This window comes from Labeo rohita, chromosome 11, assembly GCF_022985175.1.
Source record: "Labeo rohita strain BAU-BD-2019 chromosome 11, IGBB_LRoh.1.0, whole genome shotgun sequence".
NCBI classification, from domain to species: domain Eukaryota; kingdom Metazoa; phylum Chordata; class Actinopteri; order Cypriniformes; family Cyprinidae; genus Labeo; species Labeo rohita.
The window spans coordinates 23,683,905-23,826,551 of record NC_066879.1 but is presented as its reverse complement, the minus strand read 5'-3'; the positions used below and the strand labels follow the sequence as shown (position 1 = coordinate 23,826,551).

Below are 142,647 nucleotides of genomic sequence, written 5' to 3'. Positions count from 1 at the left end.
TTACTGAGTCACATTCAAACAGCTGTGAGATCCTCCTAATGTTGGCCAAGCTAACAGCTGACTAATTCTGTGAAATAAAATAACGTTCAAATTCATTTATGTAATTTGCAAAGGCGTATTAATGTTTATGGAATTATCAATGCAGCCAAATATTCCAGATTGAAATTGCTAATGGCTAATGAAACTCTCCTCTGTCTGACACATACACACACACATTCAGACGTGACTGATGAATATTACTTCATCAAGCAGGGCGAAACAACGCCAAGCGGCTGAACCAATCAATCTGTCGGTTAGAATGATCAAGTCTGTTTATATGACGCTGCGATGGACAAATACAGCCAGTAAGGCACAGTTTACACCCATAAACAGCTGTTTTGCATCAGGTACGTGGTTTAGCCGGCCGTTAAGGGTGGCTTAAATGACCCCAATCAGGGAATGACAGAATATTTGCCAAAAAAAGCCGCTTTTGGTTATTGAAACCTCAATTTTAGACTCCTACATTTTCCGTGAAACGTTACAGCGCACGCCGTGTTTTGCAGGAAGGATGAATGAGAGCGATTCCAATGAAAATACCAAACAAGCTTTCAAGTGTGAGTCAAAAATGGAAAAAAGTTGTAGAGACAGCAAAGGCAATTTTTTTTTTTTTTTTTTTTTTAAGCCCACCCAGTCCATACTCTTACATTCATCCTTTTAGGACTCATTCAGTGATGGCTAATTGGGTATTAATGTGCCAAAAAAATCTAAACGAAATAACACAGGATTTGCCAAGAAAACCTAAGAGGAACACGTCTCGCGATTCAGCCGCACTGGAGCTGGCAGGAGATTTATGACATGTTAACGCGGTCGACGACAGGGCAGTCCGCGCCAAGGCATCCCGCCGCGTGTGCATTAAGGAGCCGGGTCTCTTAAACATGCTGATCAAAATATTAATGCTAAAAGTAAACACAGGCCCTTTATCTGACAGTGATTTACATTACAAAGACTTTAATCCAAGAGCGAGCCAGTGCTTTCTTCATTAGCCGCAATCTTTACCTCACACTTCCCTGCGATGCACACAGGTGGATGCACTACTCCGGGTGACTCTTGTGTTTATGTTATCTTTTCATAAGCTCTGCTTGAAATTTGTCAAACTGCATCATTGTTTAACTATGTGCCAGTCAAACGCAGGCGTGCCAGATGCTTGCCTCTCCCCTAACCTTGCCCTCGGCGGTTTCAGTCACACCGAATTTCAAGAGTGAAGTCGGGTCCATTGACTTGCTTTTTCACACCCTTTTTTCATTTGCTTCTGCCAGGGTCTGCCCATTGAAAGGTGTAACGTCGTTCACTGAAGCTGACAGGGCGACTAATCTAAAATGGACAGATGGAAAAAAAGCGCTCTCAAGTAGATGCACATAAGTTATGACTGGTAAAAAAAAAGTATAATTGCTGAATTGTTTAACATAGTATTTTCTTATAGGGGTCAAAGTTATGGAAACTGTTACTGACATATTGCACTGAAACCGAGACCATGGAAAGTCAGAGAAATTTGTCACCATTTCATTAAGTAACATAGAGGACCTACCGCAGATAGGTGTACTTTCCGAAGGGACGGTTTTATGCTGTGTTTCACGAAAAAGTGTTAACTTAATGCAGCTACACTCTTAAAAATAAAGGTTCTTTATTGGCTTTAACATTCATGGAGCGTTTCCATTACACAAAAGGTTCTTTAGATTATTCAGATCTGAGAAAAAAAAGGTTCCTTTTAAGAACTGTTGACTGAAAGATTCTTTGGAAAACTCAAAATGGCTCTTCACTATGAAAAACCCCTTTTGGAACCTTAATTTTTAGGAGTGTAAGAACAAATTTAAAGCATTGTAGTAATAAATCAGCGATTGACAAAAAAAGCCTGCACCTGGAACGAACACACTTTTGCTGAGAGGCGTTCTTCCAGATGAGAGTAGGAGTCAAGAATGTGTTAATGTGTTTTAGACAATCAACTGAAGATTAAACCTAATAGCAATTGCAGATCTTTGTTTTGACAAGTGGTAAAAAGCCCCCAAAATAATATTTACAGCAGGCCGGTATCTTTTTACTACATGGTGGATGATCTTTGAATCAGTTTAGCTAGGTAAGGTTTGATTCTTTTTTTTTTTTTACCTTGTGATAGTCAAAAAGTTACAAATGAGGTCTTGGCTGATCCATTTTCAGGGTGTGCTGGCCGTGAACACGGACCATGGCTGGATGTCATGAGTGAAGGTCCAGATGGTCCTATCAGTGTCTCTGCTTCAAATCTAAACAAGTTGACATTTTGCAGGTGCTGGAAAACACTGGGATCAAGCGCAACTTCCTCCGTGGTTTATAAAAGGAGACAAAGGTCAAGGCCTCCCAACACTACGTCTGATCAGTCCCATCATTCTCTGTGAGTTCTCCGAGCATGGCGTGATACTGAGGACATGGTGCTTGATAATGTGCAGTTGCAGCTAGAGACTCTGATTGATCATAGACTTAAAAGAACTTTGGTGTATAATTCAACTCTCCACTTCATCATGGCTGGGTGTTTTTTTTTTTTTTTTTTTTCCAGAGAAGGCAGTGCCTGCCAAAAACTGAATGATCATCAGTACTAAAATAAAACAAATATTACATTAAATATATAAAAATAAATTTAAATAATACATAAATAAAGTGTTCAAAACAACAGTATTAATTTAAAAATAGAAATCTTCTATTAATTAAAAATATTTATATTGTCACGTTTGATCAGTTTATTTTAATTATATAAATTGTATATAATATTTAAAACGTAATATAAATATAATATAAACATAATTCAACATAATTATATATTTGATCCAAAGTACAGCAAAAGCAGTAATGTGAAATATTTTTACTATTTAAAATAACTGCTTTCTATTTGAATATATTTTAAAAATGTAATTTATTCATGTGATCACAGCTAAATTTTAATCAGAGAAATTATAGAAATTAATACTTTTATTTATCTAGGATGCTTTTAATTGATTAAAAGTAATGATAAAAACTTTTATAATGTTACCAAAGATTTCTATTTCAGATAAATGCTGTTCTTCTGAACTTTCTATTCATCAAAGAAACCTGAAAAAATGTTTTCAACAATAATAGCAATAAATGTTTTTTGAATGATTTCTGAAGGATCATGTGACTGGAGTAATAATGCTAAAGATTCAGTTTTGAAATCAAAGGAATAAATTACATTTTAAAATATATTCAAATAGAAAAGAGTTATTTTATATAGTGAAGACATAAAAAAAATCTAAAACTTTTGACTGGTAGTGTATCTTTTCTTTAAATTAGCGTTGTCGCAATATACCGGTATTGGCGATATTTGCAAATGAATAGTACACATACGATAATATGACACATAATAATCCAGCTCCAGTGGCATTATGGAACATTAAAAGGATAGTTCACTCTGTCGAGTATGAATGAAACAGTTCACTCAAAAACTAAAATTCTGTCATTAACTACTCACCCTTATGTCGTTCCAAACCTGCAAGACCTTTGTTCATCTTCAGAACACAAATTAAGATATTTTTGATGAAATCCAAGAACTTTCTGACCCTGCATAGACAGCAAAACCACTAAAGACAGTGATTCAGTGATTCAACTGTAAATTTAATTACGGGTTTGGAACAACATGAGGGTGAGAAATTAATGACAGAATTTTCATTTTTGGGTGAACTGTCCCTTTAAACTCTCACATGTGATTTGTTTCATTCATACTGGACACCGGAGGGCGCCCTCGAGCAGAACATCCACAAGCCAGATTCATAGGAATAACCAATGACTTTCCAGGAAATCCCTTATATGGACAAAGGCATCCACTGCAGCTGAATAAAAAAAATGCAGAAATGTTTTGTATGATGAAACACGAAAAGAATCATCACACTATTATAACAGTATATGGTTTATCTGTGTTCTTGAAGCCATCTCAGGTATTTTCATATGAACAATGTATTGCAATGCTAATCGACATAGCCTTTATCACTGTATAGAATACTATAAAATAAGAATCAGTTCACAGAAGGAAGTTATTTCAAACACTTAATCGATGTTATAACGCAGGTTGGAGTAAAAATGCAGCTGAGGTCAAAAGTTTACATAAACCTTACAGAATCTGCAAAATGTAAATTATTTTAACAAAATATGTTTACATATCGTCCACAAGAGAAAATTGTTGAATTTATAAAAATGACCCATTCAAAAGTTTACATACACTTGATTCTTAATATTGTGTTGTTACCTGAATGATCCACAGCTTTGTTTTTTTGTTTTTTTTTATTGAGTGATTGTTGTTCTTGAGTCTGTTGTTTGTCCTAAACAGTTAAGCTGCCTGCTGTTTTTCAGAAAAATCGTTCATGTCCCACAAATTCTTTGGTTTTTCAGCATTTTCGTGTATTTGAACCCTTTCCATCAATGACTGTATGATTTTGAGATCCATCTTTTCACACTGAGGACAACTGAGGGACTCATGTGCAACTATTACAGAAGGTTCAAACACTCACTGATGCTTCAGAAGGACAGTACTTAATGGAAAAAAATGTGATATTTAGGCAAAATAAGAAAAATATACACATCTTCATTCTGTTCAAAAGTTTACACCCCCCGACTCTTAATGCTTCGTTTTGTAAAATAATAAACATTTTGCAGATTCTACAAGATGTGTGTAGTTATTCTCATAAATTGTCTTTGACACTATGCAAAACGGTTAGCATTTTAGTTTTATCCGTTTAGTGTAATTGTTCCTTTTATATGCAATAGTGTAATTCATTGGTCAAAAAAAAAAAAATAAAGATTAATTTGACTGATAGATTTAATTGTTTTTTTTTTTTTCAAGATACAAGAAAGACATCACAATATACTGTCATTGTGAATTTTTGAGGCCACAATAATCCTTCTTTAAATGCAGCTAGACCATGAGTTTACTTAATCTAAACAAAACCCAAACACAGAGGGAGAGGACTTTGCCTCCTCCTCAAAGTCCCTCTTACGGCACTGATATAGCCCCTCCTTTCAGAGGTACAGAGGTGAAGTAACAGCAATTGCATGCGCCGGAGTGCTGAAAGGCTCAACCTCTGCGCCCTTCTTCTGTCACGCTGAAATTAATAACCGTTGATTTGTATTTAATGCTCAATTTCCTCTCTATTATTACAGGCAGTGCAGCGATGGGCTTGGTTTGAGACAGAGTTCACATGACAGCCTTTCTCTTTTCCTCTCTCTTTCCATTCTCCCACTCTCGCTCTTTTTCTGCAGCATGCCAAATGGCTTGCACAAATGTTGCATGCATGTCAAACAACATCTCATTACAGAGTCACTTTTGGGGCTGTTAGTGCGTGCATGGAAAAATGGCAGAGTGTGTTTTGGGTTTAGTGTTCAGACTTTAAAACAGGAATGATATATGTCCCTTACGCTGCTCAAAATACACTTATGACATTCGGCTGAGAGAAGTGTGAACATTTTGGATGATATCTTAGGCTCTGCGCCCACCGCGGAGGGAAAGTCATGGGCATTGTGTCTCAGGTCACCTAAACAAAGAGAATCATTACAAGAGTCATTACAAAAGCTGACTGAAATACAAAGCGATGTTGTTTCATGGAGAGCAATGCCCTAATTTGTCTTTGGATGTTCTTGGAGTTAATGTTTATTCAAATTGGGTGAAACATCACACCTCAAACTATTAAAGGGCCATTCAAGTTTTGTTCTGCATCATGTACTTTAGTTGGATTTTTATGGTGTCATTTGTCAAACTTCGTACCTTTCAGTAACACATTTGTCAAAATGCATCAAAGTCAAAAAGAAAAAAGATTTCAAACACATGGAGTCTTACTACTCACGCTTAAGAAAACAGGGGAAAATGACACATTGTTTAATCAGGCATAATGTATTAAAGTCATGTCGACTGTGATACAGTACTACAAAAATCACGGAGAATTTGGAAAACCCCGTCAGTCATCTTTTAGCCATTATGTAGATCAAATGTGTTTATTTTTATTTAGCTATTTTGAAGCAGTCGAGCAGCAAACCACACCTGAATCTCTGGCAAAGATCATCTTTGATTGCAGTCTTATCCTACTAATAGTTTAATAGAGAGCATCCATAAGACTATTTACAAGTTCTTCCTATACTCGTTGACCTCAGAGTAATCAGTGACTCAGGCCTTTTAAAAACAAGCAGAGCATGAGAAACCAGTCATGACTTATTTGTATTCAATATTTTAAACCACAAAAGGTTTAAGTCAGAAGCAGCCATCATTTGCCTTTGTGTAAGGCATGTAACCTGAGGTTGCTTCTACAGCAGACTGCTCCTCTAGTAACAATTTTCCTTCTACATAAGTTGTAAATCAAGGGTAGTCTTGAAGATTCACAAAACATCTTTAGAGCTTTTGAGATGTTATTTAAAGACCTTTAGCTCTGTAAGTTTACAGATTAAAGGATTAGATCACTTCCAGAACTTCCAGAATACAAAAATCCATAATAATTTACTCATTTCCATGTCATCCAAGATGTTCATGTCTTTCTTTCTTCAGTCGAAAAGAAATTTTAATTTTTTTGAAAAACATTCCAGGGTTTTTCTCCCTATAGTGGGCTTAAATGTGGATCAGAGGGTTGAAGGTCCAAATTGCAGTTTCAATGTAGCTTCAAAGGACTTCGCACATTACGTAATCATGTTTGAAAGGTCACACATGGTTAGTTCTTTATCTATGTACTGCGGTTCAAAAAGGTGGGATAGACTGAAAAAACTCTCGCCTGACATTGTTTTACACTCTTAAAATTAAACGTGCTTCATGATGCCATAGAAGAACTTTTTAAAGTCTAAATGGTTCCATAAAGAACCTGTAACATCTGAAGAACCTTTCTGTTTCACAAAAGGTTCTTTGTGGTGAAAGAAGGTTCTTCAGATTATAAAAAGTTAAGAAAGAGATGGTTCTTTAAAGAACCTTTGACTGAATGGTTCTTTGTGGAACCAAAAATGGTTCTTCTATGGCATCGCTGTGAAGAACCTTTTAAAGCACCTTTATTTTTAAGAGTGCACCTTTTTTGTAAAGAACGTTTGACTTTTTTTGGACCATTGCTTTGTAAATGCTGGGTCGGTACTACCACCAGGCACCTTTCCAACGTGAAAAAGTATATAAATTTGTATTTTTTTAGAAAATGACAGATCGTTTCATTACATAAGGACCTTATTCCTCAGCTTGGACCATGTAGAGCACTTTCAAGCTGCACTGAAACTGCAATTTGGACCTTCAACCCACTGGCTCCCACTGAAGTCCACTATATGGAGAAAAATCCTGGAATGTTTTCCCGAAAAACCTTCATTTCTTTTCGACTGAAGAAAGAAAGACATGAACATCTTGGATAACATGGGGGTGAGTAAACTAAATGAGTCACACCATGTCAAAAAAACAAAAAACAAAAAAGACTCTGAGACTGTTTCTTGCTGTCCACATCCTCACACACTCTTAATTTTAAGATTCGCAGTATTAAAGCAAATGTATTTCAATAAGTATTCCCTTCAGATTGAATGCAAATTTAACTCAAAAGTCTGGATACTGGAAATTAAATAATTCAGTACTTCAACATAATGAAATAATCACTAGAAAATATAATTTGACTTACAGGAATAAAGCAAAAATTGAGAAAAAAAACCCCATAATAATACATCATAACATAAAAATCCATAATAACATAAACACAGACAAGCTAAAAATAATTATATTGAAAAATTGAGGATTAATGGTAATATTGTAGAGGACCCTAAAATTATTGCAGATTTTTGTTCTGTGTTTTATAGTAATTTGTATGCTTCTAATTTTTGTCAACAATCTACATCTGAGTTTTTTGAGTCCTTACATAACATGAAGCAGATCAGCGATATAGAATTCAAAATATGTGAAGCCCCTCTTCGTTTACGAGAAATTACTGATGCCATTAACTCTTTGAAAAATAAGAAGTCTCCAGGAACGGACGGATTAACTGCTGGGTTTTATAAAGCATTTAACAGAATTTTAGCTCCTTTTTTGTTTGGTTTACAGAGAGCATAGAAACAGCCTTTCTTCCTCCACCTCTGTGTCAGGGACTTTTAACTGTAATTTCAAAACCAAATAAAGACCCTTGTTAACTGATAGTTGGTGACTAAATAACGATTATAAAATCATTGCTTTGGTTTTATCAAAAAGATTAAAATGTTCTTTATATAATTTAATTGATGAATGTCAATCTGGCTTTCTACAAAAAAGACACATATTTAATAATATACGTCTGGTTTGAGACATTTTAGATTATTCTGACTTTTTCTCTAATGATAGTTCTATTCTCTACTTAGATTATTATAAAGTCTTTGACTTCCTGGAGCATGAGTTTTTGTTACAGACTTTTCATAAGGTGGGATTTGGTGACTTCTTTTGTAGATCTGTTAAAATGATTTATACTAATTGCAATAGCTGTATCACACTCAGCAGCCCTTTTCTAAAGCGTCAGGTCTTTGCCTCAACATTAACAAATGTGAGCTACTTCCAACTGGTAATTGCCTGGAATGTTCAATTTGTAATATTCCTGTAAGAGAGAGTGTTACTTATTTGGGAGTTAAAATAATCAAAGATGATAAAATTAGATGCTCCTCCAATTTTTTCTCCGATTATTGAAAAGACACGCAAGATGTTAAATCATTGGTTGCAAAGAGATTTAACACTCAAAGGCAGAGTTCTGCTCTCTTTTTTTTTTTTTTTTTTTTATAGTTTTATTTTCAAATGTAATGTGATGTTTGTATAAACAAACATTACAAACATTTTTCTTCAGTAACAAGAGGAAGACAGAAACAAAGAAAGACAAACAAACAAAAACAAACAAACAAAAAAAAAATTAATTCCTTTCAGTTATTTTGCAACAAGAGAAGGTAAATGAGTTCTGCTCTCTAAAGCAGAAGGCATTTCTCGATTATCATATGCTGCTGAATCAAATTCTGTGGACAAACACACATGTAAGCTAATTGACGGCATGTTGACAAAATTTCTGTGGAAAAACTAAATTCATTATATTAAGAAATCCATAATTCTGAATTCATATGATAAAGGCTAAACTTACTACCAGGAGTTTTATTTATAAACACAATTTTTCCCCTCAAATTTTCTCATCTGGAATAATGCTAATATTTTGTATAGAAATAAATCTTTGTTTTTTTTTTCACAATTGGTTTAGTAACGTGTTGTTATTAGTGAGTCAGTTATTTAATAATGAAGGGACTTTACTTACGTTTGAAGACTTTATCTTTAGATACAATATACCTGTTACATTAAAAGAATTCAAGGTGCTTACTAGGGCCTGCAGGTGTACATATGCTTTTTAAAAGCAGCGCATGTACAACAGCACTTTATGTCTGTCTTCCTAGACCTGAACATACCTCAGTTGGCTCTATCTGTTTCTCTGGGTTTAAACCTAATAAATTTAAGATTAGATCCCTGTTTTTAAATAAGAGTATTTCTTCACCTTCTGTTATTTTATACTGGAACAATATCTTTAATAATGTAAATTGGTCTCTAGTTTGGTCATTACCTCAAAAATTTCTCCTTACAAATAAGGCTAAGGAAATCTTTTTATGTAAATTTCACATTTATAAATCAAGTTTACAAAGTGCAAACCTCTTTTTACAGTCCCTGAAAAAGAGATTAAAATGTATATTGATGTGATGTCAAAATCTAAAAATAGTAAAGCAGTTAAAACAATTAATATATGCTCCTCCCTTAACATTTTCACATAAAATAAAGTTATTTAATGGTGCTTATCTGCAAAGTATATTTCTGTATTAACATTTCATTGTAATATCATATGGAATATAAAAATTTGTGTAAGATATGTTTGTCTGTAAACTGCTTATGTACCCTCTCTTTTTGTTTTTATTTATTTATTTTTTTGTTTTGTTTTCCTTTTCTTGTTTCTTTATTCTGAGGCATGTGAAATGTGTTTTGTTATATAGTGAGATACGGCATTGCACATGCTATTTGTTGTCAATAAAGCATTTACAAATATATATATATATATATATATATTTTCACAATATACATTTTTTTTCTGTATTTTTGATCAAATAAACTCAGCCTTGATGGGCATTAGAAACGTATTTGTGACCCTGGACCACAAAACCAGTCTTAAGTCGCTGGGGTTTATTTGTAGCAATAGCCAAAAATACATGGTATGGGTCAAAATTATTGATTTTTCTTTTATGGCAAAAATCATTAGGAAATTAAGTAAAGATATTTTGTAAAATTCCTACTGTAAACTTAATTTTTGATTAGTCATATAGATTGTTAAGAACATTACTTAAAGAACTTTAAAGGCAATTTTCTCAATATTTTGATTTTTTTGCACCCTCAGATTCCTGATTTTTAATTCTTAAATAGTTAAATAAAGTTGTCTCTCGGCCAAATATTGTCCCATCCTAACAAACTATACATTAATGAAAAGCTTATTTATTCAGCTTTCATATGATGTATAAATCTCAATTTTTAAAAAATGACCCTTTATGACCGGTTTTGTGGTCACATTTCCAGGGTCACGTTTAAAATATATTCAATATATATATATATATATATATATATATATATATGTATAAATATATTCATCTGGACAATATATATATATATATAAATATATTCATCTGGACATTACTTTGACACAGTCTCCTCTAATAACAGATTACTTAAATTATAAACATTCAGTTTTTGTAAAACTGCTTTGAGAAGCGCTGTGCAAATAAATGCGAACTGAACTGAATGCTATCGTTTTTATTAGATATTGAAAATAAATGAGCCACGCCATGTCAAAAAAAAAACGACTCCGAGCCTGTTACCTGCTCTTCAAACAACATATCTTTACACTTAGATCATGCACTAAATTTCAAGCTATTGTAAGTAATCCACAAGTGTGAAAAGACATACTTTACGCCTCAGTCATTTTTTGTAGCACGCTGCAAGCACTGATAAACATTATGAAAAGAATGAATTCAAGTGGCAAATGATATTAGAGTTGCCATTCAAAGGCATCAGTGTCTGATGCTTTCCTTTCTCTCGGCCATGTGCCCTCTTTCTCAACTCCTGCCCTGACTTTAACAGCCTAATTAAATCCTCTCAAGTGCATTCCCATTAATTTTTTTCTTTTTATTCCCTGTACCTGTTAACACCTGACACATTACGGTAATTCCCAACTGTCACTATGATTCTCTCATCTTGTAGCCTGGCTGTTTCAATTACGCCACAAACAAATGGTTTGTTTGTCTTTCATTAACATCAGATCAGTCATCTGGCCACGGTTTGCCCATAAGCCGAGGCACTAAAGCATGTTCTGTCTTATCCTTTCCTGTTTGAGAAAACGTCTTTGTGGCATTCCAGAGTGACAGGCCCTGGGATGCAGATTGGGACTTTTCATTATTCCTCTTGTCAGGTTCCCCACCTGTGGCAGTCACAACACAGTCTATCCTCCCTCCATCTCCCTGACAAAACGCTCCCTTTTGTTTTGACAGATGATCCTCAAAACAGCTGCTGCGAGCGAACGAGTTAACATCAGCGAGGAAGAAAAACAGACAAGCGAAAGCCATCTCATAAAGACTGTTGAAAAACTGACTGGCACAGTTATAGCATAATCCATTAAGAACTGCAAAATAAAAGGTGATGCAAGCCAGTTTGTCAACGAGTGTCTAAATGGCTTGTGGTGAACGGTGATGTAATTGTATAAGCTGCAGAGTATGTGTGAGTGATAGACCAATGCCTTGACTTGCAGTTCTGGAAAAGCAGTTGCATTGAGAAATACATCATTTACTGCACACAAAAAACAAAAAATAATCGCAATGTTAGAGAAACTACTTTAAAACCGTATAGCTTGATAAAACTACAAGCTAGTTATTTAAAGCAATTCAAGCACAGTCAAGCAGTTTTGTTACTGTTAACTAAAACTAAAAGTATTAAAAATTATTTTCAGTAATTGTAAATCATTTAAAATTAAATAAATAAAAATACATTTTGTGTTTATTTACTACAATTGCTAAAACTCAAACTGAAATAAAAAATAATAAACTTTAAACTTTAAATATAAAAGCTAGCAAATATAAAAGGAAAATATTAATAAATACTATAATAGTATATAAATAATACTAAAATAACTCTGCAGTCAGCTAGCTGATCAAAAATGTATATTTTTGAAGGATGGATATTTTTTAAATGCAAAACTCAAATGACTTTGTATTATTTTTGCAATCAAGCAGTAATTACTGGCCCCAAAAAAGGAGATATATATACACAGTAGTCAACATTTGAATTGGATCAAAAAAGTTCATTTATGTAAGTGAGGATAGCAAAATAAAGTAAACTGTGACATATTATACCTAAAAATTCTTCATACAGTAAAACTGATACAAGTTTGGGACCAAAAACTTTTCAGACACTTTGACCTGACCATGATTTGCTCAAATGTTTATTCTTTAATTGCTAGTGCAACCTTTTTACACCACAGATTGAACAAGATTAAGCATTGCTTAGTAAGTGGTTAACCTAAATTGGTACTTATCTAATTGAGTACTTAAATTTAACAGATGACAGCTATTCTACCTAATTCATTTGTGAGACAGTCTAACAGAAGGATGATATTATGAAGATGAGTTTGTTCTGACACAGTTTAACTCTGAGTTCTTGTCATATTTTATTACCATTTTCTAAACTGTAGCTAATAAACTGATAATGTGAGAAATGTTGAAGATGTCTGATTAAATTTTGGTTTGACTATATATATATATATATATATATATATATATATATATATGTAACTTCTTTCAAAACTGAAACTTTCATATATTCTCGATTCATTACATGTAAAGTAAAACATGATTAGAGCTTACAGCTCATGAAAGTCAAAAATCCAGTATCTTAAAATATTAGAATATTTCGTAAGATCAATCAAAAAATGGATTTGCAAATCAGAAAAGTTCAAGTTCTTTAAAGTATGTTCATTTATGCACTCCGTAATTGGTCAAATTACTTGCTCCTAGCACAAATTACAGCATCAGTGAAGTGCGGCATGGAAGCGATCAGGCTGTGGCACTGCTGAGGCACTACTGAGCCTTGAACTTGTCTGTTTATTGTTGGATCGACTGTTTCTCATCTTTCTCTTGAAAATATCCCATAGATTTTTAGTGGGGTTCAGGTCAGGCATGTTGGCTGGCCAATCAAGCACAGTGATATCTTGGTCAGCGAACCACTTGGAAGTGGTTTTGGCACTGGTGCTAAAGTCCTGCTTGAAAAGGAAACCAGCATCTCCATACAGTTTGTTACAGTAGTTCCCTACTGTTTTTAGCCCAGGTAAGATGCTTCTGAGGTTGTTTCTGTTTCAGAAGTGGCTTGGTAGTGCTTTTCCTGAAGACGTCTGAGCGTGGTGACTCCTGATGCACTGACTCCACTCCTTGTGAACCTTTCCAAGTGTTTGAATTGTCTTTGCATGACAGTATTCTCAAGCTTTGCGGTCATCCCTGTTGCTTGTGCACCTTTTCCTACCCAATTTCTGTTTTCCAGTCAACTTTGCATTTAATATGCTTTGATACAGCACTCTGTAAACTGCCACCCCTTTCAGTAAAGACTTTCTGTGACTTACCCTCTTTGCGAAGGGTGTCAATGATTGTCTTGGACTGGACCATTGCCAAATCAGTAGTCTTCCCCATTATTGTGGTTTCAAAGAACAAGAGATACCTGAAAATTATACTGTTGGAACAGACATTTAATGAAACTCAAATGTAAATATTCTAATATTTCAAGATACTGGATGTTTGACTTTCATGAGCTGTAAGCTCTAATCATCAAAATTAAAACAAAATACTACTGAAATGTTTTACTTTACATGTAATGTAAAGTAAAGTAAATATGTATATATATATATATATATATATATATATATATGTATGTGTGTGTGAGAATAAGTCTCTGAGCGCATCAATAAATTAAACTTCTCCTAGCTAAACATGATAGAGAAAGTCCACAATTTTGAAGAGCATCTATGATTATTACCTCAGTTTGCTCTGGTTGCAAAACTGTGCATGCAATACAATAACAAAAATCAGCAATGTAGCATTTATGCTACACCACCAGTCATTGGAAAGAGCAGCTTGTTACTGGAAAAACAATTTTATTTTTAAAAGAGCTGAGCTACTGTCACACTACTGAAAAAAGAAGTTAGCAGCATCGCTACTTTTAGTTAGTTACTCCCCGACACGGGCGGTGTGTGCATTATGTACTGTATGATGACTTTAATTGCAGGGATGTTGCAATAGTACAAGACATCTGGAAAGGGCATTATGCAACAATCTGCTTCCTGCCCAAGAGGACAGGAGCTTTTCTAAATTAAAGTATATACTTGACAGGATATCATGCGGCAAATGACAGTACTTTCCTAAATGATGTGTTCCATTACACAGTGATGGGGCTAAACGCCTCTTGGCAAATAAGAGTGTCGTGTGAAAGTTATTTTAGAAACTGCACTAATAGCTGTTTTTGCTTTTGATAGCTGTTGGGCAAATGCCAGTGTCATTCCAAGTTTCTGAAATTTGATGATTGGTTTCCCTTTTTTACTACTTTAGTCATAACCTGCTTGTGTTAGTTTAAGGTTAACCAGGATATGGATAAATATTACAGAGAGCTTTAAGTTAAAGGTGCACTCCAGTACCTCTAAGAAATGTTTGGTATACTTGAAAAACATTCTGCAATGATGTACACTAAAAATAGATAATGACTCATACTGCATCACTGGCCAAATAAAAGCTGCTACTACTACAACTGCTGTTTAATTTTCCATGAAGCAGGTCAAATCATGGAGACAAGGCATGTTGAAATCACAAATACAGAGGCTGTACTCGAAATTGCATTAAGCATTTACTTAGTGACCCTCAAAATGTATGCACTATGTAGTATTAATGTAAAAAAAAAAAAAAAGTGTCAGATGCACACCATTAGAATCTCATTGGGAAATATTAAGCCATCTGGAGACTTTTTGCCTACTGTTTTACGAATACTGTGAATTCAGACATGGTAGTCTGTTCATATACAGATTTTTTGCTTACTATATGGTAGGGAAGTATGCAATTTTGAATACAGATTAACATTTATTAAAATGATATAATAGGTAACTAAAAACGGTAGTTTTAGCGCAATGCTGCATTCATGTCGCTACATGTTAGCAACCTAAAACTATTACCACATCGACTACTGCAACATAAACAAAGAATTACTGAGCGCACCCTTAAAAAAATAAAGAAGTCTTTTATGCACACAATGGATACAATAACATTTCACTGTTTTTTCAAATCTGTCAAATCTAAATCTTTTCATTCTTTAAGGCTCTGAAGAGCCACTTCATGTTTTAGTCAAACAGTCCAAATGTAGAGATTCACCTCATGTGGACAGCCACGTTGAGATCACATGACCAGCCGAATACTTTAATGTATTTTGATGCATTTATTAAATAAACTGCACTGGTAACTAAAATATTAGATTTATTGTAGCTCAGTGCCACTTCAAGTCGACACACCTAATGTATTTTGATACATTTATTTTAAAAATTTGCAAAATATTAGCCTTAGCATAATGCTGCATTTATGTTGCTACGTTTTAACAGCCTAAAACAATTACCACATAGACTACTGCAACATAAAGCACTGAGTGCACCCTTAAAAATAATAAAAAGAAAATATGTTAAACACACAGCTTCAAATAGTTCCAATAACATTTCACCGTTCACATCTAAGAATCTCTTCAGTCCTGGCTCTGAAGAGCCACTTCATGTTTTAGTCAAACAGTCACAATGTAGAGATTTGCCTCATGTCAGCGGCCATGTTGAAATCACATGACCAGCCGAATACGGAATGTATTTTGGTACATTTTATTAAAAATTGCATTGCTAACTCAAAAATATTAGTTTTAGCACAATTACCACATAGACTCTTGCAACATAAAGCATTACTGAGTGCACCCTTAGAAATAAAAAAGTATGTTAAACACACAATAGATCCACTGTTTTTGCGCTGATCTGTCAAATCTAAGAATCTCTTCAGTCCTTAAGGCTCTAAGGAGCCACTTGATGTTTTGATCAGACAGTCACAATGTAGAGATTTGCCTCATGTGGGCACCATGTTGAGATAACATAAGCTAAATATTTATTGTATTTTGATACATTATTTAAACAAACTGCATTGCTAACTAAAAAATATTTGATTTAGCAAAATGATGCATTCATGTTGCTACTGACTAGCAGCCTAAAATGATTACCATGTCAACTACACAACATAAACAAAGCATTACTGAAAGCATCCTTAAAAATAATAAAGTATGTTAAACACACAATAGGTCCAATAACATTTCACTGTTTTTGCACTGATCTGTCAAATCTAAGAATCTCTTCAGTCCTTAAAGGGGTCATCGGATGCTAAGTTCACTTTTACATGTTGTTTGAACATTAATGTGTGTTGGCAGTGTATGTACAAATCTACCCTGTAATGATAAAAATCCATGCAGTGGTTTTTAATTAATCTGTAAATGGATGTAAAAAAAGATGTTATAATGAACAAAGTGGTCATCATTTGCTCCCAACATCTGAGCCACTGAAGATGCAGTAGATTACGTTTGTTTGTGAAGGGAATGCGCCTCCCGATCTACATATATCCATCTGTGTTCGCGCGACTCATTCATGATCCAGCTTCACTTAAAGCAGAAGTGAGTATAAGGGGGTTTTTTTTATGAATCTTTGCGATCGCCTTTCTTAATAATGTGCTAGTTAGCAAGTTTAGCGGCTAAGCGCGGCTAAAGTAAACAGGCTCATCACTCCCCAGAGAGAAGAGAGGGGCGGGGTGAGCAGAGCTCATCTGCATTTAAAGCAGCCTCGACCACAATGAGATCATTTTTGCAGAGATGATTTTGGCAAGGTAAAAAGGGTGTTGTTTTACACAACCATTGAGAATTTTTTAAGTATATTATAGACTTTTCATTAAGACCCTAAAGAATCATATCAACTTGTGGAAAATGGGCATCCGATGACCCCTTTAAGGCTCTCCCCTTCATGTTTTAGTCAGACAGTCACAATGTAGAGACTTGCCTCATGTGGGCGGCCATGTTTAGATCATAGCCAAATACATAATAGGTGTGCTTGACATGAACTATGGCTACAGACGGCGGTCAACGAGAGTAGCCGAGAGCAGTCGGGGGCAGAGTTGAAAACGGAGACATTAAGTCGGACACTTTCTGCTCTCGTTAGAGACGTTCTTGTGGTGTTTGCAAGCTCATTCACAGATGAAGTGAATTAAATGCAATATTTGTCAAATACTCAGCCATTTCAGAAGGATTTTCATGAGCAACAGACACTGCTTAATATAGCACCATCTGAACAAGAATAAAGTTCAACATAAAGGTATACTATTTAAATACTAATAAAGTGGGGTTATATATGCTTTTATCAGTGTTTTATAAATATAAATGTGATAAATGTGACACAACATAACATTGCGACTACAGTAAAAAAGCTTTTCTAAAAACACAGATTTGTGAGCGTTATTGGACTTGTTAGAATAAACCTGAAACACACATAATTGTTGTCTTGTGGTGAATCTGGCCAATCGTGAAACACCTATGTCGTCATCAGAGCTCCTGCAGCCGTTTTGAAGAAACTGTGGCGGCTCAGTCAGCCGGCTGCTCTCAAATCGCTATCGTGGCACTTTGACTCCACACATGAAAGTCACGTGGCGCCGGCCCCGTCTCAAGTCGGACAAAATTTCTAACCGGCATGCACTGCTTCAAGTCAGAATTTGATCAAGCTGAGCAGCACTGCGTTAAGTCGAACACACCTAATATATTTTGATACATTTATTTAAAAACTGCATTAGTAACTAATAAATATTAGCCTTAGCACAATGCTGCATTCATGTTGCTACTTGTTAGCAGCCTAAAACGATTACCGCATCGACTACTGCAACATAAACAAAGCATTGAGTGCACCCTTAAAAATAATAAAGTATGCTAAACGCATAGCTTCAAATAGGTCCAATAACATTTCACTGCATTCTCACTCTGTCAAATCTAAGAATCTCTTAAGTCCTTAAGGCTCTGAAGAGCCACTTCATGTTTGTTTAGTCGCACAGTCACACTGTGGAGATTCGTAGGGGCTCAGAGAGGCCAGACTGCAGAGCCATGAAGAGCAACTTTTGAAGGTCATCAGTCACATGCAAAAGTCTATCTAAGAGCAACTTACCAAGCACAAAAAAGGCACAAAAGTAGTAAGCCAGACCAAAAGGGACTCTCCAGTCAAACCATGCCAACTATCGCAGTCTAATTCCTGCAAAATACGAACCATAGGCATGTTTTAGCAGTGTTCTCAGTTGAGATGAGCCAAGCTATCATAACAAATGTAACCACTCCTTCATTAGGTGAGGTCTCTGGCATAGTGTTGTTTGAGAAGAGTGGTTACGAGGGTACATTGAGCTTTGTTGCTTGAGTGACGTGACCTTACGTTGGCCCTCTCTCACAGAGGATACAGTGATTAAGTAATCACCTGTGTACACAACCTTTCCTCACCTTTCCTTCCAGGCACTCTGTCAGAGCTGAAGGGATGACACACAGCCTGCTTTCACACACCCCCTCTGCCTTCTTCATAGGAAACGGATTAACACCACCGACGAATGCTGATGGCAAAAATGTCTTTAGTGCTTTCAGGCAGAGTGCAAGACTGATCATTTCACAATTGTGCGTGCAGGAAATGGTGAAAAGTTAAGCTTTTAATGCACATCGGTACATCATTCCGATTAAAATAAATGCCTTATTGTACTTTAGTGCTCTGCTGTTTGTCTTGTGAACTGTGAGTAATGAAATATCCAGTTTAACTACATGACAAGTATTTAGCTGTTTTGTGTGTGTGTATGTTTAGAAGACTGGACAGAAGGTAATATCAGGTATATATTTACTGATGGTGTCAAAATGATGTAAAAATGATTATGTTTTACACTAACAGTCAAAACTAGACAGACCCACTCATACCATTTTTATCATCAATATTTCCCACATGGAATAATTACAGTAAGTCAACAAAATTATGAAATATCACAAATGAAAGTATGGGAAGTATGCAGCAAAAAATAATAATAATAATAATAAAATATTCTCAAATTTCAGTTTTAAAGTCACCACCCTGGACAATCTCAATCTTCATTCCCAAACACTTCCTGGACATATATATATATATATATATATATATATATATATATATATATATAAATCATTCTTTTTAAACTTCATTTTTAAACTTATTTTGAAAACAGCTGTATAATACTTTTGTGGAAACAATTTGGCTATGCATTTTTAAGGGGGAATTTTTTTTTTTATTAGGAAGTGCAAAAGAACATTTATTTGAAATGTTAAAAAAAAAAAATCACTAGAATTTTTTGACATTATACTGTCACTTTTGATTATCAATTTATTAATCAATTTAATTTTTCCTCAAAATTTTGAACGTCAGTGTGCATATATAGTATATACAAGAGTAATTTCAAACATTTAAGCCTAATATGTAATTTAACCAGTTTTCCTGTCAAGCGTGTGTCCATTTTTTTACTGGTAATGTATATATAGGCACTATTGGGGAAAGTTACTTTTAAAAGTAATGCATTACAATTTTGCGTTACTCCCTGAAAAAGTAACTAATTACATTACTTAGTTACTTTTTATGGAAAGTAATGCTTACGTTACTTTTGCGTTACTTTTTAAATCTGGGCAGGGCTTGCTTCTTTGTTTTTAATATAAAACAATTCTAATGTAAAAGCCCTTTTACACCAAAAGTGAAATGAATTCACCTCAGGACGAAAGAAAAGTTGATTTATGCAGGAGATCACTCTTCAGCTATAAAAAAAAAATTAAGCACAAATGTTAGCTTATCTAAAGTAAATTTTGCTTATTAGTATGGTTGAATTGCATCATTGAAGGTCAGCAGCAAAGACACTGGTTAATAAAATGGGATTAAATACATAAAGGATATTTGTTTTATTTAACATATTTAATTATTGGAGGGTTGTCATATTCTGAGTTTGCATTTCACTGTTTTTATTCATTTTGAGGAATACTGAATCTGTTTTTTGTGAGTGAGATGAATTAATGCATGTTCACATTTAGTCTAGAAAACAGTAATATCGTTTACTCCCAATTTCCCAACAGGAGACTTGTCAATCAATAAATGGGGGGGGAAAAGTAACTGCCGTTACGTATTTGAAAACGTAACTCAGATATTTTCTTAGAAATTTAAAAGTAATGCGTTACTTTACTAGTTACTTGAAAAAAGTAATATTATTAAGTAACTCACGTTACTTGTAATGCGTTACCCCCAACACTCTATATAGGTATATAATTCAAATGATTTTTTGCAGACTTTGTGTTTTATTTTTGGTGACCACAAAAACGCTTGTATTTTTTTGTGAACAAAATCCACAGAACACTGTACGTCGTGTTAGAGAAAGGAATACTTTCCTTTGGGAAAAATGGTACTGAGGACATATTTTCCAATTATTAGGTCATTTACTGTGCCCAGCTTATTTTTTTACTCCATGTCCGTTTGGCAGTAAAAACAGTCATTAGGCCAACAGTAACTGACGTGTCCTTGTCGAGGTTACAAACATTATTTGAACTGCGGTGTCTAGGGAGGTCATTACAGTCATGCTCATTTAATTGTGGGCTCTGCATGTCACTTTTTGCACACTGTAAATCCAACATTACCAGCTTACTCAAACTCGCTCTATTACGTCGAATTTAAAACCATTTAAGTCAGGTTTTCAGTATGCCACATGCAATTAGGCCATTCGACGGATCCAATTGTGCGATTGGCTTTGTGTACCGTTTGCGTCACGGGCTATTTTTTAAAAATACAGCACGACGTAGGTCTAATAAAAGTCCAGCTGTAACTCCCGCGTGTTGGACCGTGACTCTTTTAATTTCAACAAGCGCTTTGATGGATGCTGGTTTAAATTTCTTTAACACAGGAAATTAGCTTTCGTTCTCGCCGCGTCAGTCGAAAAGTCACTGTTGTGTCGTCTCCAGCCCGAAAGAAAACATTATCACAGCGCGCTTGCTGGTTCACCTTTACTGCGCCTCTCGCCTTTACCTCGCCACCTCCCAACGAGCTGCCAAACTAATACAAAGAGCGCAGCGGTTCGACAGGTCTGCCTCTGTAGCCTGATACGCCACAGGCTCGTCCAAGCTCTCCCAATTGATTCAGTGGCACGCTCCTTGTTTAAAAAGGAGCATGACGCTGGGGGGGTAAGAAGACTTTTAGTTCATTCATTAATCACAGAAGTAAACAGCCCATCCAGTGACACCTGGTGAGGTTAATGCTCGGGACCCTGGAGTAATCACCACCTCCCCCACACACCGACTCACAGAGCCACTCACATGAAAGCTTGTGATTATAGAGGAAATGGGAATTAGCAGAAACATTTTGGAAAGGCGGTCTCCAGCTCGCTTGGTAGCGAAGGATGGATCGGCGGGAAAAACGGAGAGGCTGTGGGCTGATTGGAGCGTTCCCTTGAGGGGAGAGACGGGGGGCCAAAGGTCGAGCCTACACCAAATTAGTAGTGTCTGTTATTCGAAACCAAAATAAAGCAGGAGCAGAAGTAAGCGATTTCCCCCCCTCCGATGCTGGAGTGCTTTCTGGGCTCTTTCTTGAAAATTACCGAGAGGCCACATCGCAATTAGTGGTTTGTTTCTTTTAGACTGAAATATGGCCATAATTCATAGCTTTCAAATCATTTCATTGGAAAGATGTATTGGCTTGCTGGACTGAAGAAGTAATTGTAACACATGATATGGCAATTTGTTACCCGGGCAGCAAGTACACAAGGTATTTGCATAGTGTCGCATAAAACGTGGGAGAGCGTATAATTCGTTTCCAGTATGGCGTGTAACAGAAAACTGCCTGCGAAAGTTATTACACCTCTTTCATTAAAGAAGTATGAGGCACTAAACTTTGCTATACAGCTCGGCTTGTAATGGCTCCAGTTAGTGTCTCAAGTGTCAAAATATGCTTGGACTTACAGTACATTTCCAGGTTTTTTCCTGCACCTAACGCAACGTGACTGCCGAGCAGCTGAAAGCCAAGGTCGCTCGATATTTTGCTGGAATATACAAACACGATCTGCTGTTTAGAGCCTGTTTGGGACATCGACCGTGAAAAATTACTCTCATGTGCGACTGATAAATGTTGAAATGCGCTGCGTGCCAGGGCTTTGTTTAACTGAGATTTTAAGGGCTAATCCGTTTGACATGAATCATTAAGTTCTCTATGCAATAATTACAGCGTCCACGTAATGTTCCAAAAGCGTGTTTCAATTCACAACGGCCTTGCCTTTCCCAGAATGCAGAATGCCGATGAGAAACCAGTGCATCCGCTTTCCAAAGCATGAATAAGGATTCCTGCTCCAATGCTGTCTGTTCCTCATTATAGATTGCAGAATAACTTTGGTATCAAACATGGAGCATGTTTCCATATCTATTACATAATCACCTTTACTTTGAGAGCATTGAATCCATTAATAAACTATTTAAAATCTGATTGCGAATGCAGAGGCGTAACCAAAGATGTGCTTGTTTCAGGTCAGTTTATATGATGCCATTAAACTCTACAGCAACAGGCATTGTAGAAATAGTATATTCGCCTCTCGAAATCATTCTCGTTTTACTAAAGCCAAAAACCCAGACTTGGAGTGATTAAATATCAATGGGCTGAAGGTCTATATTGCAGTTTCAATGCAGCTTCAAAGCGCTCCACACGATCCCAGCCAACGGTCTTATCCAGCAAAACAAACGGTCATTTTCTTAAAAAAAAATTATATTTATACACTTTTTAACCACAAATTCTCGTCGGCCATTTGCAGTTTGTACCTTCAACCCGTTGATCCCCATTGAAGTCCACTATATTCAGAAAAATCCTGGAATGTTTTCCTCAAAGACCTTAATTTCCGTTCGACTGAAGAAAGAAAGACATGGACATCTTGGATATTTTAATTCAGGAGTGAACTTTAACTCTTTAGTGCTCATAAACTCCCATAAAGCATTGCACATAACATAATGGTGCTAGTCTTCCAACAAAATAAAATATTAAACATTTGTATATAAATGAAGTCATAAAATCAGTATCTTTAAATCAGTAGTTGTTTTTAATTTGATTCTGCAGTGCTTCATGGGAATGCAGCTATTTCCCTCAATAAAGCTGTTAAATATACAGCCTTGTACTTTCATGATTTCACCCAATTTTAAATACTTTTTTGCTGTAAATCAACGTTTATAATGTTGGTTTGGTTTATGGCTTTAAAAAAACTTTTTAAAAACACATATGGGAAAACGCAATATGATAAATATTTCTGGTGCTGAAAATCTGGGTGGGAACTGTTGCACTCTATTAGGAAATATCAGGCCGCTGGATGGCACGATTGACCAATCAGAATCAAGTATTTCAAAGAGCCTTGTAAGCAATGAAATCGTCTCTTTGAAAAACTTGGCAGCGTTGCCTGTTCTGCACATCTGCCTGGCTACATCGCAAGCAGTAATAAATAGCAAACTACACTTAACGTCCTCAACAGAGGTTCACTGAGGGTTTTTTATGTGAAAGTTTACAAGTGCTCGGCAATAAATGAAGCCGCAGGAGCACTTTAAATGACAGAAGAAGTGGATTTAAACATCTGCTCTGTAATACAGATTCCTGAACGCGGCGGAGTAAGGGCTGCTCGCTCATCCAACGCAGTCGTTTTGGCATGGCTGGATCTGGCCTAGTCAATGAAGACTGCACATTCATAAGAGTTACATTACAGGAATTACATTAGCGGCGTGTCATAGAAACTAATTTACACTTTAAACCTGCGCTGTGTCTGGCAGCTGTGTTTAAGATGTTTGGAGAAGGAATGTTTTGCCAAGAGCTCCTGGCAAAAATGACTGTACTCCGGAATCATTTTAAAATATTTAACAGCGCATAGAAAATTCATGCTGTAAATAAACCCGAGGGTTGGTGTGAATGAATACAGCTCAATTAGGAAAAAAATGAAACATTACCTATGGTAACACTTTACAGTAAAGTTTGATTTGTTACCATTACCATAATGCACAACAATTCTTATAATTCTTATAACAATTCTTCTAACAATGTATTAAGCTAGGTTAAAATGTAAATATTGTTGATTTATGAATCTTCATAATACACTTTGAATGCAAGAAAAATTGACTAGAATACACACCCAGTCAAAAGTTTTTGAACAGTAAGATTTTTAATGTTTTTTTTTTTATGTCTCTTCTGCTCACCAAGCCTGCATTTTTTTATCCAAAGTACAGCAAAAACAGTAAAATATTTCTATGATTTAAAATAACTGTTTTCTATCTAAATAGATTTTAAAATGTAATTCATTCCTGTGATCAAAATTTCAAAATCAAAGTTACATTTCAGAATCATTAATTCAGTCTTCAGTGTCACATGATCCTTCAGAAATCATTCTGATATGCAGATTTGCTGTTCAAGAAACATTATTTTATTATTATTATCAATATTAAAAACAGTTGTGTACATTTCTTTCAGGATTCTTTGATTAATAGAAAGATCCAAAGATCACCATTTATCTAAAATAAAAAGCTTTTGTAACATTATACCATACACTATACCAAAAGCTTGGAGTTAGTATTATTTATTTATTTATTTATTGATTGTTGGGAAAGAAATTATAGAAATTAATACTTTTATTTAGCAAGGATGCTTTAATTTGATCAAAAGTGATGATTATAATGTTACAAAAGATGTTTTATTTCAGATAAATTCTGTTCTTCTGAACTTTCTATTTATCAAAGAAACCTGGAAAAATTCTACTCAGCTGTTTTCAACGTAATAATAAATGTTTTTGAGCAGCAAATCAGAATATTAGAATGATTTCTGAAGAATCATGTGACTGGAGTAATAATGCTAAAAATTCAGGAATAAATTACAGTTTAAAATATATTCAAATTGTATAAAATATTTCAAACTTTTACTGTTTTTGCTGTACTTTGGATAAATAAAAATCAGGCTTGGTGAGCAGAAGAGACTTCTTTAAAAAACATTTAAAAATCTTGCTGTTCAAAAACTTTTGACAGTGTATGCTAATAAATTCATTATGCCCAATTATATCTACTAATGTTAAGTAATTGAATTTTACCGTAAATTGTACTTGAGGGCTAGATTGTTATTTAAATAGTTTTATGTTGAATTTGAATAACTGTTGAATAATTACATTTCTGCTCTATCAAACCTAGAAAAATAGAAATTATGACATCAACATTACGGCTGTAATAACTAACCATGATTAATCTCATGATTTCTGTCAGTTTCTTTTTAAGTAAATAAAACTAAATTATACGCTTAAGCTTTGTTGATATGTGCGGATCTGATTCGTATGACCCATGGGTGATATTTCATACTTGTTGAGCTTTGTTGCTAATTAAATTCCACCACACCAAGACTGCAAATGACTCTTGTTAAACGTCCCATCTGGATTTCATTTATAGATAAATTTGCCATTGAGAATGTTTCTCAAAGACTGTCCTCTGAACTGTCAAAACGTGCAATTAGAGAAGCTCATGTGTCTTGTCAAAGATGAAGCTACTCGGTGAGCCTGTTTTTCGCCCACAGTATTAACCGTTTTAATCAAAAGTGAATCACCGTAATAATTATGCCTTAAATCAAAATGAATTATAATGCAATACTATGGCAATGGAAATCATCTCTGATTAGTGTTGAATAAAAGAAACAATACAAGAAACATTGAGAAGCAAACTAAAATTCCTGATAGAACCACAACAGCAAATACAATGTTGCTCACACTTGCTTTATCCATCCTAAAAAAAACATTAAAACACTAAAACAAAGGTGTTGAGATGAGGAATTGCAGGTACCATGATAAGTTATGTAGTGAAAAACAAAGCCAGATATATTGCAGGCCAAACTTCCTCCGTCATTCTCTGTGCAGTAATTTTCCACAGCACTGTTAATCCAAATTCACGGTCATTGTTTATTTCATTCCGTAACATAGAACAGATTTCATAACAGGTGATTTATTTCAGCTAAAAAGTACGCTAAAGCTGATTTTCGACTGACTTGATGGGAATGTTGTTGAGGTGTATTTGCTTTATTCACATGGGGAAAAATATGTGAATCGATGAGAATGTAATTTTGCTTGACTCTTTGTCCTTCTGTGACTTCGGAGGTCGTAACCTCTCCTTGTCCTCTAGTATTTCTCTCTATTCAAGAAAATCACTGATGGCATCGCTACTCACAGATGAGGTTAAAACAGTTAGCCAGCTATCTGCCTGGCTCATTGAAGAAAGCATACTAACCTTGTACGCTGAATTAGCAAAGGGTTTCTGCATCGATAATCATCAATCTTCCATGGCAGCGGGTGCCTTCGGTGCAGGTCAGAGGCTGCCATGTGCAATCAAGAATGAGCTGGAAGTCTTCGGGGTGCTTGGAGAGACTCTTACCAATCCCAGATGAGAGCTTTACTTTGCCTCGAATTAGCTCATGAGTGTGTTTCCAGCACACGGCACGCACCTGCAGGGACAAAGGATAAACCACGAATGCGTTTCAAAGCTTTGTTATGAAACAGAGCAGAACTCGTTGGTTAGAAAGCAACTATTTCACACACAGCCGTTTTCAAACACATTTTCTCAACACCATGAAGGTGACACAATGCTTAATCACTATCACCGCTGACGTGTTCTTGTCTAAACTCTGAGCTAACGATAAAATGCAAGCCATTGAGCTTCAAAAAGCTGTACAGTGAGGTAATTATTTAGAAAGTATATAATGTAAGTAATGATGTGAACAAAAAGCTACAAAAAGAAAAAAAACACGCTGCACCTCACCTTCTGAAAAACAAAGCAGCTTATCTTACCTAAGAAAGATACACCGAAAAACACATCTTGACCTTAACTGGTCTAAAAGTTCTATGGAAAGGTTGTAGAAACTTCAGTCACGGTAAATTAAGCATTCTGACAATCACAAAAGACTTCATGTCTGACTTTAAACATCTGCATGCTCCTCAGCTCAAGTTTTCTCACGTGTTTGAAAGGTAAATAAGTCAGAACATGTTAGATGTTAAAGAAAAGTGAACCAAAAAAATAAACTAATTATGTTGTTGTCGTACCTTCAGCGCAGCAGATAATATAGCGTTGTCTAGGCCTAATTGGTTATTTTCTTTTGATCTAATGTTATCAGTGTAGTGTGTCAGCAAGCCTTGATTTGATTTTGTTTTGTCAGGTAAACGTGTTCCAGACCACAGCATGTTCATCTGATATAGTGGTTGGATTTTCCGCTTAATTTTTAATCTGTTTTTTAAAAGATAAAAATAAAACCAAAAGATTTTTGAATAATAACAACAATACATTACATTTATATTTTTTTATTTTAATAATAATAATATAATAAATTATGTTTAAGTGCAAATAGCAATTGATTGATGCATATTTTCTTAGTGCTAGATGCTATTTACAGTAAGAGCACTTTACATTAAATACAAATAATGATATATTCAATTTGCACTGTAAAAATAGGTGTATTTTTTATAGTATTTACATGCTGTTTAAACTACTTAACGCAAACATCTGCACCTCAGTATTGTAGTACATTATAAAACAGTATGCAATAGTATTGTATTAAGTGTAAATTATAATTTGTATTAAACTTTTTAAATGGATGCCTCTTTGGAACAATTAAACCCCCTAACCTTAACCGATAAATGCCCGTGAGCAGTTTTGGGCATGTTACTTTAAAAAAGTAATTAGTTATAGTTACAAGTTAATTCTCACAAATAGTAACTGAGTTAGTAACTGAGTTAAATTATTATAAAAGCAACTAATTACCAGGGAAAATACTGTTACTTTAAAAAAAAAAGTTTAAATATGTCAAATAACTTGGATGCCCCCAATATAAAATATGTTAAATGAATGAAATTTAAATGAAATTCATTTAATTTTTGGTTTACTCACCAGATATATAAAGCTTAATGGCACAGTTGTTTTTTTTTTTTTTTTGTTGTACACTTACCATCAGTCAGTGAAGCATTATAATATGACATTATGATAATTTAACAATAAACTTTAGTAATTAGAACTTTAGAAAAACCATGTATGAATGCATATTTGTCATATTGACTGAACTTAGAACTGGTGGTGGTGCTTAAGATATTGTTTGCAATTTAGTGTTTCTATAAAAAAAAGGGGGAAAAAACTAAAAATAATACTGAAAAGATAACAAAACTAGAACGAATTCTACTACTAATAACAATATAAAACGCACTAAGAATTAATCAGCTGCTGGGTTCATGAATATTAATCACACTGTCTGTGTTCACTCGAACTGATTTGTTGAAATCAAAACGGGGTGATAATAGGTGAGCGTTATGCCGTTTGTGCATAAGTTCCACTTACTACCGGTGAAACCAGCAGTTCTTAAAAGCTGAAGAATTCCAAAGGAACAGGAAAATACAGCAAAGAATATTGTTTACATGTAGCGTGTTAATTCTGCATGGTATATTTAAGACTCTCTCGCTCTGTATGTTTCTTTGCATGTGTGTGTGTCAAAGCGACGGCTAGTCGTGTGCCTTCACACTAGAGTTTACGGTTGGTCAAATACAGGTACGCTGCACATCCATTTAGATGAACTGAAAAAAAAAGTAATAATATTATAAAAAATTATAGTAACGCCACATTTTATTGTCAGTAACGGTAACAGCGTTGTAATGGGGAAAACAGTAATTCATTTAAATACTCGTTACTGAAAAAAATAACGCCATTAGTAACGCTGTTCATTTATAACGGTGTTATTCCCACAGAAAACATGTGATGTGAAATAGGGGAACAAGTTCAGCAAAAAGGCGGATTCCAACTCGGGTCAAAAACATAATCGCTCTGTGTTTTACTGAAGCTCCTGCATAATGGCTGTCTTTTGCAATGTTGTCTAACCCTACCACACATTGGTGGGTGGAGCTAGTGTAAATAGCTTCTGCCAACAAGACGGACTTTTTGCACTTATGCATTTTAGCCAGCTGAAAATGCCCAACCGCTGAGACGCTGTGGTTGCTATGATAAGAAATACAAAGTTCTGGCATGAAACTCTAGATGGTGCAGTCCGATACACTGCCCTTCAAAAGTTTGGAAACACCCCTGGCAAAGTGTGTTTTTGGAAGATATATCCTTATCATTTTTTGGTGCAAATACATTAATGTAACTTGACATTGTCATTGAAGACCAGCAATAATAATTTTCATTTTGATTACATAATAATGGCAATATATACATGTCAAAGTCAGACATGCCCCTTTGCCAGCTGTGATGCCTGGTTACTGGTTTAAACTTGGCCCAGGTTTTTACAAGATTTTTGGGTCAGCACACCTTAAAAGCTTGAACAATTGATTGCCATTTCAGTTTAGAATACAATGAATTTAGGCCCAGATTATGCAGAGCTGTAATAGCTGCTAATGGTGGATATTTTGATGAATCAAAAATTTAAGTTTTTTCTATGTATAAAATGTTTATGTAATAAAATTTGTTTTCGTAGTTTGTGTTGTCCCTTATCAGTGCAAAATTAACACAAATTAAAAAGGATTTATGCCAATATTGTCCAAAAACCCACTTTTCTAGGGCATTTCCAAACTTTTGGAGGGCAGTGTAGGTCTAATTTAATCTGACATAATGACATCAATATCATATCGCACAGCTGACTGGTTCACTCCTGTATCGGTAGCCAATGAGCTCGCTGCTCAACATCCAAATATATGACTAGTGCTTGTTGTAGCAGTTTGCTGCTTGTTTCAGAAACCCTTCACCTTCCCCAGCTCCACCTGTATAGATCTGCTACGAGGTGATTCATGTATGTTATATGGAGGTTATTTCATGTATGTTATATGTGCAGCAGCAGTATTTCCTACAAGCTCACAGAATGTATTGGCCTTAGCAAGTCTCTATACTAGCTCTGCCACAGCAGCTGCATTGTAGCAGATCTTTTCCGCCAAGACCAAATACATTAACATTATTATGTACATTAACATGCCAATCCCTCCGAGAGTTGTCATGACAGAAATACACTTTAGTAATATGGCAGATGCTTCATGAATGAAATGTTTCTCCAAGCATTACTTTTAATAACAATAATATGGTAGTCTAGCATTTCCATCTGGTAAAGACATAAATACTTGTAGACAAGCAATATTAACTTCTCCAATGTTGTTCAGTCGTAGTAGAAGCAGGGTGATCGATTATAGTCCCACCCCTTCTCGACTCTGATTGGTTAGCGGACTAGAAAGTGACAGTGATGAGCACAGTGTTTTACTCAAAGTTGTACATTCTTCAACTCTTGACGGCAAGAAAAAAAAAAACGCCCGAACGCTCAGAGATCGGCAAAAATGTGCCACTGCCATTGAGAACAATTGAAAAAATACACCAGCCTCAGGAAAAAAACGCTTTGGTGGACACGCGGCCTTAGTGTAAATAGACATTTTGTAAAATAAATTACTTAAACTGAATATGAACACTAATAATAGTTTAAATAAATTCACAAGCTGTTCCACCCACTGTCTGTACTCTTTTCATTTTAACACTCTTATTTTGAGTAGCATTATCATTCTACAAGTGACCTGCAAAAATTAACAGTTTAAAAGACAGCTCTGTTGGGTTCTGTTTCTACACGTCAAGACCAACAGAAATGGATCTGTGACCCCCTAACCTTAATAACATTGTACAATAAAGTCATTTTGGTAGGAAATATGTAGCTGAAATGCAATTAGATCCTTATACATCATCTCCAGAGTAGGTTTATCTAAGGGGAGGACAGGGCTTTTGAAACTGCACTCTTGCTGTGGAAATGTCTTCCAAGGGCTGACACCGTGCAGTCAAATGAAGAAAGATGGTGCTTGTGTGGAGCAAATGGCCCATGACCAAGCTTAAACACCAACTGTGGCATAAAACGAGTTGATAAATGTATCATAAATCTCTCCGACAGAAAACCCAGCGACGTTTCATTCATATTTCACACTTTTTTTCCACCTCAAACACCAAATAGCTAGTTGTTAGCCGACCTGCGCGCCAATTTAAGTAGTTATTGGACGTGTTTACAAAAGCCTTTGTGTGCAGCGGTTCCTTCGGAAAGAGTAATTACTCCAGTTTAAGTGTGATCTGGAAAGCATTTGATTAACAAGCTCGATCCCATCCGCTGGAATGAGAGCTACCTTTGGATGCCATGTTCTCCTTGTCGTTCAAAAGCGTTTCGACAGGGTAACCCGAAGGGAATGAAACGCAAACATGCAATTAGAGGGGCAGCGAAGGAATGAACAACACAGAATAAAACAAGCCACATTAAAAAAAGAAAAAAGAAATGACTGTAGCACATAGCGATGCCAGAGGTTATGGTTTTCCCAGGCAACACATCATGCTATTTTGATAAATAGTTGACAGATTTTTAGTGGAAAGGTTGTGGTTTCGTACAAGGTTTTATCAGAACTACTACGGGTTGTAGTGAATTAATCAAGGAGATCAGATGCCAACGAAAAGGAAAGCACGTCATTATCAAGCAAGGTTGAGCTTCTCATAAAAGTCCAGTCACATTCGCAGCAACTTCAACTGAGTCACAGCGAACAGACTTGCCAAGTCGGACTTTCTTAGTGGGTGGTCCTTCCTTCGCTTGATGTGGAAACTGAATTAGCACAGAGCCAGCTTCGCCCTCGATCTGGAAACATTTTCTACCTTCCAAAACGCGCTTAATATAGAGACGTAATAAAACACCTTCGGCCTCTGGCGTGTTGTTTTACCAAATAACATCTAACTGGCCATTACTCCCCATTAAGGCTAATGGTTAGACTAATTATGATAATTCCATAAAAGGTGCTGTGTTTAGCCCAAACTGTGGACGAACATTAACTTAATGACTAGGGCTGACCTCTCTCGAATGCTGCCGGGGTGCATGTCTCTGATAGGCTATTAGTCACTAGCATTTTGCATTATCCTGTTTATGTAAAAGCCCCTGAAGAGCTATACAGTCATAATCGTCTGGAGGGTTATCAGATTGTTGCCAATATCTGTTTCAAAATACAAATGAGGTGGATTTGCCCTCTGAGCCGCAGATCTAGCGATTTCAAGTGATGCTTGAGGAAGAAAAGGAAGGAGTATTTACCATGTGTCAACTTGTGTCGTTGTAAACGGCAGACTAAATAGGTGTTAGACAAGACGTTCCAACCTAGCTCTTTCACTGAAGATTACAGCGGAAATCCCCTCCACACCCTCTGAGTGGAATCAATACTGGAATGTCAAACACTAAGTCGGCCTAGTCATGGATACCTTCATGTGAAACAACTTGTCTTCCCGAAGAGACAAGCGTCAGGGTATGTTTTGTCTTATTGCCGAGGCAATGGACACACCGCAGCCCATGAAAGAATGCATTAGGGCCGCTTAAATATTTTTCTTCACCACTTTCCCTGCAAATTCTTCAAGATCCTTTCAGCAATCAGGAAGATTTCCGTAAAAACGCTGTCATTCGGCCTCGGCTAAACGCTGGAGTCGTGGCACTCTGCGGTATTCTGTTTTCATAAGCGCCGCGGTATCGGCTGTTAAAAGTCAGGGCACAGTATTAATTGTATATACGAGCCGCTGGCAGGCATGCATTGCTGCTGATTAACACTGGGTCTGGAACCAAAGCTGTTGTCCCAGGTGCGCTGTGTTTAGAAAGGGACTGTATCCAAAATGAAATACTTTGCAGAGGAAGTCCATCACAGCCCGTGCGCTGGCGAGCCAGACCACATTTAACCACTTTTGGTGTGCCTCCGCTTCCTCAATTGCATTGTTAAAAGAAGATTTTTGTGAGAACGATCAAGGCCAAGAAAAGATTAAGCCAGATATACAAAAAGGGGTTTTCCTGCCCTGATACAATCTGTTTCTACAGGCCAACGCACTCTGAATGGTTTTAAGAATGTAAAAGGATTGCACGTTAGTTTCAGTCCTCTAATCGGATATGCACAACAGCCCCGGGATGCTTTACTGTTCGTATCACGACGATTGCTTGTGTTTGTGCTGGTCAAGACCAGAGTATGTGAGCAGCAAGTGAGCTGTGTGATTTAATGTTTTCTCTTGTTTTCTTACCAATCAAAACCCGGAATCCTGGAGCTGGAGTCTACACATTACACTGCCAAAAAAAAAAGAAAAAAAAAAAAAGTCTTTTTTGGTTGATTTTTCCACCCCAACTTGTATTAAGCATAAACAAGGTAAAACCAGTTTTGTAAAAATTTGTACTTAAAATAACTTTTTTTTTTTTTTTTTTTTTTAAAAGTCTCTTCTGCTCACCAAGCCTGCATTTATTTGATCCAAAGTACAGCAAAAACAGTACAATTCTGAAATATTGGTACTATTTAAAATAACTGTTTTCTATTTGAATATTTTAAAATGTCATTTATTCCTGATCAAAGCTAAATATTCTGCATCATTACTCAAGTTTTCATTGTAACATGATCCTTTAGAAATCATTCTACTATGTTGATTTGCTTTTCAAGTAGTTTTTTTATTTTATTATTATTATTATCAATATATAAAACAGTTGAGGACATTTTTTCAGGATTCTTTGATGACTAGAGAGATCCAACGATGAGCATTTATCAAAACATTTCTATTTCAGATAAATGCTGTTCTTCTGAACTTTCTATTTATCAAAGAAACTTTCAAATTTCTGCTCAGCTGTTTTCAACATAATAAGTATAATAATAAATATTTTTTGAGCAGCAAATTAGAATATTAGGATGATTTCTGAAGGATCATGTGACTGGAGTAATGATGCAAAAAAACTCAGCTGTGAAATCACAGTTATAAATTACATTTTAAAATATATTCAAATAGAAAACAGTTCTTTTAAATAGTAAAAACATTTCAAAACTTTACTGTTTTTGCTATACTTTGGATCAAATAAATGCAGGCTTGGTGAGCAGAAAAGACTTTAAAAATCATTAAAAATCCTACTGTTCAAAAACCTTTGACTGGTAGTGTATGTTTTAACCAGAAAAAAAACTTGTAATGCTTGATGCTGTTATTGGCTTCTTTTGAAACCACTTTCATTTTCAAAGGGAAAAAGGGTAGTTCACCCAAAAATCTAAATTTCGTCACTGCGTTATTCAACAATTTCTTCTCCTCCCTGTTAGACTTCGACACGCATTTATGACACATGCGTGTGTTGCTGCTGATGCAGGAGCCGGCATTATGAAGTGCAGGGTTTAGAAGCTCTCAAATTTCATAAAAAATATCTTAATTTGTGTTCCTAAGATGAACGAAGGTCTTACGGGTTTGGAACGACATGAGGGTGAGTAATTAATGACAGAATTTTCATTTTCGGGTGAACGATCCCTTTAAATATTGTTTAAATAACTTCACTGTAAACATGCTGTCGTACTGAATATTCAGTACCACGCCACGCTCGTGTGAAATTGCTTTAATATGCATCTCAGCTTAGCTCTTCGGTTAATTCAAGGATACATAAAACTTTTAACTTTTATCTGGCAACCAACCAGGAACACTAACATAATAAGCATTATTGCTAATGACTGTGTCTAAGAGTTGCAGGCCGCGCCACCGCTCGGTTGCACCATGTGCCGTCTCTGCCTTTAGCAAAGCTGCCAAGATCATGGTAAATGGTGTTGATTAGAGCAACACTGGTACTCTGAGCCAAAGCAGCTGCTTTGATTCTGACTGATTGCTGGACGTAGGGAATTAAATGAAGTATTCACTTGTCAGGGATTGTTTGGCTGACTACATATGTACTACATTATTATTTTTTTTTTAAGCTTCACATCATATCCTTACGGATGTCTAAAGTAATTCTGGCTGTCCAAATCCAATGTGTGGGAGTCCCGATGTCGCTCGCTTTCTTGATACGGCATTATAGTTTGCTGACAACCATAAAGCTAGATTATCCGACAGCTGTCTGGTTGGGTTGGGAAATATCTGTGTGGAAAAAAAAAGTGTTGAATAATTATAATAATAAAAATAACAATAAACATACAAACTGATTTTTTTTTCCCTCATAGATGGAAAAGGAGTACAATATTTGGATATGTGAACAGTTTTTTTCAGGATTTCTTTTTTATGAGTTCTCATATTCTTGTTCATTTTCTCACATTGCTGGTATCTCAATTTTAACCTCTCCACACAGTCCCAAGTTTGAATTGGTTTGAGAGCATAGGACCGTGACAACCGCAACCTGCGGTTAATGAATTTACATGCTTATATCTGACTTCATTAGTTCTTAAAGCATGGCATCTGCAGCTCTTTCCAATCAAATGAACTGTATATTCAGTGTCAGGTTGCTTGATGAAGTGCCAGGGAGTTCTGGCTGTCAGTCTAGGAACTGCAACACATTATTACTTCAGCAGTACCGCACATAGAGTAATTAATGTCCATACATGCTCCTGTTTCCTCCCGTCTCCTGGCCCCACGCTCCACTGTTGAAACATGAATGACTCTCTAAGGGGTCACAGAGCGTGTTTTTACAAACTACCCTTCCTCTCTTGGCACGGTTTAATTTACATGTGATCTGCAGAGATGGACACCACCGACACTAAGAATGTCCATTTATGTAAGAGGTCTTGATGAGCCAGTGACGATTACATTTGGAACAGAAAGTTTATAGAAGACAAAACCGAGTTGCATATGTGTGTGTGTGTGTGTGTGTGCAAGTGCATGCACACACAAGAGTGTAATAATCAGGTTCTGTAAACAGGAATATTAAGTCTATTGTTTCTTTCTTCTCTTAATAATTACACGCCCAGAAAATATTGAAATTTAGCCAAAAATCTTTGACATAATTGCAGTCATTACTGTGTCAACGGAATGTATAACTTAATTAAGTCAGAACAAAATTAAGCTACAAGTACACAAAGGCCAATGTTACAATTAAACCGCCTAGGTTGAAAAAGAAAAATGCTCTTAAATAAATCATATGAATTCATATTTTGTGTGACATTGTTAATCAAAACAAAACATCCTTAAAGACTAGCCTAGTGTCATCAGACTATAGTATATGTAAAATATTTAAATTTCAATGTCTTCATGTCACATTTCCCTCATCTACACTTTAATATTAACAGTTATGGCAAATAGATTCTGGGTTGCTCTAAGTGCATTCTGAATATGTACATTTCAGTAGATCATACGCTGAATTAGGGGTGGGTGATGTGACCAAAATTTTATATTACGATATGAGTAATTTTATTTAATGGTAATGATATATTTTACAACATAGTTAAATAAGGTCTTTATGATATCAAAACTTCTGATGCCATAGAATTTTCATAGTTCGTCACCAGTGTCAGTATCACAAAAAACGACATATTCCTCACTGTGTAAATTAAATGTACATTTCTTATTATTAAAATTAAAAAAGTGATTTAGTCAAGAGCAGTGAGAGATTTTCTCTCTTTTGTTGTTTGATTAATATGAATGACATATGAATATTATCCTATTATCCTTACGACATGGAATATTACCCTGCTGTCACTTTAAGAGCTGCCCGGATCCAATATACTATTATACTATTAAACTACACTTGCAAAGACAGGCATTATGACACATACAAGTGTGTGCATTTAACCATTCAAAGCCTATAGTAGCAGTAAAAACAACTAATTTAAATACTCCCACACGCTCTATGAATGCCGTCTCCACATGTATGTGTCTCTCCACACATATAGCGAAATGAGTTCTCTTTCATTGCTGATTGTTTTTTAACGGCTTGATAAATTTCTACCGGTTAATCGGGTCTACCAGTATATTGCTGGTTTAACATTTCTGATGTTCTAAAGTAGGCTATCACATTCATGAAAACAGGACAATTAGTGAAATAATGTAACACTGCTCCTAATTTTGACCCCAAAAAGATACAAAATAGGGCTGTCAACTTAATTAACTAACACATTAACTTAATTAATTATGAAAAAATAACGCAGTTAAAATATTTTAACACAGTTAATGCGCTGGCCCCGCCCCCTGATCTGTACGTCATTTTATATTTCATATAGTTAACTGTTGACAAGTATGATGCAGGGCAACAACTCCATAAATGCAGTTATGCCCTAAAATTCAAGATATTGGTGGAAAAAAATCCCCCTGTTTTTGTTTTGTCTCATATTTATATATATCACAAGCTTAAATGTGATTTTATACAACAGTTCAGTAAATAAGAAGTTGATATTGTGTTATATATTAAACACAATATTATGTGTATTTGCTCAGTTTTACAGAGAACATATTAGCTTTGAAGCCATAGCAGAATTACTGCATGTGTTCGAGCAACACAGCGGTGTTTAGTTTCAGAATGAATCTGCATTTTGAACGAATCGTGTGAACCAATGATTCAAAGGCCCATTCATAAAGAGAGCCATTTACTTAATTCCTGAACGAATCATCTGTTTGAACGAACCTGCTGGCAGATTTAGTTTCTTATTTAGTGTATCATTTCATTTAAAGAAAATAATAAAATAATAAAAAATAATAAAAATAAAATTTAAAGGGACAGTTCACTCCAAAAAAAAAAAAAAAGGTATTTTGAAGACTGTTGGTAACAAAACTGTTTTGGTTACTAATGACTTTCATTGTATGAACAAAAAATACTGAGATGTTTCTCAAATTATCTTCTTTTATGTTCCATAGTTTACATTATGTCGTTGCATATTTTTTTTATGCGTAATAAATTTTATGTTGAATCAAATAAAATGTTTATTTCTAAAGCTACAATTTGTAATGTCTATACTTTCTCATTTTACACAAAAATAGCTTTAAATAATCTTTTGTGGTTATTTTCACCATCAAATTTATTTAGTGATTAATTAGATTAATTAATCGAAACATCGTGTGATTAATTAGATTAGATTAATAAATTTTTATCGACTGACAGCCCTAATACAAAACCATCTGTAATTTCTGAAGTAGAGATGAATTTTGCACAAATTTGACATAATTTAATTTGTTATTAAAAAAATGCACACCAAAACTGAACAATTTTAGTGCTCACAACTGATTTTTTGAAAACACATATTGCTACTGAGACTATAATTTTGGAAGGAAGCAGAAGATTGAATTTAGCTTTTTGAAATTTGCATCATCACTGATACATGTTGTGCTACAATTATGTTTTTTATAGAAACTGTATCCTGTTACGGCTTATTTTGGTGCATGTTCTCTACACTAGTTTTCTTTAAACATTTTCTTAAGGAACATAAAGCATAAGTTCCATGTACCAGTGTCAACAAATGTGATAAATCTGCCTGCAAAGAGCACAGCGAAGCTCTTTCTGAAGGGTCAGAGTAGGCTGAGGTTTTAGATTGTGTGTGTGTTGGAAGAAAAAAGGGTGCCGTGTGCAGTAACCTGAGCATACACATCTATAGCACGTGTGTGTGAGTATGCTTGGGGGAAGGAGCACATCTGAGAGCAATCCCCTCATGTGACAAAATGCAGACATAACAGTCTGCATCGACACTTGTTACCAGCACATAAACACTTGCCTAAGAGAGACTGGGTCGAGAGAGGGCCTGCAGCAGCTGAATGGGGCTAGAGCAGATCTGCTATTTATCAAGCCCTAATTAACTGTTAATTTGCCAACCTTTAGGTTCAAGCATGTGACCAATTTATCACACCCAACAAACAGACTCTCCAACTCTCCCAAGGGGTGGTCGACAAGACAGCCAACGCTAACACCCTTTAGAACCAACCTATTAGGTTTTGCTGTATATAATGAAAGATTAAAAAAGCTGAGAGTTGCTAAAAGCCACCACCACCAATAAATAAATAAATAAACAAACAAAAAATAAACAATACTAATAATAGTAGTAATAACAATTCACCTAAAATAAAAATTAAAAGATACTGTTTGGATTAGTTTTGACACAAACTGAAGCACAAAAGATCATGTATATAAAATGTAAAATATAAAATGATTCAAAATACTTGTTTGAATATCAATAAAAATTCTCCCACAATTTTAAAGAGCTGTTACGCAACTCTTGTCATTATCAGGTGCTGTCAAAAGAAAAAAAGGCATATTCTAAGTCTTAACAATAGTTTTGCGTTAGTACCAGAGATCAATTTAAGTTGTCATGATAACCAGACGAAACACCTTTTGATTTTGGACACACAAACAAAACAAAACAAATCCATTCTCTAGATGAATGCGGGCTTGGCACAAGGGTGAGTAAATAACACCAGCATTTTCTTTTGTGAGTGAACTATTTCTTTGTCCTGTTTCCAGACACTATGAATTATACGGTGTCTGAACATTAAAACACCATCTGATTGTTTATGAACGAGATGACTGACAGCAAAATATTTACGCCATTATTGCGCTATAGAGCGCATTCACCGCTGTGCCTGTTAAAATATTACTACAATAAAACATTAACACATTATTGTTAGTATAATTACGATAATCACGCTAATCTGAGGATACGCAGGATCCTCACGGCATGAATAGATTTGACTGCAGCAGGGTTGCCAACTTTTAGGTTCAATTTTTCACACCCAACAAATGCACTCTCCACCTTTCCCTGGGGACAGCTGAGGTGACTGTTCATGTGTTCAAATGTGTTAAAGAAGACGTCACATGCAGTATACAAGCATATGGAGTTCTTTATAACACACTGGTGACAGTAGCTGTCAGTGGAAAGGTGGACCTGCACGCAAAAAAACATCTTCGTTGAGAGACGTGTTATTCTATCCTTGTGTTTGAGTGGGTCGTGTCTATTAAGGCAGACATCACTAACACCTCACAGACAAATCACGCTATTAGCGTGTCACATCGAGCGGAATTACAGATGAAAACCACTGATGGGAATTAATCAGTGACGAGCCATGAACGAAATGAAACACAGTTTTCATCAAGCAGTGTTTGTGCACATAAACCATTCTGGCAAGGCTAATGAGGGAGAACATGTACTGTGGACGGCTCAAATGTGATGTGAAGACAAAAAGTTTGCTTAGATTTTATGTTCCAGCACATTTTGAAGATCAAATAAAATAGTAGGTGTAAGACGTCTCCACAACTTTAAATTCCACTCCATGTTACTATATCTACATTTCAGCACGTTTATTCAAGCACTACACTACCAGCCATAAGTTTTTGAACAGTAAGATTTGTATTGTTTTTTAAAGAATCTCACCAAGCCTGCATTTATTTGATCCAAAGCACAGCAAAAACAGTAAAATTGTGAAATATTTTTATTATTTAAAATAACATTGTTCTGTTTGAATATATTTTAACATGTAATTTATTCCTGTGATTTCAAAGCTGATTTTTTAGCATCATTACTCCAGTCACATGATCCTTCAGAAGTCATTCTAATATTCTGATTTGCTGCTCAAAAATATTATTATTATTATTATTATGTTGAAAACAGTTTATTAGAATTTTTTAAGGTTTCTTTGATGAATAGAAAGTTCATGAGAAGAGCATTTATCTGAAACTTTTGTAACATTATAAATGTCTTTATCATCACTTTTGATTCATTTAAAGCATCCTTGCTGAATAAAAAATACTCAGCTGTTTTAAATATTGATAATAATAATAATAATAATAATAAATGTTTCTTGCACAGCAAAGCAGTATATTAGAATGATTTCTTAAGGATCATGTGACACTGAAGACTAATGATGCTGAAAATTCAGCTTTGATCACAGGAATAAATTGCATTTTAAAATATATTTAAATAGAAAACAGTTATTTAAAATAATACAAATGTTTCAAAGTTTTACTATTTGCTGTACTTTGGATCAAATAAATGCAGGCTTGGTGAGCAGACTTCTTAAAAAAAACATTAAAAATCTTACTGTTCAAAAACTTTTGACTGGTAGTGTGTGCTTTTTTAAAATTTCATAAAATATCAGCTATACATCAAAACAGGATGACCAATTTTTTTTTTTACATGATCTCTCTCTATCTACAATGTGAAAAAATATTAGAAATTAAATGATTAAAATTGCTTGTAAAAATTACTAGCAATTTTTGAGTAAAATTCTTTCTACACCAAATTTTAAGTGCATCTGAGTAACCAAATGTATATACATTTTCTATGACCATTTTTAAAGTAAAGATGCAAAAGTTAATAATTTAATAAGTTAATACTATTAACAATAAACTTACACTTTAACTATCTTTATTATTCATCATAACTGAACAGAATTTATTAATGTGATTTACAGTCATTTTTAAATCACGTTGCTTTTTCATGATATCTCTTCCTTGTATAAAAACGTGTAATTTGAACAATTAAAACAGATCTTATTCAGTCTGAGTTAACCAAATTTAAGCAAGGTTTTAAATAGAACATTCAATTTCAATATGTAGAGATTTCAATTATATATATATATATTAAAACAATATCTGATGTATTTTAAGTCTGACAGAAGTTAACAAAATTATGTGAAAAATGTTTTGCCAACAAGTTTTACGATATACTTAAAGTGCTCTATTATCACAAATTAATTTTGTACTTAATATACTACAAATGATTTATTAGTACTTCTTAAGATACTCTTAAGAACATCTAAGTGTACCCAAATGTGCTATTTAGGGACACCATGAATATGAACTAAAATGTGTTTTTAAAATACTATTTCTGCATTAAAAAAAATGTATTTAGTTACCAATTTAGTGTATGAAAGATGGGTTCAGGTGTACTACAAGTGGTAACTTAGAGACTGTATGTTAAAAGCACATTTTAGTTCATATTCACTGTGTCCCAAAATAGAGTACACTTAAATGTTATTAATATTATTTACTAAAGATTTTTATATTAAGTACAAAATTTGTGTGTGAAAACAGAGCACCTTAAGTACATTATGGAACTGCACTTGTTTACCTGGGTTGTTTTTTTAATCTAGAAACACACCTAAACAGCATCTTGCAAAAATGGTTCAAGTCTACAGGTTAAACTTGTCAGAAAACAACGGTAAGATGTGATTTAGATTTGCCTGCAGTTGTTAGCAGTATTGGGGGAGGGTGTGACTACAGATAAAGAAATAATAAATGCACAGTCCCACAGCAATTAGGATCACTCAAGCATACAGCTAGAAGCTCAATGCCAAATTGGGTAGTTCTGCTGCAATTGCACTTCCTAGAGCAATTATCATAGGTACTTTTGAGAAAGGACAGACTGTTTACAAACAGTCATGGCTTAGTTTGGGAGGTACATCAGCATTCCGAGTCACACACACTCAATATTATCAGAGGATGTCAGATTGTTGGGTTTGGCACTTTATATAAAGTAATGACACGTTAGAAGTCAAAATGGCGTGACTCTTTTTTTTCTTGCGCATTTCCAGTTCTTAAAAACAGGACTCATGTTATTTAACCAGTGACAACTGTCCGCTCTAAGTGAATTTGACTGCAGTCATCCTAGAGAGCAATTAACAGAAAACCTGTAAACACAAATATGCTACTAACCGCTCGTTCTCGGTGTGACTCGCATACGGTGGGATTAAAGGCGAATATTTAAGGTTGATGAAATACTGCTGCAGTGTGCTCTCCGGGCAGCTGCGTTTCCCCCAGGCTGCTCTCGGTCAGTCTAATGCGCTCTGATGGTCCCACCAGAGTATTTCCTTACACACTCGCCCGGCCGGCCAGCTCTTGATCAGAAGCAGAGCTCGGTGTGGCCATTCATCCACCCCCCAGCCCGGCGCACGTGCGTCCGTGTGTGGGGCTCCGCGTGTGAGAGCTTTAGCATAATGACATCCCGCTGAGAAGAAACCTGCGGCTGAAGCGGATCACCGCGTGCAATCAAGCGCTCGAGACCGTGTCATTGCTCTGCTCAGACTGTTTCGAAACAACGTTTTTACAATTCACCCCAGCTTTCACTGAGCAAGTGTTGCTCGCTTCAAACAGAATGCAGTTTCGTTTGATGCCACTAGTGGCGCTGTAATTACGCACTTTACGTTACTACTTCGTGTAAGAAAGCTTTGAGCCCGAGTTGGCGTGTCAGTGAAAAAAATATGTAGGGTTTGCATCACTGTTTGGTCACTTACCCGGATGTGCTGCCATATTGGTGATACTCTGATGTATTGCATGGTTTACACGGTTGTTTTGCTAATTTATGCTGTCTAAACCAGGGAAAAATGTGTGGAAGCTGCTAAATCATATAGAAAGGACTTAGTAAACAGAAAAGGGCGCAATGTTTTGACAAACTAAAGTTAATAGGTGGTAAAGACAGCGTACATTGTTTACGTTCCGTCATGATGCATATTGTGGATGCAATGGATGCAGCATTTAATTTATTACAATCAAACTAGCTTCGCTGATTGTACAAAATACAATAGCATTACACAAGTACAGAATAAAGGTCTATCCACCTTATTTTTCCCGTAAGAATGGGTGGCTTCCGGTGTCATTTCTTCCAGGTATTTTTAGCTGTACAAAACACCTCGTTTTGCTGCTTGATACTGCTAACTGGTGTGTCTTACCATATGATTTTAATGTATTACCTTAATAATGAACACAGTGGATTGTAATGCAAACAGCCTTACCGTTTACTGCACCTTGTTATTCTTCTCGTTATCTCCCTACAGGGCAGCAGCTAATGAACTGGACGTCTCGCACATTCAGAAAATGGCTTTTGTCCGCATTAAAAAATAAGGTGGATAGCGATATTTTTTTTAAAAAAGCGAAAACACCAACAAATCCAAGTGATTTGAATGCTCATGACATAAAAATTACAGTTTTCCAGCTCATAAATGCACAAAAAAATGTTCAAGTTTCGTATTACTGATATATTTAATAATAATAAAATGTATTGGTATTATTCCATAATCGTTAATTGACAAAAACGGCCACTGCTAATAAAACAGCAGGCGAAAAATACTGCTTCTGTCCTGTCCTGAAGTGTGCATTTTCATAAATGGTGGACAATACTGACGCGGTTGACTTTATGAGTCAACTGACAATACCCAGTGTTGGGGAAAGTTACTTTTAAAAGTAATGTATTACAATATTGCGTTACTCCCTAAAAATTAGTACTTAGTTACTTTTTATAAGTATGCGTTACATTACTTTTGCATTACTTTTTTTTTCATCTGGGCTGGTCTTGCTTGTTTTTTCTTCTATTTTTGGGAAATGTAAAGGCCTTTTCACACCAAAAGTGAAATGAATAAGTCTCAGGCTGCAAGAAACGTAAATTCATGTCTGTATAGTAGTACAAACCTTTCAACTGGGCTGCCATTCTGGATTGCATGAAGAGTATGATGCAGGAGAAAGTTCAATCCTCTTCAGCACTGAAAAAAAGAAACAACACAAATGTCATTTTTGTTTATTAGTATGGTTGAATTGAATCACCGATAGTCAACAGCAAATACATTGGTTAATAAAATGGAATGTGTCATATTCAGAGTTTGCATTTCACTGTTTTTATTCATTTTGAGGAAATTCACATTAAATCTAGAACTACAGTAACCCTTATATTTACACAGTGCACACAATGCCACTGCACTTACTCCTGATTTCTCTTAGGATAGCTGTCAGTCAATAAATGCGAAAACAAAGTAACTCAGATATTTTTCTGTAAATTAAAACGTAATGCGCTACTTTAGTTACTTGAAAAAGTAATCTGATTACTTAACTCACATTACTTGTAATGCATTACCCCCAACACTGACAATACCAATAGTAATTTACTAAAAGTTTTTCATCAAAACAGTACATATGTGACCTTGGACCACAAAACCAGTCATAAGTCACACGGGTATATTTATAGCAATAGCCAACAATATTATCAATTTTTCTTTTATGCCAAAAATCGTTAGGATATTAAGTAAAGATCATGTTTCATGAAGATATTTTGTACATTTCCTACCGTAAATATATCAAAACCTAATTTTTGATTAGTGATATGCATTGCTAAGAACTTCATTTGGACATCTTTAAAGGCGATTTTTTTTTAAATTTACACATATAGTATTCACATTCAAATAAAGCTCACGATTTGCTGTTTGATAACTCAGTAGCAGGTGGTAAAAGGAAGGGCACATTCTAGAGAGCATTTAACTCTAGGCCTACAAAATGTGAGAATGTAAGCCCCTGAGTGCAAGATATGTCATTAATAATTTTGGTCTGGTTTTCTATTTGCTAAAATAGATGTTGACCCTGTTTTGTCAACTTTAGAATATCGATAGCCTTTAAAGCTAACAGACATGGTCTAAATGCCACAAAAAAGTAAACTTTGCTCAAACCTGAGCCAGTCTGATGATTTTTCATATGTGAGTGGAATGAATGGAAACATAAGCTACACCTTATCAGAGATATCTATAGTGTTTTGACATAAATGCACAACTTAAACTCAATCGGTTTGACACATAACTGCGCATTCAAAAAGACCTGCAGGCCTATTGTCACGGCAAAAGTTAAAACTTAAATGGTTTGTGCCAGATGCAGGAAAAACACTATTCAATCAAAGCACTTTCATTTGAATGATTCTGGTTTCCTCTACAGTCTGGAACACACACTTTGAAACCAGAGAAACAGAACATAAACACGGTTCGCAGGTAGAAAAACATGGCAGTGAGTTTTCCCTCTTTGTCTTCCTGACACCCCACCCACTCACACACACAAACACGTATACACGCACACTAAAGCTTGTGTGCTCTGCGAGGTGTCGTGTTATGAACCAGAAAACTGGGCTGTGTGAGCGTACCAAGGTTCTGGGTACTGGTCTGGACACTGTGCAGGCTCTAGACTGGTCGCTATTATCACAGCTGCGAGTTGCCAGGGAAATTTGTCTGCAATTCACCTGAATTAGAATCACTCAGGCGGCTTGCAGCACTAGTTCCCCTCAGAACACAGCCTAATGGTTTGTTTATTTTAAAGGTTTTGCTTCTAGCAAATCATTCCTTATCTGTCATTGCCTTATTGTCCCACTGGGTCACCCAAAGGAAGAGAGAGAAGCAAAAGAGGTGGGGTGAGAGATGGAGAGATAGCCAGATACCTGTTGCTTCATTTTAAGGAAATTTCACTTCGTTCACTGATCACTAAATTATTGGTTTCTGAATTTATATAAACATTTTTTATCAGAAGATACTGAAAAACAAACATTTTTGTGATCTAAACATTTTTAAATCATGATATATTTACTTAAGAGGCAAAATTAAACAAGTTTATGCTTAAAACAAGAACAAATATCTGTCAATGGTCTAAGAAAACACATAATTTTGACACATTTTTTAGAAAACAAGACTTCATATCTTAATTTAGGAATATTTAGATGTTTGTACTCTAATAAGTCTGTTTTTTTTTTTTTTTTTTTTTTTTTTTTTTTGTAGTGAACTTAAATAGGCCTCAAATAGGTAAATGGTCAGAAAAACAATATAGAGATTTTTTTCTTGTTTTAAGCATAAATACATAATTTTGACAATTTTTTCAGAAAATGACTTCATGTCTTATGTCATTTTAACTGTCATGTAAATGTATCTTAATTTAGGAATGTTAAGATGTTTGTGCTTTAATAAGATTTAAAATAAAATGTGACCCTTGACCATAAAACCAGTCATATGGGTATATTTGTAGCAATAGCTACATTGTATGGGTCAAAATTGATTTTATTAGGCTAAAAATCATTAGGATATTAAGAAAAGATCATGTTCCATAAAGATGTTTTGTAAATTTCCTACCGTAAATATATCAAAACTTAATTTTTGATTAGTAATATGCATTGCTAGGAACTTCACTTGGACTACTTTAAAGACGATTTTCTCAATATTTTGATTTTTTTACACCCTCAGATTCCAGATTTTCAAATAGTCCTATCCAAATAATACATCAGTGGAAAGCATATTTATTCAGCTTTCAGATGATGTATAAATTTTGATCCAGGGTCACAAACAGTTTTGGTTTTGGTTTTGTTTTGTTTTGTTTTTGTAGTGAACTCAAAAAGGCCTTTTGGTAAATGTTTTTTTTTCTTGTTGTAAGCATAAACTCTTATAATTTTGGTACATTTTTTAGAAAACAAGACTTCATATCTTATGTAATTTTGATTCTCATGTAAACATATTTTATAAGATGAAGGTAAATGTCCATTAACAAAATTATGATGCTTATAGCCTCAGATATTTCATTCAATTCATTTCGAAACGATTTACGTTACCCTTATAATGAGACATTTGATATTTCCAGTGTCATAGCATTTCCATAAACAGTGAACTACAGTTAAACAATGTGGGTGTTTACATAAGACACAATGATTTAGTGATTACAGTGGGCTACAAAATAGTATATTTTGAAAGTGACTCGTCTATATAACAGCATAGCAAATGGTCCCTGACATCATAATTGTCGGGCGTAATGGCCTCTGCAGATGTCTGTCAACTCACTCTCTGGTGTAAAATGGTAAGGAATTCGAGTGGAGTGGCTGTTTTGTTCTCCGCCGATGTTCCTAAGAGCCATGACCACGTGAAAAGTGCTGAAAGACCACTCTGAATCTGTCTGTCACGGCCGGCTGCTTCTGTGTCCTATCTGCTACCACTTACTCAAACATGCAACAAATTTGCTTTTAATTGCAGGGATTCTGCTCTGCTTGTAAATAGTTTTGCTTTGACAGTTCATTTATTTTGTGTGATTGCTGCCATCTATTTATAGTTTTAATTCGGGGGGAATGCATTGCATATGAATTCCTTGTGTCATCTACGCCCTGCTCAAAGACAAAAAACGCATGAATTATTATTGCCTGGTGGGGAAGTGTTTATTTATTCATAGACTCCAAAATTGTGCTTCATCCACGCTTGGCAAAGCAGATGGCATTTCCTAAGGACTCCACGGGTTTAACAAATGAAATGGTGTAGTGTAATTACTGTGAATTACTGCAAACCCAGACTCTCTTTCAGAACTCCTAAATCTGCATTCTGTTTGGGTTTTATTAAATCACTGTAAACCATTAAGATGGAAGTCATTTTTCCAAAAATATGTATTTTTTTTTTCTTTTTGAATATTTTGAATTAGATATTAAACAATAAAAAAACTACATTTCAGCATATAGTTGATTAAATATTATATTTAATTAAATATATAGGCCTATCTATATATTTAATACAGATTTAAACAGAAGCTCTCAGGATTTTATACAAGTTCAGTTTTCAGTTTTATACAAGTTATTACTTATGTTGTCCAAAATAGCTGCCACTTTCTCATGTTCCCTTTTACATTTTTGCTTTTTCATAAACTGTTTCATAAAGTTTACCTCTGTTTTGACAACTTACCTCAATAGTCCAAATGTCCCGCTAAAGAAGAAATTATTTTATTTTTTAGATGGTGGAAATGTTCACTAGCTTTTTGTCAAGATACAAAAAGACTATAGATAGTCAAGAAACTATATATACATAAACTACTTAAAAATTAAACCTACCTTGTGAAATATTTACTGGAGTAAAAAGTGACACCTATCTCCCCTGGTCGCCTATAATGTTGAAAGCGTGTTAGTGAGGACGCATTGGCCGCCACAGAATTGCGGTAAAAGCAGCATGTTTACCGGGCACTAGAGGGCAGATGTTCCGCGGTGCTCCTACAGGTGTTGTTGTCATCCAGCGTTTGACCACCACAGACGGTAATTAGCGGCTCAGCCCTTCACGCTGGGCGCGATAGCATCAATTGGTGACGATGCGCCCTTATCCATCTTCCCGCCATCAGCAGTCACAGTCCATTTCCGCTGCACAGACGCCCGCGGATGTTTTCCTGATTAAAGCGGCAGATAGAGCGCGTGTGGGCGGGATGAGCCGAGTCAAGTGCAGCCTGTCACTGATGATGCGGGGTAAGTGTTAAAATGATGTTTACCCTGCAAAACAGAATGGATTTGTATCTAGCTTATCATAACTAAATACTTCACTTGAGTTGGCTGATAATAAATCAAATAAAAATGCTAACAATATCATATTTAAGATTATAGAAGGGATTTCTCCGCGAGGCGATGAATTAAAATGAAGAGAAGACCAATTATTGTGTTTAAATGTTTTCGTGCCTATTGTGTTTTCGATTTTCACAAACCATAATAATTGCATATTTAGGCTATCAAATTAGTGGTTTAGAAATCTATTACGTATGCCTAAACTACAGCCAAACTAAAATTTATTCAGATACTTTCTCACATTATCAGTTTATTCGCTACAGTTTAGAAAATGGTAATAAAATATGACAAGAACTCATAGTAAAACTGTGTCAGAACCAATTCATATTGATAATAGTGTGATAACTTATATATAGGTAATAGATTACAATCAACCAAAAATTCAGTCAACAGTTAGTATACAACTATCAATACTTTGTTGACCATTTACCAAGCAATGCTTAATTTTGTTTAGTCTGTGGTGTAAAAAGTTAGCATTAACAATTAAAGAAAAAAAAAAAACTTAAGCAAAACATGATCAGGTTAAAGTGTCTGAATATTTTTTATATAATTGCTATCCTCACTTACATAAATGAACTATAGTGTCCTGCACCCCCTAGTAAAAAAAATAAAAAATAAATAAAAAATTATATCTGGTGTCTGAATAACTTTTCTTTTCTTTTTTTTTTTTTTTTTGGTTTGACTATATGTAAATGTGTTGTAACACTAACAGAAACAGTTGTGTGGTAATCAGATTTTGGTGTTCAGAATAATTATTTCATCCCCCATCACCACAACTACCATTTTATTTACATTTTATCATTTTAAAATTTATTATAAAATTTTAATTAAGAATAGTATGTGTGTCACCCAGGAGCACAAAACCAGTCATAAGGGTATTTTTTTTTAATGAAGCCTGAATAAATAAGCTTTCCATTGATGTATGATTTGTTAGTATAGGACAATATTTGGCTGAGATACAACTATTTGAAAATGTAAAATCTGAGGGTGCAAAAAAATCAAAATAGTGAGAAAATCGCCTTTAAATTTGTTTAAATGAATGCATATCACTAATCAAAAATTAGGTTTTGATATGTTTACGGTAGGACAAAATATCAAAATATCTTAATGAAACATGATCTTTACTTAATATCCTAATAATTTTTGGCATAAAAAGAAAAATCAATAATTTTGGCCCGTACAATGTATTTTTTGGTTAGAAAGAAATGCAAAATGCATTCTTCTAGTAAACTCTTCTTATTAGATGAGATATTATATTAAGATATTCTTCTTCAAATGATACCAGTCATTTAACATCCATAAACATGATCACAAACCAAATGAGAATTCATATATATATTTTTTAATTTCAATTAATTTAAATTTGATGCCATATCCCAATATCAGGTTAATATCAGTGTTTATTTAAACAGTGTATTGCTTATTTATAATTCTGGCTGAATTATAGCGAATTAGCCCTTTGAAAAAACCCTTCAAAGTCTGTAGTTTTATTTAGTCATTTATTTCTGCACATATGTATTTAAATAAATATAATGATGTCTATGTTCTGCTAAATCTGTGAAATCAAGCAGTTCAAATACATTGCTGGCTTTATGTGACGACGTGAAAGCACCAGACACAAGAGGCTAAACCAGCTGCTGTTTCCGCTAACTCTCCAATTTTGTTTAAAGAAAAACTCAACAATTATTTACACTTCAGAAAGCCAAAGGTCAGGCAAGAGAGTTTGGAGAATGAGCACCTTGCGTCTGCTGCATGCTCCAAGGTGGAGAATGTGACACGGGTGATTTTTGCCATACACCATTTTGTTAAATGAGATCTGACCTGGGCAAGGGTTCACTATTAGCTGCAGAATCAGATATACACACACAGGCCTTGGCTGTTCAGATGTGCAACCTTTTTATTTCACATTAATAACTTTTGAAGCTTTTTTGTTTTTGTTGTCATCCAGCATTGGTGTAATTGAAGTAAAATTCCAGTGATAAATATCAGATCTCGCAGACAGAATCACATACTTCCAAAACAGATGCCTGTCTGCTTGTAAGAACTTCAAAACTCATCTAAAAAAGAACGCCTGTCAGAGCTCTGATAATTATTTAGATATGCCGCATACTTGTGGTAACCAGGCTGAAATGCTCCCTTTTAAATGCCCCACTTTAAACTGACCAAAATTGAGCGAAGAATAATCCCTGTCAGTTGTAGTGGTCTGCCTCACATCAGCCTGGAAAAGCTTTAATACGACTGCGCCACATTCATTTCTGTAACATAAACGAACTCGATTCATTCTCCCATAGCCTGAAAGTGTAACTGAGCTGAATTGAACTGAGGCATTACAGCCGGCGGGCATGTGACCACATAATTTCTCCTCAAAATGCCCCACACTTCCTCTCGGTGTTATCATTATGCCTCTCAACGAGACACTTGAAAGCCTCGGCCGCTCGGAGGCCGAAGCGCTGAACTCTGGAGCTGATTGGGCTTTTTCCAAATGAGGCCATGGTCTATATCAGGCCCGGTTGACGACATAACAAGCCTGTTAATATTCGAAGGAAATGCTGGGGGTCACAGAGCTCGCAGCCGTTGACCTTCAGGGTTCAGAGGGCAGAGAACCAAGGGGTGGCACATGGCAGAAAGAGAGCCCTAATGATTTAGATATCTGTTACACACTCAGCAGAAAGCCAATCTCCTCTTATTAACCGTCTGGCCTGAAAGAGTCGAGCGCCTGTCCGCTAAATAATAAACCAACTTTGTGGAGAGTGGGGCCAATTTTGAATCAGCATCGCTGAAATGACGGATAATGAAAGGCAGTTGACCACCGTCGGCGTGTGGTACGATGACGTTTCATATTCGTCCTCTTTAAAGGCCTATAGTTGGTATACAGTAGGTGGTAGAGGGAACGTCAAATATTATGGAAAATTATAGAGTCCTTTGGACCCGTTTGTTTATTTGCCTTGCGCTCAAAGCACTCTTGCACTTCAGAGTTAAGGAGAGTGCTCAGCCTTTGTGGCTTCTGACAATGAGGGCTGTCATAGAAGCCTCTCTCTTCGGCTGGATTAAGAGCGCATTTGCTAAAGGTCGGCTGAAAACAGCCCGCTGCACGGAGCGGTGCTCGGTTTCATCTAAATAATTTTGTGCACATGAGTCTTACAAAACCGTGTCCTTGGAAAACACTTTCAAAAGCAATTTCCGTCTTGTACTACTGCATGTAAACAGAGTAATTGTATTTGGGAAACTCCCAGCGCCAGCTGAACGCAAGCCTCACACAAGGCTTTTTTTTTTTTTTTTGAATTTTTGCGGGGGCAGAATGGGATTACAGTTTTAATATCATGTATGATTACGACAGCGAAAACGATAAGCAGAAAATGTGTACTATTAGATCCGGGGACAGACGGTGAAGGATCATTGCGTTAAAAATGTAAATATGATACTATGCACTTTTTTGATAAGTTGAAATGTAGGATTCACTAAATGCTAGTTTTTTAAATTAACTTGCGGGTCAAACCGTTGTTATTTGGGGACACTGACTCTACTCTTAAGTTACAGCCCAAGTGTTTCCTTATGGTCATTGGGGTTGCTTACATAGAAAATGGCTGGTTTCATATGTATGGTAAAAGACCAGATGTTTGCATTTGCGAGCCTCAACCCTAAATTTGTTGCATCTGGCGCTGGGCTTCTCTGTTTATGCCAAACTGAAAGGTTGCGATTATAGATGTTTATTCACGTCACAAGGATTTGATCACACTACAGTGTGAAACACTTCACAACCGCTCATGTGAATGGGGGTCACGGAGAGTTTAAAGACCTGATGGGAAAAGCTTATTGGCTAATGGAGGCATAGATATGCCCATTCATAAAGTTCTGGCACAAAGTATGCAACATTTTCAACTTTTTTTTTTTTTTCAAGTATCTTTTGCAGGTGGAATATTCCACTCTGTGTGACCCACTTATTTAATCAGGTCTGGTACCCACACTTATGACCTCATAGCTAGTCCAACAGCTTTAGAACATCTCAGTGTGTCAGCTCATTTAGTTTTAACCTATTTGTGTCATCAGTGGTTATTGTACAGCAGGGGTCTTCAACCATCTTTAAGCCAAGGTTTCTTAGTCACGTGTTGGATACAGAGACAGAGCAGGGTGTACCTGTTACATATTGCCTAAAAATGAGTGTTGCAATTTAACCCTGACCTACGAAAACATGCATATAGTCCCATATTGATATGTACATTATATAAATATTTCTTCGTTATATACACTATCGCTCAAAAGTTTGGGATCAGTGAGACTTGTAATGTGTTTTTAAAAAGTCTCTTGCTTCAAGACTGTCTTTATTTGATCAAAAACAACAACAACAACAAAAAAAAAACAATAATACTGCAAAATGTTATTACAATATAAAATAATGTTTTTTATTTTAATATACTTGAAAATATAATTTATTCCCATGATGCAAAGCTGAATTTTCATCAGCTGTTACTTCAGTCTTAAGTGTCACATGATCCTTCAGAAATCATTCTAATATGCTGATTTAGTATTAGAATTATCAGTGTTGGAAACAGTTGTGCTGCCAAATATTTTTTTGGAACCCGAGATTTCAGGATTCTTTGATGAATAACAAGTTAAAAATAACAGCATTTATTCAAAATATAAATCTCTTCTAACGATGTAAATCTATGCTATCACTTTATATTAATTTAACACATCCTTGGTGAATAAAAGTATTAATTTCTTTCAAAAAAGAAAGAATACAAATTTATTGACCCCAAACTTTTGAACAGTAGTGTATATTGTTAGAAAAAAATGCTGTTCTTTTTAACTTTTTTTATTCATCAAGGAATTCTAAAAAAAGTATCACAGGTTCGCAAAAAATATTAAGCAACACAACTGTTTCCAGCACTGATAATAAATCCGTATATTAGAAGATTTCTGAAGGATCATGTGACACTGAATACTTGAGTAATGATGCTGAAAACTTCAGCTTTGATCACAGAAATAAATTTGATTTTTAATGTATATTAAAATAGAAGAACGTTGTTTTACATTGTAATAATATTTCAGATAAATGCAGCTTTTATGAGCATTAGAAACTTATTTAAAATAAATTTAAAAATCTTACTGATCTCAAACTTTTGACCGGCAATATATATTGTAAGGTTTTTTTTATAAAAAAAAAATTATCTTTAAATTAAATGTAATATTTCAAATATTTAAAAATGTAAGTAACTTATTCCTGTGACAGCAAAGCTGAATTTTCACCATCATTACTCACATGATCCTTCAGAAATCATCATAAGCTGATTTGCTGCTCAAGAAACATTTCTCAACAACCTTGAAAATATAATATTTGAAATTGAAAACTTTTGTAACATAAATGTCGTTACTGTTACTTTTGATCAATTTAATGCAGCCTTGCTGCATATTAGGGCCGGGTTTTGACACAAATGTTACAAATCGATTCGAATCTGAATCACAAGCTTGTGATTTAATTCAATTTCCAATCAACATTGATTATTTTGGATATGTATCAGTTACAGTACATGCCTAATTTTCTCAAGGCAAAAAAAAAAAATCATTCAACTAGGCTAATGCTGTAAAATATACATGGGAGTCAGTTGGTACTACATTACTGCAATATTTAAGGTTAAAATCAACTCCTTTGTATACAAATGCTTCAATTAAGTTTTATATATTTATAAAGTTACTATTACATTATGATATTTCAACTCCAAATCGTTTTTTGAAATATAAACATTTAAATGGTGGCTGTCCTAAAAACTTGACAGATTTATTCAAACATAAAATTATAATGCATGCGTTATATGGATATGCACATATTTAGCTTCTTTCTAGAGTTCATTTTTCTACCTGACTAACAAGTGTATGGTCACCTAATATCTTTTTTTCTGAGGTAAATGTATCATGTGACATTGTTTACAAACTGTTACATTGACGTCTTTCTGGGATTGAATCGCTGATTGAGCAATTACATGAGACAGGATATGGATTTCGGTACATTGTACTCTTTTATTTAACATACCTTCTGATGTTTATTCAGTGCTGAAACTGGTTAAAGCAGAGGAGACGATCAGTTCACGTGCCGCTTCGCATTGCCGCTTCTCTTGAAAAGAGGCGCTACAGAAATCTGTCACTCCACATTAAACAGTGCCAAAACAACATTTACTGTTTGAATATGGTAATAAAATAAACAGAATTTTGAATCTGAGCCTTTGTTTGATATCAAAAGCACAAAGCTTATTGTGATTTATTGGATGGGAGGTGTGCTACAATGTTTTATTTATTAACTGAAAACAGGCTAGACTAATCGTTTCTTGGGATTTAAGCATCGATATTGTTTCGTAAAAATGAGAATCGATTAAAACTGAGAAATATATATTTTTTACTCAGCCCTCTTTTAAAAAAAATCTTACTGAATTGGATATACTGTATTGTCCTCATAGACACATGAACATAAAACAGAAAGTCCCTGAAGGATTTCTTCAGGGGCATCACTGGGATCTTGTTCCCCTCTGCACAATCTTCTTGAACCATGAGGAATGCAACTCCCAGACCCTACAGTGAGGCTGCAGACCACCAATAATCCGCAGCGGTGCCTGCATCACTGTTAGGCCACACAAAGACACGACTTACTCAAACATTCCAATGCAATTAAAGCATCTTCTGCATGGCACGTTTCACTGAACCACTGGGGGCTTGTTAATAAGACCGCAGGGCTTTTACTGAAATCACAGTGAGAGGCGGGCGGTCCATTCACATCTGTGACCGCTACACTGCATATGATCACCATGAGATAAGCTCAAATATGACACTCAGCAGATCCCACCTGGACTCCCCTGACACTGCAATTATGAAACCACTTGCCCTCCTTAAAGGCACCTATAATTAATTCCTAATGGACTCAGAAATGATTTTAAGCCCAGTGACAGTGCTGTAAAACAGGTATAGACCTTAATGCTACATAAAATAAAAGGACAAAAAGACTGTCCTACATAAGCATAAAAACATAATATACATTCATTCAAGGTCAAAAGTTTACATACACCTTGCACAATCTGCAAAATGTTAATATTTTACCAAAATAAGAGGGATCATACAAAATGCATGTTATTCAAATACACAAAAAATGCTAAAAAACCAAAGAATTTGTGGGACCTGAGGGATTTTTCTGAAGAACAGCGGGCAATTTAACTGTTCAGGACAAACAAGGGACTTATGAACAACTATCACTAAACAAAACAAATAAATAAATAAATAAAAAACATCTGTGGATCATTCAGGTAACAACACAGTATAAAGAATCAAGTGTATGTAAACTTTGGAACAGGCCATTTTTATAAATTCAACCATTATTTTCTCTTGTGGACTATATGTAAACATAATTTATGTGAAATATCTTATTCAGGTCAGTACTAAATAAAAAAATAGCATGCATTTTGTACAATCCCTCTTATTTTAGTAAAATTTGCAGACTCTGCAAGGTGAATGTAAACTTTTGACCTCAACTGTAAATAACATAACATCAAATAATTCAATTAGGGCTGGAATGATTCATCGATTCTATTCGAGTATTCGATTTTAAAAATTTGCCCGTATCGAGTAATCGTCAAAATACCGGAAATGGCGCATTCCACACATTAAACCCATTTAAAAATCATAATAAAGCATAACTCTATTAAAAAATCACAAACGCTACAATTTAATTAAATAAATATATGCAATGCTGGTTTAATATGCGCTTTAATTATTCACATGCATGTTCATTACATACCTGCATCTCAGAGTAGCTCCGTTCACAGTGCTCCAGGAACTGTTATCATCATGTGTTGAGCGTCTCAAACTCCATCTCTGCATGTTGTAAACCATAATAATAAACCATATTGATATTTTATTTAAACTAGTTATTATGTGTATTTCAAGTAATTTTAAAGGCTATTGTTCACTTAGGTCTATTTTTATTGCTACAAAAAAACAAATTATAATTATCCGATTACTCGATTACCAAAATAATCGTTAGTGACAGCCCTACATGTCATCCATATCCACTGAAAACTGACAAAGCAATGAATTTTACTTTTACATTATTTTACATTTTTCTCATTGTAGCCATCATGCCTGTTCGGGTGTTTATTTCTCTGGGATTTTTTGGTGAGGGAACATCCTGCATTGCTTTAGCCATCTGCCGTCCACAAGCTGTACAAAACACACACTCTGAGGATATCGGGACAGATGTCTCTGTGGATGAAGAATACATTTTAATTGTAAGTACTGTCTTATTCATATTTGCAAATCTATCTTAACAGCACATTTGGAAAAACTACCACCCAAATGTTTGAACACAACTAATTCATGTTTTCTACGATCTTAAAAAGTTTTCTAAAGTCTTGCAGTATGCTTAAATAACTGAAGTTAGTTTTGTAAAAAAAAAAAAAAAAATGAATGTGAATATATTTGCAAGTAGATATTCATTTATTTATTTTTTAAATCAAGTTGGAGCAGATACTGAAGACCTAAATCTGTAATAAATGCTAATGTTCATATTTTGCTGAATTTAATACTACTCTAAAAGGTGGATAGTATTGGTAATTAGAAAATAAATAAAAAACAATAAGTAGGTGTGTCCAAACTTTTGACTGTTAATGTAAGATTTAACTAAAATACATGATAATCACAGAACCCATGAATGAAGATGTTATGGTTCTCTGTTAATGTTCTATTTAATAGATATTCAAGCCTTTTTCAAACGTTATATTTAATTAAAGAGCTTAACCAGCCGTCGTCTACTAAATCAGTCATACTAAATCTTTCTGAAATGGCACTGCTTTTTCTGATGTTAACTAACTGCTAAAACAATGTTTGCTAAACACTGCTGTGCACAGACAAACAAACTGGTGGCAGGAACAAGTTAGGCCTGATATACGGGCCTCTTCTGCAATTCCTCTCCGAGATAAACATCATTAATACGCTACAAAGTACTTAGGGGGGACATGGGCGCTACGTCGCTGGGGGGGGGTTTGGTTTACCATGAGGCAATGAGCTGTGGCGTTTTCTGCTCTGCGTGTGATACGTGGCAGATGTAGATGACAAAATCGGCATTTTCATGTAGAGAGTGGGAAGCCTGCCACGTACTCCAACAATAACAAATACCTACTCAAATATGGTTTTATCCCAAATTATTTGAAATGTATGTCATGCCGTTAAGATTTATGTGGGATCGTGTGCAACGTCAAAGACCAAAGGGAAGAACTAAAAGAAAAAGTAAACATAAAAAATGTGAAATTGGTTGAGGCCACATTTTTACAGTAATTGTTTGCTTATGGACAATTGTTTTTGAACATTTTTCTGGACATCTGTCCTCTCCAAATGAGCTCAAAAGAGACCCATCAATGACAAACCTGCCTTTTGTTTATAAAGCAGTTATTGTACTGTACATTCTAGAGCATAAACTCGCAGAAATTACATTTCTTTTAATCTCTAAAAATCCTAACTGACGTCATAAGTCGAGCAGATGTACCTGCCAACCCTTTCCGTCAAGAAGCAACAGTATTTTCTGGGACGTCTAACTCCACCTGGTGGCTCTCTGCATGTTCACCTCCAATCCTCGTGGAGCAGGGCAACCCGAGAGCTAAGATGTTGAAACGAGAACAATTGGAAGCCACTAGGAAATAAAGACAAACACAGAAAGACAATTTACACATATCAGGAGAGCAATATTATTCTACACACGTCCTCTGTACATATGCACCGTGTTTCCGAGTATATTTGAAGTGCACGGCGGCAACACGAATAGAGTATTAACAGTGTTGACCTTGGCTTGGTTTATGTTAATGATTTGGCCGGAGCCGCCGGCTGGACTCGCCGGTGTTTTGGCTTTAGCTGTGTATTAATGAACAAGCGCAAAAAGTGCAGCTTTGCTCCCAGCGGACAATGTGGTTCTAAATGGGGGGATTGTGTGCGAGCCGAGAGTTTCTCCAGGGCATCAGACCTGAATGGTACAGTAGCATGAGCCCATTTAAAAGTAATTACCACAGCATGTTCCAGAGAGCGTGTGTAGCCCTGCCATTCCATATGAACGGTGGGAGAACACGTTACCAAAACTGACTTTTGTGTGCCGTTATGGCACGGGAACAGGCTTAAATACATAACAAGCAAACAAATTATGCACGGGACAATATAACCTAACACAAACGGTTAAAAAGAAACAATGACATAGAGAGAGGTTAATTCAAAACACATCTTTGTGAGTCAGGAAAACAGAGTGCACTACTACAAAAGTATCATTCACTGCCATGAAACAGTGGATGCATTTAATTGTTTGAACATATAAAAATAAACCACAACAAAGCAACACACATTTTGTACAAATAAAAACCTGAAATAGTTCCATTGACAAAGATTCTGAGTGTTTCTCGATTCGGAAAGGTGGATACAAGATTTACATTGGTAACTAAAACACTGCAATTTATGAGCACAGTAAACCTGGTTAAGAATGTACATACTCTATTACCAAAATAAAACTCATGGCATGATGGTATGGATCTTTAAAATAGCTGCTTAATAATAATAATAATAATAATGTAACATTTCGTATTAATGAGCAGTTGCACTTGATTTGATGAAAACAATAAAGACGTGGATTTGCTAAGACGAAAAAAAAAGGAACTATTGCCCAATGTTAATGATAGAAGTGTCCTAAGGGGCTCACAGACTGATAAAATATTTAAAACAAAACCTCTTAAGAATTATACAAGTATAAAAGGCTACAAACATTAATAAATTACATCACTGACACAGAAAACACTTCACAAGGTGCTAGTAAAATAACTTTAAAATCCATCAGGGGTATTTTAGCTCAAATGTCAGGCTGGTCGTAGAAACGTTGATTTTTTCATTTTTTTTCCTTCTCCCCCGTCATAAATGAATCATAATACACATGGTTTTCTGCATGTAAGGCCATATGAGAATAAATGTTACACTGTTTATTTTGTTCTCCAGGCAACACCTTTTGTCTAATGTAACAGAATGAAATGAAAACAAAACAATGGTTAAAAAAAGTTCAGCTATTGTGAAAATCTAACCAAAAATTTCAAAGGTAATGACTATTTCTATATCTTTATATATATTTTTGTCTGTAATTAGCAAAAACTAGTAAAAATGTATAATGAAGTATTAAGGAAAAAAGGATACAAAAAGTAGTCATTTAAAAAGCTATATACAGGCTACATTCTACATACTGTACTGTGAAGCAATATAAATGCATATTTCATTCTAGGGTAATTGGTGCTGCCTGTGAAACAAACAGAAGAGAGAAAGTATCCCTATGTAGTGAAATGTCATGGATGAGGCTTATCATCAGTGCTAGAGATCCCATTCATGTAGTGTTTCGTTGTTTTGGCGCGTTTTGTAACATAAAACAGAACCGTAATAAGAGCTACATTGTCAAAAACAGTACGACATAAAAGTGATTGTAGTATCAATGTCTAAAAACAACAAAATATATATATAAATAACAACTTTAGTATGACATCTTCACATGATACGCTGAATTGCTAGACCAGCGGGGGAAAATAAGATATTTCAACGACGTAATTTAGTGAAAATATGCTTTGTTATCGATATGCATGTTTAATGATTTGTCAAAATATACATGGACAGTTTTTTCCCCTCAAAAACATACGTTTTTCCTATATTTGTAGAAAAAGAAATGAAATAAAAAGCTGTCGTTTTATAATAGCCGTTACGTTATACATTACTAAAAATATGAGTTCATATTTGTGCTTCACTGAAGTTTTGTTAAGTGCCTTCTGGCGTTCAACTACCTATGACATGTACAATTATATTAGGTCAATAAATATCATCTGTGATAGTGCTTAGCAAACAGAAAAGTACTTTTCAGTTGTCCATGTAGGTAATGCGTATAAAATGCTTTTTTTTGCTTAAGGAGTAAGGAAAGTAAATTCCAAATGGGGGATTTTACCATCACCCGCCAGTTATGTCTTTAATACTTGTTCAAAAATAAAACAAAAGACAATGATAAGCCACATCCAAAAAGCCGTAATGAATTTCTTGTTTGCAACCTCTCACCAACCCTTTTCCCCCCTCGAAACAATGCATGCAACTGGAATACATGCAAGGGATACTTTCTTAATCTTGGAATGACTGCTATGTACTGTCTCTTATAATATATTAGCAACCCCTGATAAACTGATAGCCGTAGTAAAACAAGACAAATTCTTCTTACAAAATATTAATAGCAGGTATTCTGTACATTTTAATATCTGAAAGTTATAAAGTAAAAGAAGAGGCAAAAACCTATCTGAGCTATGTTCTTCTTAGAAATTGAAAACTTGTGGGATCCTGTTGGCGTTCCCGTCCGTTTCAGTCCTTACGCTCTCATCCCGGCTCATCGAGGGAGGGAGGGATCAGTCCACGGGTCCATAAACATCAGGAGAAAGTCTGAGTCGCCCATTGTCCACGTTACAGCAGGAGCTTGCCGTTACGATGAATCTTTAAGATTTTTCCAAGTCTCTGTTTGGCTGTTGCCATTCCTTTCTTTAGCCGCTTGGCTGCGGGCGAGACGAGGCGAAATGGTTAGCATATGCAACAACAACATTGCAACTCTATGATCAAGGCGATGCATTATTAAGCCACAGCTGTGTCAATAAATTATTAAAGATCCAGGAATTGCATCTCTCATACTGGCCAGTGCAACATAAACAAGCCTTTAAACATGACTTAATACTCATCGCCCAAAATCACCTTTGGCGTCCGTCGAGTTCCCACGTTCGACTTTTGCTGGCAGGACAGATGAGGTGTTCTGAGATGTCGATGATGATGAAGGCCGTCTCTGGCTGAGGAAGACTCCGGGGGCCATGGGTTGCGAGCTGCCGGTGGTCTTGCTCGTTCCAGTGCTGTACTCATGGTCGCCCAGATTGGTCTCAGAGTCCGGGGTGGGTTCTGGAGAGCTGCTGTCCTGAGAGAGTTTGTGAGGCTCCTCTACAGCCATGGGCTTCTTTTTGGTACTCTTTTTCTTCTTCTTGATCTTCTGCTCCTCCTGTAGAAAGAAGTAGTTAGCTGGGTCATTTAGCTAAAATCAGTCTTACAGATGGTTCTATAATAATGGAAGCTATTAGAAAGGATTCAGAATTTTTTGCCATTCGTCTCTTCTACTTTAATGACACTCGAGCTGCATGAACTCCACAAGTGTGTGTAAAACCTGATGATCATGTTCTCCAGCATGAGTTGAAAAAGATTCAAAAAGCATTGTGTGCTGGTCAATGCCACAAAGTTGTGATCTTAAATAGTGCAGGATCTTAAATATTTACTCAATTTACACCAAAATCCCAATCGAATCTTTCAAAATCTTACAACTATGTGTCCAGGTTAAAATGTTCATGTGGCCTCAGGCATTTGGACTCCACTGTATATGAATGGCATGGTGCAATGTAATGGTTGCAAATGCAACGTCCAACAAATTGTAATTAAATTTATTTCTTTACACAGTATTTACTAGCAGTGTTGGGGGTAACACATTACAAGTAATGCAAGTTACATAATCAGATTACTTTTTTCAAGTAACCAGTAAATTAATGCATTCTTTTTTAAATAAGTAACGCCAGTTACTTTGTTTTCCCATTTACTGACTGACAGCTCTCCTGTTTAGAGAAATTATGGCTACTATAGTTCTAGACTAAATGTGAAGATGTATTTAAAAATTTAGTGTTCCTCAAGTGAAATGCAAACTCAGAATATGACACAAACTTGCAATAATTACAAATGTTAAATCATGCAAATATCCTTTAATAACCAATGTCTTTGCTGCTGACTGTTGCTCTCTTTGCTGCTGATATTAATAAGCAAAAATTACTTTAGATAAACATCACATTTATTTTTTTATTGCTGAAAATAGACCTTTTTTTGTTTGTAAACCTGCAGAATTAGGCCAAAATTGTGTGATTATCAATATGATTATTATTAACTAAAATACTTAAAATACAAAATAACATTATTCTAATATTTCACTGCAATTTAAAAAATAGTATTTAAAAAACATAAATTTGGTCTATCATCCTTGGAAACACATTAACTTAGGTCTTAAGTGAAAGCAAACAGTTGAGAAAGAAAACATGTGTAGCAGTATATTAGATCCGGGCAGCTCTTAAAGTGACAGCAGCCTAATATTCCCACTGTCTGTCATTCATGTTAATCAAATAACAAAAGAAATAAAATCTTTCACTGCTCTTTGACTAAATCGCTTTTGTAACTTTAATAATAAGAAATATTTATTTAATTTACGCAGTGAAGAATATGCAGTGTTCTTAAACATTTGATTACTTTATACAATGCTACAATGTATGTAGCATGTCTTATTTATTTGATTCTACTGTAGTTTTTTGTCCTATTGCTTGTAATTAGTTTATTTTTCTTATTTAATATCTCACTGTTTACTTGTCTTCAGTGAGCTTTGTTTTTTTTTTTTAATTTAGGCTAGGTTTTTTATGATACTGACACTGGTGACAAGAATATTGAAATTTTTATGGTATCAAACATTTTGATATCATAAATCCTTCTTTAAAGCAAAGATAACTATATTGTGATCAGAGGTCACATTAAGCAAAAATTGACCTTTTTTTTAATCAGTGACGGAAAAATCTGAAGGCCATTCGTCACTTTGATAGAATACACTGAGGGTGGTCTATTTTAACTTCTAACTGTAATTCCCACCCCTGTCTAATTGGTGGCGAGTGCACTCCAGTGTAGCAGCGGAGCATGGGATCCAAAACAAAAACGAAAACTGTCAGGAATCTTTTCCTATGCATTTGATTACGCACAGGCAGGTGCTAATCAAGCTACAACAATCTATCACACCAAATTAAAGAGCGCCAAAATGGTATTTATTGCTTCAGTTTCCAAATGAAATTGACAGAATTTGAAATCTGAGACTTTGTTTCATATCAAAAGTAACAAAGCTTAGCCTATTGCTATTTATTGGATGAGAGGTGCACTATGCACAATTCATTCATCAACTGAAAACAGCACAGACCAAAAGATCCACTGGGATTTACAAATCGATACTGGTTCATAAAAATGAGAATATATTAAAATCGCTGTCACCTCGGGGTTTGGTGTTGAACATGAAAAGTTACGCAGTCTCATCTGTTAATTTGTTCTCTTCAAAATAAATGCATAAGCCAATATTGTCCTGTAGGTTCATAATAAAAAATTAAAATGTAAACAAAAATAAAAACAATTAAATGTGTTATAATTAAAAAGTAAAATAATGGGCAAAAATATATTATGACGGAATTTTTTAAATATCTTTACAGTGAAATAAAATGAATCGTGATATAAGATTTTGGTCATATCGCCCACAAGTACAACTGTGAAATTACAATACTAATACTAGCTGTCTAAAATGTTATAAGCGACCCAAACCTCAGAGCAGATACAGAAATGGACGTTGTGTGGTGCAGCCAAAAGTTTGAACTACTGCTGTGGAAATGGACACAGTGCAGTTTCACTTTGAAACATGCACCATGTGTATTTATTTAAATAATTTGCAGCCTTTGTGATTTGGTAATCAGACTAAGCCACACTGACATTTTGGTTTTTGTGAAAACCCTAGTATTTACTTCATTTAACAACAGAAAATAATAGAATGTTTTAACAAGCCGTTCTGCTTATAATTTATGTAATTTTAATGGGTACAGATATAGGAAATACAGACAATCTTAAAATGACTCGATACTTACACTATAAACGACCTAGTTTGTTTTTACTTTGCAATGTAAATATTTGAGTTGCACTGAATGAAGAACGTAAAGCTTTAACCTGATGAGACAATTTAGCTGCCGCAGCTGCCAATCCTGTCTCTATGGATGCCACACGTGCCCCCTCCCGAGCTGGTCTCTCCTGTCGTGGTACAGTGGGCCCAACTCGTGCTGCAACAGCGTGAATATAATCCCATGTGATTAAAATCATGTTTTAGTCAAATTCCCATCTGAAACTGTAGACTTTACTCTACCTGTTGGACTATATGGAGTGTCATCTGTATTTTTCCTTTTTTTCGATCTCGATTTGAAAATGGGGCTGTCCTCTTCAGATTCCAGAGATGGATAAACTGGAAAAAACAAAGAAAAAAAAAAAAGCAAAATTTTCAGTTTTAATGCCATATCAGCATCTAAGTCTAAAAAAAAAAAAAACTTTATTAATAAAAATGCAACATTCTACAGATGTCACTATTTTCATTCCTTTCGGAATGCCATATGTATAGTTTCAAGTCACTAAAGAAAGCAATATAAACGCGCCATGTCGAAGTAGATTAATTTTAAACGCATAGCTTGTACATGAGAAACCACCCTGTTTTTGCACTCCATAAACTACAGTGCTAAGTATTTTTTTCATTGGACAGGATGTTAGCGTGACACAGATGCACGGCAGCTGTTCCTTGCCCTGCCTCGGCCTGCATGCACCTAGCTTCTTTGAACTCAACTACTCAGGAACACGCAATTTCCAACAATTAAATTATCAAGACAAAGAAAAAAAAATGTTTACAGAAAGGAGGAATGCTCGTGTGTTTGATAAAACTCTCTGTTAGTGTGAGTCCGGACGGGAATGTGCGTGCTAGTAATGACTAATTAGGGTATCAGATCAAAAAGCATTTAAAACAACAGTTTAAAACTCATGCTAATGGATTATTAACAGGCTACTAATGGTCTTGCTGTTCTTGGAAGGGGTTCACAAAAGCTATAAAAGAGACCACTCAGAAAGAAGGGATTGAGAAGTTCTAGCTGAGAGTAAACACGCCTGTCACTTTGCCGTGAATGAGAACCCTTAAGTCGAAATCAAACTCTAATCAGAACGTTGATAGAGCAGATTTACACTGTTTGGCTTTGCTCTAAGAGCACCTGGGCAATTCCAAGTCATCATGAAACATCCTTGACAAATTGTCTCAGAGGAACTAATTGGTCTTGATAATAGTGCAAACAAGCTATCCAAGATGAAGGTATGAGAGAATTGCAATCTGTTCTCCAAATGGGTTCTTAAAGGGAGAGTGCAGCCAAAAATGAAAATGTCATCATGTACTCACCCTGATGTCATTCCTATGATTTTATTCTCTTTAAATGTTGGGGTCCAAACAACACTTTATTGTATGGACAACAAAAACACAGACACATTTTTTAAAATATCTTTTGTGCTCCTTGAACGCAAGGACTTACCGTAATCAGAATCCTTAAAGCAAGCCTCCAGGTGGTCCTGGTCGTCATCGAACATGTCCAAACTGTCTACGCTGCTGCTCTTTTGCGTCTTCTTGGGCAAGCGTTTGGCCGGTCGCTTGCTGTTGCCTGCTGTCGCTCCGGCCACGCTGCTCGGCTTCTTGCTGGCTGCGCTGCTATGCGAGTTGTTCTTTGCTTGGCTATTGCTCCAGGACGTTTGCAGACAAGAGTCTGATGACTGCAGGTTAGCCATGGACAACATGCCCTGGATGGCCTCCTGTGTGCTGGGGGATGCAGGTGGCTGACTGTAAGTCCATCAATGAGAAATACACAACACACACGTACATTACTCCGAGTGTCAGTGGCAATGAGAAGCGATTCGAATTTTAGGTAGTGAGTCGGGTGATGGGAAGCAACGAGGTTGGAGATGGATACTTAAAGGTGAAGTGTGTAATTTCTGCACATTCAGATTTCCTATACAAATAGTCCTAAATAGACGCCATATGTTGGGTAGGTCTAGGGTGACCGTACGTGCCATTTTTCCCAGACACGTCCTGGCTAGGATTGTCTAAAATATCCAGGTTTTGGCTGTTTTGCTGTTTTCATACTTGCGTAACGTAATGACAGAACGGTAGTTTGACCAATAACATGCAGGCGCTGTACATAATCGACCAATCGTGGCACGTGAGAAGGTGAGATCTACAGAGAATGGTCAAAGCGATGCAAATATGCGCACATATTAGATGTGTTCGACTTGAAGCAGCGTTGCACAGACCAATTGGTGTATAACATCTCACTGTACTTTGAAGTCATACATCAATTGGTTTGCACAGTGCGAACAAAGCCAAAACCTGGTTATATTAGGCAATCTAAAAAAATCCTGACCAGGATGTGTCCAAGAAAAATGGCATGTAAGGTCACCCTAGGATGTTCAAGCTATTTGAGAACAAAGCAGTATTTCCTGGCCAAATTATCCAATCACATGACTTGAGGCACTTTGATGCACATTTATGAATTCATTATAAAGTAAATGTGTTTCCACTGTAGTTAATATTACGCCTTCAACCATTGAATAAATACAAATATGTTTTTTATATGCATTGATAAATAAAAAAAATATATTTCCATCCAGCATTTTTTGCAATATCCAGTGTTGTTACTGTTAACTGCAACAACAACAGAAAAAAGAAAAAAAAAAAAAGTTTTTTTTTTTTTTTTTTATTAAAATAAAGCTCAAATAAATTTTTTAATCTAATTAATTAAGGGCTGTCAGACAATTAATTCATCAAATTAATCGCTGAATAAATCTGACTGTGAAAATACCCACAAAAGATTATTTAAAGCTGTGTTAAATGAGGAAGTATAACATAAGCTGCAACAACCTAATTGAATTATGTAACATAAAAGAAGATCATTTGAGAAACATATACAGTAAAAGTCACTGGTAACCAAAACAGCTTTGTTACCAATAGTCTTCAAAATACCTTCTTTTATGTTCCACCTAAGAAAGGTTTTAAACAAAGGGTGAGTAAATGATGACAGAATTTAAATTTTTTAGGTGAACTATCCCTTTACTGTTTATATTTTTATCAATATTATTACTTTTAATATAATGATACTCTAAATAAGAAACTAAATCTGCCAGCAGGTGGCGGTAAATGTCTTTATGAGTCATTCACTCATTCAATTCGATTCGTTCAAATGGCTGATTCATTCAGGAATTCAGTAAATGGCTCTGTTTATGAATGGACCTTTGAATCATTGATTCACACGATTCATTCAAAACGCGGATTCATTCAGAAACTAAACACTGCTGTATTGCTCGGAAATACACAACAATTCTGCTATGGCTTCAAAGGTAAAAACACATAATATAGTGTTTAAAATTTAACACAATATCAACTTCTTATTTACTGAACTGTTGTATAAAATCACATTTAAGCTTGTGATAGATTGGGACAAAATTTGAATTTGTGTCATATTGCTCTTTTGCTGCCCCTGTTATATTGTGTGATATATATATATATATATATATATATATGCCCCAGGTCTGGGGGTATGCGTTAACTGCTTTAAAATATTTTAATTGCGTTATTTTTAATAACTAATTAATTAAGTTAATGCATTAAACTAACAGCCGTAAAATAAAAAATAAAAATGTTGCATTGCAAACTAAATAAAATGAAGTTGAAGTGGTGAAAAAATAATGCAAATAACAAAAGTAAATAAAACACTTCAACTAAAATTGAAATGAAAACTGAAAATAAAAAATACTACTAATACTATAATAACACTGGTGATATCCCAAAATCTGCATAAAAATAGGATGGAAATTTTTCAGGGAAAAGCTTTACATATAGTCAATGGTGTATATTAAAAATAGCACAATAAATAAATAGTGTATAATATTGAAATATTACTCATATTGTAATAGATTTTAATTTTGAGAACATTACACACATCACTTTTAAACCACTATAAAAATGTTTGATGTTATTTCCACTGCAACTGAGGTATGGCTTTATTATCTGGACTTAAATCTAAGGCCATGTTTACACTAGTGCGTCTTCATTTTAAAATGCATAACTTTTGCTCTTATTGTGAACGCTACTCTGGCGTATTCAACCCCCAAAATTGGAGACTTTCGAAAACACTGCAGACCCCGTTTTAGTTTCAAAACATTTCAGTATAAACGCAACCCCGCCTGACCACATTCGCTCTATGTATCCTCCACTACAGCATAACATCATGCTCATTATTATGAATAGTCATGTGACATGCGTTTTCAGTTGTGTAGTGTGGACGGAGATCGTTTCTGAAAACGGCAATGTAGACAAGGATCGTTTTTATTTTAAAATGCCATTTTAAAAGAAAAACGCACTAGTGTAAACAGGGCCTAAGGCACTGTTTCTTTAGTAATCAACTGAACATGTAAACCTAGTGGGTGGGCCTGACAAACTAACATGAAAATCCATGCTAAAATTCAGTGCGAGGTATTCCTGCATTATCTATAACATCTCTACTTCCGTTCAACCAAAACTGAAAGCACAAGCCAGAACTTACCTGTTCTCTCTTACAATCACATCTGCTCAAGCAATAAACCAGCAATCTCACTCTTGCTTTTCTAACTTGCCTGTCACTAAACGTTCATCTCCCACAAATTTCATTTGCTCATCATGTACTGTAGATCTTCTCGTGTCAGGAGAAGAATCTGCCGTGTGAACTGAGAAGACTATTGTGTCCACATCTGCTTTTGAGCTTGAGGTAACCAGCAGAAAATACAGATTTAGCCCGTGCAGATTACCACCTATTAAGTGATTAACCAGTGAGGTGGAACAATGAGTCAAAAGCTCGTTTAATGTGGTCACAACCGACTGGAGGCATTTCCTCCCCACAATCCTGCAGTCGTATGTCAGGTTTAAAAGCACAAAAAATAATTTGAGAAATTAACATATTTTAGCCATGTTTTCGTTCTCATTTTGTGTTTGAGCTGATTTGCAGCTTTCAGCGCAGTGGAAATAGACCATCAAAAATGTGCCCAAAACAGCAAACAGTAAAATGAAGAGGAATGGCCTGAAGCTTTTGCTGTATTTGACAAATTAATAGTGCAGAGGGATTAAACAAATAATGCCAGCACATGTAAACCGCTTATAAAGAGCCGTGCAAACTATTACTTTCGCCATCATTCGACAGATGAAGAAATGCCTGTGCTCGATGTGTTTAGAGTAGGAAGTTTAAGAACTAACAGTTAAGCTAGAAATATGACGTGTTTCTGTTCTTTAAGGATCGGGAACATACTTCATCATAAACTGTATGTTCCCCATAGCCCTCTGCCAAAGACAAAACATATCCATACTACACACTCTGTCACATTAGTGTGTGCGATGTACAAAACATACCGTATGAATCATATAAAAGTATGAACTAAGGATGTGCAAAACTGAGCAGTCGATGGATTGTCTAAACAACTAGTCGCTTAAGGAAGCCTTGTATAATTACACCAGTTTAAGGTCACGAACAACAGATACTAGTCACGATTCTTCACATAAGACACATTCTTGTGTTCGAAAACAGTTGGACGGAGCAATGCAGCATGAAACAGAATGCGAGGTCTTAAGCCATGTATTTTTTAAACTGTTTTAACTTGAAACAAACACAGTTAGAGGCAGCGCAAGGGCCAAAGATGTCTGTCTACATGTGTAATGCATTTAAAACATTATAAAAATACAAGCTAAGCTTGAATGCAAAATTGACAGATATTCAAATCAACAAATATGTAAGCTAAATATTTAGAACGTTTTATTACACAAAACTATTTAAACCTACACAAAAAGCAGAAGGCTATGGATTATATTATGAAATTTAATACTGAATGCAATGCTGTTCCAGACGGAATGAATTTCTCGGAAACCGTTTACGATGCTGATAGTCTCACCATGCTAAAATTCACATAAACAACCTTTTAAAGAAATAGTCCACCCTAAAATGAAAATTCTGTCATTAATTACTCTCCCTCGTGTTGTTCCAAACCAGATTTTCGTTCATCTTCAGAACACAAATTAAGATATTTTTAATGAAATCTGAAAGCTTTCTGACCCTGCGTAGACACGAATGCAACTGAGACATTCAGGGCCCAGAAAGGTAGTAAGGACGTTGATAAAATAGTCCATTTGACATCAGTTATTCAACTGTAATTTTATGAAGCTATGAGAAAACAAAAACAAAGACTATAAATAAAGATGGATTTCATCAAAAATATCTTAATTTGTGAAGGTCTTCCGGGTTTGGAACGACATGAGGGTGAGTAATTAATGACAGAATTTTCATTTTTGCGTAAACTATCCCTTTAAGCCTGATTAATACACTAGGCTAAGCCTAGTCTTTCATACGCATATGGAAAACAGTCATATGTGTACCTGTTGTTGCTGTAGTCAATGCCGCCCACTTGTTTGCTGGCCTGCAAGAGATCCAGAATCCCAGCTGAACTGCCCCCTTTATTCTTAGAGACCTTAGAGTTACGACCTTTGACCTCTGTCTTGGCCTCTGTGTCTATATGGAGTGATTCCTCATCTGATGAATCTGGACTCTGAAATGATAGTATAAACAAACACTCTATTTCATAAGATGTGCACAATTTGAAGCATCAAAACATACATTAGAAGCTGGTGGATGTTTTGCTTTAGCAAAACACTTTCTAATACACCCTGATGTAAGCACACATATTTTCATAGACATTTTCAAAAGATTTTTCTTAGGTTTGTGGTTTTTTATTGGTATATCTTATAACCTTCTGTAACCCCTCACGTAGTTCGCCTGTGGGCCTCTGTCGTGATTAACTTTCTCGCTCTCATTTGATTCAGTCCACAGCTATTTCCTTCATCAGTTTTGAGGTGATATTTGGCTTCGTCTTGCAGCTTGCTCTCTTTGATTTGCGCCGTATGTTGGTTTAAGTCGGAACATTATGGGTGAATTATTGCAAGCTGAGAACATCAGTGCTGCGATGTTTTAAATGCATCCAGAAGGAATTAATCAGCTACTTCATGAAATAAAGATTGGGGATTTGGATTTTGTCCTAATTTCTTCCTGTTTACTGTCAATCAGCCTTTTAATGTTATTACCACTGTCTGATTAAAGAGAAATATTATGGATGTTCTGTAAAATAACTCTAGACCGGCTATCTAAATAGAGTGTATGCTCACCTTCATGTCCGACTGTTGTAGCTTTGGCTTTTTCGCTGGTTGAATGGGCTCTTTGATGTTTGATAAAACTGTAAATAACGTCAGATGTTCAGCATTATTCTCACATAGCATGAAATGAAAGATTTATTGTTAATCAGTTAAAAGACAAGTTTATCTCTTATAGGCAGGCACACATGGAATCAGTGCTAGCAGATTTCCAAGTGATCTGAATGCCCGTCACTCGCAAATTTTAACATGTGCATAACCCAGGGGCCAAAACTTAGCACTGCCGAATACAAGCAAAAACTGTTATTAAATTAAATGCATTACGGCCAGTAACTTTATTGCATCTGCAACTTGAAATTTACCATCTAAGGTTTAACTAGGACTTTTTTTGTAGTGACACGTGAAATAATTCTTGTGTTTGTATGCTACTAATGCAAATAAATAAAGTGTATATATATATATATATATACACACACACACACACACAGCTGCTCAAAAGTTTGGGATCAGTAAAACTTGTAATGTTTCTTAAAGAAGTCTTTTATGCTCATCATGGCTGCATTTATTTGATCAAAAATACAATAAAAAAACAGTAATATTGTAAAATGTTATTACAATATAAAAAAAAGTTTTTTATTTTAATATACATTAAAATATCATTTATTCCTGTGATGCAAAGCTGAATTTTCATCAGCTGTTACTCCAGTCTTAAGTGTCACATGATCCTTCAGAAATCATTCTAATATCCCGATTTATTATTAGAATTATCAATGTTGGAAACAGTTGTGCTGCTTAATATTTTTTGGAACCTTTTTTCAGGATTCGTTGATTAATAAAAGGTTAAAAAAGAACAGCATTTATTTAAAATAGACAGGTTTTCTAACAATACACACTACTGTTCAAAAGTTTGGGCTTATTCTTTCTTTTTTTTTTTTTACCAAGGATCTGTTAAACTAATAAAAAGTAATAGCATATATGTACATTGTTAGAAAAGATATGTGTTTTTTTAATAAACGCTGTTCTTTTTAACTTGTTATTAATCAAAGAATTGTGAAAAAAAAAAAAAATTTGGCAGCACAACTGTTTCCAACATTGATAATTCTAATAATAAATCAGCATATTAGAGTGATTTCTGAAGGATCATGTGACACTTAAGACTGGAGTAGCAGCTGATAAAAATTCAGCTTTGCATCACAGGAATAAATTATATTTTAAAGTATATTAAAATAAAAACCATTATTTTATTATTTTGGTAATAACATTTTGCAATATTACTGTTTTTTTTTCTGTATTTTTGAACAAATAAATGCAGCCTTGATGAGCATATATATATATATATATATATATATATATATATATGTACATATATAATTATTAAACTCAATTATTGTACTCAATTCATCATTGGCATATTTAATTTTGGACATGCCCACCCCTTGTGTGTTTTTTTAAATTAAATATTTTGATTACATTTTATTATACTTTAAATACTAACAAGACTGTAGTACTATCCACTCTGTTTAAAACTCATTTCTATAGACTGTCACCCAAAATCTGTGTAAAAAAATGCAACAAGTCTACAGATTCCATCTGGGCCTGATTATAAAGTCTATAATCATTTTTGCTCTTAAATGATGTTTTATTTAATCAGAAAATCGCCCTAGCCCCAGATCGCATATCATGAAACCTTACAGGAAAAGTCTCTCTTGACTGCGTTCTTTTTCCTCCTGATTGGGAATTCGTCGATCTTAAGCTCCCCCTCATCAGAGACATACTCATACTCGTCTCTCACAGGCTTGGGTTTTTCTTCCTTAATGTTCTGTATTGAACCAAAAATGCTGGAATTGGTCTGCGTCTTAAGCATCTTTGATCTGAGAAAGCCAGATGATAGAAAAGAACATTAGTTTGGATTGTCAAAAGAGACAATCTGGTGCAAAGACACGGAATTGATCAGAGCTGTAATCTGAATTAAATAAATACATACAAGTGCAGTGAAATAATGTTTATTAAAATCTGTTTTATACATAAATGCACTTACCCCAGCAACTTCTTATTTGACAATGAAAAGGCAAATTTATTGTCTTTATGGCTGAGTAGGCTTTTGTCAAATTTGTGCTCTTCCTCCATTTTCAATAACGAATCGGGTTTGCTGTTCTGAAAGATGAAACACCAAACAACAATCAGTGCTTTGAAACTCTTCCCGTCTCACACATTTCACAGGTCTTCGCTGTCAGCCTCTATCTGTCAGCCACGTCTACTGTGATCAGACGTCAAAGACTGAAGCCATTGCGGCTGATGACCTTGAAGACTATCTAGCAGAGACTCCTCTCCATCTGCAAATGTTTGGCGAGCGGCAAAGGAGCACTCGGATCAGGAGACTTGGAGCAACTACAAACATTCCCGGGCTGTCTGGCATTGAATTTTCCCCCTTGAACAAAAGCCCCGTAATGCCTTCCGTTCAGCAGAATTAAGCTTTTCCTACAAAAGCCATCCCATGTTATCCAACAATAATGACACAACACACTCATTTTTACAGCAGAAATGAAGGCATATGTAAATACTTAGCTGGCATGTCAGGAATACGACATAGCATTAAAGCATTAGGTAAATTCTGAGCCTGGGTAAAGGGTTCTGCTGATTTGATGAGCACAGAACAGAGAGAGTGACTGAGCCGCAGAGTTATTTCTGCTGATTGCTTTGATCTGAAACGTGTAAATCACTTCTGGATGATCCCAAAGCCCTGTGTGCTACTTTTCAACTTTGATATCATTTGCATGGATTTTCAAAGCTTCGCTCTAGCACTGATCTATGTCGCAGCAAAGGAAATCATTATGCTTGCATTACACGACCCAGAATTATTCATTAAAGTTTGTAAACCTAACAAACATACCTTATATTTCCATTTGGCCTCTGTCTTGTTCTTATTATGCTCTCGAATCATCTTAAACTTATCAACGTCATTCGGTTTACTCGTCTCCTTCTCCAAAATACTCAACCCGGTCTTCACCAGCTGTGTAATGTGAGAGACAATAAAACATGCTGGACATGGACAAAAGTGCATACTGACAGTTCTAGAGCATGGGAATATTTACAATATATTCACAACGATTTCGCTAGTGCTGCATCATTATATATAATGTTTAGCTTATTTCAGTAAACTGATTCAAAACTGCTACTTAAAGGAGAAGTCCACTTCCAAAACAAAGATTCACATATAATGTCCTCATTCCCTTGTCATCCAAGATGTTCATTTCTTTCTTGCTTCAGTTGTAAAGAAATTATGGTTTTTGAGGAAAACATTTCTGCATTTTTTTTTTCCATATAATGGACTGATATGGTCCCCCGATTTTTAACTTCCAAAAAGCAGTTTAAATGCGGCTTCCAATGATCCCAAATGCAGTTGTAAACAATCCCAGCCGAGGAAGAAGGGTATTATCTAGCGAAACGATCGGTTATTTTCATTAAAAAAATACAATTTAAGTATGTTTTAATCTCAAGCGCTCGTCTAGCCTTTTTCTCCATAAACTGTGTATTCTGGCTCAAGACCAAAAATCATTTCAAAATCATCCTACAACGCTGCAGAAGTACCGACCCAGTCTTTGCAAAGTGAACATGCAAAGAAGATGAAACACTGTCATGAACCAGAACAAAAACAGTCCAGGCAGAGTAAGACAAGACGAGCGTTTGACATTAAAAGTATAGAAATTGTATTATTTTTATGAAATTAACTGATCGTTACACTACATAAGACCATTCTTTATCAGCTGGGATCATTTACAACCGCATCTGGGATCGTTTGAAGCCGCATTTAAACTGCATTTTGGAAGTTGAAAATCGGGGCACCATATCAGTCCATTATATGGAGAAAAATGCTGAAATGTTTTCCTCAAAAAACAATTTCTTTACGACTGAAGAAAGAAAGACATGAACATTTTTCTGACAAGGGGGTGAGCACATTATATGTGAATCTTTGTTTTGGAAGTGGACACAATAACTTTTTTCATATCAATCGATAAGTTAAGATACAGAAGTAGATTTATGTTCATTATCAAAATCAGTAATATCTGTAAAAATTGTAGCAACCTCATTTTTATATGGCAAAATTTAATTATTCTGACTGTTTGAGAACATTTATCAAACTCTTGTTATCATTTATCGAGAAAATTTATATTGCATGATAATTATCGTTTGCGATTTATTGCCCAGCCCTACTATTCATCAAAGAATCCTAAAAAACTTCCATAAAGCTCAACTGTTTTCAAAATTGATAATAAGAAATGTTTCTTGAGCACCAAATTAGAATATGGAATAAAGGATCATGTGACACTGAAGACTAACGTAATGGCTGGATCACAGATATACTAAAATACGTCTTTAAATTTGCAATTGCAAATTGCAAATTTAATTTTAAATGTTAAAATTTTACTGTGATCAAGAAATGCAACATTGCATTAAATTGCTTGTTTAAAACAAGATTTTTACTGCATTTTACTTATTGCATTAAACATTTTGTTGGATGTTTGGTTGAAATGATGATTCATAATTATATATGGAATATCATAAAGCTGAAAAAACTTTACTTTTTTAGGCTGGTCCATCTTGTTCAGGATGTCCTTTGCATGGGATTCAAGAGCTGCCAGACTCGAGGGCTTTTTCTCAGGTAAAATACTTTCTTTTGCTTTCTTGGCTTTCTTTTTGCCACCTTCTTTTATTTTGGGTTCCTTCGGTGGTTTGGGTGCCTTGGGCATTTTGGGTGGTTTGGGTGGCTTTGTGGCTTTCTTCCTGGCTGGCTTATCTCTTGGCGGGGTGGAGATGTGGGCAGGGGACGTGGGCTCTTCTGGTTCTGACGGAGCAGACGGGGGTTCCTCTGCTGGGGGCTTTGAGTTGCTGGGTTCACTCTTTATGGCTTTTGTTGCGTTCTGACAAAGACACAGACGAAAAGTTGTTAACCATTACTAATTCTGACAATAGCTGATTAAATATGTACAAAGACATTCTACATAATAAAAATCAAGATCATATCTGAATAAATGTAAGTAAAGTCCAACAACTTTGGGACGTCTCACCTCTGAAATCCGAATCTCTTTGGCAAGGTCTTTAATGAGCTGTGCTGGCTTCATGTTTTCTGGAAGCTCGTCCTCATGTTCTAAAAGAGCCTTTGGGAAAAGACAAAGAGAGAAAAAGTCATGGTCAAGTTACATCATTCGAATCAACAAAACTACAGACTATTGAAACTAATACATTGTGTAGCAAGACGTACCTGTTTTTTAGTCCACGATCTGAATGCTCCATTGACAATTTTGGCACCATGTACCAAGTAAGGAGGTGGCTGTTTGTTTGCCTTATGTAAACCTGCAAAATGTTCAGGAAATTTTGCATCAGAGCCCATTATTTCCATCTGGATCCAAACACTCGTCTAGTGCCATATTAGTAACATAAGATCCTCTCTAGGAAGGGCTGTGTTCTAAATAGGCAAATTGGTGAAAGGTCCAACTTTCCTTAAATCATTAGCAGCAATGCCTAGGACCGTGGTCGCCCTGTCAGAAACGCTCAGAGCATGAAACTCGCTGAAAGAAGCAGGGAAACTTTACACCAGAAATAAAAATGGACTACATTTTCAACCGAACCCATTACTGTTCAATAACAAAGGCCATTCATATATCAAACTGATTACTTCAATCCAGAGGGGCCTAAAAACAGTCACGCGCCTTTTTGGAGCACCGGCTTCGACGTTGATTACATTGGACTGGATACACAGCCACTACAGGAAATATATTCCACACTGCATTTAAATTAATAACATGAACATAAAGTGAAAGCCGAAACAGTGAAATGAGAAGGGAAGCAATAGAGCTGGCGGTGGCCCAGTCGGCCTGCTGGGCCAGGGGCCAAGGACTTTTTTCCCCTCTACCTGAAGTCACACACGAGAGCTGAACCCTTGAAAAGATGACCTTGAAAGCCGATTCCCCCATCTGAACATCAGATAGCTCGGAGACCAACTGCGGTCCTTTTCGCAATGTGCGCTCTACAGCAATCTGGCAAAATTAAGTAATGTGACGGGGTAAAATGGTGGAAATATAAACATACAGTCCAAGGCCAGATGAGGGGAGTTTAAACACCAGGTTGTAATGGAGCAAGTGATTCTGCCTTTTGAAGCTAATCATCTGTGAACTCCACGATGCACCGATCTAATGACTGCAATAATATGCTGGCTATCCAGAACCTCCTCATCTGCTCAGCAGGCCCCTTCCAGGATCACGCACGAAGCGGGGGAGAAGGAAGCCATTTGAGTCTACCTTACGACATTAGATCTTTTTATTTCCAGTCCCAAAGTTCACCATTACGGATAAATCTTGCGCTGTGCGGGATGGAAAGGCAATTTTTGAAAGCAAAACCTTTGAAGCCACTTCACACATGGGAGTTTTGCTGTGAATGATTTAAGCATGCAATAACAGTGAAATTGACACTTTGTTCTTTTTTGCTTGTTAGTTTTGCGAAACGACAAGACCTACAAACAAGCCAAATAAAAACGAAGGCTTTTATATTTATCACTCACCTTTAAACCGCTCCAGATAGTATTTCCCCACATACCAACATGCTGTTTCGAAGTTTGGAAAAGGAGTGAGGCTGGCAACTTTCAGTCTTTTTTCCACCTCATATGCTCTGAGTAGAGAAGCAAAGAGAGGATTACTGAAAAGTGTGCCTTGAGAGGAAATCGTGGTCTCACACATGTTAGAAAAGCACTTCACAAGGCAAAAGCATATGCTCTTGACTTCCCCTCTTTCTTTTCCTACAGAGGCTTGGAAGTGCCAAGAATAGAACAGGGAAGGTTTGACGCTTAAGCGCTTCAATTGCATCACCGTCCGCCAGTCGTCATTGTATTGCAAACTGCATGGAATATCATTTCAAATGCCAACAGCCAAAAACATTAGGCCTTTATAATCCCACATAATAGTTGCAAAATGGATCAAACCCACTGTACTTAACACTGTAAAGTTAACATACGCTTGATTCTTACTGTTTTGTTACCTGAATGATCCACAGCTGTTTTTTTTTGTTTAGTTATAGTTCATAAGTCCCTTGTTTGTTCTGCCCGCTGTTCTTCAGAAAAATCCAAATTCTTTGGTTTTTCAGCATTTTTGTGTATTTGAACCCTTTCCAACGATGCATTAAGATGCATTAAGAGTCAGGGGTGTAAACTTTTGAACAGAATGAAGATGTGTACATTTTTCCTATTTTGTATAAATGTCATACTTTGACAAAATAGCTACAGAACACACTTACATGTTTCCCAGAGGACAAAATAAGTTACATTTACCCTGGTCTTCAAATTTAAAAAGTTTTCACCTCCCGGCTCTTAATGCATTGGGTTTCCTTCTGGAGCATCGGTGAGTGTTTGCACCTTCTGTAATAGTTGCATATGAGTCCCTCAGTTGTCCTCAGTGTGAAAAGATGGACCTCAAAATCATACAGTCATTGTTGGAAATGGTTCAAATACACAAAAATGTTGAAAAACCAAAGAATTTGTGGGATCTGAAGGATTTTTCTGAAGAACAGCAGGCAGTTTAACTGTTCAGGACAAACAAGGGACTCATGAACAACTATCACCAAAAAAAAAAAAAAAAAAACGTATTAAGAATCAAGTGTATGTAAACTTTTGAACAGGGTCATTTTTTTTATAAATTCAATTATTATTTTCTCTTGTGGACTACATGTAAATGTCTTATGTCAAATATCTTATTCCGGTCAGTACTAAATAAAAAAATAACATGCATTTTGTATGATCCCTCTTATTTTGCTCAAATAATTAACATTTTGCCTATTCTGTACGTAAACATTTGATCTCAACTGCATATATAGTTTAAATAGCAACTTTTAGTACACTACAGTTCTGTTCTGAAACTTAGTGAGATGTTGCTAATCCAGCAATGCATCAAACATCTTCACTTTGATGCATAATGGGAACCTATGAAAAATTCAAATACATAGCTTGTTTTATAGGAAAAAAGGGGAAGATCACTGACCTCATTTGCATCTCCACGCTCAGACTGTGGACAAAATGTCCGGAGAAGGCTAAGCAGTCTACAGGAGTCAGTATTGCATTAATCCAACCTGTCATTACATAATAACAAGGTAATGTTATTATCTTAGAGTCATTTAAAAGTCAAATCTAATTATTGGCACCATGAGACCTCACCTGATGGAATGAAAAGAGTTTGCCCTTGTTTCAGTGTGCACTTGTAACACTTGTCCACTTGATCAGCGAAAAACATCTCACTGTGGTTGGAGGAAGACCTCCAGCGCTCGTACAGAGAAAGGTTGGCAGAAGTGGGCTTGATCAGAAAGAAGATTTTCTCTCCCTTTAAGAAGAAGTGAAATACACAGTTCCACATAAACTCTACAAGAATGTAGAACTGCAGAATGCAGTGATTGGTCAATAAAAATAGAGTATTCCAGAGAACCATGTAATAAAATGTTCTTAAAGGGATAGTTCAACCAAAAATGACAATTCTGTCATTTAATTATCCTCACCCTCATGTGGTTCTCATAAACCCATAACACTTTCGTTCATCTTCAGAACACAAATTTAGTGTTTTAAGCTTTCTGACCCTGCATAGACAGCAACACAACTACATTCAAGGCCCAGAAAAGGTCAGAAATCTCTTAGATTTCATAAAAAATTTCGGAATTCATGTTCCAAAGATGAACGAAGGACATGAGGCTGAGTAATTAATGACAGAATTTTCATTTTTGGGTGAACTATCCCTTTAAAATGTAACAAAATAACCAGTTAACAATTGCAAAAAGGTACAGCAAAAAGGTACAGTTCTGTTGCTGGGGAGGTACCCTAAGGTACAAACTGAAAAGGTACAAATATATACTTTTAAAGTACTAAAATGTACCTTTAAGGTACTAATATGATCTGTTTCGGGATAGGTAAGGTACAAAGATGTACCTTTTCACTTTTGTACCTTAGGGTACCGCCCCAGCGGCAGAACTGTACCTTTTTTTTCTGAGAGTGTATAAATAACTGAATAGCTCATTAATCAGCAAATGATATACTTTAAAATCATTTAAAAATACTTCTTCGTAGTAAAAAGAAGCATTTGAGATATAACATGCAGGAGTCACCTTAAGTACGTGATACCAAACAGAGGCACCTCCACACTCAATGTGGAAGTCTGTGTAGCTGTCTTTCACACAGATCAGACAGTATTTGGACACTTTGGGCTTCCCCAACAATGCATCGTCAGGCCAGTAATTTTCCACCCAGGACAACTTCCGAACTATCTGCGGACTCTCAACAATACTGGCCATTCTAGAGATATAAAGGGAAAAATAGTAAATATTCATGTTACTGAACTCTACTAAATATATCTTTCAAAAGATACACTAAAAAGAACACATTAATGACACATATAAATACACTGACATTCAGTGTTTTATTCAAATAATGTGTTTTTGTTACTTGATTCTGATGTTAAATGTAAAAAATTAAATAAAATGAATTTAAAAAATAATTTAAAAAACAAATTTTAAAAACTTGAAAGCTAAATGCCATTCAATTTGCTAATATGCATGTTAATAAATTACCTAAAAAAATAAATAAATGAGTGTGCATTAGTGTCTTAGTTTTTGCTGTAACAAAATTGGTACCAAAAAAACATAAAATGTCACTATATCTGGGTCATTTTATAATTGTGGGTACATCTCATGTGTGTGAAGTATATTTTTAATATATTTTAATCAATATAAAGCCCCGATGCTTAATTTTCTAGTACACAATTATTTTTTCTCAATCCCACTATTATATGTTGAAAAAGCCATATCTTTTGTTCAAAAATGATGTTCATATCACATACAACCCTTTGTAAAATTGCTCATTCTATTCTGCATTTAAGATTAAATATTAAATGAGGTCATATTAAAATGACCTCAAATATCAATTCATTTCATAGTTTTGTCTTCAGTTAGATTAGGTTATTAAGACATTTAGGTGTGTGCTTCAAAAATAAGTGTTGATTGTGATATAACTTGTTTTATTTGTGTCCAAAAAAACTGTCAAAAGTTACCCACTAGAAAACCCCCCTCAAAAAGGAATGGTTTGTCCCATTCTCGCATAATTTGCACAGTATGATGATATTTTGTGGATGAAACAATAGACGTTATGTTCTCTTTCTTTCCTCTAATATTGGTTAAACTACCAAACCTTTTTTAAGAGTGGATTAATTGACTGTCAACAGTGTTACCCAAGTATTATTGCTGCAAATTTTAACAAGACAAATTAACTAAAACTTTTGTTTTGTTCATGAAAATATATTTCTAAACATACCACATGCTCAGTAGTTCTAGTCTTCCATGTTGAGTACAGGCCCAAAACACAAAAAAATGTCAACTAAGTTACCCGTCAACTGTGTTACCCAGTAAAGGTAACATGGTGGACAGTAGCAAACATAGATGGTATTTTATACACATATTCCTACAGATCACCTTTATATAGCACTTTATACAATATAGATATAGTTTCAAAGCAGCTATGTAAGGTCATGTTTGGGTTTTTGGGAAAAAGGAAAACTTTTTTCTTCACATTGTCAAATTCTAAACGTACAGACTTTGTATAGACTTCCAACTTTTTACAGGACTGCTTACCTTGCGTCTGAAAACTCTAGGTTGATCACATTTAATACTTTCTTTCTGTTTGTGCTGTAGTAATAATCAACAAACTCTTTTAACTTCATCTTGCTGTGTGTCTGTTTGGTTACATCGACAACATCCACAGGAACATCAGGTCCTTTGAATAAAAAAGTAGAAATCTATTAGAACAACATAAATGTACTGCACATACGTTCTTGAGAGGAAGATATTCCATACTCATCGGTAAAAAAGAGGAACGTTGGTTTTATTACACCTCCTAAAATACTTACCAACGTAGTTTTCCACATCACTGACGTAGAACGTGGGTGCAGGCATAGCCATCCCCAGCCCATCTTTCTTCTGGATGAGAATTGGCTCATTGAATCCATTCTCCTCAAGGTAGTCTAATGTTAGCTGACTTCCAGACAGCTTGACCACCACATCTTCTGAACTGCAGTGGAAAGAGGCACCGTCAGCATATTACCTACACAATCTCTCCAAGACATCATAGTGGAATCTTTTTCACATGTCTGGTGGAAAAGTTCAGAGCCTGAGCAAAGCTTATCATGGAGCGCCATCTTCTGGACACTGAATGAACTGAAGGACTTGGACATTTTTAGAAGCACTGGCCCTTTAAATTTTTCACACTGGACTGGGATGATCTTCACAAAGGTGCCTGAACACAGGTGTACGGTACCTGGGGAATGTCCTGCTGCGCAGCTCTTTTATGAACACCTGACTGCCATTCTGAACCGGTCTGACGTCTCCGCTTTGCCCCGTGTCGTGCTTATTCCAGCTCTTTTTCTTTTTCACTGTTAAAATTGTAAACAGATGAAACCACCGAATTAGAATCAGACACAGTGAGCACAATATACTCACATTTTGGTAACACTTTACAATAAGGTTCATTAGTTAACACTAGTTAGCTACATTAGTTAACATGAGCTAAGAATGAACAACACCTCTACAGAATTTACTAATCTTAGTTAATTTCAGCATTTACTAAATGCATTATTAAAATCACAAGTTGTGTTTATTAACATTAGTTAATGCACTGTGAACTAATATGAACAATGAACAACTGTATTTTTATTAACTAACACTTAAAAAGATTAATAATGTATAGTTCATGGTTTGTTCATGTTAGTTAATACATTAAATAATGTTAACAAATGACACCTTATTGTAAAGTGTTACCCATTTTTTGTTGAAACCAGTTACTTAAAGCAAAAATAATAATAAAAACGTTTGCAAACTGCAGAAGCAAAGGCATAAATGTATGAGTGTGTACAGAATATACAATTTTAATCATTAACATGATTCAATTTGTAACCATAACTGTAATTTTAAAGTAAATTATTTTCATAAAAATCGTCTTTATAATCTTTATAATATCTGATAAGACTACTTTAGTTGTAAATCAGTATTAGCTTTTATCTAAAGCTTGTTTTTATTTTTTTATTAAAGGGTTGGATTCATTTAAGACCCTTATATTTTAATTATACAACAATATATTGAAAATTATGTGATTAATTAAAATAAAAATTGAATTGTACCCACACAAAGACACAATAAGTTTCAGTTAGTTAATGTTAATGTATTTACATGAACAAACAATGAAAAATACATTTATTACAGTATATTAATCTTTGTTTATGTTAATGAAAATAGTCATTCATTGTTAGTTCATGTTAGTTCACAGTACATAAAATAAATTTAACAAGCATATCTTTTGATTTTAGTAATGCATTAGTGAATGTTGAAATTAATAAATGCTTTGAAATTAATAAAGTAGAAGCAGTTGCTGTAGTTCAAGTTAACTAAAGTTAACTAATGTTAACTAATGAACCTTACTGTAAAGTGTTACCAAGAAAGTAAATAAAAATACAATAAAAGCAGTAATACTGCAGAACATAATTTAATAAAATTATTTTATATTTGAATATATTTTAAAATGCTATTTCATTTCTGTGTTTTCAGCAGTCATTACTCCAGTCTTTAGTGTCGCATGATACTTTAGAAATAATATGCTGATTTGGTGCTCAAATGTTTTTATTATCAATTTATTTATTATTTTTGCTGTAAAAATTGTTCTGCCTAATATGCATTATGCATAATATTAATTAAATGCATTAACTTATATTTAAAATAATATATTATTAATAATATTATATTTTATTATATACTACACACTACTAGTCATTAAGAATTTTTATGTTTTTTAAAAATGTCTCTTCTACTCACCAGACCTGCATTTATTTGATACAAAGCAAAAACAGTAAACTTTTGAAATATTTTACTATTCAAAATAACTGTTTTCTATTTGAATTTCTATATTTTTTAATTAAATATATATATTTTTAAAAAGCTACATTTTCAGCATCATTACTCCAGTCTTTAGTGTCACATGATCCTTCAGAAATCACTCCAATATGCTGATTTGCTGTTCAAGAAACATTTATTATTATTATTATTATTATTATTATTATTATTATTATTATTATTATTATCATCATCAATATTTAAAACAGTTAAGTACATTTTTTCTGTATTCTTTGATTAATAGAAAGATCCAAAGAACAGCATTTATATGAAAAAAAAAATTTTGTAACATTATACACTATACCATTCAAAAGTGTGTGGTCAATATATATTTTTTTTATAGAAATGAATACTTTTATTTAGCAAGGATGCTTTAAACTGATCAAAAGATAAAGACATTTATAATGTTACAAAAGTTTTTCGATTTCAGATAAATTCTGTCCTTCTGAACTTTCTATTCATCAAAGAAACCTGAAAAAATTCTACTCAGCCGTTTTCAACATAATAATAATAATAAATGTTTTTTGAGCAGCAAATCAGAATATTAGAATCATTTTTGGAGGATCATGTGATTGGAGTAATGATGCTAAAAATTCAGCTTTGAAATCACAAAAATAAAGTTATTTTATATTTTATTTTATAGTTATTTTAAATAGTAAAAATACTTAAAAACTGTACTGTTTTTGCTGTACTTTGGATCAAATAAATGCAGGCTTGATGAGCAAAAGAGACTTTTTAAAAATCTCAAAACACTTTTGACTGGTAATGTAAATAATACTCCTTAAGATATTGTATCATGGTAAACTATGATATCATGTTGAACTGAATTGATATAACATTGAACTAACTGAATAGTGTGTCAAATGCCTTCTATAGAGCTGCTTATACTTGAACTGAACACATTTCATAATTGATTTGACAGTTGAACTGAACTGAATCAACACTGAGCTGAATAATGACCATATTTTCATTATCACTGACATTGTCTCATTTGACTCTGTTGAAGCTGCTTTAGTATAAAGCGCTATATAAATAAAGGTGACTTGACTTGAGTAAACATCTAATTTAACCCTAATTCATTCGCAGCATCAAGGAAAGATACTTACAGGTGGATTTGCCGTGGGTCTTTTCACAGTTAGGACAGTGATAGATGTCAATATCTGGCGCTTCATCTTCATCCACTCCCACACAGCTGTAACATAAACAAAGAATATGTATTTTATTTCTGCTGTTAATCATGGTTCTGCAAAACAAACAGTGCCTATATATGTACTTCAAAGATCTGGTTCTAATAGAAACTTTCTCCACTGACAGCCATTGAAAATCAGCCGTGATGACATATTCTGAATGGGAATGTTAACAGATGGCTGTCTCCAAATATTACAGACCTTCTTCGTGCAGACAAGTCTCTCTCACATCTACCCACTGCTATTTTCCTGGCTATAGCTACCCCTTAGAGAGGCCCTAGTGGTCTGCTTTGTTTGGCAGGCTCAGGCCACATGTCCTGAGGTTTCAGAGGTCCAAGGCCCCAGGGAACCGTCCTGGTCCACAATCCAGTCCTGCACGGTGGGGATAGTGTGTTTCCGATGATGCACAGCGTTCAGCTTGTGCCAAATATGGCGTTTAGTCTGATGGCCAACAAGCACAACCTTCCTCCAGCTGGCTTCAGAGTCTACCACATGCCTTCTGGCAAAACTGCAGCCGAGATGTCATGTGACATTTTTAACAGTGGCTTTCTCTTCACCACTGTCCCGTAAAGCTGTTGAAGCACCCAGGCAACAGTTGTCGTATCACAGTCTCCTCAGATTGTAACTCCTTCAGAGTTGTTAGTGGTCACTTAGTGGCCCTTGACTTCACACAAGTGATCTTCACTTTACTATTTGTGTCTTGTAAACCAAACTGGGCGGACTAGCGTGTCATATTAAAGAGACAGTCCATGTAACAATGCCAATTCTGTCTTCATTTACTCACCCACATGTTGTTCCAAACCTGTATGGCTTTTTTCATTAGTTTTGGTTCCCATTTACTTTCATTGTATTGTTAAAAAATATAACGGAAGTCAATAAGAACCTGAAAAAACAGCATTTGAATTTTCATTTTCTCTCATTTTCATTTTTGTAATTATTTCACATCTGTTTTACATTCACATTATGAGTCTTCTACTGATCAGCAGTGAAAATTAAAAACAAAAACATTAAATCCACTGTAATTCATTGCTATAAATGAACCAAACATGAAACACCTCCAAGAAGCTGAATACTTTTTACAGGCACTGTATGCATTTTTGTCACCCCATCTGCACAGCAAATGTTCTTCTTCCTATACTAATATAAACCCGATGTATCTATAACACATTCCTGCCATTAGGAGGAGCTGTTCACGGGTCATGAGCAAATACTGAATTGGGAGTGTCCATTATGGCTCTCCTCCAGTGTGGTATAACTACTACGTGTAGTCGTATGAATATCACACACACTGTCCACTCAGATGGTGGGTGGTGTCAGCACCCTTGAATCATAGCAAAAGTGAAAGGAGCCATGTCTCACTGAGCCTCACTACAACAAAGAGTGCATGTGGGTGTGAAGGGTCAAACCGCCCACTCGTGCATCAGGATTAGCAGTGAAATACGCTCTTCGATTTTCTTCGTCTTTTCTCAGCTAATCCTTATCATGAGTATCTGCATGCTGCCATTAGGAGGCCAGTACCTTTTCAATTTAAAGGAGCAGTTCACCCAAAATCTAGTAATGTAGTTATTTATTCACTGTTATGTCATTCCACACCCTAGCATTTTTCTTCCACATAACACAAAAGACATTTTTTGAAAGAATTTTATAGAGACCACAGTGATCAATATTATCTAAAAACACTACAAATAGAATGTATGTTGCATATTATTTACAAAAAAAGCATGACTCTCCAAAAAAATAATAAAAATGCTTTTGTTCCATATATACACACACACTTCTATATATAAAGGTACTCATGTAACATGTTTTTGATAGTAGTTTCAATGTTGTATAAAAATACGATACTGAAAATTATGAAATTTATTAAATGTGCCAATTAAATAATTAAAAATGAAACAAAAATAAAGTTTAAAATAATATTACAATTAATATTTTCACAAAATAATATTATTAATAAAAAATAAAGTTTAAAATAAATATTACAATATTTAAAAATATGATTTTAATTTAAAATAACGGTTTTCTTTTTAATATAGTTCAAAATTACACATATTCCTCTGATGGCAAAGTTGAATTTGCCATTTTACTGTCACAGAACACAAAAGCAGATTTTTTTTTTATTTATAACAACCACAATAGTCAAGATCCAAAAAGCACCAAAAACATTATAAAAAAAATTTTATAATACAAATAGTTCCTTGATTCTGATTGGTTGAGTCTCGTTCTATGTGTTGCTCAGCAACCACTTTGTTGGAACTACAACCCATTCTGTGAAACTACATTGTTTGGCGGAAGAATAAAGTTTTTATTAATATCATTACACTTTATTTGCTGTTTTATTTAGTGAAACCTTACTACGTATATAAAATAAGTTTTATAAAAGCAATAAGCCCCGAGAAGCCGTGGTTTATAGTGAATTTATAACAGCTAAGGGGCTTTAGATACTCTGCTTCACGTTGTGCCTAACAACGGCCCTTAGCTGCTATAAATTCACTGTAAACCACAGCTTTTTGGGGCTTATTGCTTTATTACAAAACGGATAGTTCCGGTCTCATCTGTGTGTTGCATGGCAACCACTTTGTTGCAACCCCAACTGTTTCTGAGGAACTACATTGTTTGGTGGAAGAATATTGTTTTTATTAATATCATTACACTTTATTTGCTCTGTTTTATTTTGTGAAAAAAACCTAACTACGTATATGGAATAACTGTTTTATAAAAGCAATAAGCCCTGTAAAGCCATGGTTTACAGTGAATTAATAACAGGTAAGGGGGTTTTTGGTACTCCGCTTTGCATCGTGCCTAACAACGCCCCTTAGCTGTTATAAATTCACTGTAAACCACAGCTTCATGGAGCTTATTGCTTTTTTATAAAACGGATAGTTCCGGTCCTTGATTTTAATTGGTTGAGTTGCGTTCGAAGCTGTTGTAAATTACTCTACAAACACACACCTTTGTTTACATCTGTGTGTTGCTCAACAACCACTTTGTTGCAACCACAACCGTTTCTGAGGAACTACACGGTTTGGCGGAAGAATAATGTTTTTATTAATATCATTACACTTTATTTGTTCTGTTTTATTTTGTGAAGCCCTACTACATATATAGAATAACAGTTTTATAAATGCAATAAGCCCTGTGAAGCTATGGTTTACAGTGAATTTATAACAGCTTAGGGGGTTTTGGGGGGTTTTTTAACAACGCCCCTTAGCTGTTATATATTCAGTGTAAACCACAGCTTCTTTGGGCTTATTGCTTTAATATGTGCTATTTTACTTGTGAAATACACTGTGAAGATTCTTCAGAAAGGGTTTGAACAACAGAAAGCTCAGTAAATAATACGAGAATTTAAATTTTTGTGTGAATGGTTCCTTTAAGCCCGGTACGGACAGCTTTCTCTCCGAAATTACACTCAATACAACACTTGTTGTGCTGACACAATAGACCTTAAATCGTCAAACAACCATCTGCAATGGATGCACCGCAGAGCGCATGATGATGATGTTTATTTACAGGGCCATTTCGCATGTTAAGTCTCGAAAACCACTTTCCAAAAATAGTCGTGTCTAAGAAACCATCTTCTTAAAAGCAGCAACAACACCTTAAGTACCTCAACGCAGTCGTTGTACTCTATTTTGTACCTGAATGACAAGAAAGTAACAGATCAAGAGTGTAGTAGAACTAGTTTTTAAAAACTCCTTGAGTCACATCAGTCAAAGAAAATTTCACTGAGGAAAACACTTAACTAGAAAACCATTCAATGCAATGAGGCCATCCCTGGAAGAACATACGACTGAGACACAATGTAATTACACACCATCATAACAGATTCAAACAAAAATACAAACCAAATACAAAGAAAAAACACTGTATATTACAATTTTGGTTATTTGCAGTACAAGGTTTTCAATCAATAAATACAACAACAACAACTAAGCATTAAGGAATATACAATGATATTATGGCAGCTCTAAATGATTCTCCATGTAAAGTCATCCTCAAGGCAGGTGCAATTAGTGTAGTATTATAACTTATTTAATAAACATGCGCAATATGCCAAAGCTGCTCTGTCACAGACTAGCTATTATCGTTAACGAGAAAATCTCATTTAGGATCTGACGCGCCACTTGTAGCTGGCATCCTGCCCTGTGAAAGAAGGGAATGATGTCATTCATTACCACCTGAAGAGTTGCGAGCACACGCCCACAACCACAAACAGCAGCATGTGGTCAGGAGGTGTGTTTCAGACGCCTGTGTTAAAAAACGTATTCAGTTCTGTTCGCCAGCCAGTACGCTTGCAGAAATCATTATATCAACATGTTTACTCTTGATGGAAATGCTGATCACAGCAGAACCTTTTGGAACTGATTAAACATTTATGAAGCGTACATAAATACTTGGAATGTTATAGGATTAATTCAGGCAACATAGGAAGTTGTAATAATAGTGTGAACGTGGAACTACTTATTAATATCTTCGGGGATGATGCTCATCTGTCATCTGATCAGTTTTAAAGAAGTTGTTTCTAAAAGCAAATAATGATTGAATTAGACTTGTAGTTGAATTTTAGTGTTAGGTTTAGATGACTTGGCTGCTAAGGGCTGAAAGTGAGGTAAAAAGTGAGTTTACTGAGTTCACATGTTCTTGAACATGCCGCGTAACCTTACAGGATTCCCACACTTTCTGACTTTTTAGCTTTCCAGTCATTTGTGATATTTATTTCTACAAACCATTTGGACTAATTTGAAGGTTCCTGAAAAGAATAAGATATCATTATGGTTTGTAAACATTTAAACCTATATAATTTAAACCCAAGCACTGAAATAGAGTCAATATAGCCAATGAAATATAGCACAGTGCTAACCAGAAAATGTATTTTCACTATATTAATTTCTTTTTCTGGGCCTGGAAAACATAACTTTAACATTTCCTCAAAGTTCCAGGTTTTCCATGATTGTGGAAACCCTAAGTTACTTACAGAGGTTCTTCCAACAAATGCTTAGATGGAAGTCACTCTGAATGAAAGAACTGACAATTCAAAAAAATAAAAATAAAAATAGTCAAATTCTATGCAATGAACTTAAATACAATCAAGCGTGTTAAATAGAGTTGAGTGCACTACACTGTTATCAGCAGCTGAAAGCATTAACAAATTAACCAAAATATTTAGTAAACAAACATGCAAAGGATGTGGGATGTGTATAACTGAATAACAGGCGTTTCAGTTCTACGAAAATCCGCTGAGCTTTCTGCGTAATTCTACAGGCGCAGATTCTCTATCCAGTACTGATAAACATCAGTGTGCATTTTCTAAGACAAAAAATATCTATGCTATATCTATGAATGCTGCAAGTGAAGCTTTTCATGGTTTAGTGCAGCAGTCAAGACTGTAAAATTAAACATATTAATGTATATCTTTTTGTTTTCATGTGCTTTTATTTTAATACATGCAACCAGTTTAAATTTAAGATCTATGCAACGTAAAGCTAATTCTTATTAGCTTTTCATAGAGAAACTAACTTTAAGTTAGCTAAATAAAGGCAATAGATAACTAGTTATTTTGAAGCTGATTATTATCAGGGTTTAGAAGCTAGCAAGCATAAAAAGAAGAACAAAACTAATGCCGTTTGGTAAATATTGTACTATATTATAAGATCCTGCACACAAATGTTGTACTGGTGAACGCTAACTAACTACTATCATAAACATTCAACTTTTATATCGCGTTGTCAAAGTAACAAACCTACTAAAAGACTTAAAACATGATTTCTGCTATAAGACTGCTGTCATAAACAGCTTAATCGGTGTCAACAAAAGCATGTACGTACGATTAAGCCATACTTATTAGTCATAACTGGTTTCTCCCTTCATTTGAGCTCAGATTCAGTCGCCCTACCCTCTCAACAGAGGTCACGGAGGTTTAAAATCACTGAGGGCGGTAAAGCTCGGTCACTCCAACAGAAACAAACACATAAGTGTCAACACAAACAATTCTTTACACGTTTGAATATGCAGTTAACCGCGTATTCAGTCTGACGACGAGAATGAGAGCAGAGTTTACAACGCGTTGTGCGTGTTAAACAGTCACTCTCTTTAGATCGTTAAACGATAATAGGCGTCATGTAGTGATATTCTTGACTGGAACGACTGAACTGTAACAATCACTCGGCTAATTAAAGGGTTAAAATTAAACGCGCGTAAATGTATCAGTCAGCGAACTGGAACGCTTGTTCTTTGTTTACATTGAAGAAATCGAATTTTAAACCTTTTCTGGCGCAACTTTCGCTCTCGCTTCGAAAACAAAACAAACGGCGGGGGGAATTTAAGATGAAATCAAAAAATAACACACTACAGATCGACTCCCATTATTGGATCGAGCTAAACTCGTTTGCTCCGACTACATGCTCCTGTCAGTGATGCTTTACAGCACCTACACGGCGACTGAATCTGAACTTACTGGTTTGGTTAATGATGAATACAGTGTATGATAATGGCTAGATGTCATACATGTTAAAAATGTGCAGAGCAGCTCTGAATCTGCAATGTCTGGCTCGTATGCAGCCCATTACTCTTCCAGCAGACACCAGAAAGGACGAGGACAGTTTTTACACATTTCAACGCACTGGTGTATGAGCAAATCTGGACGAATACGGCGCATAAAGGAAGGTAAAATGTGTAAAAGAAAAGCCATTCGTGCTCGCAGACACCCACGGCTCACTACTACGACAACGTCCAGTCTGAGACGCAACCAAAGCGTGCGATGCACGCAGATCGAGCCCACATCGTGGAAAATACATAGAAATGGCTTTACGATTAAGGAAATCTTTTTGTACCGTTCACAAAAATGTGTCAACCGAGCCAGCTAAATATAACTCCGCCTTCTTCTTCAAGCGGCCCTCGCTCTTTAGAGCAATACAAAATGTGCGCACGGGAGCAAAACGCTTCCATCCAAAACCACACTCAAATAGTTGAACGAAATATTGCGGTTACCTGCCGTGAAACCAGTCTTTGCAGGCGTCGCATTCGATCATAAACTGGGTTACGTCGTAAGGTAATCTGCAGATGCAATAGACGGGTACAGTCGCCATGTTAGATCAATTCACAACAACAGCCGGAGAGATGGATGGGGGCAGCAGGAACCTCCCGTAACACAAACTACAGCGATATGAAGAGCCGCGGAGCTGCTCCTACGTCCATTCGAACGTTCCCCCGATCCGACGTTACAATGTTACGATGTTAAAATGTTTCCCGCGCTGCATTGACGTGTGCATGCCCCCTGGTGACTATACGAGCGCCGAGACTTTCATAAAGCCCAAGAAAATGCATCCTTTCATTGTAATATTGTTACGTCAGTCTACAAGACGGGAAAAATCGCCTCGGTCATGCTGGTCCAGATGAATGGAGCTCATTAAACGCTGCGGCTGCTTCTCAGGGTTTCCCGGGACGATAGAAAGACGAAAATCCACCGCCAGGGATCTCCAGCCAACCGTCGAACCAGCTGCAGCACAGTCTATGACACGTTAATAAGGTCTCACGCAGTTATGGCATAGAAGTGATCAGATAAAAAGAACAGAGGGTTAGTTTACATTTCGACAAGCTCCTCATTTTTAACTATGGTTACGTATACGACATTGCGTAAACTTCAGGCAAAGATGATTAGTTAAGTCAGCTGCAGTTGTAAAACCTGACATTTTTTTTTTTAAATATAGGAAAACGTCACAGGAAGAAATAAATTAAAACCAAGACGCGAATAATAGTAAATAATATTGCAACTATAGACAAACATTACACAGAAACGGTATCCTCAAGAAAACTGTAACGAAAAAATAAAATTAAAAATGAAAATAATAATAGTAATAATTACAAAATAAATAAACTTTAAAAGGCTATAGGGCCGACGATGTTAAAACTGGCATCGTTCATCATACTTTGCATATTCAACGGAATCTAAAGATGCATGGCACATATTACTCAAAAGCCATAATCATTTTTAAGCAAATGTACCATTATAGCATGGTCGAAATAATTCACGTTTCGTGCCAATACATCATAGTATTATTAAAAATAAAATAAAAAAATAAATAAAAATGACAATGTAAATATGACTGACCACCAGTGTTTGTCATTATTATCTATATCTATATCTCTATATATATCCATCTCTCTCTCTCTCTCTATATATATACACACACACACACACACATATATATATATATATATATATATATACATACATATACACATATATACACACAAGTATATATATACACACATATATATATACATATACACATGTATACATAGATATATATATATATATATACACACACACACACACACATATACATATACATATACATATATATATATATATATATATATATATATATATATATATATATATATACACATACATATATATATATACACATATATATACATATATATATAAACATATAAACCAGTGATCTATGGTTAAATGTAGTTAGCTGCTGAATATTAAAACCAAATTGGTTTAGCTAGGGTCACACTGTTGTTACAACCTGAATTGTAAGTGCACATTTGACCTGTTGGTGGTGCTAGATAAATAGAGATTTACTACCAGCAGTGTTCAGACTTCCACCTATCAGTGTGCTAAATGTCACAACTTTTTATGGTTCTCAGGCCTGCTATCAAGTCAAACTCAGAAAAAGAGGAAGAAACTAGGTTAAAATAGACACTTGTTTTACACAATAAAAAACAAGTCCGTAATTAGGCTATAAATGTAAATATTTAGTGAAATATTTACTACGGTTTATAGTTATTCAGGGTTTTGTAAATGTAAATGCAAGATTCTTTAAGATGAAGTAAAAAAAAAAAAAATAAGGGATAAATTAAATGGAACACAATACATTACTATGATCTCTAAACGTAAACATCTTGTATTAGCAATGCTTCAAAGCTTTAAAACACAACTTTGCACCCAACCACTAAAATATGTAAATAACTTTTACTGTACCTTCTGTACAGTATCTGATCACAGCAAAAAAAAAAAAAAAAAAAAAAAAAAAAAAAAAGTGATCTCTCGGTTTGGTTTTGTTTTGCAGTGCAAAAGATTCTAAAATCAAGATACATTGACAAATCTTGTTTTTTGAGAAACTGGTCAATAAAGTGAGTTTATGAATACAACAAGAACATCTGCCAGTGGGCTCAGAAAAATCTTAACTTAATTTGAAAAGAAAACAAGTTTTCATGTTCTTGTTTTAATCATAAGCTCACATTATTATTTTTTTTTAGTTTCTCAAAAACAAGACTTCAGATATTCAATGTGCATCTCAAGTAAATGTATCTTGATTTAAGAACAACACTTGTACTGGAAGAAAAAAAAACAAACAGTTTTGCATGCAAAAATGTAATGTCATTATGAATTTAGGCCTCAATTTGTTTAAAGGGTGATTTAAGACTCTAAGAGCTTTTTAAGACCAGTTCTGTTATCAAACATTGCTGTTCTCACGGAACCAAAAAGTCTTACTAAAGAACATGACTTGACAGTTTATTCTCCAGCAGGGGGCTGAAAACATCCGCAACCTGAAGCAAAGCTGTAACGCTGTGAAATCACTGGAAAAGTGCAACTCAAGGAAAGCTTGAGAAGAATCACACGTACACAAAACCAATTATTCTAAAAGAATAAAGACTTTTATTAAGCATTGTAAGTTGCATTCAATTTCCTTCAAATACATCACACCACAAACCATCAACGATCACTCAAACCCAACAGTAGTTCATTCTTTTACAACCCATAAGTTAGGAAGAAACTCCGATCAACTTACATCAAGGTAACCTACTTAGACTTGCGGCAGGGGACTGAGGGGAATACACCATATTTCTGATCACTAATGTGCAATGAAAAGCATCAGGATTAGATGGAGAAGTAATGATTCTCGTTTAGAAGTACGTTTATAAGTTCTGAAACACTAAAGTAAACATCAAAATGATTACAAGTGTACTTGCTTAGGCTAAAGTCTCAAATGGGAGGGTCGAACGTTTCTTGTTCCGAGCTAAGAAAAGGGGGGAGAATTTAAGATCAAAGCCATTTTTTTTCTCAAAGATTTTGTTTTTTTCAGAAATGGTCTGCTAGTATGAATGCGGAAAACAGCAACAGAGAACAATAATGTATACAGTGATGAGTACACCAGGATTAACAATATTTAAAGTGGCTAGATAATGTTGGAGTAAATACAACAGAGGTCAATAAATCACAAAAATAATCAACTTAAGGTTAGCGCAAATCAGTTACTGACTAACAGTTAACACCTTTAATAGGACTATTACTGATTATCAGCCTTTTTAAATTTGCAGATGGGCACTGTATTTTGTAATGAAGGAAGAAATAGGACAACATGCATTATAACTACACACCGTTTTGTTTTTTGTTTTTTCTTTTAATCGTGAGCCATGCAGTTTAGCTGACAGTTGTACTAATGTGCTACATTTGATTCAAGAAACCACATTAATCGTTGATCACTGATGCATGGCATTTTCTGACACGCAAAGAGACGTTGGTGTTTTTCAAGAGCTCATTTGCAACTCGTGAGATATTTCTAACCATTTCTTGACATATTACCTATAATCGCTAATGTATGACATAATGAAATCATCAGAACTTAAGATGCAGTAGTAATACTAGTTACTCAATGCCAAAACAACCGCACATTTGAAAGCACGAGTAAACTCACAGTGATGACACGTGAGAAATGCGTTCTTGGTTTAGTCTTTTTCAAATCGTGAGTTTTACGTTTTCAAACAATAAAAAAGCATTTACCGTGACGATACAAACTCAGTTACAATGGCAAATATATATATGGTACTTGAATCTCAACTTACTAAAACTAAAAGACTGGCAAATGAAGATCAGTATTTCGGTTTCTGCATTTCATCGAGAAAGTAAAATCATTTCATGTAACCAGTTTTGAAACACGTAATATCGTCGACGAGGGAGAACACCGTCTTTCATCATTAAACTGGTAAGATTCTCTATATGACTTGTATATCTATGTTTTACCGAGAGGATTCCTCATCATTACTTTGTGGTTTTAACGTCGAAGAGGGATTTCAAAAATTCGTAAGTCCTCATTTATCGCTTTCGGAGAGGAAAAAATGTACACCAACTGTAGGCCTTCCATCCTTCCAGATATTCCTTAACACGTAACCTTCCATCAACCTTCACCCTCTCTATAAAAATAGGTTTACTCTTCTGTTTTTAAGACGGCGGCGCCCAGAGCTTCATCTCTGCGGCCCTCGCCGTCTTCATTTAGTGCATTTAAATGAGGATTTGTATTGCACATTTTAGATTCGTTGCTAAAGGCACTTTCAGGTTGGTTTGTAGCCCTGCTTTCCCCTTCGTTCCCATTGAGCTGGTCTGCCTCTTTACCCTCCACCAAGCCGTTCTCTGCCGCCGTGGACTCTTCCAAGGACAGATGTGGTGTTTTGGTCACCAATTTCGGCTTCTTTCGGTCTTTTATCGCTTCATTGGTTGAGGCAGCATATGCAGGCTTGCTCTGTTAAAATTAATTTTGCACCATTTTTTACCGTCAGTTTCCATCAAAAATTATGCCATCACTGATAACTATACACTGTATTTGAATAACTTCTTTATACGACCCAGGACGTCTCACCCCTGTATGGAACCCTGTTTTCACCACTAAATAAATTTTAAAAAGCTAATTGCAATTTTTTTTTATCCCACAATTCTGACTTTTTTCTTGCAATTGCTTGATACAAACTCGCAATTTTTACTTTTTTTTCCAGAATTGTAAGATACAAACTCGCAATTCTGACTTTTTTTTGCAAATTTATATCTCGCAATTGTGACTTTCTCAGAATTGCAAGTTAAGTCAGAATTACAAGATAAACTCGCAATTGCAAGAAAAGTCAGAATTGCAAGTTTTTATTTCGCAATATTGACTTTAGAACTCGCAAATGCGAGCTTATATCATGCAAGTTTGACTATTTCTCAGAATCGCAAAAGAAAAAGTGAAAATTGCGAGTCTCTATCACAATTCTAAGAAAAAAAAAAAAAAAAAAAAAAAAAGTCAATTGCGAGGTACAAGCTCACAAAAAAAAAAATCGAAATGCGAAAAAAAATCAGAATTGCATGTTTTTATTTCGCAATTTTGATTATTTCTCGCAACTGTTTATATGATGCAATTCTGAAAAAAAGCCAGAATTGACTCTCTCGTATATATCATGCAATTTTGACTTATTTCTCAGAATTGCAAGTTTATCTCACAATTCTGAGAAAAAAGTTAGGATTGCAATATGTAAACTTACAAAAAAAATTAAAATTGCAAGTTTTTATTTTGCAATTTTGACTTTAGAACTCAAGCAAATGCGAGTTTATATCATCCAATTTTGACTTATTTCTCAGAATTGCAAGTTTATATCTCAATTCTGAGAAAAAAGTCAGAATTGCGAGTTTGTATCATGCAATTCTGAGAAAAAAGTAATTGCAATATGTAAACTTGTCAAAAGTCAGAATTGCAAGTTTTTATTTAGCAATTTTGACTTTCCCGCAATTGTTTATATGATGCAATTCTGAGAAAAAAAGTCAGAATTGACTTTATATCTCGCAATTCTGACTTTATAACTCACAACTGCGACTTTATATCATGCAATTTTTTACTTTATTTCTCAAAATTGCGAATTTATATCTTACAATTCTGCGAGAAAAAAGACGATTGTGCAAAAAGTCAGAATTGCAAGTTTTTATTTTGCAATTTTGACCATTTCTCAGAATTGTTTATATGATGCAATTCTGAAAAAAAGAAGTCAGAATTGACTTTATATCTTGTATATATCATGTAACTTTGACTTATTTCTCAGAATTGCAAGTTTATATCTCAATTCTGAGGAAAAAAGTCAGAATTGTGAGATAAAAAGTCACAATTACCTTTATTCATTTATTCATTTATTTATTTATTTATTTATTTTTCATTGGCAAAAACAGGCTTTAATACCCCTGGAACTGATAAAATACAATTATAAAGTTTAGGATCAGTACGATTTTTTAGGGTTTTTTTTTTTGATGACATAGATGAATTTGCAATAGCCATTACTCCATCTTACTGACCCCAAATGTTGAACATTGGTATATGTATTGTTGTTTTTATAAAATGTAGAAAAACAAATGTGATTCACCTGGTATGTTACCTGACTCTTGAACCCTCTAGTGTGGTATCTGGTTCCTCGACCAAAGGTCCTTATAACAGGAGTAGAAATCACACCTCTTGGACGACTGTTCAAAGAAAAGCAATCAATTTAAATTAAAAAAAGCATTACTAACTGCAGTATTTTAGGATTACGAACATGATATTAAATGACAGACAACTGCAAGAGTACAATTACAATGCAAGATTTTATCTATTACGTAATGCTTACCCTCTGGTTGGTCCACCAACTGACACCACCTGAATGGGAAACGAGGCTCTTCCTCTTCCACGACGACTACCAGCCCACTGACCCACCACTGTGCCTGCAATCTCAAGCTTGCCACCCTGTGAGGGGATGGCTTGAAGCCCTACTTGAGAGGAATGAACATAACTTTAATAACTCTGAGGAAACTGAATCCTTAAAAGTCCAGTCAAACAGGTTTAGTGGTTTCAGCTAATCACATTCAAGAGAGCAATGTATTTTAAAAGGCACAACTCACATAAAAAAAGAAAATTAACCCATGATTTACACATGATTACCCTCAAACCATCCTAGGTGTATATGATTTTCTTCTGGATGGATGCACTTTATTGGATTTCAAAATCTTAATGCCCATTCACTGCCATTATAAAACTTGGACGATATTTAATATAACTCCAATTGTATTTGTCTGAAAGTACAAAGTCATATACACCTAGGATGGCTTGAGGGGGAGAAAAACATGGGGTAATTTTCATTTTTAGGTAAACTATCCCTTTAAGCCAGGTCTATGCAAAGAATCAGTTCACAAAACCAATCAGTGATTTGCTTCTCCTTTTTACAGCCTGGTAACAAACATGACTTACATGGTGTTCACATGCTACTTCTAAAAAAATATATTTTCTTTGAAACATTTTCACAACTAAGCCACAAAATAGTCAACTACTAATGAAGAGCTGTTTGGTATGTTGCTTATGTTTGTTAACCAGTCTAGCGATCATTCTTACCAGGCATACCCCTGCCCCTACCCTGCAATGGGGGCAGAGGAGGTGGAGGGTAGAAGGTGCTGTTGGGGGGGTAGAAAGGCATTGCGTGTGGAGGTGGAGGGGGGAATGCGAGCGGCTGGGGTGGCCGAGAAAAGTTCAGACCCTCCAGGATACTCTGACGCATCTTCTCCACCTTGGCAACTAGTTCACTCTGGAGACCACAAAACGACACGTGCGAATTTTAGCTTGGTTGCATTGCAAACCCAGACTTTAAAGTACAATTTTATCCTTATAAAAAAGGCATAATGTGTATAATGTGAAATTAGCTATCAACAAATTCAACATTGTGGATTAATGGTTAACAGTTGAGTAAATATTACAGTATATATTGTGCAAAGCAATAAATTACAGTGAGCTACAGTGCCATAAACGAAAGTGCACTAAAGACCAAAAGCTCAAAGTAGCATTTAAAAAAAAACATCTTTAAAGTGGAAAAAGATATATTTGCTATGCAAATTACAGTTGAAGTCAAAAATTTACATAGACCTTGTAAGATCTGTAAAATGTTAATTATTTTACCAAAATACATAACATACATGTTATTTTTTATTAAGTACTGACCTGAATAAGATATTTAACTCAAAGACATTTACATATGGTCCACAAGAGAAAATAATAGTTGAATATATAAAAATGACCCCGTTCAAAAGTTTACATACTCTCTAATACGGTGGTTACCTGAATGATCCACATCTGTTTTTTTTTGTTTGTTTTGTATATTTATAGTATGAGTTCCTTGTTTGTCCTGAACAGTTAAACTGCCATCTGCTCTACAATAAAAAGCATTTGTGTATTTAAACCCTTTCCAACAATGACTGTATGATTTTGAGATTCATCTTTTCACACTGAGGACAACTGAGAGACTCACACGCAACTATTACAGAAGGTTTAAACACTCACTGATGCTTCAGAAGGAAACACAATGCATTAAGAGCAAAGGGGTGAAAACTTTTGAACAGAATGAACGTGTACATTTTTCTTATTTTGCCTAAATATCATGTTTTTTTTCCATTTAGTACTGCACTTCAGAAGCTACAGAAGATACTTACATGTTTCCCAGAAGACAAAATAAGTTAAATTTAACCTGATCTTCGAGTTCAAAAAGTTTTCACCCCCTGGCTCTTAATGCATGTTTTTTCCTTCTGGAGCATCAGTGAGCAAAATGCTGAAAAACCCAAGAATTTGTGGAATCTGAAGGGCTTTTCTGAAGAACAGTGGGCAGTTTAACTGTTCAGGACAAACAAGTGGCTCATGCACAACTGTCAATAAACAAAAAACAAAAACAAAGAAAAAAACCCCACACAGCTGTGGATCATTCAGATAACAACACAGTATTAAGAATCAAGTGTATGTAAACTTTTGAACAGGGTCATTTTTATAAATTCAATTATTATTTCCCCTTGTGGACTATATGTAAATGTCTTTTATGTGAAATACCTTATTCAGGTCAGTACTAAAAAAAAATAACGCATATTTGGTATGATCCCTCTAATTTTGGTAAAATAATTAACATTGTGCAAATTCTGCAAAGTGCATGTAAACTTTTGACTTCAACTGTATATGATTGTAGTGGATTTTTTGGGGATTCTGTATTTTATACAATTATATTTCCAGTAAATAGTACTGTTCAAAAGTGTGCGGTCGATAAGATTTAATGATTTTAAAGAATTCACTTATGCTCACCAAGTAATATTGTCAAATATTATTTAAAAGATTTTAACATTTCAGTAGCTTATTAATTCCTGTGATAGCAATGCTGAATTTTCAGCAGCAATTACTCGAGTTTTCAGTGTCACATGATCCTTCAGAAATTACTCTAATATACTGATTTGGTGCTCAAGAAACATTTCTTAAGTGATAAAAAGTGTTGTATTGATTAATATTTTTGTGGAAACGTAAAAATGTTTGTCTTAAAAAATAAGTAAAATAAATAAATAAATAAATAAAATTTATATATATATATATATATATATATATATATATATATATATATATATATATATATATATATATACATACATACATACATACATACATATACATACATACATATATATATATATATATATATATAATTTACATATTATAAATTGTACAAGCCTTTACGGTCACAAATGATGAATTTAATGTGTCCTTGCTGAATAAAAGTATTAATTTCTTTTATTAATTATTTTTCCCCTTAAAAGAGAACAAAATACATAAACATACCTACAAAACCTTTTTTGTTACCTACAAAAAAGCACAAAGTATTAACACAGAATTACTAAATTTATTGACAGCCCTACTCGAGTTTCTTCAGCCACCCAAGGTTGTTTATTTGTAGCCTCAGGTATCAATTTAGTATCAATAATGAAGTACCAGATGCTGCTAGTGTACTGAAACCAAAATTGGTTTCAATCCCTCCCTTGCACACAGTTCTATCATCAGTCATTTGTGCTGTAGTACTTCAATCTGGTGTGTCAGTTTGAGTTCAGTGTTAAATCATTATGTCAGTAATGGCTTTAAACCTCTTACGCATGTAAGAAAATGCAGTGGTGCCGTGCTGACTGTACCTGACCATCGCAGAGGTCAATGAGTGGGGCCTTGTCTCTGCTGGCCCGGATGAGTTTACTCTGTAGCAGCTTGCCATCAAAATACATCCACGGACAGCAGTGTTCCCAGGGAATGGGCTGTCCGCACACGTCATTGGCAAACAGCGCCATATCCACGCCGCTCATAAAAAGAGCAGCCAGCTGAACGCCGCGTGGATCCAGGTTATCAATCTGGAGGCGACACATACAGCGACAGTCAAACAAAGCTCTTAAGGTTAAATAAGCAGATACAGCAGATTACAACCCCCTCCCCCACTGGCCAAAGCACAAAGCAAGCATAAACGAATCATACATGTAGACTAATGCACAAACCACTCCAGCGAGAGCGACCAACAATGGCAGCAGCGAAGCAAAAAGCGCGCACAGAACTGACAGACATGGACAGCCACGACACAGCACAGCTAGTGTGGATGGTTCACATGTTTTTACGAGCTCACAGACTGAAATGAGCAGAAAAAAGCAGCTCAGCTAGGCCAGTAAACCATCAACACAAAAAGACCACATTCCTAGCACTCAAGTTGCTCAAATGCTGTGTCTTTTCCCGCAAAGCCGACTATCAGAGGAAAACATGCTTTTACGAAGCATTAAGGCCAATTAGCCTGGCAAGCGTTCTTACAAAATAAGAAGTATCCAGAGAAATACCTAAAACCCTACTTTTTGAAACACAAAAGGATTATTGCTTTAAATACTTTACCATATAAACACATCTTTACCACATTATTAAATAAACTGGAAAGAACTGTGGCCCATTCATACCAAATCTGAATGTGAAACACATACACAAAACAAATAATTTAACTATGAGCTCATTCATGGAGTATTCATTTAATAATTGAATTTTAAATGTTTATTGATATTTTGGTATCTAAATTTTTAGTGTAGATACAAAATAATTTGTTCAAAAAAACAATAAAATGTAACTGGGTATCAGGGTTTCTACAGGTTTTATGAGGGTAAATTTAAGACCTTTTTAAGATCAACTAAAAATGTAAAGAAAAAAAAAAAAGGAAAACAATACAGCAATATGTTCTCTAAGTATAGTTCGAGTTTTAGTTTCACTTTAAAATTAGCAGCAATTCAGCATCTAGCAATTGTTTGTTTTTAGTTCATTTGCATTTTCCCTCTTTGCTTTCCTTCTGTAAAAGCGCTGTGCGCATTTTACTTTCACTTTCAAATTAGCAGCAATTTGGCGTCAAGCAGTTTTTCCTTGTTTTTAGTTTGGGTTTTCCCACTTTTCTTCACTTTCCTTCAATTTTAAGTAGCCTGTAAAAGCGTTGTGCGCATTTTTTGCTTTCACTTTTAAATTAACAGCATTTACGTAACAAACTTTTATTAACAAAACAAATAATAATACACCATGTTATATGCCTACTATAAAATAATGACTTACACAAAGTTTAAACGGATATGCAAAACTGAAAATAAGTAAACACTATGTAACCAAATAAATGAGAAATGTAGAACATTTATTTGCAAAACAAATAAAGCTTGGAAGCACGGTGTACACCTTTACAAATAAATATGAAAGTTCCACTATCCTTCATGAAAATGAATGCCATGATCATATGAATTTAAGACTTGTTGCTCTGATTTTTTTTTCTCTGACTTTTTCAAGGCCTTAATTCACAAAAAGTGATTTAAGACTTTTTAAGACCCGCAGAAACCTTGCTGGATGCCAACAATTCATTCAGGTATCCTTTTTTTGTAGAAAAACAAATGCGTTACCATACTTTGCGCATACTAACAATTGTTTGCAGCTATTCAGAATTTTCCTGTTTCATGTTCGTACGACAACATGTATTCAGGTAATCCTTTTTTTTTCTTTAGAGAATGGCAAATCAGATTCTGTGTGAATGCGTATTTTTGAGTATTTTTTGTTTTATGTTAAGTTGCATATGCTTTGATGTGAACGGGCCTTTAATGTGGGTTTGTGGGTATTCTCTGGATACTTCTCATGCATCATTCTCCACATAAATCACCTTCAGGTCCTGCAGCTGGTCAGGCTCATAAAGTTTAGGAGAAAGTGCTTGAGCTAGGAAAGCGTCAAGTTCGTTACGACGCAAAATTCTTACTCCTGGCCATTGTAACATAAACCTGAAGTAAAACACAAAGGAGTGAAATATTACAAAAAACCAAGAGCTGAAACTGAAGACCCTTTCTGCAATGGAATAAACCATTTGTAATTGTAGGAAGGCATTTAACACAGTACTCCACAGTGCGTTTTATGTCTTTCCAAGATTTTAGAAGCTGTTTAGATTCTCACCGTAGCACACAACACAGCACCATAAGAGGTGTGGGGACATTGGCAGGGTTTAGCATAGCTGGAGTGTCCGACCTCATACAAGCCAAGAAAGCCCTCATCCTCCGGTTCTTGTCCTCTACTGCCTTGCCCAACCAGAGTTTCTTCAGGTTTGGGCAGGTCCACTCCCGGAAGGGAAGAGCTTCCACTAGTTCAGGGGTGTGTGGAGATTTGCCTTTGTAAGCAGCCCATTCTTTTATTATCACTGTTGGATCTACAAAGACAGATCAAAAAAGTTTAACTGGGGAATTTGCCAAAGACATTTAAAAACATTCCCTTATTGAAATATTTTTATGGGAAATGCCCAATTATTCGGATTAGTGGATCATGGGTAGATAAGTCGTTCAGTAGTCATGTAGTAAAAGTATATATTACTTAAAGGATTAGTTCACTTCCTCACCCCTATGTCATCCAGGATCTTCATGTCTTTCTTTTTTTCTTTAGTCGCAAAGAAATTACGTTTCTTGAGGAAAACATTTCAGGATTTTTCTCCATATAGTGGACTTTAATGGGAGCCAATGGGTTGAAGGTCCAAATTGCAGATTCAATGCAGCTTCAAAGGGCTCTACACGATCCCAGCTGAGGAATAAGGGTCTTATCTAGCGAAACGATCAGTCATTTTCTTGAAATCTATATACTTTTTAACCAACAAATGCTCGTCTTGTACCAGCTCAACCTCACACATTACGTAGTTAAGCTGGAAAGGTCAAGTGTGACATAAGTGGAAGTACCAACCCAATGTTTACAAAGTGAATGGGCAAAGAAAGTCAAAAGTCATTTATTAAAAAAAAATGGTAAAACAACGATGTTGGATGATTTTGAAGTTGAAAATGAGAAGTCTTTCGCCCTACCCTAATTTTTGATCCGAAGTACACAGATGAACAACTAAGCACATGTGACGTTTCCAACTTGATTATTCATTGCGTTCAAGCAGTGTTAATTTTGACAGCAAATTTTAATTTAGTCTTAGTCATAGCCTTTTGACTAAAATGCCATTTAGTTTTAGTCATTATTCATCTGAATTGTTTTCAGTTTTACTCTAGTTTTAGTCGACTAAATCTACAGTAGATTTGGCTAAAATCTAACTGGTTTAGTTACAGTGTAATGCATTTATTAAGCATTTCTCTAAAATTACCAAACGCTTTGTATAGGTTTGATATTAAAGTTTTATCATGATAGACAGATTTAACCGCTGTGAGAAGCAGCATGCTTTTAAAATAATATTAAATGAAATCACTTTTCATAAAGAAACAAGAACATGGTCTTTTTTTCAATGAAATACCAATGGTTAAATAAGCTAGTTATGCATTCTTTATAACAAGTTGTTTACCACATTCTTCATTCTTTCAAGCAGACATATTTATTTATTTAAATAAATTTAGATTCATTTGTATTAGGGCTACTAAAGTGATTCAGTCAAGAGCAGTGAGTGATTTTCTCTTTCTTTGTTGCTTGGCCAACATCAATGCCACAGACAATAGCACCTAAATTAGGCTGCGGTCCCTTTAAAACTGAACGCACCGATGCAATGTACTAATACATGTCTGATGTTCTCCCAACTGCTTACGTTCACCTAAGACGTAACCGAGCGCGTTTACGTGAATAGTCGTCAAAATGGACAATTCAACATCATGTTGTGTGTATTTCTCCATTCATGATTTGTTGATGAAAGTGTCAGTAGATTTTCGTCATGGTTTTTGTCATTCAAAACAAGTTTTTGTATTGTTATCTCGTTATCGTTGGTGAAAAAATGTTGACGAAAATTATGACAAATTGTTCGTCAACAAAATTAAAACTGGGTCAAGTTTGCATTTGCACTGCAAAGCTAGCGCAAGATGAGCATTTGTGGTTCAAAAGTTGTTGTTTTTTTTTTTTTGAAGATAATGAATGATTGTTTTGCTAGATAAAACCATTATTCTTCAGTTGGGATTGTGTGAAGCCCTTTAAAGCTGCATTATAACTGCAATTTGGGAGTTCAAACTATTGAAGTCCACTATATGGAGAAAAAATCCTGGAATGTTTTCCACAGAAACCTTAATTTTTGGATGACAGGGAGGTGAGTAAATTATTATTCTTTTTCTGGAAGTGAACTTATCCTGCCTTGAAAGGTTCAGCGAAAATTTCTCTAATCAAGTAAATGAATGTATGTGTTTACTTCTGAATAACAGTGTTTCCCTGTTCTATTTTTACATCATGTATTCTCATTTCCAATGAGGGGGAAAAAAAGAACATCAACATTAACAGAGCTAATGTTAGTTTTTGAATGATGCTAATTATTGAAATTAATTTGCCCAGTTACAGCCTAGAATAACAAGCTAATGTCAACACCCAAGTGCACTCTCTGAATAATTAAATCAGCCATCAACAAGCCCCTGGAGAAAATTTAGGCGTTAAGAGCAGGGTTGGGAACCAAGAACTGACTCTTACTTTGAGCCGATTCCAAGTATGTCAGAATACCTTTAACAAATTCAAAAACATGCAAGAACTGATTTGAACCTCTTGTGCTTAAAATAAATCCAGAATCCAGTCTATACTGTAATACTAATTAGGCATTTTTTTACCAATTTAAATGCAAATTTACCCCAAGTGTGAGTAGTTATTTTTGGGGGAGAAAATAAGTTATTTTTAACACCATATTTGCATCAAACCTTAACATTATAGTAACAACTATATGTGAAATTATTTTAATATTAGACATTCAAAATTTGGACGACCTATTATTGAAATTTCTGAATAATACCATTAGGGAAGATAACAAAAAACTTTCATGATGCTTCAATCTTTCATGTAGAAAGAAATATTTTCAAAACGTTGGCTTTTTTGTAAAATTAGTTAAGGTATGGCTCATGAATATTCATTAGATTAAACAGATGGTCACTCTAAGAAGGTTATGTAACAATGTTGTAATTCATAAATCTGCCAAATTGCCAATAGCTTATTAAATTGCACTGGTACTTAAAAAACACAAAAACTGGTGGTTTCAAAGCATTTTTATCACAACGTTTTCCTTATTAGTCATACTTATGATCATTTAAAATTTTGATTGTTGCAATTTAGCTCTGTTACTCACAATCAGGAAGGCGATTTCTCCTCATGGCGAGTCTCTCTGCCTTCTTTTTGGCTTCGGCCAGGCTGAAGAGCACCCCGTAAACATACTGACGGATTGGCCGGTACAGCTGCACGGCAGAGGGCAGGTCTTTGTTTGCTTCATCCTCTATGGTGACAGATAACTTTATCTCACCCTGTAAAATATAACCATCAAACACTGTCAACCATAACAAGGAGCAGTTTCAAAGTTACAGCTGAGATGCAGGTAACTTAAAGCTGACCTTGGTAAGAACATGGTAAATATATGGGTACATGAGGCCCTTTTTGTGTCTGTGCTCAGCGACTCGTAGCACCTCTGGTGCTACCACTGGTAAAGGGGGAGTGGTAATATCCATGTGATTTCTTGTTGGCATAGAAAGGAGGGATGGAATTTGGGCATTGACCCCTACATGACCTCTGCCCTCTATGTTTTGGTTTACAGGTGAGGTCACAGAAGGATCAGACTGAAAGAGAAATCCAAGAATTCATTTTATGAATATATCATTATCATTTTAAGATTCACTAACAAGTTATATTTTAACAAGCATATAATATTAGCACATTAAGCTAAAAAGTAAACCTACTTTATTTTGGTCCCCATGGTCTCCTTCTGGGATGTTATCCATCTGGTTTCTCTGTTTGTCCCATCCCTTATGGTCACTTACATGGCTACATTTGAGGATGAAATGGATGCACCAATATTAAAATTCAACCAGACAACAAGCCATACATTTACATAACAGATTAACGACCAAAAGTAAAATTCTATAGTATTTTGTCTGAATAAATTCAATCTAAACAGTACAAATTTAAATGGGCATCACAACATTGTATTGTACAATATACTGATTTTGTAATTTACTAAACATTACCTTTTAACAGCGTTATTGAATTATTAGTGTTTTTAAAGACTACATAGGGGACAATAATATTTATTACCAATCTTACAATTATTACTGATTATTATGTTGATAATATATTTGGATAAATTATACATTGATTATTCCTGCGATGGCAAAGCTGGATTTTCAGCATCATTACTCCAGGATTCATTGTCACATGATGCTTCAGAATTCATTCTAATATGCCGATTTTGTGCTCAAGAAACATTTCTCATCAATGCGGAAAACAATTGTGCTGCTCAATATTTCTGTAAAAACCATAATACTTTCAGGATTGTTTGATGAATAGAAAGTTTAAAAGAAGAGTATATACAGTTGAGTTCAAAAGTTTACATACATCTTGCAGAATCTGCAAAATGTTAATTATTTTACCAAAATAAGAGGGAATCATACAAAATGCATGTTATTTTTTTTTATTTAGTACTGAACTGAGTAAGATATTTCACATTGTATTAAATTTATTAAAATGACTCCATTCAAAAGTTTACATACACTTGATTCTTAATACTGTGTTGATCCACAGCTGTGTTTTTTCTTTAGTGATAGTTGTTCATGAGTCCCTTGTTTGTCCTGAACAGTTAAACTGCCTGCTGTTCTTCAGAAAAATCCTTCAGGTTCCACAAATTTTGTTTTTTCAGCATTTTTGTTTATTTGAACCCTTTCCAACAATGACTGTATGATTTTGAGATCCATCTTTTCACACTGAGGACAACTGAGGGACTCAAATGCAACTATTACAGAAGGTTCAAATGCTCACTGATGCTTCAGAAGAAAGCACAATGCCGTAAGAGCCAGGGGGTGAAAACTTTTGAACAGAATAAAGATATGTACATTTTTCTTATTTTGCCTTAATATCATATCTTTTTCCATTTAGTATTGCCCTTCAGAAGTTACGCATTTCCCAGGAGACAAAATAAGTTAAAGTTACCCTGATCTTCAAATTCCAAAAGTTTTCACTCCCCAGCTTAATGCATCAGTGAGCATTTGACCCTTCTGTAATAGTTCCATATGAGTCTCTCAGTTGCCCTCAGAGTGAAAAGACGGCTCTCAAAATCATACCGTGTTGGAAAGAGTTCAAATACACAAAAATGCGGAAAAACCAAAGAATTTGTGCAGAACAGTGCGCAGTTTAATGGTTCTGGACAAACAAGGGACTAATTAACAACTATCACTGTATATAAAAACCTCAACTGTATTTATATATATTTTTATGTAGCAAAAGCAACGGCAGGAGGCATTAAAACAAAACTCCCACAAAATTATCTATACCCTCAAAACCTTGTTTAAATTTATGATTTGAAAAGATGTTTTCAAAGTCAACATATCCTACATACATTCCCTTGTTCTCGGTCACTCACTTGGCAGTGGAGCCTGTGTTTTCCTCATTCTCGGAGGACGAGGATGTGGACGAGGTGGTGAAGAAGGCTGGGTCTGTGTGGTTGGAGTTGCCGCCGTGAGCCGGGTTGATGGGGGACAACCTCTCGTAGAGCGGCGTGTGCTGCTTCCCGTCGTTAGGAATGTTGCTGTAGCTGTTCTGTTCTAGGAGCCCTTTACCCGACGGGTCCGCCTCATGGACAGGCTCGGCCAACGGAGGGCCGGAATAGCCATGCTGGACCTTGGAGAATGAACAGAAACATGTATGTGTCAGACTGATGGGTAAGTGTGAGTCATTCAGGGTGGACCATAATGGTGGAACGGTACTCACCCCAGGTTTGCCTGGAATGTTAAGCATCTGCGGTGCTGCTGGCAATCCCATCTGATTTGGTCTGACTGTGGGCATACATATGTTTAAAAAAAGTCTGGTTTAATCTCTGGAGCAAGAACTGTAATGTAGAGAAACTTGGAAAGAAAAACAGCCATTCCCAGAAAAGATATTTTATTTTTTAAATGCTAAAAAAGCCCTGAGATTCTCATTATACCGCACGTCCACCCACCATGGAAGCTGACCTTGATGCATTCAAAATATGTGTAGGCAGAGATGTGGTGAGGTATATAAAGCACAGCTCACATCCATACCATGCTAACAACACTATAACATTTAAGAGTCAATCTGCCTGAACTCAAATAAGAACAATTATAATTCCACAAGACAACTACTATAATTTGTCAAACATGCTCTCACTAATTGAATTCTGCTTACATCTCATAATATTCAATTGACAGTCTTTCAATGAACCTGTTGAAAGTTTTCAGGCAAGCAGAGGAGAGTTTTTCCAGACTAGCAGCTTTCTGTGCGAGAGTCCTTTCTAAAGAAGCCCATTTGTATGCACAGGGCACAGCGGCCATTCCAAGTGCACACAAGGTCTGAGGCAAGTGGGAAAATTTCTCACATTACTGTGAGGGCTGAGACTAAGAGATGGTTAAGAAAAAGACAGAGCATGCCTCTGAAACCTGGCTTCAAACACAGATGGGAAAACACAACACCGGGCGAGCATTTGTAGACTAGTCCTGCTCCAAGAATTTAACAAGCACGAACCAACAGGAACAGATGTCGCTCTGTGAGAGGGAAAATCAAAAATATTGACTTATCTTACCTAAATAAGGGGGGAAGTGAGGGGGCTTGCTGGCGGTGGCATAATACTCCACTGCTTTTTTGAAACGGACAACTTTGTCATCGGTTCGAGACTAGAATGCAAAGCCACAGAATTAGCACATACTGTCAACAGTTTTTGGGAGTTAATAGTTTCCTCAAAAATGAACATTTTGTCATCCTTTACTCAACCCAAAATTGTTCTAAACCTATGTAACTTCATTTTGTGGAACACAAAGAAAACAAAACACTGAAAAACGTGTATTTATTTATTTATTTTTGAACCCCATTGACTTTCAACACATGCTGAATCATTTCAAAATAGCTGAATCATTCTTTTGTGTTCTGTACAAGAAAAAGAAAGTCATGACAATGACAGGTAGGGTTGCATCATTTAGGTAAAATGAATGAATAAAATGAATAAAATGATTTTTCTAAAAAAAAAAAAAAAAAAAAAAAAAAAAAAAAAAAAAAAAAAAAGTGACTTCTAATAAAAACTACAAAAAAGCTGCACAATCTGGCCCAAAATTTTGCAATTATTAGGGCTGGGTTTTGACACAAATTCGATTTGATTCTGATTCACAAGCTTGTGATTCGATTCAATTTCTGATTTGATTCGATATAGATTATTTTGGATATATATCAGGTACAGTACATGTCAAATTTTCTCAAAGAAAAAAAAATAAACAAATGTAAAATATACATGAGAGTCAGCTAATACATCACTGTAATACTGAAGGTTTAAATGAACTGATTTGTATTCAAACGCATAAATTATACTTAGTTAAGTTATAATAATAAAGTTACAACTGCATAATTAAATTTCTACTCCAGTTGGTTTTTTGAAATATAAACATTTAAATGGTGGCTGTCACAAAAACTAGACAGATTTACTCAAACTACAAAAGATTTTTCTGGTTGACTAGTAGTCGTTCATTTTAAGCATTAGTCAACTAATCGCACATTCATAAATAAACCATTTAAATCATTATAATGAGGATTTAATTGCCTACATAGCTTGTAAACGCTCAAGCACATACATAAAGCTTGCCATGGCACACCGGCAGAAGCTAATGATTTTGAATGTGTCAGGAAAAAAACAGTAAGGAGGCTGCATTAACATTTGAATAATGTATTGAGACACTACTGCTTCTTTATTTTCGGTCTAAGAGGTGAAGTCGGCGACACTGACTCATCTTCGCAGTAGTGATGCGCCTATATGCATGTTTCATATGGATTACATAATCTGAGAATATTTGTTTTCCATTTGAATTGATTCATTTGAAAGTAGACATTTCACTGTCTGTAGATGTGTTTTCATATCTGTATAAAAAGTATACACAGAGTTTCACACTCAAGCTCACAGAGACTGAGACGGCAGGAAGCACATCCTGTTTGCTTTCATTAATTTACAAAAGCGCAATGTTTTGTTGTTATTGTAAGTGCATTAGTGTACTGTAAGTCTTTACAGATTTGAAAGATGTAATACTCTTATCTGTATGACCAAAAATTGAGTATTTTAAGAGCAAGTGAGTGCACTGACTCCTCCATCTGTCATGCAGTAAGCACGGTACTGTTCAGCTTCCACACTCTGCACAAACTAGCGCACATTTTTTCTAGGTTAACATTAGATTGAGAGGCCATGTAAAGTTGCTAATAGACCAATTAGTAGTAGACTTCACTGTTATGTCACTTGCAGCTGCACACACAAAGTGGTGGCAGAAAAACACTGGTAACAAGTGGAGGGAAATGGGTAAAATCTATGGAATAAGAAAAAAAAAAAAAAAAAAAAAAAACAATTTTTGTGCCTTTTGATGCCAGAATCGGAATGCAAATAATTTTTATAGAATACTGTCATCAAAGACCCATTTTATAGTTAAACGCAGACGTTTTTACCTAGCGCTAGCAATTATATATATATACATACAACTGCAAAACAATGATAAAATAAATAATTTCAAATAATTATGCATCCCTAAATGGGGTTGAGTAAAAAACAACAGAATTTTCAGTTTTTGAGTGGTCTATCCTGTTAAAGGTACTACACCATGGTCCCTTATCTTACCTGGGAGTGCTTGAATATGTCTTTAGCAATAGCTTCCAGGTCATGGACATCTTGTAGGTTGCGGACATAGTCTGCCACGGCTCTTATGACGACATCACATGGAGGAAGAACGAGTTGGTGGGCACGGACCTGCGTCAGAGAAAACAACCCATCACACCCCCAGCAAAAGCTCCTTCTGCTTAAAATGTGATGGGCATCATAGGAGTACATATCTGACTGGGTACAATCTGATACATTTACAAAAACACAGATATCAAGTTTAACCGACACTGGATATCAATACCCTTTTTATTCAATAACAATCAAGTAAATATAGCTGCAAGCAGCAATTACAGGGCCAAGCACTAGGCAAACAAGGCAGCAAGCATTAGAGCAAATGAAACAATGAGTAACTGAAGCCATTTTAAGACCATTTTAGTCCAAATGGCTAAAAAAATAAATAAATCAGAAAAACAACCACTAGTAATGTGATTTAATATGTTATCACTTTTTACCAATAGGTGGCGCTGTTATCAAATCAATGTGCTGTGTGAGGTGACAAGGACATACAAAGTTTGATGTCAATATGTCAAAGCTTCGCAAAGACAAAGCCTCAGAGACATTTTGGCATCATGGCTCAGTTTAGGCTATCAACATAAAATCCATAACTTTTTGTCAGCACGGTCTGAAGATAATCTGTCTTGTTAAAGAATGGTTTATGATTAGACCAAGAGGTGGCGCTCTTACCAAATTGATGTGGCATGGTCAGTGTGAGGTCACAATGGCCCATACAAAGTTTGGTGTAAATATGTCAAAGCATTGCAGAGATACAGCCTCAGATGCAGTTTGGCATCTTTCCAGCAAATTTGTTGATGCGTTAAACGAGAACCATTTCGTAACCATTTTGCCAGCATGGTCTGAAGATGATCTGAGTCAAATTTGTTGAAAATTAGACTAACAGTCTAGGCGGACAGGAATTTTGGTCAGTTTTGGCATAATCGGTATCGATCTTCTCGGCATGAACCAAGGAATATATTGAGATCACTTTCATTACAATAAGCCAATTTCATCATAAGTTATTAGCATTTAAAAAAGAATTTCTTTATAACTTCTGGTCACTAGGTGGCGCTGCCCCCAAACTTTTTGGGCACTGTCAGGGCTTAGTGCCAAAGGCACATACCAAATTTCATTAAGATACACCAATTCATCTGGTGCATGTTCAGGTATATGGGGGTTTTTTGTTGTTGTTTTTGTTGTTTTGTATACATACAGTTTGTGGGATTCTGGTTTTTTTTGTGTATTTTCAGAAAAACTGTTTGAAAATCTGTCATAAAATATATATATTAAAAAAAAAAAAAAAAAAAAAAAAAAAGGATACGCCAATGCGTTCGCAAAATATAACTTTTTTTTTCAAAATTCAAAATGGCCAACACCAAAATAGCTGACATTGGAAAATTTGGTATGGTTCGACTCGGCATGATGCACCAAATCTAAAGAGACCAGTTTTGTGATTTTTGATCTTTGGATCAGACTGTCTAGGATGGGTTTGAAAAAGTAGGTTTTTCGAAGTATTAAAACTAGAAAAATAAACCTTACAATTTTTATATTTCGGGTGTTCATTCGACTCGGCATTAACCAAGGATTCAGAGAAAAAAAGGAATATTTATTCTGTGCCTTACGATTTAGTTATTAGCATAAAATTATTGAAACTTTGGACAAGTGGTGGCGCTACACAGTTAGAGTTAGAGACTCCAAACTTGCTATGGCCTCTGTCAGTGTGCCAAATTTCACAACTTTCCTGCCAGGGGTTCTATGGGCTGCCATGAATTTCCAGAGCAGAAGAAACGGAAGAAGAATAAGAACGCTAATGGATACAATAGGTGCCTTCGCACCTAATTACCAACTACAAACACAGACATTATCAAAAATGATTTGAGAGTGATAACGACAAAAAGTAAAGAAGCACGTATGGATCTGCAAGTCAGATTCCAAACTGAGTATAGCCCACTCTATTCTAGCTCACAGTGAATCAATGAAGCCATCTGTCAAGCAACACCAACACTGAAAGAAGATAACAGAAGGTTATGCATGAAGCCATTCCTCAGCTCAACTCTTTCCTTTATAATTGCAGTGCTTGATTTGTTTGAGCGTGATTCAAAGGCCAAGTATTTAAAACCAAAAGGGTACACGTTGAGGACAATGCTGAAGTGATTTTGCATGGTCCTGATAAGTTATTTGCCAGACCTCGTTTCAATCTGGTTGTCAAGGAAACTGGTCACAGCGGCTTGTAACTGAGGGAATCTAATGAGAACCGAAGTCTTATTTTTGCACCCTTTGAACATTTATTAGTCAGTGTAGAAAACCTTGAAGTAGTTGAATTGTTATACACAACACATTCATTTCCATTATGTGATGTATTTAAAAGCAGAACAGAATATTCAACTGGAATACCACAACGAAGCCAGATTGAATGCATGTTTGTAAAAACGGTGCTTTTAAATCTTGGAATTATATAAACACAGCTAAATGACAAGCAGTACATTTTGGCAGAGACCAAACAATAAGTGGCTTTACCTTCAAGGATGCTAAAGGATGCTCAGGTCCAAGTAAACTCCAGTGAAAGGCAGCCAAGTCTTCATCAGGCAGTATGTGATTCCCTTTAAACACAGCACATGCACAGCTGAATCATTTACAATACGACTAAGAACATGCATTAGGCAAATAGAGCCAATGTAAATGTCATTTTGACTTGAAACTGCCTATGAACCTACCTAAAAGTGAAGCAAAAATGACAAAACGATTTGGATTGAGATTAAGTTGCTTGGCAACTTCGTGCATCAGGTATTGGCTGGTGGTGAGGCTTTTGCCGTTGCGGCTAAGTTTGAGAGCATGGGCACTGAAGTAGTAAGGGATGTTACAAAGGGCGTAATCCGAATCATAGGCAACCAGGCCATGGAACCCATTTTCTCTAAATAAGGCAATCACTTCCTGGTGATGATCCTCGATGGTCTGGACAACCTGAGTGAGGAAGCAAATTACGGAAAGCCTCATTAGAAGTACAAAAACAAATTTACATTGATGAGATTGACTATACTGCAGGGTTTCACAGATTTCCACAAAAGGATGTGAGGCACGATTAGTCTGGGAAATGTTGTTTCTAATTGTATCATATAATGGTTTCTCTCTCAAATGCTTTAATCGATTTGCACTATTTGAATGAATCAATGAAAAAACGATTCTTGGCCGTGATGTGAATTTTAAAACTATATACTGAGCAAGAGGATGTTCACAAGGCTTGACTCGCAAACATGTACATTTTTAAATCAATCATATTTTACATATCCTTCCCCACATTTTGTATTTTCTGTATTGATCCAATGAGAACAGGAGGTGAGTAACAAAAAAAACTAGTAGTGTAATTTTCTATGCCTGCATGAAAAATAATCTATACATACACATTATGCTGAAAGTCCTTTGCAAATAAAACGCAAATAGCACTCACAGGCAAGATTCTAATAAGTCATGTCTCTCTGCTCAAAACAGGGCCCATAAACTTAGTCGCAGCCTGTACGGCTGCTAAATCTCAGCAGAAGTGACGCAGGGAGCATGCAACCAATCACAGAGCAGTGCTTACTATTCTTGTGTCACAAGAGCGTGACACATCAGCCAATCACAGCAGAGAAGAGGCGGCGCTTCCTTTTGCCAGCACAACCTTCTACTACATGGCTTCGTTTCAGCATTCATACATAAATGCATGTTTTTATTCTATTCTGAGAGGTTTGTATTTGGTTGTTTATGCATGAGGTTATTAACATGTAGACATACGTTGCACTTTTAATTATCGTTGAGGATCCAGGTAAATATTTATAAATGTTATATGCAATAACTAATAATATATTGTTTGCTTTTTAAATTTAATGTCGTTCATTATTCACTTGTGATTTCTCATAATTCAGTTGATTTATAACTCATAAAGGCGGAAAAATATATAGTTAATATTTAACAGCAGTGAACTAATTATGAAGGTTTAATATTTTAGATTTGCATGCACTGTTAGATGCACTGAAGTATTAAACATAGACTGGCACAGTTTTGCATTTGCTTCTAAACAAATTTCTAAAACACTATCTGCTAAACCAACATGCCAGTAACATCCTGTACAGCCGACCTGTACAGCTGGCATCTCTATGTTCCCCAAATGCCTGTGGAAATGAGATCCGATCAGATACCAGAAGCATGTCATACAGATTTGTGTCCAAGACCTGTCTTCCTCTGCACACCCACCCAAATATTTATGTTCTAACAAGTTGGATTCCCGCTTAAAAAACATCTTAAACCAGCCTGAGCTGATTTGCAACTCTGTAGGTTGGTCAGTCAGGGAAAAACAAACCAGCTGCTATGATAATGCTTTGATTTTAATGTTTTGTGTGTATCATTTAAAGCCTACACTGGTTTACATATGAATAATGCAGTTTCACTAACAGCCTAGTTTGGTCTACTAAACTTTTCAGTTGTGAAACCAGCTTAATCTGAGTTTCAACATGTTTGTATACATGAAAAATGCTACATGAAAACCAGGGTTGGTCATGATTCAAATCTGAGGAAAACAGTTTCACTGACAGCCTATTTGATTACCTGGTTTCAGAGTGGTCTGGTGAACTTTTCAGCTTGGTTAGGCTGAGACCAGCTTAAACCAGCTAACGTTAAGACCATCAGCAAATCATTTTAAGATGTTTTTGTTAAGCTAGATACACAATCCGTCTAGGACACCTGCTAGCTGCCAACCTACTGTCTTGTAAGACGAGCACTTCACTTGATCTGGGTCCGGTTCTGCTAAGCTAATGGCTGCATATGTCAAAAACACAACGAGCAAATCTGTCGCTACTCACCCCGATGTGGAACCTGAGGAGCGCCAGGCGGATGCAGTGGGCCATGCACACCGGGGGCAGAAACCAGACTTTGGGCGGCGGGGTTCCCTTGTTCTGGACGTGGCTGACGATCTGCTGGGCGGTCTGCCTCTCGTTCACCTGTCGCTTGACCCACTCGTGGAGACGGCCTTTCTCCAGGGCGCCATTGAAGCACACTAGCAGCTCGATGTTGCCGTTGAAACAGGCTTTGGCGAGGGCGGCGAGATACCCGAGCATGTGGTTCCACTGGCCTCCGCTCACCCAGTCGGTGTAGAAGCCGCCGTAGAGCCGGTGCAGGCAGTTCTCGGCGTCCACTAGCAGCCGGAGCGGAGTTTGAGGGGGTCTCTGCCGGCCGCCGCCGACCAGACTCCCTCGGGCGAGCTTCTGGAGCTCCACCGGCACCACGGCATTGGGGCAATGCTTCTCAATGTATTCCTGGAAACCTTGGACACCCATGACTGTTGTTCTACAATATGATATCTACTGTTATTTCGGGTTGAGTAAGAACGTAAAATTGTCTGGAGGAAATGGAGACAGAGAGAGAGAGAGAGAGTTGCAAGCAAGCAGCCTCTCCCGAATGCTGAAAACCGGATTGAAGAATATTGCAGCGGATGTGGAAGTTGATCAATCGAAAATCAATCAAATCGGAGATGCATCTGTAGTTTTTGGTGAGTTGTTTTTTGGTTCATGGCTGCTAGCCGCCATGTGCACCCTTATGGAGCCATGTCTGTGGTCTGGATGTATCTGGTGTGTAGGGGAAAGAGAGGAGTGCAGAGACGCAGGGCACGTACTGTCACACCGGAGGAGGAGTCTGGAGTTCAGTGGGCGCGGTTCGCTTGGAGAACTGTTGCATGTTAGGATACTCTCACTATTATAAAACGTACTCACAGCTGTTTTAAAAAAAAAAAAAATACATGTGTATATATATTTCTCAAAAAATGTTAAAGTTAGTAGTACAACTACAATGAGCTATCTATATTCTAACAAGTAAGTACTATGCATTTTAATAACGTGTAACTGTGAATTATTACATCACTTTCTAAGTAATGATCCGTTGTTAAATGAGTAAATGTTCCTTAAGTTAATATCTTTTTTTTGTACTTTGGGTCCATCTATTGGTTGAGGGTCTGGCTGGGGTCCCTGGTTACAGCAAAACTAAATAGCTTTCAAGGTTCAATCAAAAGAGGGCGCCAGCGCGTTATTTATATTGTACATCACAAGCCAGACGTTTCTCATTAGAAAGCAGTTTTGCACATTGACAAGATTCGATCTAATTTGAATTTACACGTCTAAGTAATTTGAACTTTTGTAATGTAAAACAGCTGGATGACTTTAAAGAGCTCACACTAAAATTAAAATTATGTTAAACTTTTCTCACCTTGAAGTCACTCCAAATTTGTCTTTTTTTTTGAGAAATGTCTTATTTAATGTGTTTTTTCTCTCTCTCTCTATAAAATGAAAGTCAGTGGTAACCAAAATTGTTTGGAGAGGTTCACTTTCAGAACAAAATAATTACAGATAATTTACTCACTACCTTGTCATCCAAGATGTTCATGTCTTTCTTTCTTCAGTCGTAAAGAAATGATGTTTCTTGAAGAAAACATTTCAGGAATTATCTCCATATAGTGGAGTTCTACGGTGCCCGCGAGTTTGAACTTCCGAGTTTAAATGCAGCTTCAAACGATCCCAGTCGCGGGAGAAGGGTCTTATCTCTATAAAATTGGAGGAGAAAAATGAGATGGGAGTTTTTCAACATAATTTTTTTTTTTTTAGAAAATAACCAATCGTTTCGCTAGATAAGACCCTTCACCCTTGGCTGGGATCGTGTAGAGTCCTTTAAAGCTGCATTTTGGAAGTTCAAACTGGCGGGCAACGCTATATGGAGAGCATTCCTGAAATGTTTTCCTCAAGAAACAATTTCTTTACACCTGAAGAACAAAAGACATGGACATCTTGGATGACAAGGGGGTGAGTAAATTGTATTTTTTTGTTCTGGAAGTGAATTTCTCCTTTAACAACATTCTTCAAAATATCTTCTTGTGTTCCACAAAAAAAGAAAGTTATACAAACATAAAGCAACATTATGGTGAGCGAATTATGACAGAATTTTCATTCCCTTTAACTATGAGACTATAACATATTAAACTCACTATTTACACATTGAACAGTCAGAAACTGTTGGTAAGTAACATTTTATTTGTGTCAAGAAGAAATATTTTCACAGATATTTATATGTGGAAAAAACAGAATACTACATTCTTACAGTGTGTGGAAGAATATTGAAAACTAGAAAACTGACAAATTATACAAAAAAAGTAACTGTATTGAGGAAATATTTACATTTTGCTCAAACACTGAGTTTTCAATTATTGTACAAAAAGAAACGCAAACTATATTCATCTACATACATTTTGTCTACTTATTACGACCAAAAATCTGCATACAGTGTCGGGCATTATAAAAGTGCAATTTTTGCTTAAGTCATTTAAAGTCTGAGGTTTGGCAGAGTGAGTACACCAAAAAAAAGACTAATAGATGCACAAATCGTGTTTAAGATTGTTACTGTATCACTGTTTTAACAGGTCGTCCAAAAACGAATTGTGACCCTGGACCACAAAACCAGTCTTAAGTAGCACGCGTATATTTGTAGCATTTGTAGCATTTATGGGTCAAAATTATCGATTTTTTATGCCAAAAATCATTAGGATATTAAGTAAAGATGTTCCATGAAGATATTTTGTACATTTCTTACCATAAATATTTAAAAACCTAGTTTTTGGTTAGTAATATGCATTGTTAAAAACTTCATTTGAACAACTTTAAATGCGATTTTCTCAGTATTTTGATTTGTTGGCACCCTCAGATTCCAGGTTTTCAAATAGTTGTATCTCGGCCAAATATTGTCCCATCCTAACAAACCATACATCAATGGAAATCTTAGTCCAGGGTCACAACTGTCATTTTTTGGGTGAACTGTCACTTTAACATCTACACAGCAACTAGCATGTTTTCTGCTTTGTCTTTATGTGTTTACATGCACAATCATACAATGATATTGTTTAAAAAACCATGCAAACACTTTAAACAATGTTCTTTGATCAGGTAACATTTTTAAACACTGAAAGCAAAACCTGATTTCAACACATTTTTAATATCTATATGTAAACACCTTTACCGACTTTGTACAAAAGCTTTTATTCTTGCATTAGCATACTGTGCATGTAAACACATCAATGTCATTTTTTGAGGTTATAATTGTAAGTCCATTTGTTACCTTAAACACTGCCTCTTCATTCAGACTAACACATTAAACAAAATAATCTATGGAGCTTGTTTTAAGAGTGGCCGGTTTAGACCCACATACAAATCACACAAATTGAGATATTTCACATATACCATGTTGTCTTCACCGTCGCCACCACCAGATGGCAAAACTGCTGCTTAGATGTCCAGTGACATTCTGAAGTGTTGTGCCCTTTGAGCCAACTCTTTGGCAGTGTCCTGCGCCTCCTGGAGAGCCGGTTTTTCAGGGAAGTTCAAAGCGGCATTCTTGGTCACAAGGGCCAGTTGCTTGAGCTGGGAACACAGCTGATTGCTCATAGACAACATTTCCTGGCAGGCCTCTCGATTTTTAGCTTCACTACACAGTGTGTTCACGAGTCTCTGGCCTACCATGATGACCAGCTTGCTGTCGGAGATGAACTTTTCAGGGGGCTGGCCATCATTCAGGCTACTTATAAACACGCTGATGGCCTTCTGAATAGCTCCAAAATACAGCCGGCAGTGGTCAGAGATGGAGGGATTCCTGGAGGTCTGGACTGGACTGCAGGGGTTAACTGATTGTGACTGGGAAACCTTTTGAAGAAAAAATGAGTAATAAAATGGTTTAGAAAATGGAAGTCAGTAAGTTTTGAACACAGTGAGGGTCAAAGTTTTTTACCTGTTTTTTCAAGGTATCACCATTCCTCTTTGATTTAAAACTGCTTTTGGCTGGTTTTGGTTGTTGGTCAAACTCTGGCTTTGTCTGTTAAAAGCAACATAGAAATTAATACTTAACATCAAATTGATTAAAAGACATTATGCTTTTCTTTTTTAAATGATAATCATAAGAAATGCTTCTTCAGCAGCAAATCAGCATATTAGAATGATTTCTGAACGATCATATGAGACTGAAGACTGAATGAAATGGCTGATGAAAATTTAGCTTTGCCATCACAGAAATAAATTATATTTTAAAATCTATTAAGTTTTTAAATTGTAATATTTCACAATACTGTTAATTGATCGAATAAATGCTTAAAAAGTTCAAAAGATTAATTTGGCTGTCATTCATACAAATGAATAATTTAATAACACTATTACTTTAGCAAATTTCAAAATGAATATCCTTTTTTCATACTGTACATTATAAAGTAGTGATGCTTATATTCACTCATAGCATCTACAATGACTTACATTTTTGTTAGCATGTTATTTTAAATGTAATATTTATAGTATCAATTTACAATATAACATTTAAAGACAATATGTGTGAGGGACGAGTGCAACACACGGCTTGACCACTTCCGCTCCTTTCAGTCATGCGTATGTGGGGTAAAAGGGCACTGTTTTATCATACTAGCAGTGTTGCCAAGTCTGTGGTTTTACTACCTAATTGGGCTACTTTAACACTGTTGCCGCAGGTTGTTTTTCATGTCCGCGGGTTGAAGCAAGCACAATAATGTGATATTTAGCCCCTGGAATGCAAACTTTACCAGGGGAACCCTGCCAAAAAATGTGCATTTTTCCCCCAGAATGCGTTTTTTACCAGAGGACCCCCTCCGAAATGTAATTTTGGGGCAAGTTCTGAGTAGCAATTGGGCGGGTTTTATTATAAAAACCTTGCAACCTTGCATACTTGATACATTTGAGTTTTGTTATAATGCTACTCCATGTGTTCGTCACCTGTCTAATGAAAGGCATAAAATATTTAAGCGTCTTTGGTGTTTTCATGTTTTCTACAAATCAAGTGTGCATGATGTCATTGTCATGATGCAATGAAGGGATAGGCCACAAGTTAAAATTGCTATTTCTCTTTTCTTCAAAACATCTGGGATAATGTTAAGTATACAAGTCAGCAACTTGTAGCTGAACTTGTAGCTCATAGCACTGTTTTAGTAGTTTTAGTAATTTTATTAAAGAAAATCTTGTGCCTTTTATATTAACCCTTTGTCAGTTACAGTTGAGCTCAAAAGTTTACATCCCCCTTTTAGAATCATTGTTAATTATTTTACCACAACAAGAGGGATTTTTTCATTTAGTACTGGCCTTCAGAGGCTACAGAAGATAGGTTCATGTTTTCCCAGAAGACAAAATGAGTGAAATTTACCCTGATCTTACCCTGATCTTCAATTTCAAAGTTTTCACCCCCGGCTCTTAATGCATTATGTTTCCTTCTGAAGGATCAGTGAGCGCTTACATCTTCTGTAATAGTTGCATATGAGTCCCTCAGTTGTCCTCAGTGTGAAAAGATGGATTTCAAAATCATACAGTTGGAATTACATTGTTGGAAAGGGTTCAAATACACAAAAATGCTGAAAAACCAAAGAATTTTAGGACCTGAAGGATTTTTCTGAAGAGCAGCAGGCAGTTTAACTGTTTAGGACAAACAAGGGACTCATGAACAACTATCACTAAATTAAAAAAAACACAGCAGTGGATCATTCAGGTAACAACATAGTATTAAGAATCAAGGATATGTACATTTTTGAACCGGGTCTTTTTTATATTTTCATCTATTATTTTCTCTTGTAGACTATATGGAAATGTCTTTTATGTGAAATATCTTATTCAGGTCAGTACTAAATAAACAATAACACGCATTTTGTATGATCCCTCTTATTTTGGTCAAATAATTAACATTTTTAATGATTCAGAAAGGGGGGTGTAAACTTTTGACCTCAACTGTATAGCCCATAACATGACAATAATTACAGTCTTATCAGCTTGAGGTGTGATTTGCCTACCTGAAGTTGTACATAGTCACTTTCATCTATTCCTGAATCTACCAGTGTTTCACTTCTGTTCTGACTTCTTCTTTCAGACGGGGTTATATTCTCCACCCGTCTGGTTCCTTAACGGGCACTTTGAAAAGAAGCTTTCCATTTGCAATCAGAATGGACACCAGCCTCTTCACATCCTCTGGCACGGTTCGGGCCACCATAACAAAGCGCTCCAGGTGGTCAGGCGTCTGTGACTGGCCTGCATCCTGAGCTAGCGTATCCAGTATCCAGCCTAGATCTCGCAGAGCACTTGCGGCCTGCTGAAGGATCAAGCCCGAGTCTTCAACGATGGAGAGCTGCTTCAGGAGCCTGGCCTGCAGGTTACAGTCTGTCAGCCGCTGCGCATTACCTCTGACATCCAAGGCGAAGTTTAAGAAGCAGGTGACGGAGTCAGTCACATCTTCGGTGGCCGTGCGGATCTGATGGAGGTGCGGACTCAGATGCTTTTTGATTCTCCATTGGCTGCTGACGAACAGCATAAGCTTGGGCACGGATTGGCACACCGCTTCTTGCAGCTCAAGCAACCTGCTGCTGGCTTCCTCCTGTGAAAGTGTGACCTCACGCAAGGGCTCAGGTTCAGGAGAACTCAGCATGAAGGAGTCGCATGAGCTCCTGGAGGAGCTGGAAGCCGTGGAGGAGGTGGACACAGTTGAACTTCTCTGGTGGTCTTTGTTGTTCTCATCATTTCTTCTAATCGTTCCTTCCCCAGGCTGCCTGGACACTGTCCTGCCCCTTGAGGGCCAATGACGAAGTTGTTCAGACATAGGTCCAGGTTTATCCCTGTATTCAATGGATTCGTGGCTTGTTTTAGAATCCGTTTCAGGAGGACTTTGCTGTCTGGGTAACACTACAGAGCTTTCTGTTTGTTTAGGGCAAGGTGGGACATCATAGATGCATGTGTTTGTTGAATACCTAGTGTCTGTACAAGACTGTATCAATGCATTGCTCGGTTTGGGGATGTCATAGAGGGGCTGAACGGGACTGTGCTTCCTTTCAGGCCAACTGTGATTTGGCAAAGTGTCATAAAGTGGCTGGTCTGAATTCAGAGTTTTGGGTGGCATGGTGCCGAAGTAGCAAAGTTCACTTCCTTGTTTTTGAGGGAAAACAGGCACGTCATAAATCCATTCAGACTTGCAGGGTTTCGGCATGGTACTAAAACCACATAGATCCTCACTGATGGAAGGCACTGGGATGTCATAGTTGGGGTCTTGGGAAGCCAGTGGGGGTATTGCGGCGACCTAAAAAAGTAAATAAATTGTAAATTTTACTTCTAAATAGCTCTGGAATTGTACAAAATATTTACATTTTACATTTATTCATTTAGCAGATGCTTTTATCCAAAGCGACTTACAGGTGGGGAATACATCAATCAAATATTGAATTAGAGTTATATCAGCGAAGACATCTTCACAGTTTTAATGTGTTAGTATGAGCCACTTACTTTTTTCTTGATTGAAGTGGCGCATCTCACACTGTGCAGCAGTTCATATCTATTATGAAAGTCTGTGCTTGACGTCACTGATGTTTTCCTTTCCAAAGGCTGCAGTGTAGAAGGCTTTAAAAGACAAGTTACACAATTTATGATATTAACTTTGATCAGTATCATTTTTCAGAGTATTTCTTAAAGTGACATTCTCACTTTTCTTTCTTCTCAGTTATTTGATGAATGACTAAAAATGACTAGTGCAAGGGTTTTTAAACATTTCAACGACAAATTAAACATATATATATACACTACCAGTCAAAAGTTTTTGGACAGTAAGATTTTTAATGTTTTTAAAGAAGTCTCTTCTGCTCACCAAACCTGCAATTATTTGAAAATAACTGTTTTCTATTTGAATATATTTTAAAATGTAATTTATTCCTGTGATTTCAAAGCTGAATTTTTAGAATCATTATTCCAGTCACATGATCCTTCAGAAATCATTCTAACTTTCTGATGTGCTGCTCAGAAAATGTATTATTATTATTATGTTGAAAACTACAAAGAGTAGATTTTTCTCAGGTTTCTTTTACGAATATAAGGTTCAGAAGAACAGTATTTATCTGAAACAGAAATCTTTTTTAACATTATAAATGTCTTTATCATCACTTTTGATCAATTTAAGCAGCCTTGCTAAATGAAAGTATTAATTTCTATTACCCCCCACCACCAAAAAAAAAAGTCCAAGCTTTTGAATGATATAGTAAAAAAATTTACTCAACTGACTTAAATACTGATAATAATAATAATAATAATAATGTTTCTTAAACAGCAAATCAGCATATTAGAATGATATCTGAAGGATCATGTTACACTGAAGACTTGAGTAATGACGATTAAAATTTATCTTTGATCACAGGGATAAATTACACTTTACAATATATTCAAATAGAAAGCAGCAATTTTAAACAGTAAAAATATTTCACAGTATTCCTGCTTTGGCTGTATTTTGGATTAAATAAATGCAAGCTTGTTAAGAGAATTCTTTAAAAAACATTTAAAAACCTACTATCCAAAAACATATATATTTTCAGTTTTCACAATCAATGTTTTTCTTCTTATTACTTATTTAATAATTTTCTATTTTTAGAATGATATATAGATTTTATTTATTTATTTATGCTGTATTTTTATACTGGCCAGACAATGTCTGTCAATAAAAATAAATTGTGCAGAGGTTAAAAAAAAATAATGTAACTGTTCAGATTACCGATTTATAAATTCTACACTTTTCTTCTTGTTTTCACATCTTTTTTGTACTCTGCATGCCCTCTTACAGACCTCTAGGCGCCCTTTGACCTCAAACTAGAAATCCTGGGCTAGTGAACAACTAAAAAAAAAAATCAGTAGGACTTACTCTGAACAAAGTGGGTTTTCTCACCAGGCTTGGGACATCATATATATCTGCACCACATCTGGCAGGTAAAGTCTGAAAAGCGTAAAAATGTCAGCTTAGGCAAAAAACCTAATTAAACAAGCAAAAACTTGAATACGTTATGTTGATGACAACACATGGCCTACTTTTTTTAAGTGCTGTGCACTTTACTGTGTGCCTGCCCAATTAACCCAGTTTTCTAATTGAAGCCATACTTCACATAATCTGCTAAGTGCATCTACATCTCTCCCTGAAGCAGGAGGGGAAGTGGTCAACACGTGAACCCAGCAACCTCACCTATTACACAGTAACTTGCATAGACACTTCCCTCTCTCTCTTCCTTTCTCTGGGGTTCCCAGCCATAGATCTTCTGGTTGCAGTTAGTGGTGTCTGAATTCTGTCTTTGCTACTGTTTTACAAGCTCATAAAGCCCCTGTGCTACATACCTGTCCCTGCAGAGAAAGCCCCCTGGTCCCCATCTGTGAACTCTTTGCCAGCAGGGGTTTCCAAGACATTACTTGTAGTTAGCTTTAGATCAACATATAGTCTACTAAATCATATACCATTTTGGATTCACACCAACGCACATTAACATTGTTTACTGTAAGTGCTGTTTATACATCGTGTGCCACATTAAAGGATTAGTTCACTTCCAGAATAAAAAATTCCTGATAATTTACTCACCCCTTATGCCTTCCAAGATGTTTGTGTCTTTCTTTCTTCAGTCGAAAAGAAATTCAGGTTTTTAACATTCCAGGATATTTCTCCATATAGTGGACTTCAATGGGACTAAAGGGTTGAAGGTCCAAATTACAGTTTCAGTGCAGCTTTAAAGGGCTCTACACAATCCCAGCTGAGGAATAAGTGTCTTATTTAGCAGAACGATCAGTCATTTTCTAAAAAAAAACAAAAAAAACCACTATACTTTTTAACGACAAACACTCATCTTGCACTAGCTCGACCACACACATTATGTAACCACGCATGCTTGATATAGGTGGAAGTACCAACCCAGTGTTTACAGACCGAAGACAGCTGTCGGACAATTTTGAATTTGGAGGAGAAAATAAGATGGAGTTTTTACCCTACCCTACCTTTTTGAACTGAAGTACACAGACGAAGAAAAAAACCACGTGTGACTTAATGCGTGAATTGTGGTTTTAAAGTATACACATTACAATTTTTTTAGAAAATGATCAGTTGTTTTACTAGATAAGACACTTATTTCTCAGCTTGGATTGTGTAGAGCCCTTTGAAGCTGCATTGAAACTGCAACCCATTGATTCCCATTGAAGTCCACTATATGGAGAAAAATCATGAAATGTTTTCCTCAAGAAACTTAATTTCTTTTCAAATGAAGAAAGAAAGACATGAACATCTTAGATGACATAGGGGTAAGTATATTATTAGGATATTTTTATTCTGAAAGTGAACCAGCTTCTAGTTTAAAGTCTAAAAGTTTAAAGTTTAAGTTTGTTTTTTTCAGCAGGGAAGATTTAAGTTGAAAACAGTATTGTGTAAATGCCCTTTCAGTGTTTTTCGAAAGAATCCTTTGAGTCAGTGAATCGCTCATTTGTTTCACTCCTGAATGAAACAGTGTTTCGAACAAATCAATTGGATAAATGATTCAATTCAATGACTTGCTCAAAAAGACAGTGAAAAAAGGTGAAAAGTCCCACTGCTGTTGGGCTGTGCATCAGCACTTTTGGGAGTCACATTCAAGTAAACAAACTGTTAAAAATATATAAAACTGAAATTTGACACACAGTAGGTATGTTTACGTGCATTTATTTCCATCCGTTGGAATGAATCCAATCCAATTTCAGATTCTGAACATGTGAACTCAAGTTAAAGACTGACACGGAGGAGAAGAAATTGTTGAATAAAGTTGCTATTTGTGTTGCACACAAAAACTATTATCATAGCTTCATAAAATTACAGTTGAATCACTGATGTCACATTGACTATTTATGTCCTTACTACCTTTCTGGGTCTTGAACGTGTCAGCTGCGTCACTGTCTATGCAGGGTTAGAAAGCTTTCAGATTTCATCAAAAATATCTTAATTTGTGTTTGAAGATGAAGGAAGGTCTTACGGGTACACTATCCCTTTGTATTTACATGAAGACATCTCAGTCTGATTGTGCAATCACTCTGATCATAAACGGATTATTTAAGTGCATACGTATCTACTGTTGGAAAATGTGCTGTTGTTCCAGTGAGAGACTTACATTGTGAGAAGACCTGGTTCTATCTACATCCTTTTGCGCTGTGTGCTTATCTGGTGAAGGGGCGGCTTGAAGGGGAACTTTATATATTGTGCTCATTTCTTCATAAATCGGAATCACTGGTTGCCTGTTAGCTTTAGGAGTTTGATAAATGTTCTGAAAACTATGATCGCTCAAGTAGTCCTTCTCTGTGCCTAAGTTCATACAGACTTTCTCAGCCTCTGCTGGGGAAAGCAGAGCCAGGCGGTTCGCTGGTGCCAGGCCCTGACGTCCATGAAGAGAACACTTCCACCAGCCGATGCTCCCGGCCACGTTTTTCTCTAGCACCCTGATGATGTCACCCTTGTGAAAACCCAGTTCATCCTCAGTTTCGGCTGTGTTGTCATAAAGAGCTCTGGCAAACAGCGGCTGAAGGAAACAGAAGACAGAAGATGTAAGAAAGTGGTCTCTCAAGACAACTACTGGTCAGAAGAAGACACGTAATGACAATGACACACAATGAAGGACCACCACAGAAGGCAGTGCTGTCTTGGAATGGGATTTGAACATGAATGGCCTTGTGTGACATGGATAATGGGCCTGTGCGTAACTAGCCCTGCTGAAAGAATCCCTGTGACCTTGTTCCCTAGACATCCCCTGAGACTTTGTTCAGATAAGCAGTAAAAATCCAACACAAAAATGTTTTGTTTTTGTAGTTTGATCAGACTTTTTTCCTTTGTCTAATTGCGATACATAAAGCTGAAGTCAAAAGTGTACATACACCTTGCAGAATCTGCAAAATGTTAATTATTTTACCAAAACAAGAGGGATCATACAAAATTCATGTTATGTTTATTTAGTACTGACCTGAATAAGATATTTCAAGACATTTACATATAGTCCACAAGAGAAAATAATAGTCAAATTTATAAAAATGACCCTGTTCGAGTTTACATACACTTGTTTTGTTAATACTGTGTTGTTCTCTGAATGATTCACAGCTGTATGTTTTTGTTTAGTGATAGTTGTTCATGAGTCACTTGTTTATCCTGAACAGTCAAACTGCCCACTGTTCTTCTAAAAAAATCTTCAGGTGCCACAAATGCTTTGGTTTTTTAGCATTTTTGGGTATTTGTACCCTACAATGACTGTATGATTCTGAGATCCATCTCAGGGACTCATATGCAACTATTACAGAAGGTTCAAACGCTCACTGACGCTTCAGAAGGAAACACAATGTATTAAGATCCAGGGGGGGTAAAAACTTTGAATTTGAAGATTAGGGTAAATTTAACCTTTTTGTCTTCTGGGAAACATGTAAGTATCTTCTGTAGCTTCTTAAGGGCAGTACTAAATGAAAAAAAAAAAAAAAAAGATATTTAGGCAAAATAAGAAAATGTACACATCTTCATTCTGTTCAAAAGTTTACACCCCTGGCTCTTAATGCATTATTTTTCTATCACTAATCAAAAACAAACAAACAAAAAAAACCCAGCTGTGGATCATTCAGAGAATATTATCATTATTATTATATTATTCAGAATATTAAGAATCAAGTGTATGTAAACTTTTGAACGGGTCATTTTTATAAATTCAACTATTATTTTCTAATGTGGACTATATGTGAACGTCTTTTATGTGAAATGTCTTATTCAGGTCAATACTAGATCAAAAAATATCATGCATTTTGTATGATCCCTCTTATTCTGGTAAAATAATTAACATTTGCAGACTCTACAAGGTGTATGTAAACTTCTGACTTCAACTGTATATAACGTTTTTAAAAAAACGAATACTTTTATTTAACAAGGATGCATTATAATGCATCAAATGTGTCAGCAAATATGTTAAATATTACAGAAGATCATTAAACATAGCACAGTTTACTAAAAAAATATTAGTTTTCAACACTGATAATAATAAGAAATGTTTTTTGAGGATCATGTGACACTGAAGACTGGAGTAATGATACTGAAAATTCAACTTTGCCATCACATGAATAAATTACATTTTAAAACATATTACAACAGTTATTTGAAGTCATAATAATATTTTACAATATTACTGCTATTGCTAAATTTATGATTAAATAAATGCATCATGGTGAGCGTAAGAGACTGCATTCATGCATTTGTTTTTGTAAATGTTGTCCTAATAATAAGTACTATAACAGAATGTATGTCCAAAGACAGGTGTATGAATGAAAAGCCTTCCTCTATGCTTGGTTTTTACTTCCTGCCTCACTTTTCTTTAGAATAAAAGGAAACATCTTCCACACACTTCCCTATAAGTCTACATTTTAAAATCCCCAAAATACAACATTCAGGTTTCTGGTCTAGATTGTTTATCAGTGGGAAACAATGTGAACAATGAATCCATTCAAATCATTTTTAGCAGAACTCCGACTGTCCGTAAACTCAAAAAGTAGTTCCGGAGTTTGATTCTCAGGTACTTCACGGTCTGCACGGTTATTTATAAATAGGCCTTCAGACATATACAAACACCTGCACCTGCAAATCATACAGTAAACAAGAGATTTGATGCGGGTGACATCTGGAGAGCCCCTCACTCAGCACACATTACCCCACACACATGCACACACGCTTCTACTATGTGCACACGTCCCTTTAAACCCCGTCCCATGTGCTCACAAATTCCTCAGCAGCAACAGTGCATATGTTTAAAATTAAACATCATGCTACAGGCAGTCACTCAGGTTTATTGTCAGATACAGCAACAAGCAAGGCAAAATCTTTCTAAAACTTTCTAAAAAAAAACACTGTCCAAAAGCGACACCAGCAGGTGAACTTACAGCGGGAGTCTTGCCTCCCCTGAGCCCATTGAGTTTTAACAGACTCCAGAGTAAATCTCCATGTCTGTGGCTAATATTTAGCAAGGTTTGATGATCCGAAAAATTCAAAAGTAGTTCAAAGATAAATATATAACATTCATGTGTATATGTGTGCATGCATGTGCATTCAGTAGCTGATGATCAGCTCCCTCCCACCCCATATCCTCTCCCCCACACGCAAGCCTTCCTTCCTCAAAGCTCCACTCCCTGCTGATAAGAGACGGATGCAAGCGCTGCCTTAAATGGCTCATGCACGAATCCTCTGTGACAAAGCCTCTATTCAGCCCACATGGCTGACACACTGAGCACCTGTTCCGCTCGCAAGCCCTCCAGTCGATTGCAACGTAGGCTCTGGTTAATGCACGCTGACCACAACAAACCGCAGGCCCTCCCACACTGATCCATACAGACCAAAGCACACCAAGGCCAGTCCCAGCACGCTTTATGCGTGTATGAGAACTTAGCTGCAAACAAACCTAAGTTGCACCCAACTTATACTTTACCTAACATAGTCATGGCGTGAGGTGGTTCAGCTAGCATGCGAAATAATAGTATGGGTATTTGTTGTGGTTATGTGTGGAGGGCCATTTCAGTTGGTTGTTTTACAGACCACAATGCTAAAAACAGAAAAATAGCTGGGTTTTCTGAACATCTGCAATAATATGGCTTTTGCATAAAAATAAGCACTGAATGTACACTGAAAAGAATGTGTAATTAAATTACTAACATGGTTTTGTGGTTGCTGAATATGCAGCAACTGACTGAAAATGAAACAACTACTTTGAAACTTTTTAACCAGAAATTGTCAATTTCACAAAGAAATGTCAAGTAACATTGAATTTAATTAGATTTTGAAGTAAAACTTCAGAAAAGATTATTTTACAATGTACAAGTAATTTGTAGGTTGGTAGGTCAAACATTGCTCTGTTTAGGGCTGTCACTATTGATTATTTTGGTAATGAGTAATCAGATTATTCAAATTTATTTTTTGAGGTAATAAAAACAGACCTAAGCCAACAATAGCTTTAAAAATGACTTAAAATAAATATATAATAGTAATGAGGCAATGATAACTAGTTCAGATAAAGTATCAAAGGCATGTAATCATATGGTTTTACTGAACAAAACTCAAACATAATACAAATGTATTATAAACAATAGAACTAATATACATTACGCATTACGTCAGATGAGTGCAGACGGCACCAAAGCCCTAACGTTTGTTTTTACACATTACTCCGTGATCTAATCCTCGTTTAATATTGACTAAACAACATTTAACTCAAATATCCACTTAGACTTTAATATTTAGCAATTTCTTTACCACAGAAATGCCACCGCCACTGTCATTTCTTGAATATGTGGATATCAAAACGTGTAAACACAGAATGAGGGTTTGAGCTTTTATTTTGAAATCGCAATTAACAGATTTATAAATGATTTACCTTACAAATCTAATGAAATGGCAAACATTGCGTTCCCAGATTAACGTTAGGCTGCGTTTACACTAGTGCGTTGTTGTTTTAATATGCATCAGTTTTGCTACGGTTATGCATTGCGTTTCCGTGTAAACGGACCAAAACGGAGACTTTTGAAAACTACCCGCAATACGCTCATTGTTGTACCCATAGTCATGTATAGGTAGATTCCCCATTCGACCACTTCAAGCATGTAGACGCATCTGCCATCTAAATAACAGGGCATCTACCTATACATATCTATGGTTCTACCTGCATGAATAGTCATGTGACATATGTTTTCGGTTGTGTAGTGTAGACGGAGATCGTTTCTGAAACGCAGTGAAAACGCCAGTGTAGACGAGGATCATTTTCATTTTAAAACGCCGTTTTACAAAGAAAACAGACTAATGTAAACAGGGCCTTATAATATGCAGTGATGGAGTCCGAAGCCCTGTTTACACTAGTGCGTACTGGTTTTAAAACAGTGTGAAAATGAAAATGATCCTCGTCTACACTGGCGTTTTCACTGCGTTTCAGAAACGATCTCCGTCTACATTACACAAATGAAAACGCATGTCACATTACCATTCATGCAGGTACAACCATAGATATATATAGGTCGATCCCCTATTATTTAGATGGCGGATGTGTCTACGTGCTTGAAGTGGTCGAATCTATGGGTACAACAATGAGCATGGTGTTATTGTTTAAACGGTCGTCAAGGATGCAGAGCAAATGTGGGCAGCCATACCATTGTTTTCAAAAGTCTCCGTTTTGGTCCATTTACACCGAAGCACAACCCCAGAGTTTTCAAACTAAAACTAAATTGTTTTGAAAGTCCCCGTTTTCGAGTGCTGAAAACGCCGGAGTAGTGTAAACGATAGGCGTAACCTTAGCAGAAGTACTGCGTTTTAAAACGAAAACGCACTAGTGTAAACTCAGCCAGATGGTGTGGAGCACATATTTTTGGTATATCATGCAACCTTGGAAAACGGTCTAAAAATGTGTTTCACAAGGATTCTAGTCCTTGAAATGCACCCATACCGGTATTTTGCCGGTTATTCGACACTATCAAAATTTGGTCGAGGTTAAATCGAGTACTTGAACTGAATCGAGAAATCTTTTTGTAATTCTACTGTTTTGTGATGGTGGTACCACAGCCATTAGGGCTATTTTTTTTCACACTTATTAACCTATTTCTGCTAAAAATGGTTTGAACATAGTTCACACTGTTCTCTACAACTAAATAGTCTAACCAGCAGCTTTTAGTGCTCAAATACTGTGCTGAAATAGTACGACTGTAGTGAATTAGCCCCTGGTCTGTACAACCGCACACGTGTCTCAAAAGGGAAGATTGCTGAGTGTGTACATTTCTAAGTTTGCGTTTGGAGTATGCGCGTGTGTACAGTGAGAAAGGAGGTCAAATTCAGCTGGGATTCCAGCACACGCCTGCTTGTGCAGATCAGACTCGGACAGCTGGTCTCAGCTCTCAAGAAGCAGCTGTCTCTCTCCTTCATGTCTCACACCCGCTCTCTCTGCGCATCTTGTTTTCTTGCGGGATGAAAATGAAAACTGTGATATGCCATTCTGTGCTTCTGCATAATAATAATGTCTACATTTGTAGCATTTCTAGTGTATATCTTGTGATTTCTACAGGTAGAAATGAATATTTCATGTTCGTTTATTTTGTTTAGCAGAAAGAAATGCCTTGAATGGGGTCCTGATCACCCTGTTGAGTTTATTTAGCAAAAATTAGCATTTTTTTTCTCACTTATTAAATGAGGCTTCTCCCACATTAACCAAATTTCTAAATTAAGGATTTGTTAATTCAGAGAACAACATGTTTTTCTGAACAAGTGCAGAAGTAAAATGTCAGACGTGATCCATAAGTGTAAGCTTTAACTGTAAGAATGGGTTCACACTTTTGCAGAATGTCTGTTTAGTGTGTGAAACGTCTTCCCATTAACTTTAACCCCTCAACCTAAGAGTGAAAGTGCAAAAGCCCAGCGTCAGCACATGATTCTGGGGAACAAGACAAAAATGCTTGTTATGCAAAGAATAACGCAAACACAGACGTCAAATGTTTAGAACTTTCTAATGTATCTACAAATGAAAACTCTATTTACTCACTATCATACCCTGATAAACCTTTATGACTTACTTTCTTCTACAAAACACAAATGGCGATATTTCAAGGAAGCATCTTTGTCCACACAATTAAAGTCAATGGGGTCCAAAACAACACTGGACATCTTTGACTTCCATTGCATGGACAAAAATCACACTGAAACTACACTTTTCTTCTAAATTTCCACTTTTGTATTCCAAAGAAAGTAAGTAAGCTAGCTATCGCTTTAATTGGAAAACTCCACACATATTTGAGACTGCAAAGAAGCTGTTGATGAGGCAAACTGGTCCATATTTCCAAAATTAGAATATTTTCGAAGTGAGAGGAATGCATTGACATAAATATTTATAGTGTGCCCACAGGGTCAGTGTGCTCAGGCAATGAGCATCTCTTTTTACAGGGACAGGAAGCTGCCTTGTTAAGATGATATATTAGACTTTCCCACACTGAGTGAGTGCATGAGTATGCGCCGATGTAGGCCGTCTGAGATGAAACTGTGTACCCAAGAAAAATTCCACTTGCGTTCCAAGCTCGTAGTGAATCCTAGTTAAAAGGCTTGATTAGAAGTGACAACTTCATCCCACTCTGTCTCAAGCATTGGGGAGTACTTAACTAGAAGCAACTTAACTGCTTTTTTGGTCAAAATTGTAGTGGGTCAAAGTGCAAGAGACCACAGCTATATATGAGAATAACAAGAACTAGCTTCTTTTGACTGTATGACTATACATGCATGAAGTCTGGTTCACTTTGCAGCTTGTTGAATTAAAGAACTGACAGTAAGGGACTTTCTAACCAATATGCAAAGCATATAATTTGTTTCTTAAAGGGGTAGTTCACCCAAAAATGACAATTGTGTCATTAATTATGCACCTTCATGTCGTTCCAAACCCGTAAGACTTTTGTTCATCTTCAGAACACAAATATTTTTAATGAAGACACAGGAAGGTAGTTAGGGTTAGGGTTAGGCTTAAAAATAGTCCATATGACATCAGTGGTTCAACCGTAATGTGTTGAAGCTACAAGAACACTTTTTGTGCGCAAAAACAACTTTAGTCAACAATTTCGTGAACGCATGTGTAAGACTGGCATGGAAGAGAAGAAATTGTTGAATAAAGTCGTTATATATTTTTTTCTTTGCACACAATAAGTATTTGAACCACGGTCACATGGAATTTTTTAATCGATGTCCTACTACCTTTTTGGTCCTTGAACGTGTCAGTTGTGTTGCTGTCTACACAGGGTCTGAAAGCTCTTGGATTTCCTTAAAAATATCTTAATTTGTGCTCCGAAGATGAATGAACGTCTTACAGGTTTAGAACAACATGGAGGTGAGCAATTAATGACAAAATTTTCATTTTTGGGTGAACTATCAGTTTAATTAACGAACATTCAAAATATGTTAATTTATACAACTTAAATGTAAAAAGGTCACGGTGAGGCATTGGTAAGAATTAGATCAGAGACCACTAACATCCACCCATTGTATATAAACTGTCTCTCTTAAACTTCTTTGGTATTTCCTGTGTCACAACAATGATGATATCATACACAAACCTCTTGTTTCTCAGAAATGGCTTCCTGGGACCCATCGATTCTCATGACTCTGTTTATTTCTTTCTTTCATTTTTCCAGACAGGATATAGAATAATCACTGATGTTTACATAGCCTATAGGAGCACATGCAATCTTCCATCACTGGCTACAAGTTCCCCTTTTGGAAATTTGAGTGTTTTGAAATTGATGCATCACAGGAAATGTCGGACATTGATGCAATACAACAATAAAACAACTGAACATAAAGACAAATAGCAGATTATGCCAGTCATGATTATGATATACTGCAAATAAAGGTTTAGGGTTTATGAGGCCCAAATAGTGGACTTGCAGAGCTGATTTTTGTCTTTTCTAGGTTTTATCTAGAAGCTGATTTCCTGACCCTTCACGTCTTCTGCTTTTAATGCATATACTGGCACCACATTTTACCGCCTTCTGAGGCAACACACAGCTCTAGCCACAAAATGTTTGTAGATCTGTTTCCCCAAATTCATAGAGTAAGCAGCTAGCACTGTTCCTGTTCTTGCGTTAAATTTAGACACAAATGTGAACATACATTTTAAAGTGCTTCTATATGTATAATTAAATAGAGTGAGATACAACATATAAAATGTAACCAAATAGCTGATTTTCAATCGTTATCACAGAGGAACAGTCATTCAATGACTCTGGTATCAATTTTAGTCAAGAGTAACAAAATAGAAGTTCTCCAAAGATAATTTAGGGTTATTAACAATCAGATTAAGTAACTATAAGACTCCATTAAGGATACAAGAATCTTTTTGAATGTCTTGTTTAAAGTCTAAGTGAGAGGAATCTAGTGGTGTGTGGGTGTGATTTTGCAAATAACATCTGTCGTGCATCATCGCAGATGATTAAAAACGACATAAGTAAAAATCACAGAAATGGGCAAAAGGTCAAATGACGAAGAAACTTGAAAGTAGCAGGCACTGGAAACAATAGACATACACGCTACATTCAGACTTAAGTTTTTTTTTTTTTTTTTAAAGAAATTAATATTTTTATTCAGCAAGGATGCATTTAACTGATCTAAAGTGACAGTAAAGACATATATAATGTTACAAAAAGTTTCTATTTGTATTTTAAATAAATACTAGCAAATATAGCAACTCTTTTCAACGTTGATATCAATAAGAAATGTTTCTTGAGCAGCAAATCAGCATATCATAATGATTTCTGAAGGATCATGTGACACTGAAGACTGGAATAATGATGCTGAAAATTCAGCTTTCAGCCATCACGGGAATAATATTATATATATTTTAATATATATTTAAAAAATGGTTATTTTAAATTGTAACAATATGTCTTTACAGCCTAAATAAATGCAGCTTTGGTGAGCATAAGGAGAATTCTCTTTCAAAAAAAATTAAAAATATTACGACAGTAGAATTAGTGTTGAACAGTAGTATATATGAAAGACTGCAATTACAGGTTTTTACTTAAAATAATAATGTGATTATGTAAATACACTGGACTTTAATGTACACTATCAGTCAAAAGTTTTTGAACAGTAAGATTTTTTTTTTTTTTTTAAAGAATTCTGCTCACCAAGCCTGCATTTATTTGATCCAAAATACAGCAAAAGCAGTAATATTCTGAAATATTTCTTTCTATTTGAATATATTTTAAAATGTAATTTATTCCTGTGATCAAAACTACATTTTCAGCATCACTACTCCAGTCTTCAGTGTCACATGAAACTTCAGAAATACTTCTTTTGGGGAAAGAATTATAGAAATGAATACTTTTATTTAGCAAGGATGCTTTAAACTGATCAAAAGTGATGATAAAGACATTTATAATGTTACAAAAGATTTCTGTTTTTAAAAAATGCTGTTCTACTGAACGTTTTATTTATCAAAGAAACCTGAAAAAATTCTACTCAGCTGTTTTCAACATAATAATAATAATAATACAGGTTTTTGAGCAGCAAATCAGAATATTAGAATGATTTCTGAAGGATCATCTGACTGGAGTAATGATGCTAAAAAATCAGCTTTGAAACCACAGGAATACATTACATTTTAATATAAATTAAAACAGAAAAATGTTATTTTAAATAGTAATAATATGTTACAGTTTTACAGCTTAAATAAATGCAGCCTTGGTGAGCATAAGGAAACTTATATTATGACAGTACAATTAGTGTCGAGTAGTGTGTATGATAGACTGCAATTACAAATGTTCATGTGATTATGTAAATACTCTGGACGTTAATGTACACTACCAGTCAAAAGATTTGTAATGTTTTTTTTTAAAGAATTCTGCTCACCAAGACTGCATTTATTTGATCCAAAATACAGCAAAAGCAGTAATATTCTGAAATATTTTTACTATTTAAAATAACTTTTGAATATATTTTAAAATCGAATTTATTCCTGTGATCAAAACTACATTTCTCCAGTCTTCCGTGTCACATGATCCTTCAGAAATATTTTTTGGTGAAAGAAATTATAGAAATGAATACTTTCATTTAGCAAGGATGCTTTAAATTTTTCAAAAGTGATGATAAAGAAAACGATTTCTATTTCAGATAAACGCTGATCTTCTGAACTTTCTATTCATCAAAGAAACCTGAAAAAACTATACTCCGCTGTATTCAATTTGAGCAGCAAATCAGAATATTAGAACGATTTCTGAAGGATCATCTGTCTGGAGTAATGCTGCTAAAAAATCAGCTTTGAAATCACAGGAATAAATTACATTTTAAAATATATTCCAATAAAAAACGGTTCCTTTGAATAGTAAAAATTTTACTGTTTTTCCTTTACTTTGGATCAAATATATTCAGGCTTGCTGAGTAGAAGAGTAGAGGAGTCAGTACATTAAAACACTCATTTAGACATTACTTGTTTTTAAAGTCAGCTCTAAATTGCATTCTAACCTAAAATAATTTCCTGTCAAATTCCTGTCCTGTCCAATCTCCCCAGCAGGATAACTCGCTCGATATTCTCAACACGTCACAAGCAAAATATGAAGAGTTTAGATGCAAAACCAGCTAAAAGCCATCTCGGTCAAAAATGAGATAATGATACTGAGTGAATGCTCCTGACACATAGTATGCGTCCATCAAATACTTTACTTAAAACTCGCTAAATTCCAGCCTTAGCCCAATCAGAAGTGCCAGTACTTACATAGAAACCTATACAAAGTAGCCAGAAAGAAATGCTCATTTTAAAGAAATACGATTGATTTAGCTGGTTTTGCATCTGAACTCTTCATATATCAATATTTAATCACGTGATGTGCAATACCAATCACGAATAAAGATGCATATAAAAGTGCAAACCACAATGGTGGTTGGAAATTACACGTAAAGATGAGCAGTTCAACGTTAAGTTCTTCACTAACAGCATCAGACAACCACAGGAATATATTCTCAAAGAGATGGAACGTTCTTCACTAGGAATAGTAAAAGTGCGAATATCCAGCTATAATAGTTAAATCTTCATCCTCCCGTCAAACCTCTAACCTTTCCAACTCAACTCGACCCGAGTTTCAAAAGAAGAGAGCATGTTAACGACAGCCATAAAGTGCCATTCTCTTCCTTTCACTCTCAGGGTTAGCAGTATCACGTTACACATCACCTTCTGCAAATTCAGGGGTCTATATGAAGCTCAGGGCAGTGAGGGCAGGGGTTAGAGCTGACACCACATCTGAACTGTAAAACCCCAGTAGTTGGTTATCAGCAAGCAAACAAAAATAAATAAATAAAAACCTATCTAAACAAACCGGTTCCTGTGTGAAACTTTGACAGGAGGGTGGTAGGTTCCTCTGAGAAATCATTTAATACTACTAGTTCATTCATGGTAAAAATGCTCTAAAGATGCAACTAAAGAAGTGATCATTTGTTTCTGAAGTTAATTTAAAAGTCATACTGACCTCCATCTCTCTGAGATCTGAATCCTATGATCAATCAGTTCGTAAATCCCATTCAAAAGTCCTGTTTGCTATATTTTTATGTTTTCTGGTCTTCTTGTTGCTCTCTGTCTCTCTCTCACACACACACACACACACACATTGCCCAAATAAACCCGGAGTCCAGACACTTCACAATAAGGGCGGGGAGTACAGCATTCACTCATGACATGTGTCTTGCTCTCCTGCACGTCAGCCAATCCGAATCCTCTTTAACAACTGCTGCCGCACCTCCTCCAACTTCTACGTAAATGTGAGAGAATATCTGTGCATCTGATTAAAAAAAGCAGAAGTTGGTCAGACAGAATGTAGGTTCTTTTCCAATAGAAAGACAAGTCAGTATTACTATTACTTTAGTTCCACTATTCTTTTTACAAATCTATTTTCACTTTCGCCTGCGTACACGAGGTGATTTATTGTTTTAACAGGACAGATTCTCCAGTGGACAGACTTTGTTGTCAGGACAACAGATAGAGACGCTGGAGAGAGGTGGTGGGGGTGGGACACCAATGATGTACGACAGGACTTCTCAACCGGTGGGTCGTGACCCAAAAATGGGACAGCATCGAATAAAACAATATTAGATGCAAATAATAAAATACAACTAATATTGTAATTGTGTTCTTTTGTTGTTGATGTCAAAGCACTGGCATGCATGCAATCACACTCTACACTGTTATGAAGCTATAAAAAAAAATATGACCCAGACTACTTAAAAAAAAACAAACAAAAAAAAAACATAATTTGTGTCGACCACAATGGCAGTTAATTATTAGCTATATTATATAATAATATATAATATTTAATTTTTTACCCTATATCATGTACATTTGGATAATTTGGGGTAATTTGTGGGTCATATTTGGTAATATTAATAAAAATCCATTTGGTATGAAAATCAATCATACATGCATACTGTATGTCTTAAACGTCAAAGCAACAGATAAGTAATAATATATACATGCTTTTTTGTTTAATTTGGCAAATTAAAAATATACATATGGGTCAATGACGTGAT

At 35.5% G+C, this 142,647-nt stretch overlaps 3 protein-coding genes and 1 long non-coding RNA gene across 7 annotated transcripts; all 4 read right to left on the bottom strand.

Moving 5' to 3' along the window:
- Positions 1–26,422: 26,422 nt before the first annotated feature.
- LOC127173519 (uncharacterized) lies at positions 26,423–48,727 on the bottom strand. The gene is made up of 3 exons (XR_007828775.1): positions 48,595–48,727; positions 44,286–44,356; positions 26,423–26,630 (listed from the first exon to the last, which is right to left on the bottom strand). It is a non-coding gene; the product is annotated as an uncharacterized LOC127173519 (long non-coding RNA).
- A 10,512-nt stretch (positions 48,728–59,239) lies between these two features.
- On the bottom strand, positions 59,240–93,642 carry phf2 (PHD finger protein 2). Of its 2 annotated transcripts, none has more exons than XM_051123434.1 (22): positions 93,007–93,642; positions 85,936–86,021; positions 83,205–83,319; positions 82,798–82,958; positions 82,523–82,664; positions 81,005–81,191; positions 80,070–80,232; positions 79,897–79,984; positions 78,429–78,535; positions 77,133–77,224; positions 76,939–77,028; positions 76,453–76,791; positions 74,763–74,882; positions 73,911–74,026; positions 73,565–73,743; positions 71,888–71,955; positions 71,105–71,274; positions 66,192–66,472; positions 64,997–65,092; positions 64,804–64,913; positions 61,732–62,026; positions 59,240–61,538 (listed from the first exon to the last, which is right to left on the bottom strand). In XM_051123434.1, exons 1-22 carry the CDS (start codon positions 93,102–93,104, stop codon positions 61,450–61,452), a joined length of 3,192 nt encoding a protein of 1,063 aa, XP_050979391.1. In that variant the 5' UTR covers positions 93,105–93,642; the 3' UTR covers positions 59,240–61,449. The 2 variants fall into 2 exon arrangements, with proteins under 2 accessions (XP_050979391.1, XP_050979390.1); XM_051123433.1 differs by having other exon boundaries at positions 66,192–66,493; positions 93,007–93,638.
- Positions 93,643–95,669: 2,027 nt separating this feature from the next.
- Positions 95,670–119,372, bottom strand: LOC127173054 (constitutive coactivator of PPAR-gamma-like protein 1). 3 transcript variants are annotated; one of them, XM_051122678.1, is made up of 17 exons: positions 118,572–119,368; positions 116,454–116,700; positions 116,257–116,339; positions 113,704–113,832; positions 111,643–111,733; positions 110,814–110,878; positions 110,467–110,723; positions 108,791–108,875; positions 108,449–108,670; positions 108,190–108,361; positions 105,084–105,333; positions 104,800–104,914; positions 102,782–102,991; positions 100,191–100,380; positions 99,433–99,574; positions 99,193–99,289; positions 95,670–97,553 (listed from the first exon to the last, which is right to left on the bottom strand). In XM_051122678.1, the coding sequence occupies exons 1-17, from the start codon at positions 119,043–119,045 to the stop codon at positions 97,242–97,244; spliced, it is 3,141 nt and encodes a 1,046-aa protein (XP_050978635.1). In that variant the 5' UTR covers positions 119,046–119,368; the 3' UTR covers positions 95,670–97,241. The 3 variants fall into 3 exon arrangements, with proteins under 3 accessions (XP_050978635.1, XP_050978634.1, XP_050978633.1); XM_051122677.1 differs by having other exon boundaries at positions 99,433–99,571; positions 110,467–110,878; positions 118,572–119,372; XM_051122676.1 differs by having other exon boundaries at positions 110,467–110,878; positions 118,572–119,370.
- Positions 119,373–120,565: 1,193 nt separating this feature from the next.
- Positions 120,566–141,713, bottom strand: cass4 (Cas scaffold protein family member 4). Its single transcript, XM_051122037.1, is given in 8 exon segments — positions 120,566–122,444; positions 122,530–122,613; positions 124,595–124,692; positions 124,695–125,868; positions 126,072–126,185; positions 127,471–127,542; positions 129,719–130,123; positions 141,594–141,713. Coding segments are annotated over 8 exon segments (2,367 nt in total). The 5' UTR covers positions 141,600–141,713; the 3' UTR covers positions 120,566–122,030.
- Positions 141,714–142,647: the final 934 nt, after the last annotated feature.

What these genes read in the sequence shown, in the direction of transcription:
- phf2 (XM_051123433.1), bottom strand. Translation starts at nt 93,104, where the DNA reads ATGGCGACTGTACCCGTCTATTGCATCTGCAGATTACCTTACGACGTA. An exon ending in GATCGTGGACTAAAAAACAG is followed by an intron (nt 77,029 to 77,132) that starts GTACGTCTTGCT and finishes CTTTTCCCAAAG; the next exon opens with GCTCTTTTAGAACATGAGGA. An exon ending in ATTGACTACAGCAACAACAG is followed by an intron (nt 66,494 to 71,104) that starts GTACACATATGA and finishes ATGGACTTACAG; the next exon opens with TCAGCCACCTGCATCCCCCA.
- LOC127173054 (XM_051122676.1), bottom strand. Translation starts at nt 119,045, where the DNA reads ATGGGTGTCCAAGGTTTCCAGGAATACATTGAGAAGCATTGCCCCAAT. An exon ending in CATTTTTGCTTCACTTTTAG is followed by an intron (nt 116,340 to 116,453) that starts GTAGGTTCATAG and finishes CTGTGTTTAAAG; the next exon opens with GGAATCACATACTGCCTGAT. An exon ending in AACACAGGCTCCACTGCCAA is followed by an intron (nt 108,876 to 110,466) that starts GTGAGTGACCGA and finishes CCTCAAATGTAG; the next exon opens with CCATGTAAGTGACCATAAGG.